The 144,179-nt window shown below is 42.8% G+C and overlaps 2 pseudogenes; both read left to right on the top strand.

Moving 5' to 3' along the window:
- The first annotated feature begins 34,873 nt into the window (after positions 1–34,873).
- Positions 34,874–143,154, top strand: LOC145535785 (DNA repair protein RAD51 homolog 4-like; annotated as a pseudogene).
- LOC145537252 (U6 spliceosomal RNA) lies at positions 125,744–125,844 on the top strand (annotated as a pseudogene).
- Positions 143,155–144,179: the final 1,025 nt, after the last annotated feature.

The raw sequence follows: 144,179 nt of genomic DNA, 5'->3' as shown, positions 1-144,179 counted from the left end.
AGTGCAAAGAAATAGAGGAAAACAACAGATTGGGAAAGACTAGAGATCTCTTCAAGAAAATTAGAGATACCAAAGGAACATTTCATGCAAAGATGGGCTCGATAAAGGACAGAAATGGTATGGACCTAACAGAAGCAGAAGATATTAAGAAGAGATGGCAAGAATACACAGAAGAACTGTACAAAAAAGATCTTCATGACCCAGATAATCACGATGGTGTGATCACTCACCTAGAGCCAGACATCCTGGAATGTGAAGTCAAGTGGGCCTTGGAAAGCATCACTACGAACAAAGCTAGTGGAGGTGATGGAATTCCAGTTGAGCTATTTCAAATCCTCAAAGGTGATGCTGTGAAAGTGCTGCACTCGATATGCCAGCAAATTTGGGAAACTCAGCAGTGGCCACAGCACTGGAAAAGGTCAGTTTTCATTTCAATCCCAAAGAAAGGCAATGCCAAAGAATGCTCAAACTACCGCACAATTGCACTCATCTCACATGCTAGTAAAGTAATGCTCAAAATTCTCCAAGCCAGGCTTCAGCAATACGTGAACCGTGAACTTCCAGATGTTCAAGCTGGTTTTAGAAAAGGCAGAGGAACCAGAAATCAAATTGCCAATATCCGCTGGATCATCGAAAAAGCAAGAGAGTTCCGGAAAAACATCTATTTCTGCTTTATTGACTATGCCAAAGCCTTTGACTGTGTGGATCACAATAAACTGTAGACAATTCTGAAAGAGATGGGAATACCAGACCATCTGACCTGTCTCTTGAGAAACCTGTATGCAGGTCAGGAAGCCACAGTTAGAACTGGACATGGAACAACAGACTGGTTCCAAATAGGAAAAGGAGTACATCAAGGCTGTATATTGTCACCCTGCTTATTTAACTTATATGCAGAGTACATCATGAGAAACGCTGGGCTGGAAGAAACACAGGCTGGAATCAAAATTGCCAGGAGAAATATCAATAACCTCAGATATGCGGATGACACCACCCTTATGGCAGAGAGTGAAGAAGAACTAAAGAGCCTCTTGATGAAGGTGAAGGGGGAGAGTGAAAAAGTTGGCTTAAAGCTCAACGTTCAGAAAACTAAGATCATGGCATCTGGTCCCATCACTCCATGGGAAATAGATGGGGAAACAGTGGAAACAGTGTCAGACTTTATTTTTTTGGGCTCCAGAATCACTGCTGATGGTGAATGCAGCCATGAAATTAAGAGACGCTTACTCCTTGGAAGGAAGGTTATGACCAACCTAGGTATCATATTTAAAAGCAGAGACATTACTTTGCCAACAAAAGTCCGTCTAGTCAAGGCTATGGTTTTTCCAGTGGTCATGTATGGATGTGAGAGTTGGACGGTGAAGAAAGCTGAGCGCTGCAGAATTGATGCTTTTGAACTGTGGTGTTGGAGAAGACTCTTGAGAGTCCCTTGGACTGCAAGGAGATCCAATCAATCCATCCTAAAAGAGATCAATCCTGGGTGTTCATTGGAAGGTCTGATGTTGAAGCTGAAACTCCAATACTTTGGCCACCTCATGCGAAGGGTTGACTCACTGGAAAAGACCCTAATGCTGGGTAGGATTGGGGGCAGGAGGAGAAGGGGACAACAGAGGATGAGATGGTTGGATGGCATCACCGACTCGATGAACAAGGGTTTGGGTAGACTCCGTGAGTTGGTGATGGACAGAGAGGCCTGGCGTGCTGCAATTCATGTGGTCGCAAAGAGTCGGACACGACTGAGTAACTGAACTGAACTGAATAACCAATTATAAGTTATATATTATTATATGATAGACATAGATAGGAGTATATGCATAATATAGATATAATTATATTTATGATTATATTATATATTAAGAGTATATTAATTATGACTGTAGTTATATCTTATAGACTATATAATAATTAAATAGTTATTGTAAATATATGTATAATATAGATATAATTATATCTCTGATTATATTATGTATTAATAATATGTTAATAATACAATTATAATATACATTATAGACTATATATTAGTTATATAGTTATTATATATTATATGTATAATATATATAATGATATCTCTGATTATATTGTATATTAATAGTTAATATAGTTATAATTTATTATAATATATATTACGTATATAGTTATTATTATACGTTGAAGAACTTTCCACATGTTCATCAGCCATTATGATATAGAGATTGTAGAGCAATCCATTTCTGCTACTGAATTGTGACACTTTTTAAGTCTGGGCCATTTCTTACTTGTCTTTGTGTCCTGTTGTTCAGCTAGCAAAGTTCCTTGTATAGAATAGCTTCCTCTACCTCCCAATCCCCCAAAAAACATAATTACTGATCTGAATCAATCACCACTTCAGCCTCAAGAGGCTCTGTCTCATCATGGTATGTGCTGCCTGACTTTTATACTTTTCCCAATATTCTCTGGAGGCTGGGCCTGCCCTGCCTGCCCATAGCAGCAGGCTAGAATTCCCTGAGGAGGAATGTACCAATGGCCACTCAGCAGCTCTCATCCGGGGCCTGAAGAGATGGTGTTTAAATGCCCAAGAAGCTCATCCCGTGGGGGCCCCCTCTGAGGCACGTGATGTTCTATGCTGACAGTTCCTTGTGGGATGAAGTTCCTGTTACCCAAGTAGGAAGTGGCTTGATTGGACACTCCTTGTTGGCTTCCCTGCTTTGCCTTCTCTTCAGTGCTCAGTCCCCTACTTCCTTAATGGAATTTCCTTGAATCACCTCCCACATACACAACTTTTTTAAGGTTTCTTTATGGGGGAACGAAAACAAAGACAGTAGCCTTCTTTTCCAAATGAAGAAACCAAAGTGCAGAGAAAATAAGTGAAGTACTCATGGCACAGCTAGGAATTGATGACATATATCCTCTGGCATCTAGAAACATGCTCTTTTAGAAGATGGAGTTTGTCTTCATGAGCAGTAATAACAACCATTGATACATGAAAGAACAGTGCAAGAAGGAGGAGAAGAAATATCTATCTACCTGCCTACCTACCTATATCTCAGAGAGCTCAAGGCTATATAAAATGAAAGGTAAATAAGTGAAATGGTTCTCAACTACAGAACTTACTATGTGCCAGACACTATTTTAAGTGTTTTTTGTGTGAATCAACACACAACGTCATTTAACACAAAGCACTATAAGACAGGTACATTATTATCATTATCTGCTGTTCATGGATAAAGAAAAAAAAGACACAGAGAACTTAAGGAACTTGCTAAAGGTCACACTTGCAGAGGTCTGACTCCTGGGATTATGCTCACAACCATCAAACTACACTGACTTTGGGAAAGTGGCAGAGAAATTCTAGAAGTAACAGATTACTCTTGGCTTTTGGCAGCAGTGGTCTTGAAAAGAGAACATGGGATTATGCTTAATTAAGGACTAATTCTTCCTAGGACCATCAAAGAACTCATTCTAGTCAGCTAGGATATTTTCAGGGACAGAAATTAACTACTCAACTGAAAATGACTTAAACAGCAGGGAGTAACTAATACATCTCACAAAATAAGAGATCTGGAGGCAGGGGGCTCCAAACTTGGTTTATTCAGAATTTAAATGACATCAAAGGAGCAGTGACTCACAAACTCATTCTTTATTTTCTACCCAATTTCATCTTCTTTGTGATTCTCTTGGTTTTCTATCAAGGTCTCAGGAAGATTGCCTCAATTCCATATAGAAAGTATCATCAGAAAGGGAAGGAGGAAATTTGTCCCAGAATCTTCAGGAAAATATCCCTTTTGGTCCTATTGGATAGGGTTAGGTCACATGATCTAGGCACAGGGGAAGCTAGGAAAGTGAGTTGGGTGTTCTCTGTCTCCATCTCGGAAGTCTCCATCTTGGAAGGCAGGTTCCACTGAAAACAAAAAACTGGACCAAGACTGGTTGAGAAGACAATCAGTCATGATGGCATGTCACTTAAATCCCACATGAGAGCCGCCTTTTCATGATATGCTTAAATTTGGAAAAGCCAGAATTTATCTAATTTGTGTCAGCTAAAAAGATGCACAACTTACGAGTTGCAAGTTAAGTTTTATTTGGGGGCAAAATGAGGACTGCAGCCCAGGAGACAGCAGCTCAGCCAGCTCTGAGACACTGTTCCAGAGAGGCAGTGAGGGAAGGTCAATACATAAGATTTTGGTGAAGCAGGAGTTCAAGCAATCAAGCCCTTACTTTACAAAAGGTTTTCTGCTAGTCACAAGGAGCTGATGTCACCATGAAGGGATTTAGTGATTTTCTAGATATGAGGTGTTGCAAGGATTGGGATCGTGAAGTCATTTCCTGAAAATATCTACCTAAAGACCTGTTCTACTAGTTTCCCTGGAGCACAGAATGCCTCACTCTCCACCCTGAATTCCCCGGGGAGGGGGGGGGTGTTGAAAATGGGCAGCTTCTGCAGCACAGATTTCAATCTCCAGAGGTAGATAGCAAATGCACTTGTTGTCTTTGTCGCTGGCAAATGCTCTTGGCAAGTACCAATTTGTAACATTTGCAAAGACAGCCTTAGGGGACAATGTGAGGTAACACTCAGGGTTGCAGCTGGAGATGGCCCCAGCTGATGACATCACATTTCAGAGCAGAACATCAGACAGGACTGGAAGCAGTCTGTCCCAGTCAGAACAAGGAGGTACCATATTGACCATATTTTGCAGGCCTCAGAAACTGTCTGCTAAACCCAGAGCAGAAGCAGGAGAATTGAGATTGCTAGACTCAGCCAGTCAGCAGATATTCTGTGAGTGTTTACTCTTAGGGTGGTATATTAATCATTCTCAGGGAAGGAGGGATACTGAGATATCAAATGTGTGTCCCGACCTCAAGAAAGACATAAAAATCTCCTAATAATAAACACAACTGAGCACATATTCTCTGCCTGTGAAGCCTGTTGAAAGCAAATGACATTGTTCTGGACACTAAAACGTACTTTTAATCCTCATAGTAATCCTATGAAATAGGTCATATTTATTACCTTCATTCGCCAATATGGAAACTGAGGCCAAGTAGGAAATGGAGACTTGGAGAGTTCAAATTATCTTGAGATTAAGATACTCAGTGTGTCTTGAATGATTTTACAAAGTAAAAACCCAATTAAGGAATGAAGACACTGGCTGTAAACTAAAAAAAAAAGTGTGGATAATTAATATTACATGGCACTATAAAGATTGAAGCACATCGTCAAAGTCACTTCCTTAATTGAAATATAGTTGATTTATAATGTATTACTTTCAGGTGTACAGCAAAGTGATTCACTTACTTTTTTTCTTTCAGATTATTTTCCATTATAGGTATATAGTTTCCTTTGTTATATAGTAAATTGATGTGGTCCTTTCAGTTCAGTTCAGTTCAGTCGCTCAGTCGTGTCCGACTGTTTGTGACCCCATGAATCGCAGCACACCAGGCCTCCCTGTCCATCACCAACTCCCGGAGTTTACCCAAACCCATGTCCATCGAGTCTGTGATGCCATCCAGCCATCTCATCCTCTGTCGTCCCCTTCTCCTCCTGCCCCCAATCCTTCCCAGCATTAGGGTCTTTTCCAATGAGTCAACTCTTCGCATGAGGTGGCCAAAGTATTGGAGTTTCAGCTTCAACATCAGTCCTTCTAACAAACACCCAGGACTGATCTCCTTTAGGATGGACTGGTTGGATCTCCTTGCAGTCCAAGGGACTCTCAAGAGTCTTCTCCAACACCACAGTTCAAAAGCATCAATTCTTCGGCACTCAGCTTTCTTTATAGTCCAACTCTCACATCCCTACATAACTACTGGAAAAACCATAGCCTTGACTAGACGGACCTTTGTTGGCAGAGTAATGTCTCTGCTTTTAAATATGCTATCCCGGTTGGTCATAACCTTCCTTCCAAGGAGTAAGCGTCTTTTAATTTCATGGCTGCACTCACCATCAGCAGTGATTTTGGAGCCCCCAAAAATAAAGTCTGACACTGCACTGTTTCCCCATCTATGGACCGGAACTTGGGGGTACAGAGTCGACCGATAAGAAAGTGAAGGAAGGAAGAATAGAGGCTGGTATTCCCTGGTTTACACAGTATGCCAATATAACTCTAGGACAAAGAGCTAGCATCATCTACGTAGGCTCAGGGCGCCCTCTCGAAGAGGTCTTGAAATCCCCAGGCAAGTAAGTAGACACTGCGGACACCTGTGCTCCTTGGAAGCAGCCTGAAAGGGAGAGGGAGGGATGGGGAGGGGGAGAGGGACAGAGAGAGAGAGAGAGAGCGCGAATGAAATGAGGAAAGACAGGGAGACCAGTGCTCTGGTGGAGCAAAGACGTTTATTTAACATATTGTGGGCATATATATTGGAGAAGGCAATGGCACCCCACTCCAGTACTCTTGCCTGGAAAATCCCATGAACGGAGGAGCCTGGCGGGCTGCAGTCCATGGGGTCACTGAGTCGGACACGACTGAGCAACTCCACTTTCACTTTTCACTTTCATGCCCTGGAGAAGGAAATGGCAACCCACTCCAGTACTCTTGCCTGGAGAATCCCAGGGACGGGGGAGCCTGGTGGGCTGCCATCTATGGGGTCGCACAGAGTCGGACACGACTGACGCGACTTAGCAGCAGCAGCAGCAGGGCATATATATACTCTCTTACAAGATAGCCCTTTTTAGCAGAGACAGGGATAAAAAATCCTACAAGTTATTCAGAAAGCTGGAGGCTAGAATCATTTTCAAGGGAGGGGATTGTAAAAGTTACTTTCCATATTAGAAGGGAAGAGAGTTGTAAATGGCTGCTTACCAGATACATAAATTTCTATTATTCCTGAAAGCTGGCTTGCCAGCTCTTCTGGCACCTATATTCAGGGGCTGTTAAGGAACAAAAGGATTTATGCAAGACCGAAAACAGCATACAGGTAGCCTCCAGTTAAATGCTACCTTACAATTCCCCCTATTTTATTATATTTGTAAAAAAGGTCCTGACCATATGAGTTTGTTTAGTATTAACCAATCTTATAGAAAGGCAACGGTAAACAACAAATAAAGTCACCAAGACAAACACCAAAGTTACAGTTTCAGACCCGATGCTGTGAATAATATTTTGAAATCATCCTCGTGGGTTTAGCCCAGATAATTAAACTGCTAGTTGCTCAGCTAAAGTCTCTAGATTAGTGGAAGAAGGCAGACGTTTTAACAAGGAGTTCTTTTTGTACGTATAACGAGGCATTATTATGTATGTTTCATAAATGAATTTTGATTTGTACCCAGTTGTAGTTACTATAATTAGATTGAACAGGAGTAACACAATATTGAGTAGAATCCCAATCACAATCAAAAGGGAATCATTTCTTAATAAGTATATAGTTAGCAATTAATACAAGTTACAGAAGGTAAAGTCTTATCAACATGTCCTTGTAAAATGTTCCTTCCAAGTTTCAAGTTTTTAGGTGCTTGCAATTGGAGAAGGCAATGGCACCCCACTCCAGGACTCTTGCCTGGAAAATCCCATGGGTGGAGGAGCCTGGTAGGCTGCAGACCCATGGGGTCGCTAGGAGTCGGACATGACTGAGCGACTTCACTTTCCCTTTTCCCTTTCATGCACTGGAGAAGGAAATGGCAACCCACTCCAGTATTCTTGCCTGGAGAATCCCAGGGACGGTGGAGCCTGGTGGGCTGCCATCTATGGGGTCGCACAGAGTCGGACACGACTGAAGCGACTTAGCAGCAGCAGCAGCAGCAACAGGTTCCCAGGTGTCTAGTTTAGGCCCAATCTGTTTATTGATTTGAAGGTGAGGTGGGAAGATTTTTCTGTTAAGTCACTCAAGAAATCCTTTGTCATGGTAATGAATTCTTTCCCTTATTCCTTCCCTAAGGTTTTTGTAGTGTAACCATGGTTTACAATTCAAGCAAAGTCTGAAAGTCTTTTTTGGGAGGCAGGGCGAAAGCCCAAGTTTGTCAGAATTCTGTTGGTCCCATGCACAAAGGAAGGACTTCATAAACTAGAGAAATGTTAATTAGTTTTTTCTTCTACTTCAGGGTGTGAGGGCCCTTTAATGCTCTAGGGAGAAGGCATATGTATAGAGTCGTTAGTAGAAACAATTGATCTTCTCTCCATCCATTTTACCACCTGTAGTAAAAAAGAGGGTTAGGTATGAATGATTAATTTGCCTCCGGCGAGGGAGTGGCACAAGCTAAGCATGGCTAGGAAAATGTTTTCTGGATTCTGCAGCATTCCCTGTTGAGAGACCAAATTTTCAGCTCGATTAGTAAGGGTTTTTATTTGTCCCCAAGTGGGGAGGTTATAAGGTTGATGTCGCCGAGGGCAGCGCTTCCTGGAGATCTTTAGAGCCACCATGGCCCGTATTGGAATTTCTTCCTCCTGGGGTTTTTGTTGTTTAGCCATGTGAGTTCGTTGAATCCTTCTGGGGAGATACAAGAATACCCCTTTCCCTGTAAGATTAGTTTCCCAGATTTCCATTGTTTTGTTAATCCGTCTTGGTACCAAACGGGCAGAGGAAGAGAAGTGTCCCTCAATTCCTCAAAATGTTTTTCTGCTCTAGTTAAAATATCTCTGTGGTAAATTTAAAAAATTTAAAACAAATAAAGCTGTATTAACGATAGTTATAGGTTTAGAAAATATCTTATGTTGGCATCTAGTAAAGTCTGCTTTAGATAGGGAAGACAGTACTGTTCCTGTGTATTCCCCCTTTTTTAATTTTTAGAAAACATACACTAATCACCCCTGTCTCCAGACTGGCTATAAATTTTTCTGTACCTATCAGAGTGTAACCTCGGGCTTATTGATTATTGGCCAATTGTTTAACTGTTTGAACACACAACAACGAATAATGGGATTACTGTGACTGCATTTACCCTTCCTAGTTTATGTAAGTCTCAAGGAATTTGGAGTGGTGAGTTTGGACATGTACACATGGAGTATCAAAGATTTTCACAAATGCTGGTCGGGGTCCCCGGCCAAGAGAAGATTCTGCCCTGGGCCCGCCGGTGCAACAAACTGCACTCCACTACCTGCATTGTCCTTCTGAGTGAGTTTATTTCTCAGAACGCGTGGCTACAACAATGTGAGTAAGAAATTGTTGTTGTAATTTATTTTGTACTAAATAGAGTTCCTCTCGTGCCTTTTGAGAAAGCGAACGAGGGTTATTTAAATCGGGATCTCCTTTTAAAGTATTAAATAGGTTATTTAATTGGTAATTAGCAATGCCTAAGGAAGATCTAATCTAATTTATATCACCTAAGGGCTTTAGCTTGGTAGTATTGACACGTGGAGCAAGATTTTTTAATATGTTTTAACTGTAGTTGTGTATCTATAAGTTTTTTAGCCGCCTGTAATTTCTTTTTTGTGAGGGGCCACTTCTCTGTCCAAATAGGCTCGTCATTTTTCTTAAGTTATTTTAATAAATGCAGTTTGTTAAATGAGCAGTGGCCCCTAGGAAAAATATGGAATGTGAATTTGAGTCTGCCATTGTATAAGTAAGTCTCTGTCTGTTAATTAAGGGGTGCATCTATCCCATAAGGTTTTAATGTTGCAGGTTGGCCTTCTGGTCCCTCACATTGATATATTTGAGTACTTTGATAAGCCTCTTGTACTTTAGTTTGAGAAATTCCTGCAATTTGGCAAGAAATTTTTTGTATAGGCCAAGATTTGGGCCATAAATGTTTGGAAATGATAGTGATATCAGATCCAGTGTCGAGGAGACCAGAAAATTTTTTACCATTAATTTTGATGTTTATATTTGGTCGGGCAAATTCAGATATTACTGAAGTCCACAAGGATTGTTTTTGATCTGTACTGCCGAGTCTGCCCGTCTGTACATCTTTAGAGGAGTTAATAGAAATGTAAGGAAAAAGAAATAATTGAGCCATTTTGTCTCTCTTTTTGAATTGCCATAAAACCTGGGATGACATCATAATTTGAATTTCTCCTCTATAATCTGAATCAATTATTCCAGGGTGAACAGTAATTCCTAGAAGTCAAACTAGAGCGGCCAAGTAAAAGACCGAAAGTTTGTGGGGGCAGGGCTTCAAACAGTCTGGTAGGTATTCAAGAGGGGACTGTTTGAGGGTATGAGGGAAAAGATGGAATTTGTCCCTGGTTATTGTTGGAGGCGACCTGGGGGATCTCTTGCTTGGAGTTTTCTGGAATAGGTTTCCCTTCAATGTCAAATCTAGATTTACAATCTTTGGCCCAATACATTCCTCTACGGCAGCAAGGGCAGATTTTGGGAGGTTTTTTATTAGCCTTTTTAGAGCAATCTCTTTTTAAATGGCTTTTATCTCCACTTGTAAAACATCCTTCATTTCCCTTTTTAAGGGCGGCAACCATTGTTTCAGCTAGCATTTGCATCTTTTGAGTTTCTGATCCTAGATTGCGACAAGCCTTCAAATAATCTATAATAGTCCCTGCCTCCCAAATAGGAGCTTTGGCCTTTTGGCATTCCTGATTTGCATTCTCATAAGCAAGTAGTTTCTCTAGTTGTCTTTTAGCTTCTTCTCCAATTACAGTACGGGAAATAGCAGTTTGTAATCTAGCTAAAAAATCAGCATACGTTTCATTAGGTCCTTGTAATATTTTAGTGTAGCTACCTGTAGGCTCCCCTTGAGGAGTAATTCGCTCCCAAGCTTCAAGGGCCACTGTTTTTACTTGTTCATGTAACAAAGGAGGGCACTGTATTTGAGCTTCTAAAGCGTCAAATTGTCCTGTACCAGTTAACATCTCAAAAGTAATTTGATTTTGGGGAGCGCCAGCTCGAGCATTTCTGTTAGTCTGATCTCTGGCTATGTCATGAAACCACATTGTCCATTGACGATATTCTGGTTTGGGGAGAGCTTTCATTAAAGTTCGCCAATCATGGGGTATAAAATTTCCAAGAGTGGATGTAATAGAATTTAGAAGTACTTTAGTAAAAGGTGAATGTGGGCCGTACGTAGTTATAGCCTTTTTTATTTGTTGCAGATGATAAAAGTTAATAGTCTCATATTGAGGTATTACGTGCCCTTGAGCATCAGGATTTCTTAAAACTGGAAAAGCAGAAAAACCATCGGCTTCAGAGATATGTGATTGAGAAGCCAGCCATTTAGAAAGCCTCTGTCGCGAAGGAGATTGCTTAGGGGAGTCGTTGCTAAAATCATTAGGTTCTAGCAAAGGAGAGGCTTTTAAATCTGTGTCTGCTGGCAGACAGGGAGAGCTTGGAACAACCGAGGGAGGGTTAGTAAACATATTATGTTGTTCTAATTGGGCCTTTTGTAAGGTTTCATCTTTTAGCTCATGTTCACGTACTAAGTGTTCTGCCTGTTGCTGAATATCAGGAGGGCCGGGGTTAACCTGAAGTGGCAGAAGCACAGTTTCAATAAGAGCCCATACAGGCCGGAAATCGATGGAATGTTTTTTCCCCACCTGGCGGCTCGCTCAACATTTTTTTTAACCTGATGCCAGACTTCTAAATCAGTACTGCCTTCCTCAGGGAACCAAGGGTTATATTCAACCACTGTTTGAAGGCAAGCCTCTATATCCTGGCGCGAAACTGAAAATCCCTGAGCTTTAAATAATTGATAAAGAAAGTTAAAACAGCATACAGGTAGCCTCCAGTTAAATGCTACCTCACAGTAAATCTTGTTGCTTATCTATTTTATGTGTGAAAGTGAAGTCACTCAGTCATGTCTGACTCTTTGCGACCCCATGGACTGTAGCCCACCAGGCTCCTCCATCCATGGGATTTTCCAGGCAAGAGTACTGGAGTGGGGTGCCATTTCCTTCTCCAGGTGATCTTCCCCACCCAGGGATCGAATTCAGGTCTCCCGCATTGTAGACAGACGCTTTACCATCTGAGCCACCAGGGAAGTCTATTTTATATGTAGTGGTATGTATCTGTTAATCTCATACTCTTAATTTATCCCTCACCTCCACCTTTCCCTTTTGGTAGTCGTAAGTTTGTTTTCTATGTGAGTCTGTGTTTTATAAATAAGTTCATTTGTATCATTTTTTAGATTCCACATGTAAGTGATAATCATACAATATTTGTCTTTCTGTCTTACTTGCTTCACTTAGTATGATAATCTTTAGGTCCATCCATGTTGCTGTAAATGGCAATATTTCATTCATTTTTATGGTTGAGTAATATTCCATTCTCTGTGTGTGTGTTTGTGTGAATATATACACATATACATATATACCCACACCACATCTTCTTAAATCAGTTGTCTGTTGATGGATACTTGGGTTGTTCTTTCCATGTCCTGGCTGTTGTAAATAGTGCTGCTATAAACATTGGGGTGCGTGTATCTTTTCGAATTAGAGTTTTTATCTTTTCTGGATATATACCCAGGAATGGGATTGCTCAATCACATGGAAACTCTAATTTTACTTCTTTAAGGAACCTCCACACTGTTCTCCATAGTGGCTGCTCTAATTTACATTCCCACCAACAGTGTAGGAGGGTTCCCTTTTCTCTACACCCTTTCCAGCGTTTATTATTTGTAGACTTTTTGATGATAGCTGTTCTGACTGGTATGAAGTAATACCTCAATGTGATTTTTATTTGTATTTCTCTAACACATTGACTTTACAAGAAGGTAAGACTCAGCTGAAGACATGTAGGCAGAGAAATCAGCAACCAGCATGATATAACAGACAGTATTCTTAGTTTCCTTGACTGTTACGGGGAGCTACAAACACAGAGCTACAAATGGTGGTTGGAAGGAACCTAGAAGGTCATATGCATGGGAACAGTGTCACTTGTTTCAGGGAGTTATAACAGTAGCCAGGAGCCCAGAGAGACTTTGAAACATTCAAGACTACAGTATAGCTGGGGTTGCCAATCTCTGGTATCTAAGGCCTGATGATCTGAGCTGGCGCTGATGTAATAATAATAGAAATAAAATATACAATAAATATAATGCTCTTGAATTGTCCCGAATCTCCCCCTGAAACCACCTGCCCACACCCACCGTGTGGAAAATTTGTCTTCTGCAAAACCCGTCTCTGGTGTCAAAAAGGGTGGAAACTGCTGCAATATAGCAAAGCCTGCTGCCCAGGCTCCAGGGACAATTCCCAGAATTCCAGGTTGACAGAACATGAAGATCCAAAGTAGCTTTCAGAGATGTTAAAAGGCTGCAGCCTCATGATTCACAGCTGTTGGTATATAAGTAAAAGGGAGTACTACTCAGCCAGAAAAGAATGAGATTTTGCCATTTGCAACAGCATGTATGGACTTGGAGGGTATTATGCTAAGTGAAATAAGTCAGAGAAAGGCAGAAACTGTATGATATCATCTGTATGTGGAATCGAAAAATAAAATAGTGAATATAGTTTAAAAAAAAAGAAACAGAATCCAAGATATAGAGAACAAACTAGTGGTTACCTGGAGAGAGAAGGGAGGGGCAAGATAGAGGTAGGGGATTAAGAGGTACAAACTACTATATATAAAATAAACAAGCTACAAGCACAGGGAATATAGTCAATATTTTATAATAATATGAATGCAGGAGGAGAAGGGGACGACAGAGGATGAGATGGTTGGATGGCATCACCGACTCGATGGACATGAGTTTGAACAAGCTCCGGAGAGTTGGTGATGGACAGGGAAGCCTGGTGTGCTGCAGTCCATGGGGTCGCAAACAGTCAGACATGACTGAGCAACTGATAGCCTTTAAAAACTGTGAATCACTATGTAGTATACCTGAAGCTTGTATAATATTGTACATCAACCATACCTCAATAAAAAAAATTTTTAAGACTTATAACTGCAAATAGGCTCTTCCCCCTGCATTTAACCTTTTCCTCCAAATTCAGGGCAACCAGTTCATTGTGGTTTGCCTAGGTCTCTCCCTGTATCAGACTGTCCCCCACACTGGAGAACTTCTCAGTCCTGTGCAAACCAGAATGTTTGGTCATTTTACAAGCAGTAAACACACTCAATCTAGGTTGCTCTGACAACGATACCAGTGGATAATAGAGAATGAAAAGTTAGAGAAACAGAGATTTGAGAGAGAGAGTTTGCTCTTCTGTCAGTAATAAATTCCCTTAACAAAATCCAATGAAGTCAGAATAAAAGAGTTTCTATAAACACTGGATTTTCTTGCAATCAGGAGATTCTCTGCTTCCTAATATTAAAGAACTCACACTGTCCAGCATGATAGTCATTGGCTGTAGGTAGCTACTGATCACTTGGAATGTGCAAGTCCAAACTGAGATATGCCAGGGGAAAAATCAAGTGTGAACCATCTTGACTTGAAGACTTAACTGCAGGAAAAAAAAAAAAAAAAAGGATGTAAAGTCTCATTAATATGCTTTATATTGATTACATGTTGAAATGATAATATTCTAGGTATATTGGATTAAATTAATGTCATTAACATTAATTTACCTGTTTCTTTTTACTTCTCTTAATGTGTAATTTTTTTTGTCATGTGTGTTGCTTACATTACGTTTCTGTTGGATGGTGCCCTTCTGAAAAGATCATTATAGGGAGACTGTCTCTATTAAGAGAGATTCCCTTTGTTTACTGTTCCTTTTGCTATTGTTTCCAAAATCAAGTTAGAGATTAATTAGTTAAAATTATGCAAATCTTGCAGAGGTCTCAGAAGAGGTTCCAAGGGGAATTGCATTGCCTTGTAGGCATTGCCCTGGAGCTGTTTAAGGCAGAAAAGCTGCCAGGAACACACTTAAGCTTTCTTGTGACCAGGGGTTCCAGGCCAAGCTACAGTGCATATACAAATAATACTGATGAGTTCATTGTTCTGAATTTATGGCCAAATGGGCTGCTGGCTCTTTCTGTACAGTGTGAAAATTTTATGACTAGGAGCTACAAAACACAATTCAAAAAACAGTATCAAATGCAATCTACTTTTTTTTTTTTTAACTTTTGAGAATTGAGCAAGATTTGGTTCACTGAGATGGTAATGGTGATAATGCCTAATACTTGTTTCAATTTTTCATGTTTTCAAAGATCTTTACAGTTTTTCTTTTGTTATTTCCATTTGAACATGACTGTATACCCCGTGAACAGTCTGACTAGTGGTTTTGTTCACATTTTCTGGATGAGAAGCCATCCCATGTCTTCTTAATCCTGCTTAGTATTCTTTTGACTACATCTGTGATGGAGGCAGATTCTGCCCTGTCCTGAAAGGCAATCAGGGACATCTTTTCACAGCTCAGCATTCACATCGTGGCACTGGCTTGAAATTGGCCATGGTGTGAGCATTTATTAGCATTAGAAAATGCTATAGACCAGGTTTGTTTATTTTGTTGTTGTTTTTTTTTTTCTGGGGAGCCAGGTTTGAATTATTTTATAGCTTGTCTAGGTGTGCCTCCAAGAATGAAAGAAGTTGAGGATTAGGAAACATATTTTAGAGTACCTAAATAGATAATAGATAACACAGGTTCTCTTAGTCCGATAACTGATTTCTATAGAGATAAGATTATTTTAAAGTGGAAAAAGTCAGGCTGCCCTCAGTTTGTGAAAGTGAAAGCTGCTTAGTCGTGTCTGACTCTTTGCGACCACATGGACTGTATAGTCTATGGAGTTCTCCAGGCTAGAATCCTGGAGTGAGTAGCCTTTCCCTTCTCCAGGGGATCTTCCCAACCCTGGGATCAAACCCAGGTCTCCCACATTGCAGGCAGGTTCTTTACCAACTGAGCCGCAAGGGAAGCCCAGGAATACTAGAGTGGGTAGCCTATCCCTTCTCCAGCAGATTTTCCCAACCCAGGAATCAAACTGGGGTCTCCTGCATTGCAGGCAGATTCTTTATCAACTGAGCTGAGGGAAGCCCACCCTCAGTTTGTACACTGTAAGAAAACAATGATGCTGCTGCATTGGTCAGGTAAGGCAAGGCCCAGATCATTTAAATCTGAGCCAGCCTTCCTTCCGAAAAGATGGTAACCACCCTCCCAGCTCTAACATGATTGCTTGCTTCTGTCTTCCTGTTGTTTGGTTTTTTTCTCTCTCTTTCTACCTCTGTCTCAGTCTCTTGCTTTTTGTCCCCTTCTATTCTTTAAGTCTCTTGGACTGCAAGGAGGTCAAACCAGTCAATCCTAAAGGAAGTCAATCCTGAATATTCATTGGAAGGACTGATGCTGAAGCTCAAACTCCAATACTTTGGCCACCTGATGTGAAGAACTGACTCATTAGAAAAGACCCTGATGCTGGGAAAGATTGAAGGCAGGAGGAGAAGGGGATGACAGACGATGAGATGGTTGGATGGCATCACCAATTCAACGGACATGAGTTTGAGCAAGCTCTGGGAGTTGGTGATGGGCAGGGAAGCCTGGCGTGCTGCTGTCCACGGGGTCACAAAGAGTCGGACATGACTGAGTGACTGAACTGAACTGATTCTTCTTTTTGTTTATCTTTTTCTGCCTTTTGTGTATGTGTCTTGTAGGAAGGAAAAATAATTTTCTGAGTTCCTAGCTCAGACCTCTGTAATGAAGCAGATTAATAAGAGAAAAACGAGCAAGTTTGTTTATTTATTTATTTTAACATGTATACCTCATAAGTGCATGGGAGACAGGGGAAAATGAATAACTGTCTAAAATCCTTCCAATTCAGGCTTAAATACCATCTTAATTGGGCTTCCCTGGTGGTTCAGATGGTAAAGCGTCTGCCCGCAACGCAGGAAAGCCGGGTTCGATCCCTGAGTTGGGAAGATCCCCTGGAGAAGGCAATGGCAACCCACTCCAGTATTCTTGCCTGGAAAATCCCATGGACAGAGGACCTGGTAGGCTATAGTCCATGGGGTCGCAAAGAGTTGGACACAACTGAGTGACTTCACTTTCTTTCTTAATAGGAAAAGGGGAGGGAGGAGCTTGGCCTCTTAGGGGAGAATAAATGATACTTAGGAAGATGATTGGGCTCTTAGCAGAGATGGGAGACATGATGGTTTGTGACAAAGTTTATCTGGCTGTGGTGTCGATTTCTAGTGTCTTCTCCTATAATAAGAGGCAATCTTCCTTCGTTGATGAAGCTCCCCGGATGAGGATTTATGATTCTAAAGTTCCTATTGGAGGATTTGACTTTAGACAGATAAGCAGAATTCAGAGAAAGTCTTTTTTTGCTGTTTTTCAAGTGTCTTCAGCTCAACGTAACCAATATACCAAAGCAGCATATTTTGGGGTGGCTTGTCTTGAACCCCGGCACTCATATTTTGGGCAGCATATTCTGTTACCCTTTAGTCACTATCATAAATACACACACCAGTTTTACTACATAGGTTGCTATGGGATAGAGCTATAAATTCAACAAATATCACCACTGCAATGCCTTCATCCAAAGAGAGCTGACACAAAATGCTCCATTTTCTTCAATAGAAAAAACAATCAAGCACTGAATTCACTGGTGGGGGCTGAAGTCTTTGGAACCAAAACAGAAAGGAGATACTGGACATAAAAATCTATACATACCTAAAGTGAAACCACTTCAATCATCTGTGGTTGTTTCATATCAAATCAAGCCCAGTTTTTTTCTCAATTTCTTCATTATTTCCCGACAAGAGAGCCAGATTAGATAATCACGTATGAATTTCAGATTGTGCTTGCTAACTGAAGTTTGTTATTGGTAGTCCCTTGAAAAGAGCTGCTCTAAGACAAGCTATTCTAAATGAGTGCCTTTGGAGAGTCATTGCCTTTAAACTCATCCCTTGTCTCCCCACACACCAATAAACTGAGCAAAATGCTTCCCAGATGGTTCTAACTCTGAACCTTGAAGAATTCTCAGGGTCACCTATTAGAGAGCCTGGAAATCAGTTGGTGCTGATAAAATGAACCAGGAACCAGAGGTCTCAACAACAGTATGGCATCAGTCAATAAAAGTATGGCTAAGTGTTGTATTTTATTACAATGCCTTTATTTTTTAAAAAAGAAATATGACATTGAAAAATTAGGAAGCTTTCCATAAAAACACAGATTTAGGGTTTTCTTTAGGAGTCAGAAGCTGTCACAGTAGGCAGGAGTTCCCTCAGAATTAGTCCCATCATGTGGCTTTCAGATTCTCAAGACCTTCTATATTCAGTGGCTTTTGTTCCCAACAGGCACCTCTAATCCAGCCACAATCCAGAATCAAGGTCTCGGGTTCACCTCCCCCATACACCCTTCTGAAATCAAAAGGTTCTGTGAGCCAGAAGCTTTCTTGTAAACCCTTTGGTGACAACACCTGGCATGAACTGATGGGGGAGGCTGTCGTTTTCACGTCTCCCACTTAGTATGAATATTTGTGCATGTAGCTGCAAAAACGGGAATCCATTGGATTCTTTTTTCTTAATTTTCACTGGAGTAAAGTTGATTTACAATGTTGTATTCATTTCTGCTGTACAGCAAAATGATTCAGTTATACATATATATATATATACATACACTTTTTAAAAATATTTTCTTCCATTATAGATTATTTCAAGACACTGAATACAGTTCCATGTGCTATAAAATAGGTCCTTGTTGGTTATCTGTTTTATATATAATAGTGTGTATACTTTAGTCCCAAATTCCTAATTTATGCCTCCCCCCTGAATTCATTTGGTTCATTATGATGTTGCCCCAACAATGCTGGTAGATATTTGGGTACAACACAGTGCAGGCGCTGGGCTTCCCTGGTGGCTCAGATGGCAAAGAATCTGACTACAATGCAGAAGACCCAGGTTTGATCCCTGAATGGGGAAGATCCCCTGGAGAATGGAATGGCTACCCACTCCAGTATTCTTGCCTGGAGAATTCCATGAACAGAGGAGCCTGGCAGGCTACAGTCCATGGAGTTACAAAGAGTGGGACACAACTGATCGACTTTCACTTTCACTTTTCAGTGCAGAGAACATACTACTATTAAAAATACCCTAAGTCCTGCAATCTGAGCATATGTAGCTCTGAAGGTTTCTGACAAGGGCCTTGATATCTAAATATATAAAGCATTTGAAATAGTGTCATCATTTAGGAAGCACTAGGTAAGCAATTGCTTTTTTTTCCCCTAAGAAATAACTCTTTTATTATTTTTTTTTAATTTTATTGGAGTATAGTTGATTTACAATGTTGTATTAGTTTGTGTTGTATTAGTTTGTACATCAAAGTGAATCAGTTATATATATATATACATATATCTACTCTTTTTTAGGTTCTTTTCCCATATAGGTCATTACAGAATGTTGAGTAGAGTTACTTATGCTATACAGTTCAGTTCAGTTGCTCAGTCGTGTCCGACTCGTTGCGACCCCATGGTCTGCAGCACTCCAGGCTTCCCTGTCCATCACCAACTCCCAGAGCGTGCTCAAAGTCATGTCCATTGAGTCGATGATGCCATCCAACCATCTCATCCTCTGTCGTCCCCTTCTCCTGCCTTCAATCTTTCCCAGCATAGGATCTTTTCCAGTGAGCCAGTTCTTCACATCAGGTGGCCAAAGTATTGGAGTTTCAGCTTCAGTATCAGTCCTTCCAATGAATATTCAGGGCTGATCTCCTTTAGGATGGACTGGTTGGATTTCTTTGCACTCCAAGGGACTCTTAAGAGTCTTCTCCAACACCACAGTTCAAAAGCATCAATTCTTCGGTGCTCAACTTTTTTTATGGTCCAACTCTCACATCCATATAAGACTACTGGAGAAACCATAGCTTTGACTAGATGGACATTTGTCAGCAAAGTAATATCTCTGCTTTTTAATATTCTGTCTAGGTTGGTTGTAGCTCTTCTTCCAAGGAGCAAGCGTATTTTAATTTCATGGCTGCAGTCACCATCTGCAGTGATTTTGGAGCCAGGAAAATAGTCTGTCACTGTTTCCATTGTTTCCCCATCTATTTGCCATGAAGTGATGGGACCAGATGCTATGATCTTTGTTTTTTGAATGTTGAGTTTTTTGAATGTTTGAGTGCTATACAGTAGGTTTTGTTAATTATCTATTTTATATATAGTAGTATGTGTATGTCAATCCCAACCTCGCAATTTATCTACTCCTTTCCCTCTTGGTAACTATAAGTTTGTTTTCTACATCTGCAACTCTGTTTTGTAAATAGGTTCATTTGTATCATTTTTTTTAGATTCCACATCTGAGCAATATCATATGATAATTTGTCTTTCTCTGTCTGGCTTCACTTAGTATCACAATCTCTAGGTCCATCGCTGCAGATGGCATGATTTTGCTCTTTTTTGTGGCTGAGTAATACTGCATTGTATATATGTACCGCATCTTTATGTATTCCTCCGTTGATGGACGTTTGGGTTGCTTTCATGTCCTGGCTATTGTAAATAGTGCTGCAATGAGCAATGCAGTGCATGCATCTTTTCAAACTATGCTCTTCTCTGAATACATGCCCAGGAGTAGGACTGCTGCTACCGTATGACCCAGTGATTTCTTTGAATTAGAATAATACTGTTCCTGGTCCTTAAGAAGGTCATGAGTAGGGGACAGGAGTCAGAAATATAAGAATGACAGCATTGTGGCTGGAAGTGAAATACAAGTGCTGACCAGCGGTGGCTCCTTAGTGGCAAGAAGAGGGAAGGAGTTTTAAGCAGAAGATGATCGAATATCTCATTTTGAGTTGCTTGTTACTCTGGTCTCTGATGTAATCAGTACAGACACATGCACACATTCACTGCCATTGCCCACAGCATTCAATACAGTCTATCAGAAGTAGACCCTTGACTTGGGAGCACTGCTTGAATGGAAAAGAGAGCAGGACCACCCCAGTGCAGGAAAGAGTGACTGTGCATGGGGGAGAATGGCAGAGACAGGCCGTGGATTCAACAGAGCCAGGAGTATCAAAAGGAGGGACACTGGACTTCCAAAATTAGCTGTGGATTTTCAGTACCATTTTAGAAGGCAAGCTGGAAGTTTAGGGGACTTCCTGGTGCTGGCACTTGGGTGGTTCATGCAAATAGCCTCATTTCATAACCAGTGTCACCAAGTGTGTAAGAACTGTAATATTTCCACCTCACTGCCCTGAAGGGCCAACCCTTTCCTTTTTTAGTGCTTTGAAAGCACTTTAAACATATTTAACTCTGACAGTAACCTGTGTTACAAATATTGGTGCTATATATGTATTTGTGTGTGAGTATATCTATATATGTTTTCATGTATGTCCATACATATACATTCATATTCCATACATTTTTTTTCTTTTCCTGGACTAGGGTAAACATTTCTCAATACAGAGATAACTTATTTATTTATCTTTGTCACTCCAAAATCTCATGGAGTGTCACTCCAAAATCTCATGAGCGTCTCACAGATGACGTTTAGTCAGTGTTCACTGAATGCCTTACAAAGTCAGCTTGGTTTGGTTCATCTTCCTTTCACTCTGCCTCATGCCCAAGGACCAGAAACTCTAGCCCCTGAAGGACCGATGACCCCTCTAGCTGATCGTGTAGGGCCACATAATTCAAGCTGAAACTGCCTTACTGGCAGCTCCCTAAGGCCCTGCATTAGATCAGTCCCATCTGACAGCAATCTTACAAAACAGCACCAAAAATCACGGGTTCTGTCTTTTGGGATCTTCAGTTTGGGTGATCGTCAACTCAAGAGGTTTCCTTATTCTTCCTCTGATTCATTTTAGTTCCTTTCTTGCAGTAACTCCACTGTTACCCCTTTCTCCCAAAGAACTGTCTTTAACACCTTCCCATTCCTTCTGTCCCCACTATATCTCCTCCATTCTTATTTAGTTTCCTTGTACATAGTTCCTGGGCCAGTGCACAGACCCATACCCTAAGTCAGCATCAGTCATTCATCAGCTGATGTGACAAGTATGCAGCACCTCCTATATGCTGATGAGGAGGACAGAAAACATAGGCCTGCTTCCCGTGTTCATAGCACTTGCAATTACATCAGGGATTCAAGCATCCATCAAATAAATACCCAAATGAGTGAACAATCACAAACCAAACAAGAAAGAAGCAGAAATTCTTGTATGAAAGCATATAACCGAGAAAGCTGACCTAGGCCCAGGGTGGGGCTAGGCTTGCTTGAGCAAGTGAAGGGTAACTAGACACTTGGAGGGCAGAAAGGGGAGAAGATTCCAGGCAAAAGGAAGACTGTGCTTAGGCCCTGCCGCAGGCAAAAGAGCCTGACCACATGAGTGGTCAGTGTGGTTTGAACCCGGAGAGCAGGACTGTGAGAAAACAGGGGCAAGGCACCCCTGGGTCTTATCATCATGCTTAGGACTTATAGAAATGAGACATTTCAAATGTACCACGAGGGAAATAGACTGTAACACACATATGACTACTGAACAGCACCACTCACTTCAGAAGGAAGAATGACTTGAGAATGGAGATTCATTTTACGTATTTTTCCATGTAATTACGACAGATTCGCTTTCCTCCTTGTGTGAGGGGGGAGTCTAAAAAATTACTATCTTGCTTGCTCTAAAAGTATTCTGTTTAGTTATGTGTTTGAAATGCTTGGTCGGAAAATGGATTAAAACCCACTCACTGCCCCCTATAGGAGTCAAATTGGCCTGGGCAAGCTATAAAAATAACAGGCTTTAGCAAAATGGGGTCTCTGTGCTGATTGCCTGTTAATCACAGAGGAGAAAGAAAATTAAAAGAAGTGAGTTGTTAACATCTTTGCTAAGAAAATGTCTTTTCTTGATTGGGAGATCATTGTAACAAGATCACACATGAGCATTTTATGTATGTAGCATGACTGTGATGTGAAAACCATCTATATTCCCTAGTGACTCACTCTGGACCACTGACGGCTGAGCTTGTAATGCAATCATTCCACTTAGAAAGATGTGTGGGCAGGAAATCCTGGCTGAAAAATTTGCTTGTGTTAAAGGATATTCTCATTTCATAGCTTCTACTGATTCTTTGTGCTGCTAGAGGTCAACATTTGGTGTCAGAGGCCATTTTATTTATGGCAATGTCTAACTGTGTAAAGTTTGCCCCTAGAGCTTGCATTGGAGAAGGCGATAGCACCCCACTCCAGTCCTCTTGCCTGGAAAATCCCATGGACGGAGGAGCCTGGTGGGCTGCAGTCCATGGGGTCGCTAAGCGTCGGACACGACTGAGTGGCTTCACTTTCACTTTTCACTTTCATGCATTGGAGAAGGAAATGGCAACCCACTCCAGTGTTCTTGCCTGGAAAATCCCAGGGACGGGGGAGCCTGGTGGGCTGCAATCTATGGGGTCGCACAGAGTCGGACACGACTGAAGCGACTTAGCAACAGCAGCAGCAGAGCTTGGATGTGGGGAACATGTAACAACTTGGCTGTTGTAATTAATAAAGTAAAAGACTGGCACCACTGGGGCAAGGAATGTCCTTGCAGATTATATTGCCTTTAGGAAAATGTTTTTGTTATCTGAAGTATATTGTCTACAATAAACTGGGTTCATCCATGGGAGGTGTGTTTTGTTCGAGACCTATTTTTGCCTCATCCTTGCAGAGGGTATCAGAGCACCAAAGTCTGTCCATCCCACACTGTCCCACTAAGGTTCTACAGTCTCCTGGGGTGGTATTCAAACTGAGAAAGTCAGACTTGAGGAGACTATTGTAGATTAGCATCTATCTACAGCTACCCAGGTGGGAAGTGACAGTGAATCATAAGGTGAAACCAAACCCTGTTGACTGGGGAAGGGATTACTTGGAAAGTGGGAGTGGTGGAGATTCAGACAATAAAGGAGGGCTCTCTGAGGACGAGAGGAGGAGGTAGTTCTCATCTGATGGTTGAACTGGAGACGGGTTGTTTCCAAGCTCGCACAGCTGTTGGTATCACTTAATTCCTTGTGGGTTGCTGGACTGAGGGCCTCAGTTTTTTGTGGGCTATTGACTGGAAGCTGCCCTCTGCTCTTCGCTGTGTGGTCCTCTCCATATGACAGCATACAAAATTGCAGCTTGCTTCTTCAAAGCCTGCAGAAAAGAGAGTCTCCTAGCAGGACACATTAAAATCTTCTGTAACAATCACATCCATGTATTCAGACATCCCATCACCCCTGCCATATTCTATTGCTTAGAAGCAAGCCCCATGTCCTGCCTACACTCAAGGGGAGGGTCTTATATAAGGGCATGAACACCAGAAAGTGGGGATCACGAGAGCCACCCTAGAATCTGTTTGCCACAGGTGGAAAAGTATGAGAAACAAAACTTTAAGCTATTGCTGGCTATTAGCATCTTAAGTGTTAGCTGCTAAGTCATGTCTGACTCTTTGCAGCCCCATGGACTGAAGCCCACCAGGCTCCTCTGTCCATGTGATTTCCGAGGCAAGAATACTGGAGTGGGTTGCCATTTCCTTCTCCAGGGGATCTTCCCGACCTAGGGATCGAACCAGTGTCTCCTTCTGTGGCAGGTGGATTCTTTACCACTGCCCTACCCGGGAAGCTCCGTGAACAGGTGGTATCTTGATCCATAAAAGGAAACAGTCTTTCCTACTGCTTTTTTGTATCCTGCATCTGTAAGTAGCACATAATCTGTTTCTTGATTTACTTCCCAAGTGGTTCAGATGGTAAAGAATCTGCCTGCCAATACAGGAGACACTGGTTCGATCCCTGGTCTGGAAGATCCCCTGGAGAAGGCAATGGCAACCCACTCTAGTGTCCTTGCCTGGAGAATCCCGTGGACAGAGGAGCCTGGTGGGCTACAGTCCACGGGGTCACAAAGAGTCAGACACAACTGAGCGATACAAAAGCAACCTGTTCACAGGGGAACAATGGCACTTAATGGATATGGTCCAGCCAATTTATTTTCCCCCTCTTCAAGAAGAAAAAGTAGGATCCATAATCCCTCTTTTATCATTGAGTACAGTCAGCCTCTTCAGTGTACTGTCATGTAAAATCACTGACCTGTGATGTCGAGTCACTCACATCCATAGTGGTAGTCACCGTTTCTGCAGTCTGACCATGAAATTTCACCTTCTATTTATGCCTCATTTTCTGTCTCCCTTAGAATTTAAAATCAGAGTCATGATCATGATTCCAATATTTTAAAATATTTAGTCATAGTAACCCCTAGGGCCTAGAGATATCATGAAATTTGATGATTATTACTCAGTCTGACCTAGGACCTACTGTGTGCATGCTCAGTCGTGTCTGACTCTTTGCGACCCCATGGACTGTAGCCTGCCAGGTTTCTCTGTCCTGACACAGGGATCAAACCTGCATCTCTTGCATCTCCTGCATTGGCAGGTGGATTCTTTACCACTGTGCCACCTGGGAAACCCCTCTCGGTCTGAGGATATATATAACCTGACATAACATCTCTCCTCTATCTGATAGCCCTCAAACTACATTCTCAGTTATATTTTATCTTTGCTTTATAGAATCCCTCACCTACTGTGTTTCAGCAAAGATTAATTTGAAACAATGCTTCTCAAACTTCAAGTGTGCATACTTCCCCCTGGAAGACTGGGGAAGGGATTACTTGGAAAGTGGGAGTGGTGGAGATTCAGACAATAAAGGAGGGCTCTCTGAGGATGAAAGGAGAAGGTAGGTCTCATCTGATGGTTGAACTGGAGACGGGTTGTTTCAGAAGTTGTTGAAGTTCACATTCTGATTCCGTGGGTCTGGATTGGGGCCCAAGGTTCTACATTTCTGACAGGTTCTCATGTAATGCCTGTGCTGCAGGGTAAAAGACCACACTTTGAGTGGAAATGGTTCAAAGGACAGACAGATGTCAAAAGTGGTTACAAAATGTAACTCAGATGAGCCTCTTGAGAGATTCCAAACCACTCTCAACTGTGAAGTCAGCTCCCAATGCTGAAATTCCATCCTGGTTGCTCCATGAACTCCATCTGTCATGGTGTTGCCCAAGCCAGAGGTGTCCTGTGGGTGATGGGCCCTTTCTTAGGGCCCTGGTGGCTTCATATGTAATCAGCCTTTTAAAAGTAAAAGCTGTCTTTAAACCACCTCCTATTTCTCATTGTAAAAATTGGGAAGTGGGGGTGAAGGGGAAGAAGGAGAAGTTATATCATTGATCTATTTATGCTCAGAAAAGCATATGCATCCTATCCCCCAGCTCTGACCTTGAGATCGTGTTTTTCGAGAGCAGGTGTTTTTTCACCTTATGCCAAGAACAACAAATGACCACAGATGGGCCCGGAGATGAATTTGAGCTTTGACCTTTCAGAGCCCATATGAAGTGGTTGAAAAAATTGCCCTGTGAAATCAGTGGGGTGAATAGTTTTGAAGTCAGTTCCCCACAGTGGGGAGGCGATGATGACCTGGGCACAGACTATGATCACTGTAGCCCCATCTCAGTATACTTGGAGAAGAAAGGAGGATGCAATAGTCCTTTTAGGTCTCTGTGTCATAGAATGGGTGCATGTCAGAATCACTGGGAAGATTAAAAACTGAGTCCTGCCCCCAGGGTCTGATGTCAGTGGTCTGGGGTGGGCCCAGGTGGTTCTGATGTGTGGCTAAGGAACACTCTTCTAGACTAGTGCGTCCAAAGTTGAGTCAGCATCCAAACCCTCTGGAAGTCTCAATAAAACAGACTCTTGGATTCTACCCTCAGATTTCCTGATTTAGTTGGTTTGGGAGTAAGTCTGAGGATTTGTGTTTCTAATAAGTAACCATTTGATGCTGCTGGTGGTCTCAGGCCATACTTTAGAACCATTGTTTTAGATTAGGGGCCAGCCAGTTATGTCCCTGGGACCAAATCATGCCCTCGCCTATTTTTGTAAATAAAGTTTTATTGGAACACACTGTTGCCCGTTTGTTTACCTAATGCCAGGGACAAAGTTGAGTCTTTGCAACAGAGACCCTTTGGCATTCAGTCCTAAAACATTTGCTTTCTGGTCTTTTACATAAAATTTGCTCTAGGTGTAAAAGGTTAAGGAAACTACATTATCTATTGTAATATTTTCACTCTGTAGAGAGATGGGTTACAGGAAGTATTGGCATCCAGAAGTGGAAGAGGGAAGGAGAGTTAGGGAAGGGGATTGTAAGGACACTTTACAATTCACGCAGCTACAGTATCACCCTCCCTCTCTTTAAAGAAACCCATGATGATAATACTTTATGTTTGTTTAGCCCAGTGGTTCTCAAACTGTGGTCCCTGCCACACAACATCACCATCACACAGAATTTGTTGGAATGCAAATTTTTAAGCCTGACCTAAGACAGACTGTTGGAGAAACTCCAGGAGTGGAACCCAGCAATCCATTTGAAGAAGGTGATTTTGATACACAGTCAAGTTTGAGAACTAGCCATGACCAACCTAGACAGCACAGACATTACTTTGCCAACAAAGGTCCGTTTAGACAAAGCTATGTTTTTTTTCATGTATGGATGTGAGAGTTGGACCATAAAGAAAGCTGAGCGCCGAAGAACTGATGCTTTTGAACTATGGTGTTGAAGAAGACTCTTGAGAGTCCCTTGGAATGCAAGGAGACCCAACCAGTCAGTCCTAAAGGAAATCAGTCCTGAATATTCATTGGAAGGACTAATGCTGAAGCTGAAGCTCCAATACTTCGGCCACCTGATATGAAGAACTGAGTCACTGGAAAAGACCCTGATGCTGGGAAAGATTGAGGGCAGGAGGAGAAGGGGACGACAGAGGATGAGATGGTTGGATGGCATCACTGACCCGATTGACATGCGTTTGCGCAAGCTCCGGGAGTTGGTGATGGACAGGGAAGCCTGGCGTGCTGCAGTCCATGGGGTTGCAAAGAATCAGACATGACCAAGCAACTGAACTGAACCGAGCATAGTACTCAGAGTTTACAAAGACCCTGGATCTGATTGAACTCACCACAGAACGGAAAGTTTAGTCCACTTTGCTCTTTGAGTTAATTCAACACCAAGTTCAACTTCTGAATGTATCATTTTTTAATAAAAATGTTAACAAATGGTATGACCTCTTGAAGGAACAGTTGGGTGAATCCAAACAGCTGGAAGTTAAAGGAAGCCACTAGTTAGAGCAGGGTCTCAAATGCTAGGGTATCCACATCAAATGAAGAGTTTGTGAAAACACAGATTCAGTAGGTCTGTGATGGAGCCTGAGAATTTGCATCCCATCTGCCTACCAATGCAAGAGATGTGGATTCCATCCCTGGGATGGGAAGATCCCCTGGAGAAGGGCATGGCAACCCACTCCAGTATTCTTGCCTGGAGAATCCCATGGACAGAGGAGCCTAGTGGGCTATAGTCCATGGGGTCACAGAGAGTCAGACACAACTGAGCGACTAAGCACACAGCACAACAAGTTGCCTGGTAAGGCTGATGCTCTTGGGCCAGGGACCATTTTTTGAGAACCACTGAGTTTAAGTATTATCTTTAGCCTTCTATAAAATTGGACTGCCTTTCTTTTTTTTTTTATGAATTGCAATATAGTTGCTTTACAATGTTGTGTTAGTTTCTGCTGTACAGCAAAGTCTATCACTTCCATATATACATATATCCCCTCTTCCTTGGATTTCCTTCCCATTTAGGTCACCACAGACCACTGAGTAGAGTTTCCTGTGCTTTCTGTTCTCATTAGTTATTTACTTTTTAAATGTATTTGTTTTTTGTTGGAGGATAATTGCTTTACAATATTGTGTTGGTTTCTGCCATACAACAACATAAGTCAGCCATAGGTATACATATGTCCCCTCCGTCTTGAACCTCCCTCCCACCTCCCACCCCTTCCCACCCCTCTAGGTTGTCAATGAGCACAGGATTTGAGCTCCCTGCATCATACAGCAAATTCCCACTGGCTATCTTATTTTACATATGGCAATGTGTATGTTTCATTGCTACTCTCTCAATTTGTCCCACCATCTCCTTCCCTTCCTGTGTCCAAAAGTCTGTTCTCTGTGTTATCTATTTTATACAAACTGGGCTTTCTTACAAGCTCTGAGTGTCTAAAAAGAGGAGTGCAAATGGGTACATCATGGGTCTCATGAAGGCCAGGCCTCACTCATACATTCTTGTCACAGAGTGGGAGCAGAGAGAAAGGTTGAGAGGTTGCTTTGGGCTTTGAATCAGGAAAAAGCCTCAGTTGCAAATTCCCATATTTCTTCTTACAGGTACTAGATTAAAAGTCAGAGCTAGCTGCAAGAGGCAAATTCTTTTCTTCTCTGGAAAGCTTTAATTAATGATGACTTGACATGTTAGATGCTTTAGATACAAAACCTCTTGGTGAAGCAGGTGAATATAGGAGAAAACCCTGTGAGGCCTGCCACTCAGCGGCAATGAGAAATCAAACACATTCCAAACGTGGAAAGCAGAAGTGCACATAAATAGGGATCAAGAGCAGATGAGTCCAGAGAGAAGCAGTCTTGGTGAACTCCTTGTGTTACCTGTTTACTTAATTGCTCCCCATCCTTTGACCCTGCTGCTCTATGAAGTCATTCACCCATGTTGCCGACAAGCTTCCTCTCTCACTCTGTCTCATCTGGACTTTCCAATGTGGTCCCTTCATTCTTGGTGGCTGCCAAGATTTCCCAGGCTTCTGTCTTCACAGCTCAGCAACCTCAGCTAAAGAGAGCTTCTCTTTCCCAACAGTTGAAATCCCAGTGCAAGGATCAGCTTTGACTTCGATCTGTGCCTCTTCCCAAGTCATTCACTGTCAAGAACGGAATACCCTGGGATTGTCCCTGGTTGCTTGGCATGGTGTCAACCCTACTCAAACCCCTTGGACTGGGAGTGACAATGGTGTGTTCCCTAGAAGACCATCAGGGGGAACAGGAGCTGGGAAGTACAGCCACAGAGGCCCTCTTCAGCATCTCTCCACTGAGGAATGCGACTGATGGCTTTCTTAAGAGTCAAGGGCAGAGTGTCCCGTGCTAGCCTCCATTTTGAGAACTCTCAGGTCTGGGCCAGTACATGGAAGGCTTTGAATAAGAAAGAGCATGGACATTAATATTACCAGTGGAGAGCTAATAACACGGTTTTGGAGCCACATGATGGTGTGATGGAGTAATATTTTGAAAGAATTCATTGAATTCATCTCATAAGGAAGCTTGAAAAGCAGGGGAACAGTTTAAGGACTATTGAAACAGAAGTAGGGCGATATGAAAGAGGGCTATGGAGCTGATGGGAGGAAATGAACTTGGTAGACCATCTTGTCTCTCTAGGAAGTTGGTAGACTTGTTAGACACAGATGTCAACTCCATGCATTCACTCACTAGGGCTGGAGTGGCAGGGGGTGGGTGTCAGTCTCCCTGAGTTTGCTGGAAAAGCCACCACCAAACCAGGTTCTGCCCCTAAGCCCTTGTGGGCACTGCTACTTCCTCCACCCCCAAACTCCTATCCTCTCTTCCTTTTCTTGGTCTCGGCTCCACCTGGGTCACCATTGTCTATTTCCATTCCATTTCTGCCCTGCAGAGATGTTTAGCTTATCTAGAGTATGGCTTTATGTTTTCTAATATTGTTTATATTTTTAACTTCATGTGAAATGTTTAGAACTAAGGAGCCCTCAAGCTGTGAACTTACAGTCTTGCCATCATGACCAAAAATCTGCCAGCTGGCTCTTCTTAAAACTTTTTCCAAGCATTTTATTCCAGTCATGGCTGCCCAGTGTTATTCCTTTGTCCCTTTCAATAGTAAAAGGAAAAGTGGAGAAACTCTGTTTTACTTTATAAAAATATAGTTGGAAAACTTATTTTATACATGTAAATCAAAAAAAGAATACACTGATTAGAATCAGAGCTACAACAGATCTTGGTAATTTTCAAAGTGTACCTTATGATTTGTGAATAATTGTGTTGACAGTGAACAAGGAAGACATGGAGAATTTTACTGAGAATATGAGAAGCTTATGGTTTTCATTAGTAGAGGAATGAATCCAGTAGAGTGTGTCCTGAGAGGGGAGGGACAAGTGGCCATCATCACTGCTGAGTTTGCTACTTGGATCGTCATTCAGTAGTGGGTTTCACTCTGGGCTTTTCAGATGTGCGTATACCAGAGGGACATGGTCCCAGGTCTACCGGCAGCACTCAGCCAGTGTCCTGCTAATGCCTGTGGCTTTTGCTGTCTGGTTCCACAGGATGCCTTCGTGGGTGAGCATAAATGGAGGGGAAAGCTGGATAGGTTCTACCGTGGGTGTACTTTTGCAAGCGTGGTGTTTCAGCAGCCTGGAGCATTACCAAGACACATCTCACGCGTTTTAAAGAAACAGTTCCACATCTCAAACGAGGTTCTTATCGACTGTCTCAGGTGTTTAGACAGGTTACTTTCACTTGGAAGTCAGCTTAGGGGAAAGAATTAGAACTGATGTAGGATTTCTCAAAGTCTTTGTAAATTACAGAGGTACTAGAGGCTTACAAAAAAAGATTCAAAACAGTGGTTTGGAAATTAGTAAATGCAAACTTTCTGCTTGCTGAACTCAACCCTTACCTTCTAGGGTAGTTTTTGGAAACAGCTTTCAGTCCATCTTCTGTGTATATGTTGATATATCTCTAAGTATCTCTATATATTTCGATATATCTCTAATATATCTCAAAGTATCCCTGTAACTATAGCAATGGCTATCAACAGGGGTGGTTTTGTCCCCAGGGGCCACTTAGGAATGTCTGGGGACATTTTTGGTGGTTGCAATGGATCAAGGGGAGAGGCTATGACATCCCACAGTACCTGGGACAGCCCCCACCACGGTGAATTATCCTCCCCAAAATGGTGAGAGGGCCGTGGTCAAGAAACCCTAATCTACAGAGTTTCTTCGTATAGGAAGACTTTAAGGAGGAATGATGGTTTTATAAAATAGCAGTTCTGAGAATTAAAGAGTCTTGATTTCTTAGAAGTTTTCATGTGAGTAATCTACCCACTCATGACCTAGATTTGTTTTTTTCTTTCTTGTTAGAAGTCTTTAAATCATTTTTAGAGCCGATATTAGAATACATTTACTCCCAGTTGCATTCAGTCATTTGGGCAGAGGTCACCTTAAGGATGTGGCCAGATTGTTCCTAGGCTGGGGACACTCAGCACTACAGACGATGGGGTTGGGGCTCTGCAGCTGGGTGGGGGAGTTGTCCCCAGACCCTCACAACAGAGGGGCAGTGGGGGAAGGGGGCCTCCTGGCTGAGACTAGGCAGAATCCGAGGCACAGTTGCCACCTTCCTTCTTTCCTTCCTTCCAGAGAATAATATCTTAGAAAACTTTCAAGTTCTTAGGAAACTACTTCCAGAAAAGAACAAATAGGCAAAATGAGAAAAGGTCAGCCATCACCATTCTATATGGTAGAGAGTAAAGGGAACAAGATGGAGGAGAATCAAGTTCGAGGTCGTTTATGAGTATTTTGAAAATCTTGTTCTATAAATAGCATGTTTTTTATGCACTTCTGTTTCAAACCATATTAAATCATTAATTAGCATTTTGTCACCAATAGATATTTATTAAGCACTTAATGTGAGCCTAACATTTTGCCAGACACGATGCATATTTATTCCAGCCTAGTAAATGTGAAAATCCTTCCTGTGACCTTTATCAAATACCATGATTTGTCACTCTGCGTGAAATCTAAATGTTCTTTGGCCCGCGTTTAATTTAAGTCTTTGTCATTGAAACAGGTGTATCATTAAAGAAAAAAACTACAGAGCTTTGAGTCAGGCAAATGAGCTTGAATTCCAAATCCCACTGTTAGATTGCACTAGATTGTTGTTGCAATTTTCTGTGACAAAAATATTCAAATTTTACCCCAAGATAATATCATGCACACAATACCTTTCTTCCAGCTCTTTGCTTCCTCCACTCAACTTCTAAGGAAATCACAGGGGAAACAAAAACACCCCAAATCTGACCATTTCCCACCACTCTTGCTGCACCTCCCTGCTCCCATGTACAGTCCTTTCCTGGTTAATCCAGATTCTTCTCATCCCTCTTCCTGCTTCTGCCGGGGGTTCCCCCTGCAGCCTCTTCTTCACAGAGCAAGTGGAGTGATTTTCTCAAGAAGGAAGAAAGACCATGTTACACCTCTGCTCAAAAGCCCCCAGTGGCTCCCTGTTTCACTCAATGCCAATGTTTCATCTTTAGCTCCCCCTTCCCCAGGGCCTGCACATGCCATCCCTTCCACCTGCAAGGCCTTCCCTCTGTAAATGGTCAAGGCTCACTTTCAGCTCCAACATGACTTCATCAAAGAGGATTTCACCAACCAGATGGCCACTGCCCCAGTACTCCCTATGCTCCTTTCTCGAAAATGGTCTCTCCACATCACTTACAACTCACTTAATCCACTTTTCTATTATCTGTTTTATTATTGTTTATTACGATCAGTCTGCCCCACTCGAATGAAAATTCCATGTGGACAAGAGTTTTTGTCTATTTTATGTATGGCCGTATCCCCCATGGCCAGAACTATGCCTGGAACAAATAATTGTTTAATGAATGAAAAATAAAAAATATACCTCTGCAATAAATGCTTCTGCTTTTCTGCCCCAATGAAAGGAATACATGCGTGCTAAGTCACTTCAGTCATATTCAACTCTGTGCAACCCTATGGACTGACTATAGCCCGCCAGGCTCCTCTGTCCATGGGCTTCTCTAGACAAGAATACTGGAGTGGGTTGCCGCTTCCTGCTCCAGGGGCTCTTCTTGACCCAGGGATCGAACTCGGGTCTCTCACATCCCCTGCATTGGCAGGTGGGTTCTTTACCACTAACGCCACCTGGGAAGGCCTGAAACGAATACAGGTAGACAGAATCATGAGAAATGCTGAGCAGATAAGGATCCATCCATATTTCTTTATATCCAATTTCAAATTAAAAATATCAAGTGAGGGTTCTTTGATTAAGTGGCTCATTACAAAATATTTTTGATAATAGGTTTGTATATGCAGCATGCATAAAAATGTAGCCAGATGTATTACGATGTGCAGCTAACTGCAGATCCATCCTTATATTTGCCAAATCAAGTCTTGCCACCAGTCAGTTCATCCTCTCCAGTATTTTGCCAGCCTGTTGGAAGGCGGACCCAGTATCAAGTGATCTCTTGATTTTTCTTTCTCGTTTCCTTCTGCCGGCCAAACTCACTAATGGCAGGTCTGAGTTATGTATATGACTCCTAGTGTGGATGTTGAAGATAAGCACGTACACCAGCACTATCTGGGAGAAACATAATGTGAACTACATTTAGAATCTTCTAACATCTTAGTTGAACATGTAAAAGGAAACAGGTGAAAATTATGTAATTTTAATATGTTTTATTTCACCCAGAATATCTAGAATATTATTGTTTCAGAAAGTAATCAGTATTAAAAAGATTCATGAGGTATTTGGCATTCTTTTTTTATACTAAGTTTTCAAAATCCAATGTGTATTTGATACTTACATCACATCACAGTTTGGACCTGTTCAAGTGCTCAGTCGCCATGTGGAGCTAATGGAGCCTCTGTTCTGGATTGGATATTTGTGGACCCCCTGAATTCATATGTTGAAATCCTTTCCCATAGTGTTCTTAAGAGGTGGGACATTTGGGAGGTCATTAGGATGAATGAGGGTCATGAGGGCAGAGCTTCATGAATGGGATTAGTGTCCTTATAAGAGTCACAAAAGAGCTCACTGCTTTCTGTTCTCTGCCATGTAAGGATACAAGAAGACGGCCGTCTGTGAACCAAGAAGCGGGCCTTCACCAGACACCAAATCTGCCAGCACTTTGATCTTGAACGTCCAGCCTCCAGAACTGTAAGACATGCATGTTTGTTATTTAAATCTCTCAGTCTGTGGTGTTTTGTTACAGTAGCCTGAGCTAAGACAGCTACCATATTGGACAGTGCAGACGTGGACTTCTCTTTTAGTGTCTCAGTAGCCCAGTTTAAAAATGTTAGTACTTAGTCACTCAAACAAAACAAACTTTTGAGCACCTGCCACATGTCAGGAGCCGTTCTAGGCTACCAGCAGTGAAGAAAGCTGACAAATTTCCCTTCCCATCCTGCAATGATATTGTGGTCATGGACAGAGTAAGTAGTTTTATAGGGTCATAGCAGGAGAGACAATGGATAGTGCTATGGAGAGGGGCGACAGGAAGAGTCTGAGATGGAGAAGTTTGTGATTGTAAGAGGATGGTTCCAGAAGGCTTTGTTGAGACTGTCACCCCTGAGCAGTCTGAGGGAGGTGAGGGAGTCAGGCACAAGGACATCTGGGGAAGAGGGCTCCAGGTAGAGGGAAGAGGGGGTATGGAGGCCATCTTTGAAGTGTCTCAAAATCTGTCCTAGGATCACTGTGGCTGGGGCTGGGGGAGAGAGCCAAAGGCGGTGTGGTAGGAGGTGAGGTGGGGGAGGGGAAGGGAGCTTCACCAGGAAGTGGAAGAACTTTGGCTCTTTCCCTGAATCTGAATGGGAGCCCTGCAAGGCTTTCAAAGGTAATAAGACCTACTAGCACCTTCCAGCCCAGCCCATACATTTGCTGCAAATCCTGGTGCTTTTTCCCCCTATGTGTACTGCTAGAATGTCTTCAGTTCAATAAAATATTGTATTCACCCATTTTACAAATAAACAGAGACACAGAGAGGTTAAGAAACCTGCCCAAGGTCACATGGTGAGAAGGGCTTGTGATGGGAACACAGGGACAAAATTCAAACCCAAGCTCTCCGATCCTACATCCAACATGTTTCACCTATACTATTTCATAATGTAATTACAACAAGATTAAACCTAGCACCTTATATATTTAGCATGGTGTGGATTAGGTTTAGTGACAGGTATGTAACGAAGAGATCGAAAAATGCCTAGTCTCTGGGTCCTGAGTCTGTGGGCTCACCCTCTACTGCATTACTCAGCACAGAGCTAGCTTTCTGTGCATTCAGTGATCATCCCTTTTCTGATCACAAAACTGAAGGGATTAGAAAGTTCGCAGGAGCCACACACTCAGTAGCTCTTTGGCTGTAACTCTGAGCAGGGGTGCACTGCCCTTCCGTGGCTGCTCCCAGAATCCTCTGCCTTCTAGGACAGGGAAACTGCTCTCCTTAGTAAACCATCCCACTCTGTATGTAATCAGTCTTCTGCAACAGCTGAGAATTGAGTAGGGAAAATGAAATGAAAAAGGTGGAAAGAAAGTGAGGGGTTTGGTTTTCATATGCATAATGGAAATTAGGCACATTCTGGAGACAGACCACCTACAGGTTGAAAAAAATGTCGTCTTTCAATTGTAAAGCTGTTTCAGCCACTTCTTACAGATGATGACCGCCCCCCTCTTTTTTTTTTTTGCACCATCAGAAAACGCCAAAAAGGAAAAAGAGATTTTATTCAGTGGTAGGTTGAAGCTCAGTATGGTGCTTATTACTACATAGGCCACCGCCAAGAAAAGATGGAATTAGTTTAACCAGATGAGGTATATACAAAAATAATTGCAGCTCACAAATTTCAACTTTGTTTCCTGGGTTGCTCTTTGAAATTCTAATCTCTAACTTGGGGCTAACAACCAAAAAACACTTCTTCTGGTCATCTAAGGAAGCAGGGTTTGGACTCCAGTTGCCTTTTATTCTAAATCTGATACAAAATAGCAGAGCTGGTTTAAAACATACTCAGTCTCCCTTTTATCACGCTTTCTTTGATATGAGCTATTTTGTGGGTTGAGAAATGCAGCAAAATTCAGAAAAATTTTAGGTCTGTTGCTAAGAGAAAGGCAATTATCTAGACCCACTGGGAGTTTGTTGATGTGGGAATTGTACTTTCTGTATGATTACTTACATTGTGTCTAGGCTTGTGTGGTCACATGATACACTTGAAGCAAGAAAGAATGATTTTATCAACTTACCCAAACAAGGAGGGGCCAAATACACCGACGTTTGTTTGGAGCCAAGGTCCAATTTGTAGAACTTGGAAGAGAGAGGGTGGCAGAGGGCAACGGAAGAACTGTCTTTTATCTAACACTGAGCTCCAAGCCACATCATTTCATCAGCTCCCACAATAACCCCCCAGGTTAAATGCCATCATTCTCGTTTTACAGATGAGGAACTCCATCTCAAAAAGGTAACGTAATTTATCTCAGGCCATACCAATAATAAAAGGCAGGTCAGACTCAAAACCATTCTGTCATATGTAACTCATCATTCCTGTAGCTCAGTTTTAAACATGTGAATATGTTTTTCAAAAACATCTAGCACTAATAATTTGGGGCCTGTATTTTATTACAATTCTGATTAATATCTCTAGTATCTCAGAAATTAGATTTCAGTGACATGAAAAATCCAACCAGGAGGTAATAGGGCCCGTTTTCTGCTATGGGGTCAGATGACGGTGACGTTTTGCAGAACCTGCCTTGTTGAGGTTAACTGCACAAAGGCAGGCTTTGCCCATGGAGACCTGAATTTTCTTTTTTTCTTTTAGAAAGGTAGTACAGTGTATATCCTGCCTATTATTAAGTCCCTTCAGCAGGGCCTGGTGTTGAACCCTATAATCAAACACGTTAACGTTTCTATAGTCAAACATATGAATATTCACCCTCAAAGGAAAAAAAGACTATGATTAGTTCTCAGATAATTGAAGTCAAGTTTTGCTAATAAATCACTGATTTTAAAATCTTTTAATTCTCTAAGTGTTTAGATCATGGAATTGTGCACAGAAATTTGTAGACCTATATATTACCTACTTCTTTACCATTTAGAAGGAGAATTCTGAGGAATCTCAGTCACTGGCTTCAGAAAGTTCTCTCTTTCCCTGTAAATATTGATATATAGCACATTGGATTTCCACACCATGGGGCCCCTTCCCCGTCGTGTGCAATTCAGACAGGTGCCGCCCTCTGTAAGGTCACAAGAGCTTGAGGTGGATGGACTGTGTGTAGTCTGCTTATTATCTTTTTGAAGTCTGTCTCCCAATGAAACCTGTTTTATATTTCTATTGTTACCTTTCGGTACTAGTGGTATGTGTGGCTGTGACTAGTGGTGTGTGTGACTGTGTCCTCTCCACACAAGACAATAGAACCACTCAACGAGGAGGAACCTTCAAGTTCATCTAGTCTCATTCCCTGTGATGGCAGCCTCCAATGGTCCCTACCTTCTGGGATTAACACTAGTTAGTCCCCTTCAGCACTGTATCAGTACAGGAAAAATCACTGAAATGTTACCTCAGAGGTTAGGTTATAAAAGATGCTATGGCTTTGCCCCCTTCCTCTACCTTTCCTTTCTCCCTCATCTCTGCTCTAGGGGGAGCCTAGTCACCATGATGTCATGAGTTCTCCTGGCAACAGCTATGTGGAGGTACCATCTTGGAAGCATATCCTCCAGCCCCAGGCTAGCCTCCAGATGACTGAAGCCTTGGCTGATGTCTTGACTGAACACTAATGAGAAACCATAAGCCAGAACCACTCAGCTCAGCTGCCCCCCAATTCCTAATCCACAGAAAATGTCAGATAATAAATGTTCATTGTTTTAAGTCACTAAATTCTGACAGCATTCCATCCCACAACAATGCATAATGAATACATTCCTCCATTTCCCAGATGAGGAGATTGAGTGCACAGACATGAGGAGATGCTCCAGGACTCCTCCAGTCCTTTGCCTCCAAGGGCCAGACCAGCTCACTCTGCTTATGTGGAATGAGCAGAATTGTCTTTAATTTTTTTTTTTTTTTTTTTTTATGATCTTGGGTGCCATTTCCCAGAATCTTAAACTAGAAGCCCCTGGAAAATCTGGCCAATAACTTAGCTGTCAAAAGAAAAGTTTGGCACAGATGTCCTGGTTCTAGAGAGTCTACCCACTTGTTAAATTTCTCAAAATAACCTTCTTTTGTGGGTTTGTTTTTCAGGAGATGATTTTTTTTTTCCTGTAAGGTTGGAACTTTCTAGACTGCAGTTAAGTCATAGAAAATTAAAAAACGCCTTTCGTGCCCTTCCTTTCCTTGGTGTCGAAGGGCATGTTCTTAGGAAACTGTCTACTCTCTCACAGGCTTTATCTCAGTGTTGGCTCTGGCCTAGCCTATGAGGTTGCGTCAGACAGCGAAGCTGCAGCTGTCATCCTGGTGATGTCACTGGATGAATGACTCCATTCCCTTCTCTAATGCTGAGTCTTCTCTCACCAGCTGCAGTTTACATACAAGATGCATTTCCTGTCTGAAGCCCCCGTCTGCCTCTCGTATCTCCCTCAGCCATATGCTTATGTGTTTTAAGTACAGATGGAGACATTAGTCATGTAACTCATCATAGGGGAAAATTCAGAGGCTGGCTTTTTTATTTCAATATAACTATTCATTTCTAGCTTCGGTACTGGTAGAAAAATCCAATAGATATCCATGGGCATTGTAGGTAGAATATCTGCCCCTGCTTAATTTTACTGCATTCTTCCTTTTAAGGTTAAAATGTGACATAGCACATCCAGAAATGTAGAAAGATACAGAAAACTAGTGTGCTAGATTTATTACAGTGACTTGCTTTGGCCAATAGAATGTGGCAGACTGATTGTGTCGCAGTTCCTAGCCTTGGTCTCAAGAGATCTTGGAGCTTCTGTTTCTCGGAACCTTACATCTACCACGTGAGCATGCTCAGGCTAACGAATGATCGACTAACAGCCAGCCAATCCCCTAGACATAGAAAGCCCAGCCAAGATCAGCAGAGGTGCCAGCCCAATCTACATTTGACCATAAATGTGTGCTTAAACGCAGCAAAAAATAGTCATCCTATAGCCTCATGAGCCATAATAAATGGTTGGTTTTTAAGTTTGAGTTTTGGGATGTTTTGTTATGCAGTATTATTTGTGACAGTACATACACGTAGGACAGTTGTTTGTTTGTTCATTGTATTGTGTGGCATACTTAGACTCCAGGCAGGAGCCACACTATAAGAGGTTTTCAGAGAGAGAACTTTCCATGTCCTGCCTGGCACCTGTAAGTCTGATTGACAGTCTGAGATCCCAGTAAGAGGCAGGGCCTTTGGTGTTGCCCATTTGTGTGCAGACTGTGTTTCCAGCATAATACCCAGAGTCTAATCCCACTGATTCACCATTTCTGGAATAAAAGCCTTCTACCCTCTGCTGGGGGTCTGTTACATCTTGTTGAGATACTTTTCACAAGTCCACCTACTTTATGCTGCACCAAAAAATAGTCATCCTATAGCCTCATGAGCCATAGTGAATGGTTGGTTTTTAAGTCTGAATTTTGGAGTGTTTTGTTATGCAGTATTATTTGTGGCAGTAGATATTTGTTCGTTGTATTGTGTGACATACTTAGTTCCATCTCCCAGTTCTGGACACACACGCTTCCACCGTTCCCGAGCATTTGGTAGGGTTCTAGTTCTGACTTGAGTTGGTTTTCCACTTTCCCTGTCTCCAACTTGGAGGTCTCTGCTTAGAGGAGATAAAAGTGTGAAGACAGAGCAGACTCGCAGGCTTCCTCCCTGGAAAGGACTGGGCATGTGCATGAGACAGGGAGAGCCTGGGCTCTGGGGTTTCTCAAGGTCACTGGTAAGAATGATCCATGGGGCAAAAGAGGATTGATTAAAGCAATGTAAGGGGAAATAGCCACGGAAGAGAGGTTTCCAGTTTTTACATTTAGCTTCCGCAGCATTTTCGGTGACTAGTAGGGAAAAAATGCTGAATTGAAAATTATAAACAAGGACCTGCTTTGATGAACTCTTTCAACCATTTACAACTCATATCTTCACAATTCGATCCCAGTGGCCTAAAGTTCACTTACGCCCTAACACTATCCATGTGTATTTTTGGTCCTGAGTTTTTCCAAAAGCCGAGTTTTCTATCATTGGTCATGGTTAGATTTCGTGGGGGAAATAGTACATGCTCAGTATTTTTATTAAGTATTGTTCTTGCTTGTGCTTTTCTTCAAAACTGTTTCCTGGGTGGTGTCCCCCAAAACAACCAAAGAAGCAAAAAATAAAGAGGAAATTGTTTATGGTCACTGCACAGTTCCGATAACTCCCTTCCCCTTCTCATTCTTCCCTCAGACTTCTTTCCCCACTGGATCTGGCTCCTCAAATAGTCATTTAAAAATAAGTGATATGCAAAAATAAAAATAAGTGATATACAGAGAGGAAAACACATTCTAGACTATGATGATCAGACCACCTCTTACAAATCTCTATCACGGGACAGACAAATTGTTTGAGGTCAAGCACACAGTGCTGTTGCAGTAGATCCACTGTCAAGGTCACCAGGTTTCTGTTTATTCATCCGGGGGCTGACACCAGGAGATCCATGCTGCAAGGTCTCATGGGACTTCTCTCCCAGCCACTTCCTCTGTCTTTCATGCTCTGACCTCCTCATGTTGTCTGTTTGCAGTATTTTCTTAAATAGTTAGCAACGTTGTTTTCCTGCTCATTTTGCTTTTGCACATTTGCTAAGTGCCAACTTGCCTTTCTCAGTGATCCTATATCTGGGTCCTCCACGAGCTTGTCACCAGAACCGACATTTTAATTGCTCTTGTAAACTCTAACCCCATTTCAGACGAGACAGGGCACATTCAGGGTAGTATGGCCATAGTCTAACCCCATTTCGGAATGTAAGCTGCTCCATAATTTATTTAGTACTTCTTTTTTTATTGAGGTATAACTGACTTACAACATTATATTAGTTTCAGGTGTACAACATTAATGATTTGATGTTTGTATATATTGTAGAATGATCACCCCAATAAGTCTTGTTAATATCCATCACCTTAAAGAAGCTTTTTCTTGTGATGAGAACTTTTTTTTTCTAATCAAACAAATTTAATATCTAGGGAAATGCAAATGTGTACATGTAAAAATTTATGGTTCAGAAATTTTTTTTTCGGAGAGGTTGCTTAAAACAACAAATTTATTCTTTTTTTTTTTTTTTTTTTTAACAAATTTATTCTTATAATTCTGAAGGCTAGAATCTGAAATCCAGGTGTCAGCAGGGCTGTGCTTGCTCTGAAACTTTTGGGGAGGGTACTTCTTTGCCTCTTCCTAGCTCTGAGTAGCTCTGCTTGCTCGCTGGCTTGTTAGCATAACTCCAGTCTCTGCCTTCACATGACTATTCACGTGGTCATCTTCTCCCTGTATTTTGGTGTCTTTTTTCGTTGTAAAAAGATGATTTCATTTTATTGTTTTCTTTTTGTTTTAATGGAAGGATAATTGCTTTACAGTGTCATGTTGGTTTCTACCATACAACAACAGGAATCAGCCAAGTATACATATGTCCCCTCCCTCTTGAACCTCTCTAGAACTGACTCAAATTTGTTCTTTTTTATGACCGTGTAATATTCCATTGTATATATGTACCACAGCTTATTCATTCATCTGTCGACGGACATCTAGGTTGCTTCCATGTCCTAGCTATTGTAAATAGTGCTGCAATGAACAATGGGGTACATGTGTCTTTTTCAATTTTGGTTTTCTTCAGGTATATGCTCAGTAGTGGGATTGCTGGATCATATAGTAGGTTTATTCCTAGTTTTTAAAGAATCTCCTTATTGATTTTCCATAGTGGCTGTGTGATGAGAACTTTTAAGATTTAGTCTCTTAGCAACATTCAAGTACAATATTATTAACTATAGTCACCATGCTAAACATTCCCAGAACTTATTTATTTTGTTTTCTACCTTTTGACCCCCTTCACCCATTTTTCGCAATCACCAATTAGTTCTCTGTATCTATGAGGTTGTGAATTTTTTGTAGATTTCACATATAAGTAAGATCATACTGTATTTGTCTTTTCTGACTTATTTCACTTAGTATAATGCCCTCAAGGTCGTTACATGTCAAAAATGGCAAGATTTCATTCTTTTTTATGACTGAGTAATAGTCCATCGTGTGTGTGTGTGTGTGTGTGTGTGTGTGTGTGTGTATACACACCACATTTTCTTATCCATTCATCTGATAATGGACACTTAGGTTGTTTCCATATCTTGGTTATTGTAAGCAACACTGCAATGAACATGGGAGTACATACATGATTTCAAGTTGCTGTTTTTGTTTCCTTTGGATAGATACCCAGAAGTGGGATTACTGGATCGTATGGTAGTTCTGTTTTTACTTTTTTAGGAACCTCCATATCCATACCATTTTCCACAGTCGCTGCACCAATTTACATTCCCATCACCAGTGCACAAGGGTTCTCTTTTCTCCACATTCTCACCAACATTTCTCTGTTTGATAATAGCCATTCAAATAGGTGTGAGGTGATATCTAATTATGGTTTTAATTTGATTTCCTTGATGATTAGTAATGTTGAGCATCTTTTCATGTACCTGTCATCTGTATGCCTTCTTTGGAAAAATGTCTACTATTGACCCTTGGACAACATGGGAATTAAGGGCACTGATTGCACAGGCATACTTTTGACTTCTCAAACTTAACCACTAATAGGCTACTGTTTACCGGAAGCCTTACTGATACCATAAACGATCAATCACCTACTTTTTATATTATGTATATTATGTCCTGTATTCTTAGAATGAAGTAAGCTAAAGAGAATGTTATTAAGAAAATCGTAAGGAAGAGAAAATACATTTTCAGTACTGTACTGTGTTTATCGATACAATAAGTTTATCATCTGTTTATAAGATGACTTGTCTGTCAGTACCTACATCATTATTATCTTATATGATACAAAAGACTGTTGATATTATACATATTACTAACACAAGACATCAAAAATGAAAAGGTAATAGGAAAAAGAAATTTATATTTATTTACAGGTGTAATAATTCATGCATTGATAACAAAGAAACAGCAGTATGCTTGCTTTATGGTTGCCTTATTAGTAGATATAGTTGCTTCCTGGTAGTCTAACTTATATATTAATAAATGAGTCATAAAATTTTTATGGTATACAGTATAATAATCATATTCATAATACAATATTGGCAACATTGTTACTTTTTAAAAAAGCAATGTGATAATAGGCTGATAAAATTTCTCCAATGGCAAGAAAGACACATACTATATAGTAGTTAAGCCTTTGAAAGCAAAGTTATAAAACAGTAAGAAAAATAATACATTATTAATTTTATATTAAATATCTCTCACCTTATGCCTGTATAAGGATAGACTAGTAGCTACATATATCTTAGGATTCATGACATACCTAACTTTTGCTGAATTTTTTCCATATTTCTAGTCTACACAATTCATCTGTGAGTCTTTTCAAATTGTCACAAATCTTGACAATTTGAAAATCCAAAAAAATGTCCAATATATTTATCGAAAAAACCCCACAGATAAGTGGACCCATGTAGTTCAAACCCATGTTGTTCAAAGGTCAGCTCTATTCAGATCTTCTGCCCATTTTTAATAGTGTTTTTGCTGTCAAGTTGTATATTTAGTATTTTTATTAAAGATGAGTGAGGGGTAGTTTGATAGAGGTTTTCAGGATTAGGGATAATTATAATGCTTATGCTATATGTTATCTCTGTCTTGATATCTAAACGATGCCAGATGGCTCCCTAGACTTCCTAAGATGAAGTAGAGATAAAACTTGAAACTCGGGGCCTGTAAAAATGCAGATAGACAAAACCATGGGAGAAATAGGAAAAAAAATTATGCAAGCTCATTTCCAAAGATGAGCCAAAAATTTGGCTCTAAGCTTTCTGATGGCCCACTCATAAAAGGAAAATATAGTCCAATGTGTGATTCATGTTGTCTAAGAAATAAAGCCTGCCAGTAATTCTGAGGAAGTCAAGGTTCTCCTAGTACATAGAACTCAAAGAACATTCCCATGCAGGTCTTCACATGGGGTACATCATCTCTATAATAAAGGAGATTTCTGGTGAGCTAGAGGTGTTTATTATGAGATCCCTCTGTGTGAAGCTAGAAAGGGTGAACATCCCTGCATTTTCCGGCAAAAGCAACAGTATGATTGAAGTGTTCAGCTCTTCAGTGGCCCACCAAGAATCAAATGAAGAGTCTCTAGAAATGAAGAGCAGGCTAATCCTTCAAATAGACTCCCATTTATATCATTTCTCTCAACAGAGTTTTGGCTTTTCCTCCTAGTGCTTTGAAGCAGGAAATCTCAGTAGACAGACCTGCAAAGACTAACTAAAATGAAATTAACTTAATTTGCAAGGTGAGACATTCAGGTTTGTTATAAAGAAGGTCCTAACAGTGAGAACTAGCTTTTACAGCACATTCCTAGGAGGATAGATTCTTTTAAATATAGTTTTGTCTTGTTCATCTTAAAAGCTGAAAAATTTACATGGGGCTTTTCCCGACCCTATGAGGTGGTGATGGTGAGAATTCGTTGCCATCATTTTGGAAACATAAGACTGTTCCACATCGATTCTTGACTCCAGAGCTGATCAAGAAGGGCAAGGAAAAGGAAACATTAGAAAAAGTGGCTCCTGGCCAACCTAGAGGTAAATTTCACTTGGGCTGTGGGTCAAGTTCCAGAAGCCCAGAATCAAACTTGCACCATCTGTGTGAGGTTTTGTGGGAACCCAGAATTCCAGGGAGATGAGAGATCATCCCGGGAAAAGACTCTTCACTGAATCTTGGTTCCAGCCCATGATGGAGAGCTCCCTGGGGCTTCCTTCCTTCATGATGTTAATGCTGGGAGAGGAGCTTAATAGGCACCTTTGGAGCTCAGACTTGGACTTCTTGTGGCCCTTTCCCACAGAAGAACTGACCCTTGGAACCAGATCTTCAAACATTCCATATGCGCCTCCTGAGACGAAATGACCCAAAACAGATGCAGTGGATCTCCCTAATGACTACAATGAATTCACCATCTATTTCCAACCTCAAGAAAACCAGACTGCATAGTACACTTCTACCAGAAACTCTGATTCATTAAAAGGAGATCATCCATCAGCCAGTTTGTCTCACCTGGAATCAACCCAAGTGAGATTGAATTGCCATGTAGTCAAGGAAAGCTTCAACATTAAATGTGAAATGTGACAACTGTGGACATGTCTCAAAGCAATGTACATGAGTTGCCCAAATCTCGGTAGAGTAATTTGTTGAAATATTCTTATTCACCCAGGTCCACATGTTCATCCATAAGAGGACTGTCTTTGAGATGAACTTGCTCTCTTGGGTCGCATTCCCCAGAAGCAGAGCCTCGGATGGGGGTCCTTGGGCATGGGATTTATCAGCGGCTGCTCACAGGAGAAATCTGTAAGAGAGTGAGAAAAACAGAACTGGGAAGAAAGAAAGATGTAATTTAAGGAGTAGTCTCCACTCTCTCTTTGCTATTCTTTGGAACTCTGCATTCAGATGGGTATGTCTTTTCTTTTCTCCTTTGCCTTTAGCTTTTCTTCCTTTCTCAGCTATTTGTAAGGCCTCCTCAGACAGCCATTTTGCCTTTTTGCATTTCTTTTTCTTGGGGATGGTCTTGATCACTGCCTCCTGTACAATGTCACGAACCTCCATCCATAGTTTATCAGGCACTCTATCAGATCTAGTCCCTTAAATCTATTTCTCGCTTCCACTGTATACTCGTAAGGGATTTCATTTAGGTCATACCTGGATGGTCTAGTGGTTTTCCCCACTTTCTTCAATTTAAGTCTGAATAAGGAGTTCACGATCCAAGCCACAGTCAGCTCCCAGTCTTGTTTTTGCTGACTCTATAGAGCTTCTTCATCTTTGGCTGCAAAGAATATAATCAATCTAATTTCGGTGTCGACCATCTGGGGATGTCCATATGTAGAGTCTTCTCTTCTGTTGTTGGAAGAGGGTGTTTGCTATGACCAGTGTGTTCTCTTGGCAAAACTCTGTTAGCCTTTGCCCTGCTTCATTTTGTATTCCAAGGCCAAATTTTCCTATTACTCTAGTATCTCTTGACTTCCTACTTTTGCATTCTAGTCCCCTATAATTAAAAGGACGTCTTTTTTGGGTGTTAGTTCTAGAAGGTCTTGTAGGTCTTCATAGAACCATTCAATTTCAGCTTCTTCAGAATTACTGGTTGAGTTATAGACTTGGATTACTGTGGTATTGAATGGTTTGCCTTGGCAATGAACGGAGATTATTCTGTCATTTTTGAGATTGCATCCAAATACTGCATTTTGGACTCTTCTGTTGACTATGATGGCTACTCCATTTCTTCTAAGGGATTCTTGCCCACAGTAGTAGATATAATGGTCATCTGAGTTAAATTCACCTGTTCCAGTCCATTTTAACTCAGTGATTCCTAAAATGTCAATGTTCACGCTTGCCATCTCCTACAGAGATGCAGAGTTCCAAAGAATAGCAAGGAGAGACAAGAAAGACTTCCTCAGTGATCAATGCAAAGAAATAGAGGAAAAACAATAGAATGGGAAAGACTAGAGATGTCTTCAAGAAAATAAGAGATAGCAAGGGAACACTTCATACAAAGATGGGCACAATAAAGCACAGAAATGGTATGGACCTAACAGAAGCAGAAGATATTTAGAAGAGGTGGCAACAATACACAGAAGAGCTATACAAAACAGATCTTCATGATCCAAATAACCATAATGGTGTGATCACTCACCTAGAGCCAGATATCCTGGAATGCGAAGTCAAGTGGGCCTTAGGAAGCATGACTACAAACAAAGCTATTGGAGGTGATGGAATTCCAGTTCAGCTATTTCAAATCCTAAAAGATGATGCTGTGAAAGTGCTGCACTCAATATGCCAGTAAATTTGGAAACTCAGCAGGGGCCACAGGACTGGAAAAGATCAGTTTTCATTCCAATCCCAAAGAAAGGCAATGCCAAGGAATATTCAAACTACCACACAATTGCACTCATCTCACACGCTAGCAAAGTAATGCTCAAAATTCGCCAAGCCAGGCTTCAACAGTACATGAACTGTGAACTTCCAGATGTTCAAGCTGGATTTAGAAAAGGCAGAGGAACCAGAGATCAAATTGCCAATATCCGCTAGATCATCAAAAAAGCAAGAGAGTTCCAGAAAAACATCTATTTCTGCTTTATTGACTATGCCAAAGCCTTTGACTGTGTGAATCACAACAAACTGTGGAAATTCTTAAAGAGATGGGAATACCAGACCACCTTACCTGCCTCCTGAGAAATCTGTATGTAGGTCAAGAAGCAACAGTTAGAACTGGATATGGAACAACAGACTGGTTCCAAATAGGGCAAGGAGTACGTCAAGGCTGTATATCATCACCCTGCTTATTTAACTTATATGCAGAGCACATCATGCGAAATGCCAGGTTGAATTAAGCACAAGCTGGAATCAAGATTGCCAGGAGAATTATCAATAACCTCAGATATGCAGGTAAGACCACCCTTATGGCAGAAAGTGAAGAAGAACCAAAGAGCCTGTTGATGAAAGTGAAAGAGGAGAGTGAAAAAATTGGCTTAAAGCTCAACATTCAGAAAACTAAGATCATGGCTTCTGGTCCCATCACTTCATGGCAAATAGATGGGGAAACAATGGAAACAGTAAGAGACTTTATTTTGGGGGGCTCCAAAATCACTGCAGGTGGTGACCGCACCCGTGCAATTAAAAGATGCTTGCTCCTTGGAAAAAAAGCTATGACCAACCTAGACAGAATATTAAAAATCAGAGACATAATTTCCTGAAAAAGGTTCATCTAGTCAAAGCTATGGTTTTCCAGTCATCATGTATGGATGTAAGATTTGGACTATAAAGAAAGCTGAGTGCTGAAGAATTGATGCTTTTGAACTGTGGTGTTGGAGAAGACTCTTGAGAGTCCCGTGGACTGCAAGGAGATCCAACCAGTCCATCCTAAAGGAAATCAGTCCCGAATATTCATTGGAAGGACTGACGCTGAAGCTGAAACTCCAATTCTTTGGTCACCTGATGTGAAGAGCTGACTCATTGGAAAAGACCCTGATGCTGGGCAAGACTGAAGGCAGGAGGAGAAGGAGACAACAGAGTATGAGATGGTTGGATGGCATCACTGACTTGATGGACATGAGTTTGAATAAGCTCCGGGAGTTGGTGATGGACAGGGAAGCCTGGCATGCTGCAGTCCATGGGGTCACAAAGAGTCGGATGTGACTGAAGTGAACTGAACTCCCATCTCTCTGCTGAACCCCATGCGGAGTCCTGGGACATAAACAACATAGTGGAGTCTGCCCCACCTTAGGGCAAGGGGGCTTTGGTAACCTAGAGCACTCAGTCATTGGCCACCCTGTGTGTTTGTCTGTGTGGTGGGCCTCTCCAGTGGAGGCAGCACCAGGAGGCAGCACCCTTGGGAGAAGATGTCAGATGTGAGCCCTTAGCTGCAGCACTTAGTGAAAGGGATCCCAAAGTATGAAGCAAGACACCAATAGCAGCCGCTAAACCAGCACGTCTCCACCTTGAGCGTGCACCAGAATCGTCTGGAGCACTGCTTAGACACAGATTGCTATATCTCAGCCCCAGAGTTTCGGATTCGGTAAGCACATTTCCCAGGTATTCCTGCGGTCGCTGGTTCAGAGACCATGCTTGAAAACCACTGTGCATAGCTAACATTTTAGAAAAGCAATCGTTTACCTTTGGAAAACTAGGTTTAGGAAAGCCAGCTACTTGGGCTGCAGGTCTTAGTTTCTCAGTCTGTGAGATGGGTATAGTGTACCCAGTTCTCTCCAGCACTTCCAGCTAGTCTCCTTTGAGCATTCTACCTGGAACATGATGACGACCCCAAACACTACTGCCAGACTCTTTCTCCCCAATGGAAAAGGGTCAGAGAAAAGCTGCAAGACCTGAAAGTACTCATCTGAGTTTGCTTTGTGTTACAAAAAGAGGAAACAAAAGGACTTGCTGTCTTGTTGTACGCTCTCTAACATTTGATAAGATTGCAGCTCCTGGAGTCTTATGAATTGTGATCGTTAATGTCCAAGCTGACTCAGGGGCCTGACAGATCACAAGGCTGGGTTGCTTCCCATAAGCTCTAAGGCTTTGCTTTAATCCTCTGGGGCTCTACATGGAAATCCACAATGGAGTCTTCGGAGTGGTGCGGCCTATAGTATGAGTGCATACTTGGGGATCCCCAGGGAGCGGATTAGGAGCACAATGGACCCCATCCCATGAATGGAGACACTCCTGCTTAAAAATTAATAAACTCGGTAACTCAGAGGAAGCACCACTGCAGTGCTGACCTTCAAGGTCCTTGTGAAGCAGAAACAACTATACCTTCAGTCCCTTTAGTTTTTATGTTGATGCCGACAAGTCACACAAGTACATGGAGTGCAAAATTTGTCTTCATTCAGCTGTTCAGTTGGATCTCAATCTGTGCGTGTGTGTGTGTGTGTGTGTGTGTGTGTGTTAGAGGAAACAGTAATGGCAAACAATAAACATCTATTACATGCTATGTAAAAAGGGCTGTTTGTGAAGTGAGGTGAGGCAGAAGAAAGCAGAGTCAGAAGGTAGGTAGTGCTGGGCAGGCAGCGGAGCAGGCAGGAGGACTTGTGGGGAAGGAAGAGTTACTCTCTCATATAGGGGTGTCAAGCAGACTCTCAGATCCAGGGAACTTTGAGCGGAGCCTCAAAGGCAGCGAGGGGTGAGCCCTCAGGCCTTGTGGATGGCCAGTGCTCCAGGCAGCACGGAGCAGTACACAGCCAGTGGAGGGCTCAGGAAACAACCTGAGGCCTGGGGGGCTAGAACAGGGCAGGATGGAAAAGAAGACCCGGAGCACAGGAATGAAGCGAGCTGACAAGAGTTCTTTTGAAGGGATCCCTCTGGCTCTATGTGGAGACCACACTGAGGAGGGAAGAGGGAGGCCAGTGAGGAGACTGTGGAGAATCTAGGCTAGTAAGGTGTGGCTTAGCTGGTTGTTATGCCTGGAGATGAGGTGTCCAACTCAAGATCGATCGATGCTTTGAGTGAGCAGAATTTGCTAATCATCTGATAGAGGCTGTTAGAGCAAGAGAATCAAGGATAAATCCAATATTTGTAGCACGAGCTGCTGGAAGAATGAAGCCGCCATTTGCCAACATATAGAAAACTGAGGGGACTGAGCATGGAAAGGGTGGAGTAGAAAACAAGGGTTTGATCTGGAATGTTCTAAACTTGCCTATTAGATACCCATGGAGAGATGTCATGTGAGCAGTTGCGGTCCATAAGGGAGGTCTGAGCTGAAGACAGTACTGGGTGGCATCGTTGTATTCTAAGCCCCAGTGGTAAATGACATATTCCAGTCAAGAAGCTCTAGATTTAAAATAGAATTTTCCAACATAAGACAGGTAAAACATAAAACCATGATGGTTTTAAAAAATTCATCTTCAAACAAAACCCATAGGTGCAGTTTTACAGACAGGACAAGCATATTCCAACAGTATTCTGAGGGTCAAATAAAACAGCTAGTCAGCTAGACCCAGAAATAAGTAGCCCCTTTCCTCTACATCTCCATGCCTTTGTGTAAGAAAAGACTGGTGAAATTAGACTTCATGAAAATTAAAAACTTTTTTGCATCAAAGAACATAATCAAGAAATTGGGAAAAACAGGCAGTGATAAATTAGGAGTTTAGGATTAACATATACTGTGTATGAAATAGTTTCATATACTATGGATGAAATAGATGGCCAACAAGGACCTACTGTTTAGTATAGGGAATTATACTCAATATTTTGTAATATAAGGGAAAAGCATCTACAAAAGGAAAGAGACATAATAACGGGATCACTTTGTTGTACACCTGAAACAAGCACAACATTATAAGTCGACTATATTTCAATTTTCAAAAAATGAAAAGACAACCTACAGAGAGGGATAAAATATTTGCAAATCACACATCTGATAAGGGGGCTGATGTCCAGAATATATAAAGAACTCTTAAGATACAACAAACAAGACAACTCAGTTTTTAAATGAACAAAGGACTTGAATAGACATTTTTCCTAAGAAGATATACAAATAGCCAACAAACACCTAAAAAGATATTCAACATCATTAGTCATTAGGAAAATGCAAATTAAAACCACAATGAGATACCACTTCAAACATACAAGGATGACTGTGTTATAGCTACGCCTTCCGGGAAACAAGCTCACTCAGAAGGACAATGCAGATAGTGAAGTGCAGTTTATTACACCGGCGGGCCCAAGGCAGTCTCCTCTTAGCCAAGGACCCCGACCAGCATTTGTGAAAATCTTTTATACCCCATGTGTCTGAACCCACCACCCCAATTTCCTTGTGACTTACATAAACAAAGGAAAGGTAAATACAATCACAATAACCCCATATTCAAACAATCAATTATCGATAAGCCCGAGGTGACAGAAAAAAATCTATGACCTGTCCGGAGGTAGGGGGATTAGTGTATGTTTTCCCTTAGGTGATGAGTAACCTGAATACAATCTTCAAGATTCCCCTGTCCGGAGGGGGTCTTGTCCTTCTATTGTCGTTTCCACCGGCACTAAGCACAGAGTTCAGAGTCCATTAGAGAGGCGGCCGAACATGATCAGCACGAACAGGCCTAAGATGGAGTCCAGGCCCCATGAATTCCTTCTTCAACTGTAATCAAAAGAGTGGCAGAGAACAAGTGGTGGTGAGGATATGAAGAAATTGGAACCATAGTGCATTACTGGCAGGAAAGTAAAATGGTACAGCCACTATGGAAAACAGCTTGGCAGTTCCTGAAAGAGTGAAGCAAAGAATTACCATAAGACCCAGCAATTCCACTCCTAGGTAAATACTCAGGAACATGGAAATGGGGACTTAAACAGATGCTTGTAGACCAGTGCTTACAGTGGGATTAGTCACAGCATCCAAAAGGTAGAAACAACCCAGATGTCCATCAACAGATGAATGGAGAAATAAAATGTTGTGTATACATATGATAAATATTACTTAGTCATAAAAAAGAATGAAATACTGATATGTACCACATCATGAGTGAACCATTTCACTGAGTGAGTGAAGACAAACACCAAAGACTATATAACATATGATTCTATTTATATGCAGTATCCAGAATAGGCAAATACAAAGAGGACAAAAGCAGAATGGTGGTTGCTCAGGGCTGGCAGGAGAGAAAGGAATAGGGAATTAGAGCTTAATGGCCAGGAGTTTCTTTGTGGGTGGTGAAAACATTTTGGAACTAGACAGAGGTGGTGGTTGCCTGATGTTGCAAACATACTATTATAATAAATTGTTCCCTTTATACTAAATTGTTCCATTTATACCAAATTGTTCCCTTTAAAATGGTTGATTTCATGTTCTGTGAATTTATCTCATTTTTTTTTAAAAAAACTAAAAATCAGAAAGGATTGGCAACAGAAAAAGCCTTGGAAAGCAAATGTCAGGGGCAGACCGGGCCATTGTAGGAAGCTATTTTTCCATAAATCTTCATAAATAAGCCCCAGTGTCTCCAATACAGGCTCGATCAACACAACAATATCCTTTATGCCCGAAGAGCCAACACTTTCTAAAAAAGCAAGCGTCACAAGTTGGTTGTTTCCCTAATTTACATCCATTGCATTTATATATTTCATTGCTTACCCTGGTCAAAGCGTTTTGAAAATAACTTGTAACCACGTAAGCAGAATAGCCTGATGCCTTGTTTACCAAAAAGGAAAATGAAAGAAACGGAAAGGCAGGACTGAGCAAACAGTGCCTTTGAAAGCACAGACTGTTCGGGGAGGGACACACTGCTATTTCCAGTCTTGTGTGGGTGTGAGGATAACAGGCCTCTGGAAACAGCTGTTGAACAGCAGAATGTGAGAAGTCTCCCAGGACTCAAAGACCCACCCTCCACAGGGAACCAAGGGAAAGTTCTGAGAGCTGGGAAAGTTCAGTGCTCCCAAACCATTTGAAATGGGGATTCAGCACTGGGGTTTGATTGAGCTGTACTATTTAATGAGGCTTTGCTCCCCTGCTCAAAAGAATGAGTCCAGGAAACTGAAAAGCCAAACCAGAAACAGACATGGTGTACTTTCCGGAAGAATAGCTATCCTCAAAGCCCCTCCTGCAGGGGTCCATCTCCCCTCCCAGGGTCTGACAGTCTGCCCGCTTCTGGAAGGAAACCAACTTGGGTGGGGGACAGTTGAGCCCTGCACAAACTTTTGTTTCGGGGTCCAGCATTAAATACAAACTCTTTGTTATGATGAAGGATAGAAGATGATTTGAAGACTAAACTTGCTTTCTTTTTTTGTTTTACTGAATCATGATATCCTCTTTTCAAAGCTTGTCCCCATGCACTGAAAAGTAAAACCAACTCATTTCCACCCAGCTACAGAGAACACACTATAAATAGGACCCCCAAATGGTTGTTCCTTAAAAGCTGGGGAACAAGTGGATCCATTTGTTTTTGTTTTTCCTTTAAAACCTTGTGTCTTAAATGTAATGAGAATAAGAAAGAAATCTTGTAACTTACAGTATATTTACTTTAGGATGGTATCTTTAGCCATACTCTGGTAACAGCTTTAGCTTTTATTCATTCTTTCACTCATTCATTCAGCAAGTATGTATTTTGCTTATAGAGTGGAGATACAATGATAAGCAAAGCAGACATGGTCTCTGCCTCAGGGACCAGGTGACAAAGAGGAATATAGAGACCCGCTTACCCAGATAGGGACTGAGACAGTCAGTGGGAGTATTTTCCATCACCCAAGTTCAAGGTCTCCTTCCCCAATCCTTATTTTCTGTTCTAAAATTAAACTCTATCCATGATGAAATACACTGTGACCATCCACTCCCTAGAAACGTAGGCCCTCAATATCATCAGAAGAAAATAGTCTAATTATACATATCCCAAGTTGAGGGGCGTTTAAGACAGCAGTTCAGTCAGGTGGGCCAGGAATGATTGTGACAGGATAGTGGTATCAAGTGGGGAGTGTGTGGGGTGCTTTCGTGTCCTCCGCTAGAGCAGATCTACAAGGCAGTGGTCCAAGCTGAGCTGGAACTCATGCCTGCAGGCTCTTCCCTCGGTTCTCAAGTTCTCAACCTTGGGTCTCCTGTAAACAGCTACTAGACGGAGAACACACAAGACTCCTCCCAAACAAACACTAACTTACAGTTAAATTTACTGAGAAAACTCACAGCTCATTCCCCAGAAACTGTGACGTCGTCAGAGAACTAGCCCAACAGAAAGATGCACACAGTTTATATAACCAAAATGCATGCAGTGTACACAATCAAACAGGAGTCCTGGGATCCCCCGGAAAATCTAGCTTCTGGATCATGTTCTAGCCTTTCCCAAAAACAGTAGATACCACTTGCTTAGAAGGCCTATGGTAATATTTTTCTAAAGGTAAAGGGACAATTTGTCTCAAGTGTAAGTCCACATGTCTACCTTTTAGGAAGCAAAAATCCAATCCCCAATGTTTAGCCATCTGTTTTTCCAGAATCTGTTCTTCAAGTTTCTCCCAAAGCTTTAGATAAAATCCACTCCTAACCAGGATCACCGTGTTACACTTGTTTACAAAATTCGCACATAGCACAAAGCTGAGTATTGGTTGGGGAAAGGGCTGAAAGAACTTTGATCAAAATAAACCTTGACAGGCAGGATTCAGGTACCAATATTACTCAGATGACAGGTAACCTTGGACTAAAGTCCTCCACTTCAAGTAGAGAACATCAACTTTAAATGGATCAGATTGGGAAGCTGCCTCTTGGACTTCAGGCTGAAATTGACCTGAAATTCTATCTGATGTAACAATTTAACAGGAAGACCACAACTTTGGGGATTACAAAATAGAGTTTTCACCCTCTATTTAACCTTTCTCATATTGTTTCTTTAAATAATAGCATAATGATCACCTCTTACTGCCCTTAACTTTTCTGAATTTAGTAATTTGGGGGTATTTTTACTCTCTTCAACACTTGGGAAATATGTTAGCTCCTGTGCTGCAATACTAAATTATTTTGGTGAGTATTTGAGTCATGTAGTATAAGGGCTTAACCTTAAGGTTAGATGGTTCAAAACCAACTGGGCAATAACTGAACAGTTTAACACAGTGAAAAATTGGTCATCTTAAATTTAGATGTCAGAATTGTTAGAGGCCCTAAAGGAAGTCAAGGACAGGGTTACCATGGGCTACAGAGCTCTCATTGAAAACAATTTGTGATGACGGAAAGAAAGAAAGAAAGCAATTTGTATTAAAAAAACTTTTTTTTAAAAACCAATATGGAGCAGAGAGCATATAGAAAATCCCTCTACCTTGCTTTTAATATTGCCATGAAAGTAAAACTGCTCTAAAAAAAATTAAGTATTAAAAAAACAATCACTCCCATCAGTGGTCCACAGCCTGCAGGATGGCCTCCCTTGTGTAATCCCCTCTCCTCAATGGTGAGCTGGACCTAAGGACTTCTAACTATGTATCTTCTAATGGAGAGGATACAGCAGAAATGAGGAGATGGCACTTTCAAGATTAGGTTGCAAATGAGGCTGTGGCTTCTGTCTTACTTCCCGCTCTTCCTCTTTCACTGGCTCACTGTTGGAAGCCGGTCGCCATATTGTCAGCTGCTCTGTAGAGAGGATGACATGGCCAAGAACTCAAGGAGGACTCCAGCCAACAGCCAGTGAGGAACTGAGGCCCTCAGTCCAGCAACCTATGAGGAACTGAATCCCACCAGAGTCCCTTGAGTGAGCTTGGAAAAGAATCAAAGAATTTACTTATGTAAAGTTTCATTGGTAATTGATAAGATGGATCTAAAAGCAGAAATACACCCATATTCTCCTATTCTTTGGAAAAGAACACGGAATACGCCAAGGTGCAGGCTTTTCTTCCCTCTCTTCTTCCTTCTGGTGAAATTGAACCCAGAGAAAGAGCTCACGTTTGTTGCAGAGTCAATGAGGGAATCTGCGAGTGGAGAACAGAATGGGACACTGGGGCGTCACCCAAGTGGACACCTCGCAGGAGAGCCAGACAGCCTGGAGCGATTCATCTTTTTAAGGCTGTGCAGGAAGACAAGAATGATGACCGACCATTACACGTCTGGCAGCCTTTCCATCTGAGTCAGCTGCTGGGTTTATTCCCAGTTGTCAGAAACCCCATCTCCATCCAATTTGTTACGGACAACTGTTCAGATCACCGAGGCAGGCTTCTCAGTTTCTTCTTGGCTGGACACATGAGGTGGGTCAAAGCCTAAATGGATGTGCATGTGCCCTCTGTCCATCTGTCCATGAGGTCCATCTGTCATTGATAGGGTGACCCTGAAAGTCAGGGTCAGGCCTTCAAGAGGTTGTAGGCTGCCTTAGGTAGATTCAGCTCTGGTGCCTAACCAACCCAAAGGTTCAGAGATGCTCAGTCAATTCTGAAGACACAAGGGCTAGTGCTATGAAACAAAAAATGGGTGAAATGTCACTGTCACATTAGCAGGGATGCAGTAGAATAGAGACAGGAAAACACACCCAGTTCTTAAAATTCTAGTGCCAGATCTGCGATGATCAGTTCTGTGCTTTTATTTCTTCACCAACTGTATAATCATAACATCTGTTTATTCCAAAGGAGCAATGTCAGGTTAACCTTGTAAACACATCTTATGTTAACACTTTTATGCTCATAAAGACAAGATCTGTACTAGTCCAACCCAGGGCTGTTTAATTACTCCACTATGAAACTGTCTTCTCCCTTATATGGCCTCCTGGACCTTAGACAACCTTATTACACTACCCGTGTTTTACTAAGAACTTTACTTTAAAAATAATTCTCATTTAATTTTCACAAGAACCTTGAATGGAAGATCTTTCTATCACCAGTTGACAGATGAGGATACTGAGGCTTAACATGAATAAGTAACATGCCCAGCCATGAGTAATAGAGCTGAGATCCAAACCCAACTAGACCCTAACACTTCCAAGAAACCATAAAGTGAAAGTCACTCAGTCGTGTCCAACTCTTTATGACACCATGGACTATACAGTCCATGGAATTCTCCAGGCCAGAATACTGGAGTGGGTAGCCGTTCCCTTCTCCAGGGTATCTTCCCAACCCAGGGATCGAACCCAGGTCTCCTGCACTGCAGGAGGATTCTTTACCAGCTGAGCCACCAGGGAAGCCCAAGAAACCATAAGGCCCTTCCATTTTAATGGAAGGAGGAGTCTCCTTACTACTCTTCCATGAATCAGGACCATAAATCAAAGGGACTCCATCACCCAGGAAAAGAGGTCATTAGTCCCCACAATGTTGAGTAAAGGAAAGATACTCAGACACTGTCTTTAGTGTACCTGTCATTCATTAGCAGCATCTGGGCACAGATACGGCCTGAGCCATCTACAGAATTGTCCCTTCACAGTCACCATCTCAATGTTATGGCCTACAAGATTGCTGATTACCTCTTTTGGAAAAACCTGACTTTACAAGTTGGTATCTTAAAGCTTGCTTAGAAGGAATCAGAGTACTGCACAGAGCCTTCATCTCTTTCCCCCAGCACCAAATCCCCTCAGGTTATGTCTCAGCAGGTTTGCTTTGAAGCCCTCAAATTTATTTTACATGGAGTCTTTTGGCTGCAAGAAACTTTTACATAGAGTCTTTTACATGACTCCTCAAATTCTTTTACATTGAGTCTTTTGGCTGCAGGAAGTTTTTTGCTCCTTCAGTCTACTAAAATAAGAGAGGTTAGATATTGGAACATACCTGTCACAGGTAAGGGAGATAGAGGGTCATAGATGCCAATACTGCTGTGTCTCAGAGCCTTCAGGTTGCTGTCCCAGCCCTGGGGTCTTCATTTCAAGTTCTCCACCACTAACACAACCCAGCTAGTCTCCACAGATTGCCTCAGCTGTCTTTCTACACTTCAAACTAGCAGATTCTTCTTTTTTTCTTTTTTTGTCTCTTCTTTTCTTTGTGTGGTGTATTACATTGATTTGTGTATTGAACCATTCTTGTGAACTTGGGATGAATCGTACTTGGTCATGGTGTATGATCTTTCTTTATGTATTGTTGGATTTCATTTGCTAATATTTTGTCAAGAATTTTTCATCTATTTTCATCAAAGATATTGGCCTATAATTTTCTTTTTTGGTGGTTGTCTTTGTCTGGTTTGGGTATCAGGGTGAGGACAGATTCTTTCTATATGACTGGTTCCAAATCCTGAAAGGTGAAATCTCAGTGGCTCAGTGCATCTGTTCCCAGCAGACCTATTCTAGGGTTATGCCCGGCCTCTGAACTGACTCATTCCTAGGCCCATCTGTGAGCAGAGAATAGCCTAATTCAGCTTCCTGGATTGAAGAAGAGACGTGAAAGGGGGTGCTTTCCAGGAGAAGAGGGCAGGGGGCATTGGCAGGTAACACGTCTGGGGCAGATTTGTGACAGTGTAGAACCCAGAAGTCAGAGGTCATTTCTGACTCACTTTCTTTTTCCAAGAGAAGTCTTTCCTTTGGGATTTTTACTGGTATAACAAACAGACTTCTGATAGGATTGGGAGGAAGGGTAAGAGTGCTAGAAGAAGGGAAAGGGGGCACTATCGGCTCCTTAGGGCACCTGGGCAGGAGAAAAAAACCCCAACATTTACTAAATTCCAGCTATGAACAGGCTCTGCATTAAGTATTGTGAGAACAAATAATAAGAGCAACTCTCATATAGCACGTATTCTGTCCCAGGCAGTGTAGGACAGTGCTTCATATACAAGAACTCACCTCAGCATCTCAACACACCTATAAGGAAAATGCTATTACTATGGTCACTTCACAGGGAAGGGATGTGATGCACAGAGAGGTTTAGCAACTTACCTTAAGTCACACAGCTTTTAAGTATCAAGGCTGGGATTTGAATTCCATCTGGCTCCCAAGTGTTTGCTTTAACCACTATGCTATGCTCCCTCTCCATTCTTTTAAACAGTGTCATTTAATTCCCACAGACTCTGTCATGGATATAATTACTTAAATTTTGCATGTAGAGATGCCAAGGCTCAAAGAGGTCAAGTACTTTGCCCAAAGCCCACTAGCAGAAACCGTCCCTCTCATTTCATTTCAGTCTGTCACACAAGTCAAAGAGCAGATTGTTACTGAATCAGATCCAGCCACTCGCTACTCGGAAATCGATACTACAGACAGAGAGACAAATGTTGGGAGGAAGGAAAGTTGCTTTTAAGCAGAATGCCAGCAATCTGCAGAGATGGTAGACTCAGTGTCCCCCCAAAACCACCCCCGAAGATTCTGCTTAGCCATGAAAGTTTTTAAAAGGAAAAAGAGACGTCATCCCAGTTAATGATTGAGATGGGGGGGGGGCTCAGAATCATCACCTCCCCCCCACCGCATGCAGGCTCATTGACTACTTGTGATTTTTCTCTAGAGGCTCTCTTGTTCATGCAGGTTGTTCCCCCAGGTGACTGAAGGAAGGGAAGCTAAGGAAGAGATCTGGTCATTTGTTAATGACTTATCCTTCATTTCTGCTTCTTTGATCTAGAGAAAAGAACCAACTAGTTAGGCCAGGTGTTGTGTGATCAAGAGATCTGAAGGATGTGCTAGAGCATGGAGGTGCCTGGTTTAAGGTTAATGACAAGACAAAGGGGTCTCCTGCAGAGAGCACTTTCCTGCATAGAGCTTTTTCCTGCCGAAAGCTGCTTGTAAATCCCCACTTGTCAGAACATCACTCCATTTCTGTGTGATCATGGATGAAGATCTGTAACTTCGTGCTGACAGGGCGCTGTCTTCACAGAGTGGAAGCTGTTGACGTGAGTCTATAGCATCTCTTTGCGGACAGTTTTACTTGCCCGTTTACAGAGATGGGCAGAACAAACTACAGTGATCTTGATGCCCACAAAGATGTAATTGTTATAAGCAGTCATGTTAATCCCATTCTCTTTTAAGGCCAGTTCTTGGGAACTGCCATGGACTCAGTGCTGCTCCAGATGGAAGAGTTTATGGCGTGGCTGCAGTCTGCTCATCATGCAGTCAGCTTTCTCTCTCTGGTGTCTTGTTACAGTATCTGTAAGACAGCTTGGCAATGTGCATCGGACACCGGGTCCGTAACTCTGTTGTCCTAATTACCTGCTAGAGCCTGCTCCTCTGTGAGTCAGGGAGGCCGGGGAGACCTCAGCTTTTTCACAAACAAGAGGCTGGAGACATAACGATCCCAACTTCTCTCAACACTGTGCTTACAACGGTGGCTCAACTATGTCACCTGAAATATATCAGTAAACAAAGGAAGTTGCAGCCATCAAGCCCTCAGCTGCTGTAGCCGCCCCCAGGTGTCCACTGAGAGGGGATGCAGGATGGAGAAAAACAGGATACTGGCCCTGAGGTGCACATCAAAGGAATGATTTCAGTGAGCCCAGACTCTTGCATCTTCCCAGACATAGAAAAGCAGTAAATTCGTTAACCTGAGATGTCTAGTTTTCTTTAATTAACAATAATCTTTTGATGTTCTGACTACCTGGTCTTTGTTGCAAAATTCCTATGTATCCTGAATCCTCCCTTACCTCTTCAGAGCAGTCCCTCAGAGCCGGCTGAGACACTGTCTTCTGGGCTCAAGTCCTCAGTTTTGTTCACCAGATGAAGCATAACTCTCCACTTTTAGGTTGTGCACTGTTTTTTTAGTCGACAGAATACTATTTCAGACACAATGCCCAACACTGGCCAATGTGAGTCCTAACATTTTACCATTGGAAGCGTCGCTGGAAAGTCACCAAGTCTCATGTTGAAAGATTACTCAAGAGCCACCAACGTGCATCATCACCTACCACGTGGCAGGCACGGTGCCCGGCACTGGAGGTACAGTGAAAATTCAGAAAGAGATCATTCAAGTTACTCCCCAAGAGGAGGAGACAGAGAGGAACCATGAGGCCAACACAGTGTGTCCAAGAGAGCATGGCAGCAGAGAGAAGGGGCCCTTAGCCCGATGAGAGGAAGAAAGGGTATTAGGGAAGACTTCATAGTGGAGAGGATCCCTGTTTGGAAGAAAGACCCGTTGACCCCGAAAATAAGGAAGAAAAGAATTTCCAGCCAGTGGCAACAGCTAAAGCCAGACCCAGAGACATTTCAAACACTAACTGCATGCATTTCAGAATAATGAGATGGAATGGGTGCTAGACCAGAGCTGATTTGGAAGGTGCATAGTAAATTCTGTTTTGACAAGTGGAGTTAGAGCGGCTTGCAAGACTTCATGGGGAGAGATCCAAAAATAACTTCAGCTCTTAACTGTAAGAATGTGGGAATACTCAGCATATAATAGATGAGGACCTGAGACTCACTGTAGTTATCAGCACTTGAGGCCTGGAGCCCAGGTCTCCTCCCAGCAGCCCAGGGATCCTGCCCTCCCCTACAAGCTCCCATCAAGCCTCCAGGCTGCAGAGCAGATGTGTCCTGTTCAAAGGCCTCACCACCTGCACCTCTCAGGTTCCTGACTGCCTTTCTGCAGAGCAGTGAGTTCCCCAGGATCATGAAGAAGCCAGTGCTGGCTTGCAGATTGGAGTAAGATGCTATCATCACAAACGTGACTTCAAGATTCATTATAGTGGGTGACCACCCACACACTGATAGTTATCCAACCTGTTTAAAAATCTTGTCCCGCCCCCCAAGAGAACAGGCTCTCTTTCATTTTGAAGGATGTCAAATTTTAATGATATTGTAATTACATGAAAATATAATTACAAGTGGTGGAATAAATATAAGCATAGCACTTTTTATCTTCTCTTGTGCCTCTGACTTAGAATCTGCAAAGCAGCCATGTTCATATAAGCCCTAATTTGTCATTGGCATATGTGATGGACACCCTGATAACTGCCTTGTGAAAGCCATGGGGGAGATAGGCACCATATTCCCTGGCAGACGAAGGTCAGATTGCTGGTTGACATCCAATATCTGTTCTGCCCTTCTTCCAGAATAACAAAATGCCCAGTCTTTATTTGATTCATGGCTACCCAGAATAAACACTAAACATCCAGATTTCTTCAGAGCTAGATATGGCCAAGTGGCTAAATTCTGGCTAGTGGGATGAGAGAAGAAATGAAGTACCTTAAAAAAGAAAGGCTGTCTCCACCCTTTCCCTTTTCCATGTAGGCACAGGTGACAAAATAATGTCACAGGGCCATGGGAGAAGGAGGCTGGATCCTTAAGGTGCAGAGCTGCTGGGAGAGAGAGAAATCAAGCTTCTCAACCACTGCAAGAAAAACCTAGACAGCATATTAAAAAGCAGAGACATCACTTTGCCAACAGAGGTCCATCTACTCAAAGCTATGGTTTTTCCAGTAGTCATATACAGATGTGAGAGTTGGACCATAAAGAAGGCTGAGCACCGAAGAATTGATGCTTTTGACCTGTGGTGTTGAAGACTCTTGAGAGTCCCTTGGACAGCAAGGAGACCAAACCCGTCAATCCTAAAGGAAATCAACCCTTAATACTCATTGGAAGGACTGATGCTGAAGCTCCAATCCTTTGACCACCTGATGCGAAGAGCCAACTCATTGGAAAAGACCCTGATGCTGGGAAAGATTGAAGGCAGGAGAAGAAGGGGACGACAGAGGATGAGATGGTTGGATAGCATCACTGACTCAATAGATATGAGTTTGAGCAAACTCTAGGAGATAGTGAAGGACAGGGAAGCCCGGCATGCTGCAGTCTGTGGGGTCACAAAGAGTCTGACACAACTGAGCAACTGGAGAACAACAATCGCTGCAGTGTGGCTTCCTGTTACAAACTGCTGAATCAATGTCCTATCTGTGGCAGGTACCAGTTTTTTGGGGGGTGAGGGGGTTGACCGCACTGCACCTCTCATGGGATTTTAATTCCCATACCAGGGATTGAGCTTGGGCCCTCATCAGTGAGAGCATGGAGTCCTAACCACTGGATCACCAGGGAATTCCCAGACACCAGTTTAAGAAGAATTCACCAAATGATCTACGACACTGTGCCTATTAAAAAAGAAAAGTTTTATCTCATTTCTTTAAAAAAATGAAGTCATAACATTTACATAAATGCACAAAATCTTACGTGTACCATGGCTTGGTGGAATTTTTCATAAGTATATGCAATTGCCCCATGGTATCCATGGGGGACTGGTTCCAGGACCCCATGCCGATACAAAAGTCTGTGGTTGCTCAAGTCCTTTACATAAAATATTTGCACATAAATTCGGTACAGTCTCATATACTTTAAATCATCTCTAGAATACTTATATGTAATACAATGTAAATGCTATGTAAATGGTTATAAATACAAGGCAAATGTCATGTAAATGGTTGCCATCACTCAGCAAATTCAAGCTTTGCTTTTTGGAACTTTCTGGAATTTTAAAAAAGTATTTTCATTTGGCAGTAGGTTGGATTCATGGATGTGGACCCTGCAGATAGGAAGGACTGACTGCAATTATGAAACCATCATTCAGTTCAAGATGTATAGAAGGGGTGTGCAAACTTTAAGCAGACTAAATCCAGCCCACTACTTGTTTATGTAAGTAAAGTTTGATGGAACCTAGACATGTCAATTTGTTTATATATTGTCTGTGTCTATGTTATATAGAGCTGAGTAGGTGGGAGGAAGACTGCATGCCCACAAAACCTCAAATACTTACTGAAAAAGTTTGTCAACTCCTGTTCCAGAACTTTCGGAATACACCAAAAGACTCCTTCATGGCCTAAAAATGAATCTTACCCATCAAATCTTGGAATTGGTGAGCAAGAAAATGATGATAGGAAGAGGAATATATGCCCTAAAGGTTGCTCTTGCCACGCAGGCTAGAAACTTCTGCTGGTTTTCTCCCCTTCATTGGAACAATCAGTGTCTAACAGTTTTAGCTTGTCAACAAGTAGCCTGCCAGTGCCTTGCAGATCTCCTATTTTTAAAATTATCTCACAAGAATGACTAAGAATTTTATTGAAATGAACAGGAGCAGGGAGGGAAACAGATTTCCTGGGCAGTTGGACTCCCTCATTTGGTCTGTAGCTCTGCGACTGAATCCGATTGCGGTGTGGTTTGTGCTTTCCTTTGTTGACATATTTGAACTTCCAGGACACTGCAAGTGAGAAGCAGGCTAAGAGTTCATGAGTTTACTTTGGCCCCATTCCTTATATAATTGTCCTATTCTTCTGACTTTACAGCAGCCATCATGTAATTTGTGTGCTTTTTGTACTTTCTTCACCTTCGGTCTGCCACTTGAAGTTATGTCAGTTCTCTACAGGCTCAGCCCTCTTGGCAACACTAGGAAAGAGCCAAATAAATCAACCCAACAGTTCAGTCACACCTGTCCTTTTGCCTGGGCAAGAACACACACATCCACAGTACATCACCACCGCCCAGCAACAGCAAGACCCAGATTAATGAGAAGCTTGGCCTTCTGTCCAGAACACCCCAAGAACATTAAATAGGTTGGGATGACAAGATCGTTCTCCTGAATCAGTGACAGGGAACAGGTGCTCTCCTCTGCCAGAAAATCTTGGAACCAATGCTTCAAATTCTAAAGCACCCTATTCTTCATTGAGCCCCATTTATGCAGATACAGACAACCAAAGGACTACTGTAATAATAAAGAGGACATCCTGGACACACACACCCCAGAGCACAGGCTGAACCAAGGCCACAGCCAGCTCACAAAGAGATTGTATTCCAAAACACTGTGTTAATATTTTCAGAATTCTAAAAGCACAGTTTCATCAGAACAGTGATTCATGGGTGATAGGCTTTGAGCCTACCTCTCCAACGTCTAGTCATCCTAGTGCCAAGCTCAGATGCTTAAGCTAAAAGAAAAGAACTCTTTTCTCAGTGTCTGGGAAACTTAAGGAAACAGCCTCTCTTGGCTAGCCTGGGAAGCCCATGACTATGTGCACTGTTGTTTCAGCGGAACACTGGAGGGTGGCAAGGTGGGAGCGCAGAACACAGACAGCTCCTGCTGCTTCTGGCCACAGCCTTGGGCTTGGGCTAAGAAGGTGGGGGAATGTGCAGCGTCCTGGTCACAGGGCCGAGGAAAATATAGGAGGTGAAGCATTTATATATATGTCACTTACCGCTTGCTTGCTAAGTTGCTCAGTTGTGTCCAACCAACTCTATGGACTGTAACCCACCAGGCTCCTCTGTCCATTGGATTCTTCATGCAAGAAGACTGGAGTGGGTTGCCATGCCCTCCTTCAGGGGATCTTCCTGACTCAAGGATCGAACCCGCGTCTCTTATGTCTCCTGCATTGGCAGGTGGGTTCTTTACCACTAGCACCACCTGGGAAGCCCAGGAACATCTCAGTACCTAGGAAACAAAGCCTGTGATCACACCACTCCAAACACCAATGCCATTTATCCTTCATTTTTACCTTTGGCTCTACAAAGGCTTCGGAGAAGGCAATGGCAACCCACTCCAGCACTCTTGCCTGGAGAATCCCAGGGACGACAGAGGCTGGTGGGCTGCCGTCTATGGGGTCGCACAGAGTTAGATACGACTGTAGCGACTTAGCAGCAGCATACAAAGGCTTGGCTCAGGAGTTGAATCACATACTTCTCTTTACCTGGGACTGGAACAAATTCTTAGGCAAGGCTCCCACCCCCTTCTAGTTTCTGTAAAGCAAAGGAAAAAATACAGAGATTCATTTTTCCCTTTGCCCAGAGCAAAGAGTGAGGAGTAGTTCTAATTCCGTTCTTTCAACACTTGTTAATTGGGCACTCATAATCTGTAGCTGCTGGACACTGAATGGAACCAAAGAAATATAAATCTGGTCTTCTCTTTAAACCAATTATAATCAGAAGAAAACATTGCTGGAGAGAAAGAAGGTGAAAAGGAGTGGTACCCTATGAGTAACTGGTCCTTGGAGCAAAGTTTAAAATAAGGTTTTAGAAAGAGTTGAAGAAGTTTGGGGCATGCCTAGAATTCATCTTAGCTGTTATTTCCAAAAACCACCAAACAGGATTTTCCTTTATATGTTGTGTCAGTCTGCTTGTACCTAATAAGGTCTTTAGTACATGTGTGCACCCTAGGTCAATTGTGAGTGAAATTCGCTCAGTCATGACCGACTCTTTGCAACCCCATGGACCAAACATGTCCATGGAATTCTCCAGGCCAGAATACTGGAGTGGGAAGCCTTTCCCTTCTCCAGGGAATCTTCCCAACCCAGGGATCGAACCCAGGCCTCCCACATTGCAGGCAGCTTCTTTACCAACTGAGCTACAAAGGAAGCCCAGGTCAACTGTGCTGGCCCACAATTCCTTCCACTGCCATCAGCATCTGAACAAGTTTAGGGCAAGAGTTTTAGGAAGGCCTAGTGTTTTTAGAAAGGGCTACTAGCGTTTTTAAGAAAACATTTTGTAGTAGGAGATTGCATAGGTGATGACTCTCAGGCCATTTCCACTGCCCAGGCACATTCATCTTTGGTTAGCAGGTGATGTCATGATAAGAAAGAGAGTACCAGGCAGTCCAATGGGAGAGAATGCTGACGGGAGACATTTCTCATGTGTTGTCTCCCCAGATTACAGGAAGCATGCTAAATGAATGGTGGTAAATACACACCCTGCTCTGATTGGCAACTTTTGCTGCTAAACCTGTAAGTTGAAAGACATGTAAGGTAAAATTCACCCTCCTCTCAACCTTGAGGGGATGAGTCACCGAAGCAGTCCTCATATTTCTGCATGCAGAAAGACAGGAGGCCTTCCAAAAAAGGCCGTGGTTTTTCTGTTTCCCTGGTTCCCTGACACATAGCCCAGCCATGACCACATGCAGTGACAGGCAGGAACCTGTTGCCTTATTTGGGAATCCTATAGCCCTCTTTGTAGGGGGAAGAGGGCAGACTGAGAAGTCCAGATCAAATGACAATAACACAAAAATAACAAGAATCCAATAAAGGAAGTGGGCATTTTATCTAGAATAAATATGGAAAACTGCCTGACCCAAAGAACAAATATTTTCCTACCCATGTCTTTGTCCTGTGAAGGTCTCCTAGGAAAATACGTCGAATCTTCCATTTTCTGTAGTGATTTCTCCCATTTTCCTTCTGGCCATAATGCTCTCTGCATTTCCCAGCTGCTGCAGGGACAGCTTTTCTATCGGGGAAGAGTTTGTAAGTTACATGCACCCACAATTCTCAAGTTGCTTCTCTTCAAGTGTCCCTTATGCTGACCCCAACATGTGCTGTGTGACATTTATTGTGGCATAGAGACAGCAGGAACAGATGGAGAGTGGAGGCTAAGGGCAGGAATGCTCTGGATTTTACAGCTTCCTGTCTGCGTTCCCTTAGGGTGATGGGGGGGGCACACTCAACACAGATCTCAACCACACAGTTTGGCCTCTGTGGAGAAGCAGGACTTCTAGCTGCTTCTGAGCACAGGAAGCTCTGCAGAAAACATATCTTCCTCTGTTCAGGTATTCCTCCAGCAAGGCTGCTGCCAGCCACCATGACTTTCTGTTCTGTGTTTTTCCAAATATGAGATCACCCAGCTGAGAACAAAAGGGGCAGTGGAGAAAGGGAAGGAGACAACAAAACAGTAATGGGTGTGTTAGCTCAGGCTGGAATGTGTGCCCATTGTCAACCTCAGGAACCGAGAAAAACAAACACAAGTTCGAAGTTCCTTCCCAGAGGTGGTGAGTGGCATAACACAGGAAAGAGTGCCCTCTGCTGTCACCTGTGATTTTTTTTTCAAGCTCCCTGTGAAACAGATTGAAGAAACAGTCTGCGTATTAAAAAAGGAAGCCATCTTGGGGTTTCAGCTGTTTTAACCAGGCTGTGTCCTGTGTTGAGTGAGACAGACTTGAGAGATAGCACAGGCAGCCATGAAAATTCAATGTTGCCAGGTGCTGAGAGGAGATCATGCCTTGGGAGGAGGCCTGTGGGCTGTGTAGATGAAGGACAGTTTGCCTGGAAGTAAAGCCACTTCTTGGAGCAGGGCTCTTCTTGGGTGGCAACACACTGGCCAGCATCTCTATTTTCCCGTCCTTTCCCAGTAAACCAATTTGGACTTGTTTTTAGATTCCTCTGTTTGTTTCTCTAGGAAGGGGGAAAAAAAAAAACCCACAGTTTTCACATAGGGAGATGAAACTCAATAGCTTGAAAAGTTACTCATTCAGTCGTATCTAACTCTTTTGTGACCCCATGGACTGTGGCCTACCAGACTCTGTCCATGGGATTCTCCAGGCAAGAATACTGGAGTAGGTTGCCATTTCCTTCTCCAGGGGATCTTCCCAACCCAGAGATTGAACCCAGGTCTCCTGTGTCTCCTGCATTGCAGGTGGATTTTTTTACCATCTGAGCCACCAGGGAAGCCAATGGCTTGCCTCACAAATATTGCATGAAGACAAGAATTTAAAATACTATAAAATTGTCCAACTTAGATGAAAAATTAGTTATATACCTCAATGTATTTCCTAGGAATATTAACTGATATATAAAATAATTGACCCGGATATTCACCTTTGAATTAATCTATATGCAGTTTACAAGGGGAGCTTCATCATGGTTATAATTAATGTTTTACAGATGGAAATGTCTGCACATGAATGGCCATAAACAACATCGATGTTAATGCTTCAGTATTTGCTCTCTTCCTAGTTTTTACATTCAAAGTTGTTTCCCCCCCCCCTATATTTTAGAAGGCTTTGGGAAATGGAGTATTTCCTGCCACATCAATAAACAAAGGACATCACAGTCCTCAGTGTTTGTAGCCGTCACCTCCCTGGTGAGCTGGGGAGCCCTGAGGGAACTCAGGAAGAAAAGAATACCTGCCATCCAGCATCCTTCAGACTGCAGCCACTCCTTATGATGAGCCCTGAGGGAACTCAGGATATGAAAACACAGGATGCTGGCCCCAGATAGCTGAGATGCATATCAAAGGAAGGATTTCAGTGAGCCCAGACTCTTGGCATCTTCCTATAAACAGAAAAGCACTAAATTCCTTGAGATATCTGGTTTTCTTAAATTAGCAATAACCTCTTAACAGTCAGACTACCTACCCTTTGTGGCAAAACTCCTATATGTCCTGACTCCCTCCTTCATCTCTTTGGAGTAGTCCTCTCAGGCTAACTTGAGATGCTGCCTCCCAAGCTTGACGTCCTAAAAATTCCCACTGAATAAAACATAACTCTCCACCTTTAGGTTGTGAATATTTTTAGTTGACAGCTATACAAGTTTCTTTCACTTCTTGGAGAAATGCAGTTCCACAAATGGTCTTCTAATGGAAGGGACAAAGGGAGAGAAAAGTGGGGAGTGGATAGAGATCAGTCTTTCATCACCATCTTCCACAAATGTCACAATTTTCCTTGATAAGTTACCTTACTATTTAGCCTCTTTTTTAGCTGAATTAATCCACCTTTCAAAGGGTCATAGTTGGAGTGTCTACCTACTTAGATTTTTCTAAATATTTCTGATTGAAACATATGTATCGTTTGAACCCAAGAAATAGAATCCAACTTGGCAAAAGGAGAATTTATTGGTTCTTGTTAATCAGTGTTAAGGTCTGAGGCATGGCTAGATCTCAGAGAGGACAGGAACCAAGGATCTGAATTTCATAAAAAATTTTCTCCATCTTTTGTTGATATTGATTTCATTCTCTTTTTTCTTTAGATTGACTTTTTCCATAAGACAGAAGCCATGGTTGTTGGCCAGTCTTGAGTTCACACTTCCCCAGTCCCACCTTCTAAGGGAGAGAGATTGCCTTCTCTTAAGCCCTGTTTGGAAAGTCCCAAGGAAATTTTCTAATGGCCCTTTCCTTAGTTGAGTTCAACTATGAGGCCAGGGTGGATGGGGTATTAAGATTTTTGACTGAAAATATATTCACAACATAAAGGTTGACAGTTTATGTTTTATTCAGTGGAAATTTTTAGGACTTTAAGCCAAGGAGGCAGCATCTCATGTAACCTTGAGAGAAGTGCTCCACAAAGGTGGGGGGCAGGGGTGGAGCCAGGATATATATGAGTTTTGCAACAAATAGCAGATAGTTAGGAACAAAAGATTATTGTTAATAAAGGAAAACGAGATATCTCATGTTAAGGAATGTAGTGCTTTTCTCTATATGGGAATATGTAAGAGTCTGGGTTGGCTGAAATCCTTCCTTTGATAGGCACCTCACCTATATGGAGCCAGCATCCTGTGTTTTCACAGCCCGAGTTCCCTCAGGGCTCACCATGAGGAGTGACTACAATCTGATGGCTGCTAGATAGCAGGTGCTCTTTTCCTTCCTGAGTTCCCTCAGGGCTGGCCAGCTGAGGGTGGCTGGTGGCTGCATTCCCTGATGACTGTGACATCCTTTGTTTACTGATAAGGCAGGCGGTATTCCATTTCTCAGTTCCTCCTCTTGGTCCCAAATTCAACTAATATTTGGGAGACATTTCATGACCAATTTTTGTCCCACAGCACTGGGAGGCTCATTCCAAATCAGGTGAAAATTCTTATTGATGTGCCACTCAGTTGCTAATTTCTGGATTAGGCCCTGTTGATAATTAAGATTCTCTGGATCCTATGTCTTACTAGTCTAATATGATCCAGAAAATGTTTTCCTTGTTGCTTCTTCCCATACCTCAAATCATACTATTACAATTATTCTATAAAAGTCATACATGTGATTTAGTTCCTCAAGATGTTTAGTCATCATCAATTTTCTTGGAGGCCTGGTTATACACTGGATACTGTAAGAGACAAACAATCTTATAAAATAGGTTATAAGTAATGTAGCTAGTAATACTGACAGAGTCATAGTGTAGCAGGCAGATACAAATCAAACAATTTGGAAACAAAGAACAAATTAAAACAATGATTAATATAACTAGTTATGATCCAGTTATAATAAACCATCAAGTCCACAGGAGATCAACTAGAGAAGCCAAATTCTGGACGGATCAGATAGACAAAAAGATAAATGTTTCATCTTTGTTTACAAAGGTATATTTTATCAACTTGTCATAGGTCATTGTATAAGAGGAAAGTTTTTCTGGCAAACAAAAATTAAAGCTACTATAATTTCCCCAAAAGTCATATCATAAATAATATTCATTAGTTAATTTGGTCTTATGTAATTCCTGTTGATCTGGATTAAAAAACTTATATTTGGTTTTTTTTTTAAAAAAAACCATTTTATGAGTCTTCTTGAAAAAGCATCAGTGCAAAAAATGATTATTTTCTATAAAAGACAAAACTTAAAATAGCATGGTTGAAAATCTGAGTACAACGCAATTAGCAAGAAACTTGGGTATTTCTGTAATATAACATTTTAAGATAACAACTAGAATTATAACTGGTAACATTATATCAGGGCATATCAGATTTTAGGAATCCATATAAATTTTGGAATATCTGTATTAATGACATTATCCATACACTATAACCTAAGATTCATCTCCAATCACTTGACAATATTTTTGAAGTAATTTAACATACCATATAAACTTCATTTAACATTCCTCTCTGAGATGTCTCAGAGATGCTCCTTTGAAGCATCCCAGAGTCAGCTGGAGGCTAAAAGAGTTTTAGTTAGATATTAATATTTGGTAAGTTGGTTAGAAATATCAAAAAGGTTTCAAAACCCAGCAGGATCATAGGTCACTGTGAAACGATACATATTCATTTAACTAAAATCAGAAAAAGATTAAAAAAAATACAGTTTACTTAAGGACACAAACACACAATCTGTTATCAAAAAGAAGCATTCTAAGAAACTTCGTTGAGGGACTTCGCCGGTGGGTCAGTGGTTTAGAATTTGCCTGCCAATTCAGGAGACACAGAGTGCATTCCTGGTCCCAGGGGATCTCACATGCCGTGGAGCAGCTGGGCCCGCACGCCACAACTCCTGAACTCGTGGATCGCAATTACTGAAGCCCATGTGCCCTAAAGCCCATGCTCCACAACAAGAAAAATCACCTCAATGCGGAGCCCGCAAACTACAACTAGAGAGTAGTCCCCACTCACCACAACTAGAGCAAGTCTGCACACGGCAACAAAGACCTACGCAGCCAAAAAGAAATAGATAAATAACTAAACAAAAAGATTAAGTTTCTGATATTCTAAGAAAAAAGAAATTTCGTTCAAATTCCAGTCTTGTACTCACTCATGTAACAACGAATTTACTTAATTAACTTTAAATTTAATAAATACTGACCATGAATACATTTTTTTTTCCTCAGTAAAATGTAATTTCATTCCTCATACCTTCTTTACTGAAAACACACATTCTACTTTCCTACTGTATACTGAGATGTTTCCATTTGCTCCTTTTAGCTTTAATTGCATGTTTAAATTAGAATACTCAACTCTCAAAAACATTAATTTCTAGTGAAAGCTAAGAAGCAATTAGGAACTGTCTTTTATATTAGCATTTTGTAAACTGGTGAACATAAACATCAGTGATAATTTCTAAAAACATTTGTTTTCTTATAGAGAACATCTCAGAGTGGCACCTCTAGATATATTCATTGCTGCTAAGTCGCTTCAGTTGTGTCCAACTCTGTGCGACCCCATAGACGGCAGCCCACCAGGCTCCTTCATCTCTGGGATTCTCCAGGCAAGAATATTGGAGTGGGCTGCCATTTCCTTCTCCAAGATATAGTCATTAATAGTCCTAAATACCTTTAGTTTCTGTTTAGTAATTGCTATCTCAGTATCTTTTTTTTTTTTTAATGATCTAGCTATTCAGCAAATTTCCATAACTTAAATTAGCACAACTGTAGAAGTCTGAGTTACCAAATTATCTAGAGAGATCATTTTGGGTAGACATTTCTAAAACATAGTTAATTTTAAAGAATTTACCCAAAAACTCTTTTTTTTTTTCCTTCGGTTTTGGACAATTTTTTAAGTCTTTATTGCATTTGTTACATATTTCTACCATCTTATGTTTTGATTTTTTTTGACCACAAGGCATGTGGGATCTTAGCTTACTGACCAGGGATTGAACCCGCACCCCCTATATTAGAAGGCAAAGTATCAACTGCTGGACCACCAGGAAAGTCCCAACCCAGAAGCACTTACCTCATTTCCATTTACTTTAAAGTTTCATCATATCAAATTCTTTCCCTTGCAACAGATATAATAAGGCCTTATTTGACTTTTATTAGACCTAAGTACAATAAAGTGTTATGCTTAATGTTGATGACTAAACATATGTCTAATTAGTTAGATCAACAAACTTTAATGCCAGATAACAAGTTAATATTAAATATTTCCCATTTCATGTGAACTGTAAAGTCATTTTGGTCAGTTTTTATTATATTTAATTTGTAAGCCCTTACTTTTAAATTGCACTCTTTATAAATTCAATTTTGATAATACTTTTAAGAGGTAGAAGTATGTCACAAGTATAATGTGTACACAGACATATTCATTCAGCTTCATCTCTGGGGGGCATTGGTTGGGGTTCTCCCCATTTGGACTGATGGGGCATTGGTTGGGAATCTTCCTTTTTGGGACTAGGGAACTGTGACCCTGAGAGACTGATTTGAATTGTTTGCTTGATATTTGATAACACCAGCTATGAATAATTAAGTATGGATGATCAGAACTCTGTTCCATCTTATAGTCCCTTGAGGTATTTTTGCAAAACTAAGAGATGCTCTCATTAATGAATGAAAATGCCTCAGGATTCCCTAAGATCTTAAGAGCTAATGGCTCAGCTATTGTATCATAGTGAAAGCGAAAATCACTTGGTCTTGTCTAACTCTTTGCGACCCCATGGACTATACAGTTCGTGGAATTCTCCAGGCCAGAATACTGGAGTGGGTGGCCTTTCCCTTTTTAGGGGATCTTCCCAAGCCAGAGAAAGAACCCAGGTCTCATGCATTGCAGGCAGATTCTTTACCAGCTGAGCCACAAGGGAAGCCCAAGAATACTGGAGTGGGTAGCCTATCCCTTCTCCAGTGGATCTTCCCGAACCAGGAATCGAACCGGAGTCTGCTGCATTGCAGGTGGATTCTTTATCAATGGAGGCCCGTATCATAGGGCCTTTTGCAATTACTTTTATCTTTGGGGAGTGTCTATGTACATGAATGAGTATCTCATACTTGAGTCCAAATTCCTTTCTCTCTTCCTGGTTTTGCTGAAAGTGGGACATGCAAATGTGAGCAAATGATTACTGTTATTTGTTTGTTTAAATAGAAGCAGCTATTTGGTAACTGGAAAAAAAGTTCCCTGAAAATAGCCCAAGATGGCTGGGTTTTGTATAAGCAGTTAGAGGATGAATTTGCATTTCCCTTCTTGTGCCTTTAAGATGCAAATAATCTACCTGGGCTCTCTGGAGCTTATCTAATCAGTTTGTGTTACTTGGAACTAAAGGGGAAAAAAAGGATGCAGGAATAACATTTAAAACAACAGCAACAACAAAAAACCTCATTACTACTGGGAATGCTCCCTCCGCCAAACTTTAATTCATAAGCTTCCTAAGGGTTCATCAAGAATAAATAGTAAACCCTTAGTCATCTAAGCAAGCAACTTTAATGTATTCCTGCTGTTCTTTTTTTTTTTTTTTCCTGCCGTTCTTTCTAAGCTAGTAAGTTTATATTGGTGGGGCTTCCACCTGCCAATGCAGGAGAACTAAGAGACATCAGTTCAATCCCTGGGTTGGGAAGATACCCTGGAGGAGGAAATGGCAACCCATTCCAGTATTCTTGCCTGGAAAATCCCATGGACAAAGGAGCCTGGCAGGCTACAGTCCACAGGGTCACAAAGAGTCGGACACAACTACAGTGACTTAACACAGCACAAGTTTATAAGTGAAGATGAACTAAAGAGCCTCTTGATGAAAGTGAAAGAGGAGAGTGAAAAAGTTGGCTTAAAGCTCAACATTCAGAAAAATAAGATCATGGCATCCGGTCCCATCACTTCATGGCAGATAGATGGCAAAACAGTGGAAACAGTGGCTGACTTTATTTTTCTGGGCTCCAAAATCACTGCAGATGGTGACTGCGGCCATGAAATTAAAAGACGCTTACTCTTTGGAAGGAAAGTTATGACCAACCTAGATAGTATATTAAAAAGCAGAGACATTACTTTGCCAACAAAGGTCCGTCTAGTCAAGGCTATGGTTTTTCTAGTGGTCATGTATGGATGTGAGAGTTGGACTATAAAGAAAGCTGAGGGCCAAAGAATTGATGCTTTTGAACTGTGGTGTTGGAGAAAATTCTTGAGAGTCCCTTGGACTGCAAGGAGATCCAACCAGTCCATCCTAAAGGAGATCAGTCCTGGGTGTTCATTGGAAGGACTGAAGTTGAAGCTGAAACTCCAATACTTTGGCCACCTGAAGCGAAGAGCTGACTCATTGGAAAAGCCCCTGATGCTGGGAAAGATTGAGGGCAGGAACAGAAGGGGACGACAGAGGATGAAATGGTTGGATAGCATCACTGACTCGATGGATATGGATTTGAGTGGACTCCGGGAGTTGGTGATGGACAGGGAGGCCTCGCATGCTGTGGTTCATGGAGTCGCAAAGAGTCAGACACGACTGAGCGACTGAACTGAACTGAACTGAACCCAATTCATAACTGAGTTTTTTAAAGAGAAGCTATGAGAGCTCTAGTATTGCTTGTTTACATGCTTGTGTACGTATATACCTATGAGATAGCTCTACCTCTGGAAAGTATTGTCAAAATTAAATTTATAAAGAGCTCTATTTAATTAACTTAATAGTAGGTGCTTACAAATTAAATATAAAAGAAGCTAGACAAAATGAATTTCAAGTTCCCATGAACAGGGAAATATTCTATTAAGTTAATTCCTTACATTAAGGTTAGTTTGTTTGTTGATCTAATTAATATAGGCATGTCTTTAGAATCATCAAGATAAGTATAATACTTTTACTGCATCTAGGTTTAATAGAATTTATATAAAGTCTTGTTATATCTGTTGCAAATATCTGTCAGCAAGAAAAATAACTTGGTATGATGAAATTTTTGAGTGAATTAAATGCAATTGAGATAAGAGCTTTTAGGTAAACTCTATAGGAATACTTATGCTCTGAAAATTATCTAAAATAGTTGATCCAGATTTTGGTAACAATTACTTGCCTCCTGATTTTCACTAGAAATTAAGATTTTTAAGATTTGAGGATTCAAATTTAAATATGTAATTAAAACTACTAAAAATAATAAACATTTTACTACAGTGGGAAAGTGAGATAAATGTTTTGAGTAAAAAAAGGAGTTTTATGCATGGTAGGGCTGAGATTAGATTAAACTTAATTGAGCTAATGGATTTTCTTTTTTTTTTTATAAATTTATTTATTTTAGTTGGGGGCTAATTACTTTACAATATTGTAATAGTTTTTGCCATACATTGACATGAATCAGCCATGGGTTTACATGGAATCAGCCATGGAATTCCCTGGCAGTTGAGTGGTTAGGCACCTTCACTGCCAGGGCCCAGGTTCCATCCCTGGTCTGGGAACTAAGATCCCACAAGGAACATGGTGCAACCAAAAAAAAAGAAGTTGACTGAGGAGCTGCCATGGGGTCCACACCATGCATGCCACCACTGCCTCCTGTCTCCCACACCAGGTCCAGAAAGGGGCCAAGGGGTGTGGTTGGAAGTGGGAAGGTGTCTGGAGAGGGCCTGGCAGATGTACCTTAGCGGAGTAGCCCTGGACCCCCAGGGAACATAGGTGTGCTCCAGGCCAGACTGTGCCTGGGCCTCATCTAGGACATGGTCCAGCTCCTGCAGAGTGGTGGGATCAAGACAGTGGTAAACCTGGTTTCTGCAGACCTGGAGAAGGTAGCCCAGAAATGTGGCTTGTCTTAAAGGTCTTGGTCACCCTGAGGTGGGTGCTGCTGGCTCAGTTCTCAGCTTTCCCCATCAATGGTGCTGATCTGTTCAAGGAACTGAAGACCTCCACTGCCATCCTGTCCATTGGCACTGGAAGCCTGGACAAACTGCTTGATGCTTATCTCTGTACTGGAGAAGTGACTGGAATCACAGGAGGCCCAGGTAGCAGTAAAGCCCAGGTATGTCTTTGGGTGGCTGCAAATGTGGCCCATGGCCTGCAACAGAATATCCTATACATTGATTCCAATGGCGGCCTCACAGCCTCCCACATCCTCTAGCTACTTCAGGCCAGAACCCCAGATAAGGAAGAGCAGGCAGGAGCTCTCCAGAGGATCCAGGTGGTGCCTGCATTTGATACATTCCAAATGCCAAAGGTGCTGTAGGACCTTCTAGGTGCTGTGATTCAGCAGGCGAGCATTACTTCAGGGACTCTGAAGGTGGTGGTTGTGGACGCTGTCCCTGTGGTGCTCATCCCACTTCTGGGAGGTTCACAGAGGGAATGCTTGGCCTTGAGGCTGCAGCTGACCCAAGAGCTGAGGACCGTGGCCCAGGACCTCAGCATGGCAGTGGCAGTGACCAGCCACCTGACCTCAGACAGGGACAGCAGGCAGCTCAAACCTGCCCTCAAATGCTCCTGGATCTTTGTGCCCAGCACCCGGCTTCTCCTAGACGTTGGCCAAGGCGCAGGAGCCTTAGGCTGCCGGTGCCTGGCGTGTCTGACCACATTTCCTTGTCTGCCAACAGGTTTCCAGGAAACGGTGAACACTGGGACCTGGGGGACCCCAGAGCAGAGCCCAGCATTACAGGGAGATCACGCATGTCTGAGATGTTGATTGGAAAAGAGAGAAGTATCAAGGCCCTCAAGTCTCCCGTGCAGTGCTGTTCATTGCCAGCAGCCCATGGGGCTGCAGAGAAGCTCTCAGGCTGGGCAGCCATCTCAGTCCTTAGCTCCTCTCTCCAGAAACAGCATAATTGGCAAGAGAGGATGCTACATGTCTATATATCTATATCTCTTTCTATAGGTAAAACTAGGCTTGGCTGGTATGTTAAACTACATGGAAAGCATTGTCAAATGAGTGATAAGCCTCTTCAGATTATACATCATGAGTAAATGATATTAATATAGGCATTCTAGAAATTATATAAAGTTTCTGAAATTTGGATATGTCCTACTATAATGTTATAATCTTCTTTGTTATTTTAAAATGTCAAATGTCACAACAGCAGGGATAAGCTTCTTTGTCAGTAAGCATTGTGATCAGATTTTTAACTTTTCCTTTCTAAGAACTTTATCATTCATAGACAGCTAAGCTGATGCTTTGCAGAAAAGCCACATCTTCAAGAAGAGTCATAGAAAGGACATTTTGAGGACAGGTGTCTGATAACTTTTAAATCATACTGCTAAACTAGGTAAGATATTTTAAAAGTCTAATGGAAACTCAGATTTCATAAAAGTGTTAGTGCAGTTCAGTTCAGTCGCTCAGTCGTGTCCAACTCCTTGCGACCCCATGAACTGCAGCACGCCAGGCCTCCCTGTCCATCACCAACTCCTGGAGTCCACCCAAACCCATGTCCATTGAGTCGATGATGCCATCCAACCATCTCATCCTCTGTAGTCCCCTTCTGCTCCTGCCCTCAATCTTTCCCAGCATCAGGGGCTTTTCCAATGAGTCAGCTCTTCGCATCAGGTGGCCAAAGTATTGGAGTTTCAGCTTCAACATCAGTCCTTCCAATGAACACCCAGGACTGATCTCCTTTAGGATGGACTAGTTGGATCTCCTTGCAGTCCAAGGGACTCTCAAGAGTCTTCTCCAACACCACAGTTTAAAAGCATCAATTCTTTGGCCCTCAGCTTTCTTTATAGTCCAACTCTCACATCCATACATGACCACTGGAAAAACCATAGCCTTGACTAGACGGACTTTTGTTGGCAAAGTAATGTCTCTGCTTTTTAATATGCTGTCTAGGTTGGTCATAACTTTCCTTCCAAGGAGTAAGTGTCTTTTAATTTCATTGCTGCAGTCACCATCTGCAGTGATTTTGGAGCCCAGAAAAATAGTCAGCCACTGTTTCCACTGTTTTGCCATGTATCTGCCATGAAGTGATGGGACCGGATGCCATGATCTTATTTTTCTGAATGTTGAGCTTTAAGCCAACTTTTTCACTCTCCTCTTTCACTTTCATCAAGAGGCTCTTTAGTTCTTCTTCACTTTCTGCCATAAGGGTGGTGTCATCTGCATAGCTGAGGTTATTGATATTTCTCCCGGCAATCTTGATTCCAGCCTGTGCTTCTTCCAGCCCAGTATTTCTCATGATGTGCTCTGCATATAAGTTAAATAAGCAGGGTGACAATATACAGCCTTGACGTACTCCTTTTCCTGTTTGGAACCAGTCTGTTGTTCCATGTCCAGTTCTAACGGTTGCTTCCTGACCTGCATACAGGTTTCTCAAGAGACAGATCAGATGGTCTGGTATGCCCATCTCTTTCAGAATTTTCCACAGTTTATTATGATCCACACAGTCAAAGGCTTTGGCATAGTCAATGAAGCAGAAAAAGATGTTTTTCTGGAACTCTCTTGCTTTTTCGATGATCCAGTGGATGTTGGCAATTTGATCTCTGGTTCCTCTGCCTTTTCTAAATCCAGCTTGAACATCTGGAAGTTCACGGTTCATGTTTTGCTGAAGCCTGGCTTGGAGAATTTTGAGCATTACTTTACTAGCGTGTGCTGCTTCTGCTGCTGCTAAGTCGCTTCAGTTGTGTCCGACTCTGTGCGACCCCATAGACAGCAGCCCACCAGGCTCCACCGTCCCTGGGATTCTCCAGACAAGAACACTGGAGTGGGTTGCCATTTCCTTCTCCAGTGCATGAGAGGGAAAAGTGAAAATGACTAGCATGTGAGATGAGTGCAATTGTGTGGTAGTTTGAGCATTCTTTGGTATTGCCTTTCTTTGGGATTGGAATGAAAACTGACCTTTTCCGGTCCTGTGGCCAATGCTGAGTTTTCCAGATTTGCTGGCATATCGAGTGCAGCACTTTCACAGCATCACCTTTCAGGATTTGAAATAGCTCAACTGGAATTCCATCACCTCCACTAGGTTTGTTCGTAGTGATGCTTTCTAAGGCCCACTTGACTTCAGATTCCAGGATGTCTGGCTCTAGGTGAGTGATCACACCATCGTGATTATCTGGGTCGTGAAGATCTTTTTTGTACAGTTCTTCTGTGTATTCTTGCCACCTCTTCTTAATATCTTCTGCGTCTGTTAGGTCCATACCATTTCTGTGGAATGGAAATAGGGAACAACAAATCTGACTCCATATTAGATCTGTTTTTTTTTTTTTTTTTACTTTAACCTTTGTATTCTGTTGCATTTGCTACAAGTTGATCACTAAAGTGATGTTGCCTATAGCTTAAAGTATACATAATAGCCCATCTCAGGGAACCTTTTCCCCATTCTGGAATGTTAAGTTAAAATACCTTTGTTCAGCTCACAGGGAAGATCCTGACCCAGACCACCTGTGAATGGCTACAGGAAAGAAGAAATTAAAATTTCCCCTCCTGAGTCTGGTTGAAACTAGGAGATATTTGCAATAACTAATGACCTGTTTTACAAAATTGTTGTTTCTTGCATTAACATATGTAACTGAGCCTCTGATAAAATGGTGATATATAGCTCCATTTGAGATCAATGATTGTAAGAGTGTAATTCTAGATATGGGAAGAAGCAACAAGAGGGAATATTTTCCTGGACCAAAGGAAACTAGCAAGATAGGTGGTCCAGAGACTTTTGGCTACTGTTAATAAGCCCTGGCGTGCTGCAGTTCATGGGGTCGCAAAGAGTCGGACACGACTGAGCGACTGAACTGAACTGAACTGAATAAGGCCTTGTCTAGTAATAGCACATTGAGTGGCCTATAAGTGAAATCTTTGCCAACCTGGAAATGAGCATTCCTAGCATTATGGGATGAAATGGTCGTGAAATGCCCCCAAAACCATGGTCAAATTTATGACCATAAAGAGGCCCTGCCAACTAAAAATCGGCACTTGCCATCTACCTCTGTGAGGATTAAATCTTGAGCCATTGCTGCTGCTAGCCTTCAGTACCCCCAAAAGGAGTTCAGAGTGGAGATTAGGAATGAGACATCTCTGCTCAGGGAAAAAACTGGCAGAACAGGCCTTCAGATAGATACTTTCACATTTCATGAGCCCAAATCCTTACATTTTCTCCTATCTAGAAAAGCACTAAAATCATTCATCGCAACATCTGCTTTGGCCATTGAGGAGAGAAATGCATTTTGAAGTACAAATGGAGTGGCTGTTCTCAAAGCAGTGTCTGCTGGTGAAAGTGAACAGGACCCTGTGGGGACCTCTGTCAAGTTTATGATTAACCTCCTTCTCTGAACCTTTACTCCTTTTCTTGTTCAAAACTTGTCCTCCTCAAGATTGAGGAGTAGCAAAGAAAAGGGGCAAAATGTATAGTAGGAAGGAAGTGAAGCTGAGTAGACAAAATAATAGATGTCCACTGTAGCATTCTATTAATATTCCATTGTTGGATCACTGAAGGGGAGGAAGGGGAATTGAGCTTTCTTTAATTGGGCTTTTCTTATGTATCAGGCATAGTGCTAAGCATTTTTCATTTTTCATACATAATTTCCTTTAATTGCCACAGTAACTCTATGAGGCAGGTGTTAATTTTAGATTCTGGAGTTGAGATTCAGAGAGGTTTTGTCCACATTTGCATAGCTAGTAAACTGAAGAATGAAACCAAGAGCATTTTGATTCCAGAGCCCATCATAGTGACTACCATCCTATATTTCCTCCCATTCAGCTGACAAGATGTGTTGGCTTATGCTTCAGAAAAAAATAATCTCTGGAGTTTTGGTCAAGAATACATACAATCTATTAATACTCAAATTATGAATATAAAAATTCTCTTTGAATCAAGGACAAATAGGCTGATACATTCTTCAGTATAAGGACTGGATTTTGTTCAGTTTTATTTTCTTGTTAACATCTCATCTAGTGCCTTGGACATAGGGTATAGTGAAAGGCTTTCTAACTACACCTCAAAATGCTGATGCAATAAAAGATGGGTAAACTTGACATAAAGATAAAAATTCTTTTGCACAGCAGAAAACAATGTAGGTAAAGTCAAAGGACAAATAGCAAGCTGAGAAAAAGTATTTGCAACATATTTCAGATAAAGAGCTAAAATTTGTAATATGCAAAGAACTTTTATAATTGAGCTTAGAAAGACCAATAATCCTATGGTGGGGGGGAAATGTGCAGAAGACATGGACAGCCAACTTACAGAAAGAGATGTAAAAATGACTCTTACACTTCGGACAAGATGCTCAGCTTCACTCCTAATAAAAGAAATACAAAGGAAAACTCCCTGAAACACCACTCCCACCCATCAGAGTGGCAACGATTCAAAACGCTGACACCACAATCTGTTAGTCACTTGTGGGCACTCCGATTGCTGGAGGGAATGCAAAATTGTATGGTCTCTATGGAGGGGGATTTGGCAACATCTAACAAAACTGCGTACGTGCTTACCCTTTGACTTCACCAATGCCGTTTGTCAGAATTTACCCTGAAATACACTTCTAACAATATGAAAATACATGTGCACAAGGTTATTCATTGCAGCATTTATCCAAGAATAGGAGACATGTCGAATAAACTATGGGCATCCACACAAAGGAATGCTATGCAGATAAACTTACATCACCAGTAAAGGACAGATGCACATTGTATGCCTCCAGATGGGTTACCCTAAGAACACAGCATCACCTATTTAATATTCTGACCTAAAAATGCTTTAACATTTTCAGATTTGCATGCCAATGAGTATGAGACCCTCCCTTCCCTATGGATCCAAAAGCAGTTCCTGGAGGGCTTAGAGAGGGGCGTCTTGTTTGTATTCATATGTGAAACAGAACTTAATTCTTCTGCAGTCTTCCCCCATCTCAATAAAAGGCAAGTCCAAGCTTCCAGTTGTTCAGACCCAAAGATTTTATGCCTCAAGTTTCAATACCCACTTCTTGATAAACCATAAGAAAAACCTGAAATTGGAGTTAATCTTTTTGCATCAACATTTGACTTGGAGACCCTCTGCTCCGACCTCAGGTTTGGGGGAAAGAGGACAAAGATCTGACGATAGGCAGATAACACCTACTTCAAACCAAATATTGGCACTTTCGATACAGTATGGCTGGTACCCCTTAAAAAGATCATGATATCATAATAAATTGAGTATTAGTTTAAGGAAATCCCTCATTTATTTCTCAGTGATATCTACAGTGCCAGAAGCTCACTGGCTGAGGCAGAGAACTTCAAAGAGCAGGTAGAACAGTGATAGAATCCACACTCCCCCTCACCTTCCACTGGCAGCAATCAGTTACATGGCCCCACCTAACTGCAAGGGAGGCTGGGAATGTAGTCTAGCTGTGTGCCCAGGAGGAGAAGGGAAGTGGTTTGGTGAACAACTAACCAGTCTCTGCCTCCTTGGTGATATTAGATTGCAGGTAATGTCTGTATATATGTCTATATAATATGATAATAGATTACAGATAATGTCTTCCCTCCACATACTGATTCACTAATATGAATCTACAATTATCAAATATAACGTATACTTTGCAAATTATGATGAATTGGTTTAATTTATTAAATGGATGACCTACACGAAACTCCTGACAGTGTAGAAAACCCATTAAGGACACTAAGGATGCCAAATCTTAAGTAACATTGCACTCAAGTCATATCAAGCCGTTTCTCAGAAATTGTCCCTGGTGATGGCAATGGAGAGACTCCAAAAAGAAAGCTGGTGCTTATAGTGAGGAGTAAAATTAAGTGTTGCTGAAGTGATTCTCAAGTGGTAGCTGATAACAACTGCACACCAGCTGTTCCCATTACAACACTTTTCCATAAAGGCCCAGATTTCAGCTTTTGTCATTTTTTTTACCCTTTTCTCTCTATAATGGAATTTGTATATTTAACTTCTATGGAGGCTCAAAAGTGAGCAAAGTAAGAAGGGATGCTCGGATTAGAAAACATAGCTGTTTAAAAAAATGAAAAGAAAAAAATAGAAGTAACAGAACTGTAGCCAGGGCGGGCGTGATAGAAACAGCATGTGGTCACGTGATTTTGCCATTGACCATTTTCTCTCTTTGAGCTTCCACTCTGGTCTTTTTCAAATTACATTCATTTACTCAGCAGGTTTTTGACCCTGCTGGAAAGTCTTAAATCAGAGATCCTAACTTAATTGCTCTGGGGGCTGGAGTCTTAGGCTTTGAAATTGTCCAAAAGCTTCCCTGGTGATTCTCCTGTACAGCAGAATTGAGAACTACTGATTTCCTCCGTGCATTGCCTTTTGTTTGGCTAATTTGGGTACTTGACCATACCTCTGATGGAAATGACTCAGATGAAATTGAAAATCCATACATTTAAAACATGTAAAGAAAAATACACCTACCCAGGGCATGGTTAGAGTTGCGACCTGTGCTAAAAATAACCTCTGGGCAGCCAAAAATAGTGATCACAAAGTTCCTGCCCTGAAGTTCAGCTGATCTCTTCTCATGGGAGGCTCTAAAGGCCAAGATATTTCTAAATTATCTGGTTTCCTCAGTTATGTCCTTGAACAACTATGTACAAAGATGGCACAGAGCTTATCTCCAGTTTTAATGACTTTGGTATCTGATCAAGTAGGCAACTTGGGTACCTCCTGACCTCGTCAGTGAAAATTTAGCTGGTTCTTTGCAAGTGCAAGCAGAACAGGTGGTCACTGGCATTGGTATGACTAGTCCCTTTTTTTTTTCTGTTTGACTGCGATGCCCAGCATGTGGGATCTTAGTTCCCTGACCAGGGATTGAACCCACGCCCTTGTCAGTGGAAGTGTAGAGTCCTAAACACAAGACCGCCAGGGAGTTCCCAGGATGACTATTCCAAATGCCATTGTTTGTGAAGGCTGTTCCACAAGTGTGGCGGGTTGTCCTAAGACTTTGTCAAGTCTGATCGAACAACATTCATATAAACAGGGTTGCTCCAAAATATCAATAGTGCTGAGGCTGAAAAGCCTCAATTAAAAGCAACCATGTCCACAAAGTCCAAAGGGAAGAACCATTTGGGGGACCTTTATATAGATCAATTGCTCTCAATCACTGGGCATGGTTTTACCCTCCAGGGATATTTGGCGTTATCTGGAAACATCATTTTTGTTTGTTACAATGGCACAATGGGGAGGGGGCTGCTCCTGGCATCTAATGGGTACAGGCCAGGCATGCTGCTAAACCTCCTACAATGCACCAGACAGCCCCCTCTCAACAAAGAGTGATCCAGCTCCCAAGGTTATGGTGCCAAGCGGGGAGAAGACCTGCCCTAAGATCACTTCTGTTGTGGCTGTTGGAGCCGCTGGTTTTTCCACCATCACTTGGCTTTGTCCTTTTGCTCTTACCCTTCACGTCTGCCCTTGTATGGCCAACCCAGTTTAGACTGTTTAGACCTGTTACAGCTTTGGCATCTCAATAGGGCGGCTGTGAGGAGGGAACCTTGGCAGAGAATCCAGCCCCTAGAATAGATCAACACTGGGGAACAGGCCAGTTAACATCAAAGGTTCAGCCAGGGTTGGGGGAGACAAGCCACAGTCACAATTCAAGCTGACAGTCAGCACAAATGACCATGCAAAAGACATTTTGTCCTGCCAGGCGTGGGAACAGAGTGACTGGGAATCTGGGGCAGTAGAGACTTTTACTGTAAAATCAGGCCCTTTCTGTAAAGTCAGGCAATAGGGAAGATGGATCCAGCTAGCAAGCTGGGAACTGGGCTAGATCCTGGGGTGAGGCACGTTGCCAGATTGAGCCAGAACCCCAGGGAGAGGAGGGAACCCAGGTACTTTGCAAGCCAGCTGAGGGAGGATTTGAGACCGAGACTACAGCACAACTACGATAGGGCAGGTGGGAGGTTTGGGCTTGGTTCAGAGAAAGAATGATGGATGTTCATTAACAGAGTGAGAATGCCATGAAGGAGTGCAGGTGGGGATGTGGAAAGCGCTGCCAAGGACACTGTAGCCGAGGACTGACTCCATAACAGAGAGCAAGTCTCCATTCCCCAGTGCCACACACGCACGTGCAGGCATGCCTGGACACACACACGTTCACATACACACACGTGCACAGCACTGCCCATCTTCAACACCATGGTAGGGGGTGTTGAGACAGTTCTTGCCTGCACAGAGGAGTGGTCTGCTTCATGCTGAAACAAAAGTTGCTTAGTGAATAGAGGACAAGTAAACCAGTTGAGACCAACAATGTAATTAATTATTTGTTTGTATTTTTCTGTTGTAAATAGCATTGACTTCATTTCAAAATTACATTTATCTATAAAGAATCTGCCTGCCAATGCAGGAGACCAGCAGACATGGGTTGAATCCCTGGGTCAGGGATTCAGCCTGGAGGAGGGCATGGCAACCCACTCCAGTATTCTTGCCTGGAGAATCCCCATGGACAGCGGAGCCTGGCAGGCTACAATCCATGGCCTCACAAAGAGTCAGACACAACTGAGCGACTGAGCACACATAACATTTTAAACATAACATATTCCTTATAGAAGATCTGGAACCTACAAAAGAATAAAAAGACAAGGAAAATATCTGCATTTTCATGATACATCTACTGATATCTCTATTAATGCTTCTATTAATATTCTTCTAGTCTGTTTTTTCATTGTGAAAATTCTATTCCTTTTCAGAGAAAATACTTTTCTCTCTGTAGCTTTGTATCCTAACATTACGATAAATCATTTCCCTTGTTATTGCAAACTCTATATGATTACTTTCTGTGACACTTCTGGTTTTGTCTGATCATAAAGCCAACCCATGCTCACTGTCAAAAATTTGGGAAATACAGAAAAATTGAAAAACATTTATATAATCTGTAATTCCACATTCCAGGGATAATCACTCTTGAGATGATGGTGGGTTTTTCCTGATCCTTTTTTGCTTTAATGGCATCATTTATTCCAATGGTCGTTAACTGATATTCACCTTATAAGCTGTTTGACATTTACTAACATTTCAGTAAATATCATCTCCCTGAATTTTTCCATGGCCAGGCCCTTGTCTCATTTGAATCCATAAGAAAATGCAGGAGTCGCAAGAGACACAGTTTTGATCCCTGGGTCAGAAAGATCCCCTGGAGGAAGAAATGGCAACCCACTCCAGCATTCTTGCCTGGGAAATCCCCTGGACAGAGGAGTGTGGTGAGCTACAGTCCACTGGGTCTCAAAGAGGCAGACATGGCTGAGCAACTGAACGACCACAACAATGTGCATTGTCAGTATGGAATTTCATGTCACTTTGGACTCCTCCAGGTGATAAGCCACCTACCCAAGAAGTAGTGAATAGGGAAGCCTGCCTTTGCTGTTCATCACTGCTTTTGTAGATAATATTTTTTTCTCACTCTTCTTAGTGGAAATATTTTGTGATATATTACATTTGGTGGCATGAATAAAACTATTCAAAATACTGAGAATCCAGAGCTCAAATCTCACTAGGGGTTTTGGTGATCCTTGTTTTGCATAATCCAAACCTTATTTTCTACATGCAAATCCATGTACAAACAAGAATTTTTGCTCCAGCAAACCTGAGGTTTTTGCCTCTAAAACTGCTAGTAATGGAGATATTTAATGGTAACAGAGTGTGTTGGTAGGAAAAATCAACTTAAAGTCAGAAGGCCAGAGTTTGACTTGACTTTGGTTATACAACCATGGAAACTTAGCAAATTGTTTATCTTCCCTGGGCCTCAGTTTTCTTCTCTGTAAAATGGGGCTACTAGCTACTGCACAGAGGATTAACTGAAACAACAAATACTAACAACAGTGTCTGGCAGTGAGTCAAGCAAACTGCTACATCACAGGCTGGCAACCTATAATCCAAGAACTGAGTCTGGCATATTGCTAGTTTTTATAAATAAAGTTTTATTGAAACACAACCAAACCCATTTACTCATGTATTGTCTATGGCTTTTGTGCTGTGCTCCAAGAGTTGAATAGTTGTCAACTCTTAGGACAATAGCTGTAGGGCCCAAGATGCCTAAAATTTTTACTATCTGATTCTTTACAAAAAAATTCTTCCAGCCCCTGTGTTAAGTACGTGTGTGTGCTCAGTCGCTTCAGTCATGTCCAACTCTGTGACCTCATGGACTGTAGCCCGTCAGGCTTCTCTGTCCATGCAATTCTTCAGGCAAAAATACTGGAGTGGGTTGCCATTTCCTTCTCCAGGGGATCTTCCCAACGCAGGGATTGAACCCATATCTCTTACGTTTCCCGCACTGGCAGGGGGGTTCTTTACCACTAGCACCACCTGGGAATTCCCACCCTGTGTTAAGTGCCTCCCCCAAAGCCAGGAAGTGGATTCTGTTGTCTTACTGTTTCACAGGTGAGGAAACTAAAACATAAAGAGGTTAAGGACCACGCCAAGGACCACAGCTCTTATGGAGTCAGATCTTGATCCCAAGTCTGTCTGAATTTGAAGCTTGTGAGCTGAGTAAGCTTGCTATAATGCCTCTTCAAAAGAAAACTGAGTTAGATCTGAACTCTTGTGATCTTGACTTCTACTTCTGTCATAAAACCACCCTTTCAACCTCCGATAATGGTTGGGCGTTGAAAACAGGCATCGACGTCTTTCACATTGATCCCAGCATGCTGTAGCCTGATGTTCGGTTACAAGAAGTAATAACAAAAACTGCCTCCCTGTGAAGGATCCTGCGGGTCAGGCTGAGGCATTTGAAGGACCTTAGGGAAATGGGGCTCTGAGGACTTTTGAGGAGCAGGACTTGTGGTTTTATATCCCAGTCCCTCTTGATGGTTTCTGATATGTCAGCGAAAGGGGCAACACAGAGTAAACGTGCTGCTGTGTGGAGAGAATACCGAAAACGTTCAGAGAATTGGGACATGATAGATTTGCTAACTATTAATTCGTGATGACCTATGACCACTCTAGGCTTCAGGAGGTTACAAAGTAACTTGAAGCCCTATATACCTCTAAGGAACCGATAGAGGAAGCAAGACAGTGGGGAAAATGTATTTTATATAGGTAGGTATCATCAGATGGACAAATAACACATTGTAGGGAAAATTAACCAGCAATGTGAGAGTCCATAAAACACACAAACTAAGTCCTATACAATTGAAAAAGGTACATCAAATACAAGCATATCAAAACAGAGATGTCACTGGTAAACAAAATTGGCCTTTGCTGCTGAAACACACAAAATAGGTGGTGCTTGGGACTTCCTTGGTGTCCAGTGGCTAAGACTCTGCACTTCCAATGCAGGGGACGTGGGTTCAATCCCTGGTTGGGGACCTAAGATTCTTAATGCCAAGGCGCAGCCAAAAAAACATAGTACTTTTCTATATGCCGTTTATGTACAGTTGAATGGTTCAGTGGCTAATTGACTGTAACTTTAAAGTGCAGGTTCTCAGTCACATTAGCCACGTCCCAGTGTTCAGTAGCCACATGTGGCTAGCAGCTACCATATTGACATATTAACAGCAAGGCATAGACCTTTTGTCATCACAGCGGGAAGTTCTGTTAGCACTGTTTGAGGGCTATGGTTACTAAGGTTGAGAGGTGGGCCTAGAAGATCATGAACCCTTTGAGAAACTAACAAAAGTCACAGGCTCTTTCCTAAGAAAATGTGAAAACACATATCCACGTGCTATTTTATATGTAAATTCAGGGTTGGTGTTTATGACTTCCTAAAGCCTATTCCTAGGTCATTTAGGGATTCATGAATTCAAGTTAAGAAATCCCTGAAGCCTTTTAAATATTTTAGTTTCTGGCTCATAATCTTATTCTTCATGCCAAATCCTATCAGATTCCCAGAAGTCTAACATTCAAGTGAATGTCACATAGAAAATCCTGCCTCTAATTTTCTTGTTCTCTTCACCAAGATGGCTTTCTCTTCTATTCCATACTGGCCATATGGTCACTTCCTAGAGCTGACTTTTGTCCAGGAGGACATCTATCAATTCTGAAGTCTCAAACTCACATATCTGGCACTTGATTTAAGGACTCCTTTCTTCCAACTCTCTCTTACTCACTCCCAATACTTCTCGGTTCCTCAGTTTTATCAAGACTCTAGCCCATTGGCCCCTACACTTTCTCCCTACCAACCCCCTCTTTGTTCATCTCCTTCCCTATTCAGCTCAGGAAACTTGGATCAACATGTCAACCACTCTACTACCAAGGTCTTCATTCCCCCTGCCTGTTGACCAGCTCTCAACTCAGCCTCCCATAACCCTACCCTCACTGGGTCCACCTATCTGCCTTTCCCCAGCTTCACCTGAGGTTCTGAGCAGCTTTAGAGAAAAAGCAGACAATGTCTCAGATTTGCACTACAACATATTTATGATGTCTCCAGTCAACTGGGTCTTCAGTGTTGCTGCAATCCTTTTGTGTTTCCCTTGTCAAATCTTTTTTCCATTTTCCACATCAACCACTTAAGACATTCTCCAGTTACCATATTATCATAAAGATGTATGTGCATAATGGCAAGAGAGTAGAAAGCCATGTCCATTTTAAAGGAACTACTTAAATAATCTATGATACCTCTACAAAATGGAATAATTTTGCTTAGCTTAGTTGCTCAGTTATGCCTGATTCTTTGCGATCCCGTGGACTATAGCTCGCCAGGAATTTCCCAGGCAAGAATACTGGAATGAGTTGCCATTTCCTGTTTCAGTGGATCTTCCCAACCCAGGGATTGAACCTGTGTCTCCTGCATTGCAGGCAGATTCTTTACCCGTTGAGCCATAAGATAGAATATTGTGTACCTATTAAGAAAATGGAAAGGTCTTCAGGATATGTTGTTTTAAGTAAAATAAAGTGAAGGTTCAGATTAATATTGTTCATTTCCTTTCTTCTCGTGGGCACATTATGTGCAGTAACAAACTACAGTAAGTCCCCTACATACGAACAAGTTCCATTCCGAGAGTGTGTTCATAAGTCCAACAAAGTAGCCTAGGTACCCAGCTAACACATAGTTACTATATGCCTACTATAATAGGCTTATAATACTTTTCACACAAATAATATAAAAAAAACACAAAAATTAAACATTTTAGTCATACAGTACAGTACCTTGAAAAGCACAGTAGTAAAGTAAAATAGATTGCATCGAGTCAACAAGCAAGAAGAGTTACTGACTAGAGGAGGGAAAGGAGGTAGAAGATGGTTGAATTGAAGGGTCATCAGCAATAGGAGATGGAGGGCAAACTGCAACGTCACTCACACCTAATGTTGATGGCACAGATTCTCATTCCTTGCTGGAACGAGATACACGTTAGCATCTGTGAAAGTTCACACTTTGAAGGTTCATATGTAGGGGACTGACTGTATGACGTCTCAGCAGCTTAACATAATCTATATTTATTTCTTTCTCATGGCACAACTCAGTGTGAGTCAGGTGACTCAGAGATCTATATGCCACCATCTTAAATCTGTAGCCTTTGAAGTCATAGCCAAAGAGAGAGAATGCAAACACCGCTCAGGAGTCGTGGAGGGGGGTGGTGGCACGCAGAGATGATGTAATCAGTCTCTGCCCACCTCCTATTGGCCAGACTTAGTCATAGGGTCTCAACCTAACAGCAAAGGAGGCTGGGAAATATAGTCTTCCTGTGTTCATCAAAGAGCGGAAAACAGGGGGAACTTGGCGACCACAGAACATTATCTCTGCCACACTTACATTTAATTAAGAAAGGGGAAACAGAAGAGAACATTTAGTTAAATTTGCTTGTATTTGCACTTAAATACTTAGTATAGAAAAATTATAATCATGGGGCAGGGGGAAAGAGGTGGACAGGGCCGGGGTAGAAGTTAGACATCTCAGTGTGGGTGTGCGTGCGTGCGTGCGTGCGTGCGTGCGTGCGTGCGTGTGTGTGTGTGTGTAAATTACTGAGCCAGATGATTGTTTTTAAACATTCAGCACAATGCCATTTTTCAAAGAATTAAACAACATGGCAGATGAGTAGAACAGTCTCCACTCTTCTCAAACCTGCTACCACGGTGTTGGCTCTCTGCAGCTGGCTCTCCTCCAACTTCAGCAAGAAAACTGAAACCATCACAGATTACATCCTCCTGGCCAAGTTGTCCTGCAGGCACTGAGGTCTGATTTTAAGCTTTGTGTCCCTGGAGAAGCCAGAACTCTGCAGGTCTGGTGACACACCCCTCCCACGATCCTAGGCCGTCTCTGTGGATGCCTCTATCCCAGCAGAGCTGGCCGCAGTGTCCCCAGCCAATAAACATGTGTTTGAATCAATGAAACAATGAACTAACCCAGTAAAGGGTTAGGACATGGCTATTTTTCAACACTTGGAGTGTTTCCCTGCTGAAGAATAAGTCTAGATTGTGACCACATGAAATACTGTTTCTATTTCTATTTTCTTCTAAGTATAAACTGGTGATTTTTGCAAGAGTCACATCCCAGCCCCAGAAATAATGACTGTTATGATCACAACAGATGACAAAATAAAGCCTACAGTTTCTTCTTTGAGGGTTGAAATGTTCTCGGGAAATCATAATGAACAATCCAATTTACAATAATTTTATAAAAATATGCATAAAGCATAGAGTTGATATAAATATTTTATTAGTTTCTGGGGTACATCAGAGTGATGCAAATATATATATGTGAAATATATCAGTAATCAGTAAGTCTTTGTTGATTATTTTATTTGCATTAGTGTGTGTATATACATGATAATCACAAAGCCCTAATTTATACCTTCCACCCACCATCCCTCTTCAGTAACCATACCTTTGTTTTCTCAGTCTGAGTCTGTTTCTAGTTAGCAAATTAGTTTACAACTATCAATTTTTAGACTCCACCTAAATGTGAAATCATATGATATTTGTCTTCTCTCTCTGATTTCATTGAGCTTGCTCATCCCAGGTACATCCATGTTGTGGCAAATGGCATTATTTCATTCTTTATTATGGCTTTGTAATATTCCACTGTGTCTATGTACCACATCTTCCTTTCCATTCATCTGTGGGTGTACATTCTGGTGGCTTCCATTTTGGCTATTGTGAATTCCACTGCAATGAATGTTGGGGTACATGAGTCTTACTGACTTATGGTTTCCTCGGAATATATGAATAGGGTGAAACTGCTGAATATATGGTAGCTCCATATGTAGTTTTTTAAGGAACCTCCTAACACTTCTCCACAGTGTCTGTTACAAGTTGCATTCCCAACAATGAAGTAGGAGGGTTCCTTTTCCTCCCGCAGTAATTCTTTGTAGACTTTTCGATGGTGTCGAATCTACTGGTGCAAAGTGACACCGCAATGTAGCTTTGACATGCATATCTCTAAATATTAGCGATGTTTTGCAATGTTTCGTGGGTTTTTAAGAGGAAAAAAGAACATTGAAAATATATGCCTCTTAAACTTGGTCTTGAAAGACAGCCCTGTTTTGAATTCTTTCTCCACACCCTTCACCAGTGCATTTCTTGAGGGCAGGTGATTTTTGGAGCCCTGTGTGTGTGCCGGCTAAGCAGGGTGACAATATACAGCCTTAATGTAGTCCTTTCCCAATTTGGAACCAGTCTGTTGTTCCATGTCCAGTTCTAACTGTTGCTTCTTGACCCACATACAAATTTCTCAGGAGGCAAGTAAGGTGCCCTGGTATTCCCATCTCTTTAAGAATTTTCCACAGTTTGTTGTGATCCACACAGTTAAAGGCTTTAGTGAGGTCAATGATGCTGAAGTAGATGCTTTTCTGGAATTCTCTTGCTTTTTCTATGATCCAACAGATGTTGGCAATTTGATCTCTGGTTCCTCTGCCTTTCCTGAATCCAACTTGTACATCTGGAAGTTCTCAGTTCACATACTGTTGAAGCCTAGCTTGGAGGATTTTGACCATTACTTTGCTAGCATGTGAATCAAGATTGCCCAGAGAAATATCAGTAACCTCAGATATGCAGGTTATACCATCCTTATGGCAGAAAGTTAAGAGGAACTAAAGAGCCCCTTGATGAAGGTGAAAGAGGAGAGTGAAAAAGCTAGCTTAAAACTCAACATTCAAAAAACGAAGATCATGGCATCTGGTCCCATCACTTCATGGCAAATAGATAGGGAAACAATGGAAACAGTGACAGACTTTATTTTGGGGGGCTCCAAAATAACTGCAGATGGTGACTGCAGCCATGAAATTAAAAGATGCTTGCTCCTTGGAAGGAAAGTTATGACCAACCTAGACAGCATATTAAAAAGCAGAGACATTACTTTGCCAACAAAGGTCCATCTAGTCAAAGCTATGGTTTTTCCAGTAGTCATGTATGGATGTGAGAGTTGGACCATAAAGAAGACTGAGCACTGAAGAATTGATGCTTTTGAACTGTGGTGTTGGAGAAGACTCTTGAGAGTCCCTTGTACCAGAAGGAGATCCAACCAGTCTATCCTAAAGGAAATCAGTCCTGAATATTCATTAGAAGGACTGATGCTGAAGCTCCAATACTTTGGCCACCTGATGTGAAGAATTGACTCATTAGAAAAGACTCTGATGCTGGGAAAGATTGAGGGCAGGAAGAGAAGGGGACGACAGAGGATGAGATGGTTGGATGGCATTACCGACTCAATAGGTGTGAGTTCGAGGAAACTCTGGAAGATAATGAAGGACAGGGAAGCCTGGTGTGCTGCAGTTCATGGAGTCACAAAGAGTCAGACACGACTGAGTGACTGAAGAAGTCCGGAAGGTCCCATTTTTTCAAGAATGTAGTTATAGGAAGTGTCCACAAGGCGGCAGCATTTCGTACTGCCCCACTGTGTCTAGATGAGAAACCAGAGGTTAGGGAAAGTCATGTTCCTGGTTTGTGAATTCTAGTATACTATGCCAAGGTAAACATCCAAGGGCTAGGGTTTCATTACTTGCATTTCAATATTTTATTGGCATATAGTGGGTTTAATATGATGAGTTTATTTTAGCCAAACAGCATCTTGATTGAGGTATATATGTACACAGGTATACTCCTTTGGGTTCTGTTTCCAGATTAGTTATTACAGAGTGTGAAGTGGGGTGGCCTTAGCTAAAGAGTAGGTTTTTTTATAATTCTCTATTTTCAGTATGGTAGTGGATGTACCTTCATAAGGACATCCTGATTTATCCCCCAGCCCCACAAAAAACATCCCCTTTGATCACCTTCAGTTTGTTTTCTAAGGCTGTGAGTCCCCTTCTCTTTTGTAAATGAGCATTTTCCTATCGTTTTAGACTCCAGCTATACATGGTATCATATGATAGCTGTCCTTCTCTGTCTGACTCACCTCACTGATTTTATCAGGTCTAGGTCCCTCCATGTTGCTGCAAATGGCATTATCTCATGTCATGGTGTTCATGTCCTTGCTCTTGTAAATAGCGCCTCAATGCAAGTGTCTTTAGCAGTTATGGTTTTCTGGGGATATCTGCTCAGGAGTGGAATTGCAGGATGATAGGGTACTCTATGGGTTCCCCTGGTGGCTCAGACAGTAAAGAATCCACCTGCAATGCGGGAGACCTAGGTTCAATCCCTGGGTGAGGAAGATCCCCTGGAGGAGGGCATGGCAACCCACTCCAGTATTCTTGCCTGGAAAATCCCATGGACGGAGGAGCCTGGTGGGCTACAGTCTGTGAGGCTGCAGAGAACTGGACATGACTGAGTGACTCAGCACAGCACAGGGTGCTCTATATGTAGTATTTCAAGGAACCTCCGTTCTGTGCCCCGTAGTGCCTGTTACCAGTTTCAGTACAGAGTTGAAGTGTTGCCTTTTATCCCCAAGCCTTGTCCCACCTTTATTCTTATTATGTTTTACATGATAGCCATTCTGTCTGGGGCCAGCTGATACTTGATGAAGTTTGATATGCATTTCACTAATAACGAGCGATGAGAATCATCTTCTCATGAGCTTTTGTAAAAGAAAAAGAAAAGAAAAAAGAAAGACTGCCCATACAATGTACATCTTTAATTGACTTCTGGAAGATCGGCCCTACTTTGGATTTTTTATTATCACCATTGCCCAGTGTATTTCTTGAGGGCAGGTGATTTACAGACCCCCGTAAGCCCCCTATGTTCCTGCACATGGCATTATTTCATTCTCTTCTATGACGGAGTGATATTATATTCTTTATACGAACTCTATCTAATTGAAAAATTAATTCATCTCTGAATGGGAACATTCATGGCTTTCCTGTCATGAATCATCTTCTGATCAGCGTTTATTAAACAAACAAACAAACAAAAAAAAACGAAGAAAGAAAGAAGGAACGCCCATACAATTTCTCTGTTTAATTGACTTCTGAAAAATCCACCCAATTTTTGAATTCTTTCATGGCACCCTTCCGCAGTATATTTCTGGAGGGCAGTTGATTTTTAGGGCCTGGCAGGCCTTTTGAACGCCCATAAGTTCCCGTTTTAAAGATGTAATTACAGGAAGTGTCCACAAGACGGCAGAATTTCCTACTGCCCCACTCTGTCTAGATGGGAAACCAGAGGTTAGGGAAAGTTTGTTCCTGAGTTGTGGATTCTAGTGTATTGTGCCCCGATAAACACCCAAGGGCCAGGATCTCATTACTCTGCATTTCAGTATTTTATTGGCATCTCGTGGGTTTCATATGATGTATTTATTTTAGCGGTTCAGTTCAGTTCAGTCGCTCAGTTGTGTCTGACTCTGTGACCCCATGGACTGCTGCACGCTAGGCTTCCCTGCCCATCACCAACTCCTGGAGTGTACTCAAACTTATGTCCATTGAGTTGGTGATGCCATCCAACCGTCTCATCCTCTGTTGTCTCCTTCTCCTCCTGCCTTCAGTCTTTCCCAGCATCAGGGTCTTTTCCAATGAGTCAGCTCTTCGCATCAGGTGGCCAAAGTATCGGAGTTTCAGCTTCAGCATCAGTCCCTCCAGTGAATATTCGGGACTGATTTCCTTTAGGATGGACTGGTTGGATCTCCTTGCCGTCCAAGGGACTCTCAGGAGTCTTCTCCAACACCACAGTTCAAGAGCATCAAGTGGCGGTACAGCAGCTTGATTCAGATATATATGTACACATGTGTACTCGGTTTGGTTCTGTCTCCAGATTAGTTATTAACGAGTATGAAGTGGAGTAGCCTCAGCTAAAGAGTAGGTTTTTTCTGATTCTCCATTTTCAATACTATAGTGGATGTACCTTCATACAGACTACCTTATTTATCCCCCCCGCCCCCCCCCAACTACACCATCTGGTCACCTTCAGTTTCTTTTTGAAGGCTGTGATTTCTCTTCTCTTTTGTAAATGAGTGTATTTTATTGGTATCATTTTAGACTCCAGCTATAAGTGGTATAATATGATGAAAGTTGTTCTGTGATTTACCGCACTGACGTTTATCAGGTCTAGGTCTCTCCGTGTTTCTGCAAATGGCATTATGTCATTCTTTCCTATGGCGGAGTGATATTGCATTCTCCATCCGCACCGCATCTTTTTTCCATTCATCTGTGCGGCGGCGCATTCATGGCTTTCATGTCATTGCTCTTGCAAATAGTGCTGTAACGAAGGTTGGGATGCATGTGTCTTTACCAGTTATGGTTTTCTGGGGATATCTGCTCAGGAGTGTGACTGTGGAATCAAGGGTAACTCTATGTGTAGTATTTCAAGAAACTTCCATTCTGTGTTCCTTACCGCCTATTACTCATTTACAGTACAAAGTGGGAGTCTTCCATTATCCCCGGCCTTGTCCTGCATTTATTCTTATTATACTTTTACACAATAGCTCTTCTGACTGGGGCCAGTTGACACTTGATGGAGTTGTGGTATTTTGGGTTTTTTCTGTTTGTTTGTTTGTTCATTTATTTATTTTTAATGAAGGATAAGAGCCTTACAATATTGGTTTGATTACTGCCATACAGCAACATGAATTAGCCATAGGTGTACGTATGTTTCCTCCATCTGGAACCTCCCTCCCACCTTCTACCCATTCCCACCCCTCTAGGTTATTACAGAGCCCCACTTTAAGTTCCCTGAGTCATGCAGCAAATTTCCATTGGCTATATATTTTACATATGGTCTACACTTGATGGAGTTTTGATATGCATTTCTCTAATAATGAGCAATGAGGTTCATCTCTTGAGCATTTGTTTAAAAAAAAGAAAGAAAGCAGGAAGAAAGAATGACCTCCCATACGATTTATATCTTTAATTGACTTCTGGAAGATCCGCCCTACGTTGGATTCTTTCATGGCACCCTTCTGCAGTGTATTTCTGGAAGGCAGGTGATTTTTAGAGCCCCATAGGCTTTCCCAGTACCCTTGCCTGGAAAATCCCACGGACAGAGAAGCCTGGTAGGCTACAGTCCATGGGATCTCAGAGTCGGACACGACTGAGCGACTTCACTTTCACTTTCACTTTCAGGCTTTTTGAATACCAAGCGCCCAGAAGGTCCCGGTTTAAAATGTAGTTACAGGAAGTGTCCACAAGGAGGCAGCATTTCCCACAGCCCCACTCTGTCTAGTTGGGAAAGGGTGTTAGTGGCTCAGTCATGTCGACTCTGTGACCCCATGGGCTGTAGCCTGCCAGGCTCCTCCGTCCTTGGGATTCTCCAGGCAAGAACACTGGAGTAGGTTGCCATTTCCTTCTCCAGGGGATCTTCCCAACCCAGGGATTGAACCTGGGTCTCCTGCATTGCGGGCAGATTATCGCCTGAGCCACCAGGGAAGACAGTTGGGAAACCAGATGTCAGGGAAAATTTGTTTCTGGGTTGTGGATTCCACTGTATTGCTCGCAGATAAACACCCAAGGGCTAGGGTCTCATTACTTGCATTTCAGTATTTTATTGGCATCTAGTGAATTTAATATGTTGTGGTTATTTTGGCCATACAGCAACTTGGTTCAGATATATATGTACACATGCGTACTCCTTTGGGTTCTGTTTCCAGGTCGATTATTAGAGAGTGTGAAGTGGAGTGGCCTCAGCTAAAGAGTAGGTTTTTTCTGATTCCCTATTTTCAGTATAATAGTGGGTGTACCTTCATATGGACCTCCTTATTTATCCCCCCTCTCTTGCACAACCATACCCTTTGGTCACCTTAAATTTCTTTTCTAAGGTTGTGATTTCCCTTCTCCTTGGTAAATGAGTATATTCATATTGTTTTAGACTCTAGCTGTAAGTGGTATAAGATGATAAATATTTTTCTCTGATTTACCACTTTGAGTTTTATTGGGTGTAGGTCTTTCTATCTTGTTGCACTCGCTCGCTCAGTCGTGTCTGACTCTTTGCGACCACATGGACTGTAGCCTACCAGGCTCCTCCATCCATGGGATTTTCCAGGCAAGAATACTGGAGTGGGTTGCCATTTCCTTCTCCAGGGGATCTTCCCAACACAGGGATCGAACCCAGGTCTCCCTCATTGCAGGCAGGCGCTTTACCGTCTGAGCCACCAAGGGAAACATTCTTTTGTATGATGGAGTGATATTCCTTTCTATATGTGCACTGCATTTTCTTTTCTCATTCATCTGTGATAGGGCACATTCACGGCTTTCCTGTAGTTGCTGTTGTAAATAGCAATGAATGTGGGGATGCATTTGTCTTTATCAGTTACGGTTCTCTGAGGATATATGATCAGGAGTGGGATTGCGGGATGATAGGTAGACTCTATGTGTAGTATTTCAAGGAACCCCCATTGTGTGTTCCGTAGTGCCTGTTACTAATTTACAGGACGAAGTAGAAGGGTCATCTTATCCCCAAACCTTGTCCTGCATTTACTTATGTTATACTTTCACACGCTGTCTATTTTGACTGGGATCATTTGACACTTGGTGGAGTTTTGAGATGCATTTGTCTAATAATGAGCGATGTGAATCATCTTCTCAACAGGGTTTATTAAAAAAAGAGAGAGAAAAGCAAGCAAGATAGAAGGAACGCCCATTCATCTCTTTAGTTGACTTCTGAAAAATAGGTCCAACTCTGAATTCTTTCTCAGCAACCTTCCACAGTATATTTCATGAGGGCAAGTGATTATTAGAGCCCCGCAGGCCTTTTGAATACTATGGGCCCAGAAGGTCCCTTTTAAAAGATGTAGTTATAGGAAACGTCCACAAGGCGGCAGCATTTCCTGCTGCCCCCTCTGTCTAGTTGGGAAACCAGAGGTTAGGGAAAGGCTTTTTTCCCTGGATGTGAATTCTAGTGTATTGTGCCCCGATAAACACCCAAGGGCCAGGGTCTCATTACTTGCATTCCAATATTTTATTGGCATCTAGTGGTTTTAATATGATGTGTTTATTTTAGCGGTACAGCAACTTGACTCAGGTATATATGTACACATGTGTACTCGGCTTGGTTCTGTTTCTAGACCAGTTATTGCAGAGTGTGAAGTGGAGTAGCCTCAGCTAAAGAGTAGGGTTTTTTCTGATTGTCTATTTTCAGTATAGTAGTGGGTGTACCTTCATAAATAAGGACATCCTTATTTATCCCTCTTCCCCCACACAACCATCCCCTTAGGTCACCTTAAGTTTGTTTTCTAAGGCTATGATTCCTGTTCTCTTCCGTAAGTGAGTGTATGTGTATTGTTTTGGACTCCAGCTATAAGCGGTATCAGAGGATATCTGTTTTTCTCTGTCTGACCTTTCGCACTGAACTTTATTGGGACTAGCTCTCTCTGTGTGGCTGCAGATGGCATTATTTCTGTCTTTTCTATTGCTAACTGACATCCCATTGTATATATGCCCCACACCTTCTTTTGCCGTTCATCTGTGAATGAACATGTTCTTGGCTTTCATATCATTGCTCTTGTAAATAGCACTGCAATGAAGGTTGGGGTGTGTACATCTTTACCAGTTATGATTTTCTGGGGATATATGGTCAGGAGTGGGATTGCAAGATCATAGGTAACTCTGTATAGTATTTCAAGGAACTTCCATTCTGTGTTCCACAGTGCCTGTTACCATTTTGCAGCGCCACCGATGGAGTGGGAGGGCTGCCTTTTCCCCAAGCCATATACGGCATTTATTTATATTATACTTTTCTCACGATGGCTCTTCGTGAAAATGACTGGGGCCCATTGACACTCTGTGGACTTTGATGCATTTCTCTAACAGCGATATGGATCATCTTCTCCTGGGCTTTTGTTTAAAAAAAGAAAGAAAGAAAGAAAGCTCACCCATACAACTTACCTCTAATTAACTTCTGGAAAATCGGACCTAATTTGAATTCTGGCTTGACCCCCTTCCCTAGTCCATTTCTTGTGTGTGTGTGTGTGTGTGTGTGTGTGTGTGTGTGTTAGTCGCTCAGTTGTGTCCTATTCCTTGGGACCCTGTTAGCCCACCAGACTCCTCTGTCCATGGGATTCCCAAGCAAGAATTCTAAAGTGAGTTGCCATTTCCTTCTCCAGGTGATCTTCCCAACCCAGAGATCGAACTGGTGTCTCCTACATTACAAGCAGGTTCTTTACCGTCTCAGCCTCAGGGAAGCCCCATTTCGTGAGAACAGGTGATTTTTACAGCCCCGCAGACCTTTTGAGTAAGTGTCCTTAAGGTCGTGTTTTAACGATGTAGTTATAGGAAATGTCCACAAGGTGGCAGCATTTCCTACTGCCCCACTTTGTCTATTTGGGAAACCAGAGGTCAGGCTGGGTTTCCCTGGTGGCTCAGACGGTAAATAATCTGCCTGCAATGCTAGAGACCTGGATTCGATCCCTGGCTTGGGAAGATCCCCTGGAGGTAGGGCAGCTGCAACCCACTCCAGTATTCCTGCCTGGAGAATTCCAGTAGACAGAGGAGCCTGGAGGGCTGCAGTCCATGGAGTCCGAGTCAGATGCAACTGAGCACATACACAGAGGTTAGGGAAAGTCATATTTCTGGGTTGCGGATTTCAGTTTATTGCGCCCTGATAAATATCCAAGGGCTAGGGTCTCATTACTTGCATTTCAATATTTTGTTGGCATCTAGTGGGTTTAATATGATGTGTTTATGTTAGTGGTACAGCAACTTGATGCAGATATACATGTACACCTGTACACTCCTTTGAGTTCTGTTTCTAGATCCGTTATTACAGACTGTTTTCCCTCTTTCCCTCACACCATCCCCTTTGATCACCTTAAATTCATGTTCTAAGACTTTAGTCCCCTTCTCTTTTGTAAATGGGTATATTCGTACCATTTTAGACTCCAGCTATAAGTGGTATCATGTGATCTCTGTCTTTCTCTGCCGGACTTAGCACACTGACTTTTCTCATGTCTGTGTCCTGCCAGGTTGCAGCAAATGGCATTGTTTTATTCTTTTGTATGGCTGACTGATACTGCATTCTATAGATGCGCCACATCTTCTCTTTATGCACATCTGACACATCTGTTGATGGGCGTTTCAGTTTCCTGAACTCTACCCGTCAACGCAGTAACACCCTCCCCTTTTCCAGGTTTCCTGACATTACCAGATGCTTTTGGGCATCAAAGTCTTTATCCTCCTACTCTGAGTTCAGGACTATTCATTTTCCTTAATCCGAGGTTATTTTGAATATATCAGCGAGTCCTACTCTGTTTTGGTGTGTGGCCCACCAGACCCAGCAGATGTCTTCTTGCCAGGATAATTTCTCCCTGGGATGGGGCCCGGTGGGCCTTCAGATCAGGTACAGCCAAGCCTGCCTTAGCCCTCAGTGGTTTTCTTTTGTCAATGCTCACTGAAATCCTGGTTTTTGTTAGATCTAAAGGAAACCGAAAACATAATATTGAAAAAAATGCCCTCTGAATTGTCAGACCACGGCAAGAGGTAAATCTCAAGTTTACCTTTAAACATGTCATTTGGGGGGAAGTTTTTGTTGTTGTTGAAGTCATTTATTGCTGAGACAGTTCTAGTCACCATATCTCCCCCTTTAAGCCACTTTCCTCTCAGTCCCTCTTTAGTAGGCCTGAAACCCATTCGGCTGACACCCGCTTGCCCTCTGTACTGAAGATGAGAGCTGGGCCCCTCTTGGCCCCCAGGCTTTTGGGACCCACTGTTACCAGAAAAGTGAGTTGCCTCTTGATCTGAGTCCAGTGAAAAACACAACCAAGCCAAAGAACAGGAGAAGGAAGAATTTATTATTGCTTGTTTCAAGTAAGCAGAAAACTGGGCTTCTTTCCCAAAGCAATGTCTCCTGGAATAGCACATCTGGGAAGTTTTAAGCTAAGGGTACATGCATATTCATGAAGGTGCTTGAGCAAAACCAGAATTCAGCATAGAATTGGGGCCAAGGTGGACAGAGTCCAGGCTTTAGTTGATTAAAGTCAGAAGGGTCAATATCATCATTCCATCCGCCGCCTGGGTGGGGACGTTAGTCCCTGCAGAACTCAGAGACTGGATCAGATTGTGATATGTATCCCTTGAGGAGGAACTAGTACTCAGGGAGATAGTAGAAAACAGAGGAGCCTGCCAGGCTACACTCCATGGGGTCAAAAAGAGTAGAACAGAACTTAGCGACAGAACAATCGTTTCTTGACTGTTTTTCCTTCAATCCTGCATTCCCTCACTTCCCTTAAGATCATTCATTGTTTAAATCCTGGAGAGGGTGTGGAGAAAAGGGAACCCTCTTACCCTGTAGGTGGGAATGCAAACTAGTACAGCCACTATGGAGAAGAGTGTGGAGATTCCTTAAAAAACTGGGAATAGAATTCCCATATGACCCAGCAATCCCAATGCTGGGCATACACACTGAGGAAACCAGAATTGAAAGAGACACGTGTACCCCAATGTTCATCGCAGCACTGTTTACAATAGCCAGGACATGGAAGCAACCTAGATGTCCATCAGCAGACGAATGGATAAGAAAGCTGTGGTACATATACACAATGGAATATTACTCAGCCATTAAAAAGAAGACATTTGAATCAGTTCTAATGAGGTGGATGAAACTGGAGCCTATTGTACAGAGTGAAGTAAGTCAGAAAGAAAAACACCAATACAGTATACTAACGCATATATATGGAATTTAGAAAGATGGTAATGATGACCCTATATGCAAGACAGCAAAAGAGACACAGATGTAAAGAACAGACTGTTGCACTCTGTGGGAGAAGGTGAGGGTGGGATGATCTGAGAGAATAGCATTGAAACATGTATATTATCATATGTGAAATAGATCGCCAGTCCAGGTTTGATGCATGAGACAGGGTGCTCAGGGCTGGTGCACTGGGATGACCCTGAGGGATGGGATGGGGAGTGAGGTGGGAGGGGGGATTCAGGATGGGGAACACATGAACACCCATGGCTGATTCATGTCAGTGTATGGCAAAAACCACTACAATATTGTAAAGTAATTAGCCTCCAATTAAAGTAAAAAATTTTTTTTTAAAAAAGATCATTCATTGCTGAGGGCCTGTTCAAGGGCAAGGATTGTGGCCAGGCTTAGATCACAAAATGGCTTAGGCCAAATATGGCTTCTCTTAGGTCAAGAAAGCCTTGCCTGCTTCTCTTTCTTCAGAAAGTGAAAGTCGCTCAGTCGTGCCCGAATCTTTGTGACCCCATGAACTATACAGCCCATGGAATTCTCCAGGCCAGAATACTGGAGTGGGTAGCCTATCCCTTCTCCAGTGGATCTTCCCAACCCAGGAATCAACTGGGTCTCCTGTGTTGCAGGCGAATTCTTTACCAGCTGAGCTACCAGGGAAGGCCCCCTTTCTCCAGGGGCCCCCCATTCTGTCTGCTTGTACCACTTCAAGAGCTTGTGACCGGTGCAGTCACACAGTTGGCTATCTGCTCTGTGGTCACCATCTTGAAATTCTTAATTTGTGAACAAGCAGCCCCCACATTTTGATCTTATACTGAACCCTGCAAACTATGTAGCCAGGGCCACCCTCATCCTTTGTAGAAACCTGACTCTTACTTAAGCCTCCTACCCAAGACTTACTATATGTTATGGACTAAATATGCATAAGAACCAATTTTTAAATTTTTTTTTTTATTTATTTTACTTATTTGGCTGCTCTGGGTTTTAGTTGAGGCACACAGAATCTTTTAATTGAGACATACGGGATCTAGTTTCGTGACCAGGGATCGAACCCAAGCCCTCTGCATTGGGAGTGCGGAATCTTAGTCTCTGGGCCACTAGAGAAGTCCCAGAAACAATTTTTAAAATAAAAAACAACAGCCATGACAACAACAAAGACGACAATTTTTAAAAAGGAAAACCTTTTTCTGTGGCACTTTCCAAAGTAACAATGTCTAATGCTGGCCAGCAGATGTCACTGTTGCTGTGTGACAAGAGAGGGTTTTTAACAGGCCAGCTCATCTGAAAGATTTTTGAGTCTTCAGGGAGGCAAATCTACAAAGAAGCTTGATGTAAAAACTCTCTATAATATATTGCTTTTTTCTGACGAAAATACTACCACAAAGACAGGAAACTCACCATCCACCAAATCTAAGTGAAAGAACTGCACATAATAACAAAGTATTAACTGGGTTAAGGGCTTCCCTGGTGGCTCAGAGGGTAAAGCGTATGCCCGCAATGCGGGAGACCCAGGTTCGATCCCTAGGTAGGGAAGATCCCCTGGAGAAGGAAATGGCAACCCACTCCAGTACTCTTGCCTGGAAAATCCCATGGACGGAGGAGCCAGGTAGGCTACAGTCCACGGGGTCGCAAAGAGTCTGACACGACTTCACTTTCACTTTCAACTGGGTTAAACAAAAAATACATAATGTAATTAAATGCCACTTCTTCAGCTAAGTGGACATATTACTTTAATACTGCCTTGTCATTTCAAACTGGTGGTTAACACAGGGGATATGCAATACTGTGCTTTATAAGAAATAAAAATTTGGTCTTGGTCCCCATTTCTAGCAGAGCGATGCTAAAACTCTTGGAATTTCCTAAGTGAAAAGAGCCCTTAAGGTGTCTTTTCTTATGTTGATAAGTAACTTCTGGAAAGGTCTGAGAGGGGAGGGGTGGTGTTGCAAGGGGAACCAAGCTTGGGACTGGAGGTTTGGAACTTTCAGCTGCCTCGGTAACTTCCAGGGAGAGGAGAGGGGCTGGAGGTTGAATCAGTTACCAATGGCCAATGGTTTAATCAATTGTGACTAATATAATGAAGTTTCCATAAAACCCCAAAAGGATGGGGTTCGGAGAACTTTCGGTTGGTGAATACGGGGAGATTTGGGGAGAGTGGGGCATTTGCAGAGGACCTGGAAGTTCTGTGCCCTTTCTCTATACCTGCCCTTGGTGTCTTTCACCTGGCTATTCCTGAGTTTGCCTGAGACCCTCCTTAGTCGCTCAGTTGTTTCCGGCGCTGTGACCCCATGGACTGTAGCCCGCCAGGCTCCACTGTCCATGGGATTCTCCAGGCAAGAATACTGGATTCTTGTATTGCCATTTCCTCATCCAGGGGATCTTCCCGACCAGGGATCAAAGCCATGTCTCCTGCACTGGCAGGCAGATTTTTTTTTACCACTGAGCTACCTGGGAAGCCAGCTCCTGAGTTTACATCCTTTTATATCCAATAGGTCATTTAGTAAGTAGAATATTTCTTTGAGTTCTGTGAGCCACTCCAGCAAATTAATTGAACCCAAGGAGAGGGACATGGAAACCACTGGTTTATAGCCCGTTGGTCAGAAGTACAACCTGGGCTTGCAGTTGGCCTCTGAAGTGGAGGTGGGGAACCACACAACAGGAATTCTTATCCTGTGCGATCTGAGGCTACCTCTAGCTAGATAGTGTCAGAATTGAGTTGAATTGTAGGACCCCCAGCTGGTATCCGAACACTTGCTTGTTGGATGTGTTGGGAGAGCACCCCCCACTCTCCCACCCCTCACCCCCCCACTGTGTGCCTTGAAACTGAGTATCAGAACACGCAAAGAGCTTAGTAAAGACATTTGCCCAGTGTGTTCACTTACTGTCTTGAAGGGTTGGATTTGTAGCCACAAAAAAGTGTCAAAGGTTAAACTCCAGCAAAGAGTTGATGCCCTTCATTCCAGTGAAAGTGAAAGTGGTAGTTGCTCAGTCGTGTCCAACTCTTTTGCAATCCCATGGGCTGTAGCCCGCCAGGCTCCTCTGTCCATGAAATTCTCCAGGCAAGAATACTGGCGTGGTGTGCCATTTCCTTTCATTCCAGACCTCATAGGAAAAATGGCAGAATAAACCCAGGGTTTCCCTTGGATGTGTTTCCTAATTTGCTGAAAGGTCCCAGCTGAACATATATACCCTGCTCCAAGTACGTCAGTTCAGTTCAGTCGGTCAGTCGTGTCTGACTCTTCTCGACCCCATGGACTGCAGCATGCCAGGCCTCCCTGTCCATCACCAACCCCCAGAGTCTACTCAAATTCATGTCCATTAAGTCAGTGATGCCATCCAACCATCTCATCCTCTGTCGTCCCCTTCTCCTCCCACCTTCAATCTTTCCAAGCATCAGAGTCTTTTCCAACGGGTCAGTTCTTCGCATCAGGTGGCCAAAGTATTGGAGTTTCAGCTTCGGCATCAGTCCTTCCAGTGAATATTCAGGACTGATTTCCTTTAGGATGGACTGGTTGGATCTCCTTGCAGTCCAAGGGACTCTCAAGAGTCTTCTCCAACACCACAGTTCAAAAGCATCAATTCTTTGGCACTCAGCTTTCTTGATAGTCCAACTCTCACATCCATACATGACTACTGGAAAAACCATAGCTTTGACTAGATGGACCTTTGTTGGCAAAGTAATGTCTCTGCTTTTTAATTTGCTGTCTAGGTTGGTCATAACTTTCCTTCCAAGGAGCAAGCGTCTTTTAATTTCATGGCTGCAGTCACCATCTGCAGTGATTTTGGAGCCCCCCAAAATAGTCTGTCACTGTTTCCATTGTTTCCCCATCTATTTGCCATGAAGTGATGGGACCGATGCCATGATCTTAGTTTTCTGAATGTTGGGTTTTAAGCAATGTCATGCCTGTGGAAATAGACAGCAGTGAAGTGAGATGAGTCAGTTGCTAGAAGAAAGATTTGTTGCTAAGTCCAAACTCCATTTTTAGGTAATGGGACCAGTGTGCTCAATATTAAAATGTCACTACCACTCAGGTAACAAGTCATCATAGGAAGACATTCAACTAGCCCTCACAGTCTCTCAGATCAGTTATTTTATTTGGTGAAAGATTAGAAAGCATTGTTTCTGTTTTCACCAGAATTCATTAGTGTGTACAACACTGCAAGATCAGCAAAACTGCAGTACATAAAGCAAATGCACCCGCAAATAATAATGCAATAGCAAAATGGTAACGATGCCTGGGTTTCATTAAAGCAAATGGTTAGTCCATCATGATTCACCAGCCTGTAAAGCTAGCCATCCAAGTTTCTCGGCTTGGACCCATTATCCATGATTTATGTGCAACGGACATGTAATTTACCATATGTTGTTTTAGCAAAGCCAAACAATTAGGCTTACAAGAGGATGCTGAGTACACAACTATATTACATCCATGAAAGGTGGAAGGCTAATTAAACTATGCATCACCCAGGCCCCTGACTCCATGTCTTCTCCTCGATGCTCTGCCTCTGATTTCTTTCGAATAAAGGATTCTGTTGACAGCTTAAGAAAATGATATAGGAGCTCTGCATTTGACACAGAGAAGGTTCACTATAGTGTCAAATAAAACAGTGCCCTCAGTGCGCAGTCCTGTCAAACGATTCGCGACCCCACGGACTGTAGCCCTCCAGGCTCCTGTGTCCATGGAATTCTCCAGGCCGGAATAGTGCAGTGGGTAGCCATTCCCTTCTCCAGGAGATTCTTCCCCGGGAGCAAACCTCCGTTTCCCACATTGTAAGCAGACTCTTCACTGTCTAAGCCACCACAGTGACTCAGCAAATGAACTGCCTGATTTTAATGACCCAGGGATGGAACCGGGTCCTCCTATATTGGCAGTCACCTTTTTTTTTTTCCTTAATAGTGATTAGAGTCACCCTCATGGCTTAGACACTAAAGAGTCCATTCACAAAGCGGGAGACCGAGGTTCGATCCTGGGGAAGCTTCTCCTGGAGAAGGGAATGGCTACCCACTGCGGTATTCTTGCCTGGAGAGTTCCATGGACAGAGGAGGCTGGAAGGCTACAGTCCATGGGGTCGCAAATAGTCTGGGCACGACTGAGGAGGTTCAGTACTATATTTCATTCGACATTATAGTGAACCTTGTCTGTGTCAAATGCAGCGCCCATATATCATTCTCTTATGCCGTCAACAAAATCCTTATTGGAAAGAAATCAGAGGCAGGGCGTCGAGGAGGAGAAAACATGGAGTCAGGGGCCTGGGAACAGGGGCAGGAAGCGGGCTTCGTGGGAGCTGGGGCGGGGACTCGGCGCACATTTGCATAACCAGAATGCACTGCGCGCGGTGTGTTCAATTTCTTCTTTCAGTTTATCGTAGATTTCCTTTAAACATAATATTTTGAAGAATGAGCCTTGTCCACTAACGTGAAAAGATCTGCTACAACCTCTTCACCGGGACTTACCGTTTTTTTGGTTCTCATCCTCAGTGTGTTAGGAGTGAGCTTCCCGGACCTGTATGTGCCCTGGCAACGAACCGTACGTGTGCTCTTTCTGTTGCTGCTGCGTGAAGTTGGTCTCCGGTATGGCCGTGTAGACTTCTCACGCGGGATAAAGGAAAAAAAAACGGCTCGTACGACGCCATAATTTTTGGAGGTCTTGTGAGGTGAAACAAGACCAACTTTCTTGTGTCAAAAAGTAGATGTTGAAAAATAAATGGTTTTGGGTTGTGGGTTTAGGTGTGTGAAGCTTTCTTTGTTTATCGTTTCAGTTTGAGAGTTTTGGGGAGTTTAAAAGAAGTGGAAGACGTTTAGTTGTATCCAATTTTTTGCGACGTCATGCACTATGCAGTCCATGGAATTTTTCAGGCCCCAGTACTGGGCTGGGTAGTCTTTTCTTTTTGCAGGGATCTTTCTAACTCACGGATAGAACCGAGGTCTCCTGCAGTGTAGGTGAATTCTCTTCCAGCCGAGATACAAGGAAAACCTATTATCCGTAAAACCACAGTGGGTTTTTCCGAGCAAAGACAGGATGGGTTACTAGACACGACTAAGAAAATCAGCCGAACAGATTTTTCGTTCTCCAGGAACGGAACCCGGGCCTTGTATATTGGCAGGCAGCCTTTTTTTTCTTCTTCTCCTTTTGGTGATTAGACTTACCCTGATGGCTTAGAGAGGCCGCTTTCAATGCGATAGACCCAGGCTCAGTTCCTGGGGAAAATTCTCCTGGAGAAGAGAATGGCTACCCCCTGCAGTATTCTTGCCTGGGGAATCCCATGGACAGTGGAGCCAGACAGACTCTGGTCACAGACACGACTGAGCGACTTTCAGAGAAACAGCCACCTGGGAAAAGAACTCTTTTTGGGTGATCCCACGTTCCTGTCGCAGGTGTAATTGTTTTTTGGGTGGCCTTGAACATCATCTCATCAACACACCCAGCTTCCTCGTGCCATTGCCCTGCCACCATATGCAATGGGCGAAACTCCAATCCAGGTTCCTCAGCCTGCCCTCACAGGTTACCCCTGATGAAGCTCACCCACTACCCACAGAGGGGCACCGTGGAGCCCGCACAAAATTGGGGTCGCTGTGGCCCAATGTCCCACAAACTGATGGAAGCCTTCCTCATGACTGTCTGAGATATTTAATACCCTGCTCAATCCCCTCACTTCACAATCTGCAATTTACTATGTGTGCTGCTGCCGCTGCTGCTGCTAAGTCGCTTCAGTTGTGTCCGACTCTGTGCGACCCCATAGGCGGCAGCCCACCAGGCTCCGCTGTCCCTGGGATTCTCCAGGCAAGAATACTGGAGTGGGTTGCCATTTCCTTCTCCAGTGCATGAAAGGGAAAAGTGAAAGTGGAGTCGCTCAGTCGTGTCCGGCTCTTAGCGACCCCATGGACTGCAGCCCACCAGATTCCTCCGTCCATGGGATTTTCCAGGCAAGAGTACTGGAGTGGGTGCCATTGCCTTCTCCTTTGGAAGTAGTGTTTAATATTTAATACTCTGTACTATCCAGTGAACACTTTTTGGCCAAAGAGATTGGCTCCAGGATGTTATTCTTGTGCCTGTTAGAATCACTTCCACTCTGATAGATGCTGGACACTTTCCAAACAAGTGAGTCTGTGAACAATCAAGTTCCCTTTTAACAGAACCCTAATGTGGTCTTGGAGGTATGAAAACTCAGATAGGACCCAAGTCAAGGGTCTGCTAAAATGATTCCTTTTCTATTTGCTTTTTACATTTTTCTGTTTCCTAATTTTTCTCCAGTATATCTGCATTATTCTAGTCTAAAGCTACTATGTGAGAACTAGGTTCACATCTATCCATTAGTCCTTCCACTCTCGGGGGCCTTTGTTCCTTGTTGGTAACATAAGAGTTTAGGACTCTGTGATGGTTAAATTCATTTCAGCCTTGACAAACCAGAATTTGAGGACTCTAAGGAAATGGGAGTCAAGATTGAGGAGGGGACCACTTAATATAACAAGAATAATGTGGCCATAAATCTCTATATGTTAACATGGAATGACCTCAAAATAAAATTTTTTTAAGGGAGAGTGCAGAATACTGCATAGTTTTGGTGTACGTACAAAGAAACTATCTTGAATGATCTGAAAGAAACTGGTTACAATAATTCCTCTGAGTTAGGGGTAGGTGTGGAACTGGGGGTCATTTTTTTAAAGTTTTTAAAAGAATATTTATTTATTTAGGCTGCTTAAGATCTTAGTTGCCGGCATGTGGGATCTTTAGTTGCAGCATGTGGGATCTAGTTTCCTGACCAGGGATCGAACCTGAGCCCTCTGCAGGGAAGCCCTCTGGGGGTCATTTTATACTCTTTGGTGCACTTGGAATGTTTAGCAGCTGAACTATATTGCCTTGTCAAATCAAGAAAAAAAAGAAGTAGGAACGTGTCATACCAACTTCCTTCCATTTAACTTTACAAATATCTAGGGCACTTAATATATGCCAGATATTTTCTTTGCATCCTCTCCCTTCAACGGCACCTCAGCTTGCAAATTAGGTATTATCTCTGTTTTACAGATGATTCAGAGAAGTTATATCACTTCCTAGGATCATTCAGCTTATGAGCAGCAGAGCTAAGATTTGGGCCCCCACTCTGCTTGTCTCGTGAGAACATGTTTGTATTTCTAGGGTGTTTCACACAGCGAGATGGAGGCCACGGGTTCTAGGTGATTCTGACCCAGAGCAATGAAGAGAGCATACGGTTGTGGAGTGTGTGCACAGCAGAGGGGTTGTGGGTACCAGGTGTTGTAGGGAGCCCACACTTGATTTTTATTACTGGGTGTAGCTGAGGCATTGCTACACCTGCCCTCTGCCTGCCTCTCCACGTGCCAGAGGCTGCTTCCTGGCAATACCTGTGTTTCTCAGCCTGAAAGCTGTTTTTCTCCTTGTGTGAGATGGCTTGACCCCCACTGAGCGCCGATGAATTGATGCTTTTGAACTGTGGTGTTGGAGAAGACTCTTGAGAGTCCCTTGGACTGCAAGGAGATCCAACTGGTCCTTCCTAAAGGAAATCAGTCCTGAATATTCATCGGAAGGACTGATGCTGAAGCTGAAGCTCCAATACTTTGGCCACCTGATGCGAAGAACTGACTCACTGGAAAAGACCCTGATGCTGGGAAAGATTGAGGGCAGGAGGAGAAGGGGACGACAGAGGATGAGATGGTTGGATGGCATCACCGATTCAGTGAACATGAGTTTGAGCAAGCTTCAGGAGTTGGTGATGAACAGGGAAGCCTGGCATGCTGCAGTCCGTGGAGCTGCCGAGTCAGACACAACCGAGAAACTGAACAACAATGGGCAAGCCAAAGTGTTGGAGAGGGAACATTCTAGAGGCAACCTTCAGGCACATGAGCTGAATAGGTGTTGCAGCTCCCTTGCCTCATGGGTTAGGCTCACTGGCTGGCTCCCCAAGGTCCCTGGCAGGATTGAGCCCCGGCTGCCCGCTGCAATTGCTGGCTCACCACCACCCTTTATTGTCTTCCTTCTCTTCCAGCAGCCTCTGCTCCTCTGCGGCCAAGTTTCCTGAGATCACCTCCCAGACCAGTCACTTGTGTTTGCTCCCTTGCTTCAGGGAGTGCTTCTGGAAACCTCAAACTGTGGAGACAGGAAAAGCCCTGTAGAGGGATGACTCCGAGCAGAGAAGCCCACCCAGCATTTCCTGTTAGATTGAAGACAACATGTCACTCCTATTTCGTGTGCACAGCTGATTTCCTGTGCTGGACTCTGATGCATCATTTTGAGTGGGTAAGTGCAGGACGCCCACACTTTGCATCGGCAGGCACAAGGACATGGGGACAGGTCTTGGACCTTTGTCCGCATCACTTACAGCCAGGCCACCGGCCAGGAGATGGCATGGAGAAGCCTCTGTGTGGTGGAGGGCTGCCATCCATGTCTGGAGCCAGAGAGGAGAGGGGTCGAGCTCGGTCCATTTTGACTGCAGCCATCCGCACAGAGATGGAGCAGCATACCACTTCTTGCTCTGGACCCGATCTCTCCTTGGGGGGCTCCCAGCCCCATCCCCGCCTCCTGCTGGCTCTGCCAGAACTTTCCATCTCTTACGGATTTTGAAAGAGATTCTTTCTGTTGTTTTTAGCAAAATATAACCCTACGTGACTGGGAATTGCATATTTGAGTAATGGAGCAAGTCAGAAAAAGACGAATGCCCGGCAATCTTGCTCTGTTTGCACTGCTCCAGGCACCATGACCTCCATCTGTGCACGTGTGCAAGGGAAGGAAAGCCACGTGGGGACTTGCACACGTGCCAGGTAAGCAGGAGCGTGAGGGCTGCTGTCAGTTAAGGCAGGTTGTTTTCACGTGGGTGGCAAAGCTTATGGCGCTGAGTCGTGCTTATTTTTCATCCTCTCTTACTTTGAATTGGGCTCAAATTCAAGTGTGAAACTGAGATGGCAGATGGATTTAACAATTCCTTCCCTGTTCCCACTAACTGCTCTCTTGGGTCAATACCTCCAGACTGTAAATTAAGCCTGAAATTTTCTATCAGGCCCCTTCCCCCGCTTGGTCTTATCTAGATTCAGACTAATTTGGTTGTTGAGTTTTAAGGAGGCGCCCTCTACTGACCCCACATTTCTTTTCAAGGTTGACCCTTCCAGATCTCAAAGGCTCGAAGACTTTTGGTATTTTTCTTCTTCTTGATCACTATCTCATCGAACTCTCCACTCCGTCACTCTTCAGGGGCTTGTCCTTCACAGCACTTTTCCAAGCTACATTTCCCTTTCTATTTCCACCATCTGTGTCTCTTAATACGAGCACAGAAGGTGACTGGTTTATCTGAATTCTTGTACTAGTATTCTAGTGGATTTCCTTACTGGAGTTGGAGCACTTCCTAAGAGCAGGGTCATAGTAATCTTCAAAAGTGCTCAGGACTTCCCTGGCAGTCCAATGGTTAGGGCTTTGGGCTTCCATTGAAGGGAGTACAGGTTCCATCCCTGGTTGGGGATCCTCATACTCCCCCGTGTGGCCAAAAAAAACCTTCTCTGTTAGTAACTTTCAAATATACAATACAGTCTTATTAACCAAACTTACCATGCTGACATGACATCCCCGTGACGTGTTTATTTTATAGCTGGAAATTTGTACTTTTTGGGTCTGCACAACCCGCTGCCTCTGGCAGCCAACACAGTGTTCCCCATGTCTGAGTTTGGTTTTTTTGGTTTGGATTTTTTTTTAATATTCCATTTTTGATATGGTCTTTGTCTTTTTCTAACATATGTCACTTAGCATAATGCCCTCAAGGTTCATTTATGTTGTTACAAGTGGCAAGATTTTCTTTCTGTGGCTGCAAAGTTTTACATTATATATGTGTATATTATATATATATATATATATATATATATATCACATTTTCTTATCTATTCATCAGTCAGTGGACTTGTAGGTTATTCATCAGTCAGTGGACTTGTAGGTTGCCAAAGATATTGAACTTGAGCCCACTCAAAAAGGTATATGTACACCGTTGTTCAGTGTACTAATGTACTAATATTTACAATAGCCAAGACATGGAACCACCATACTGTTTTCCATAGTGTCTGTGCTCATTTACATTTTCACCAAGAGTACACAAGGGTTCTCTTTTCCCTGACTTACTTTAGTTTGTATGATCACCTCTAGATCCATCTATGTTACTGCAAGTGGCATTATTTCATTCTTTTCTATGGCTGAGTAGTATTCCCTTGTATAAATGTCTGACATCTTTTTTGTCCATTCATCTGTAAATGGGCTTTTAGGTTGCTTCCATGTCTTGGCTATTGTGAATAGTGTTGCTGTGAACATAGGGGTGCTTGTATATTTTTCACTTACAGTTTTGTCTGGCTATTTATATACCCAGGAGTGGGAGTGAAGGAGCATATGGCAGCTCTATTTTTAGTTTTTTAGGAACTTCCATACTCTTCCCATAGTGGATGCACCAATTTACATCTTCACCAACAGTGTAGAAGGGTTCCCTTTTTTCTCCACACCCTCTCCAGCATTTACTGTTTGTAGGTTTTTTGATGACGACCATTCTGACTGGTGTGAGGTGATACTTCATTGTAGTTTTTATTTGCATTTCTCTAATAATTAGCAATGTTGGGCATCTTTTCATGTGCCTGTTGGCCATCCATATGTCTTTGGAGAAATGTCTATTTAGGTCTTCCACCCATTTTTTGGTTGGGTTGTTTTTGTTGTTGTTATTAAGGTGTATGAGCTATTTGTATATTTTGAAAATTAAGCCTTTGTTGGTTGCATCATTTGCAAATATTTTTAAATAGTCTGTAGGTTGTCCTTTCATTTTGTTTATGGTTTCCTTTGCTGTACAAAAGCTTCTAAGTTTTATTAGGTCCAATTTGTTTATTTTTGGGAGAAGGCAATGGCACCCCACTCCAGTAGTCTTGCCTGGGAAACCCCATGGATGGAGGAGCCTGGTAGGCTGCAGCCCATGGGGTCGAGAAGAGTCGGACACGACTGAGCGACTTCACTTTCACTTTCACTTTCATGCGCTGGAGGAGGAAATGGCAACCCACTCCAATATTCTTGCCTGGAGAATCCCAGGGACGGAGGAGCCTGGTGGGCTGCCGTCTATGGGGTCGCACAGAGTCGGACACGACTGACGTGACTTAGAAGCAGCAGCAGCAGTTTATTTTTGCTTTTATTTCTATTGCCTTGGGATACCTACCAAGGCAATAGAAATAAACATTAGCACAGTTTGTGGCAGAGAATATTTTGCCTCTGTCCTCTTCTAGGAGTTTTATGCCCTCATGTCTTATATTTAAGTCTCTATGGCTTGATATTCTTCACACGTCAATGTGGAAAGAGATTCTTCATTTTTTTTCCCCCACAGATGCAGAGCACTCCATTCCATTCCATTATTAGTTACTTATCAATCAACATTTAGACTGTTTTAAATCTTTAGCTGTTTTAAATAAGTAGTATACATTCTGTCTAAATTCTGATAGTCTATAATATGTACCTTTACATTTATCAATTTCATTGACTTCAGATTTTACTATATGTGCAATGATAGATTTGCAGTGAAAGAGAGAAATGATCCCATTTATTTTTTCCAGCAAGGTTATCTAGATTGAAAGCCAAGAACCTGAACACAGGCTAATGAGAAAGATGGAGTATGACTCAAAGAAGAACGAAAAAAGATAAAACTTACTTTTGTCGAGAAGTTTGGCTACATGTCAGGACAGAAAAAATAGCCTTTCTACTGCTGCTGCTACTGCTAAGTCGCTTAGTCGTGTCCGACTCTGTGCGACCCCACAGACGGCAGCCCACCAGGCTCCGCTGTCCCTGGGATTCTCCAGGCAAGAATACTGGAGTGGGTTGCCATTTCCTTCTCTTGTGTCATGAAGTAAAGCAGTTTCTCTGGGATGCTGAGCTTCTAGAATTTCGAGCACATGCTGCTTATTGCACATTGCCTGGGTCGGCCTTCTCCGGAGAGAGAAGCCAGTTGTGTTCTCATCATACGGTTTCCATACCTTAGGCAGTCAGTCTGCAGTTAGCTGACACAAGGGCCAATCACCATCTTGGCCTATCAATACCCCAGTTCTGAAAGTTTGAAGAGTTACAGTCTGGATTTTTCCAGGTTCTAAAAGCAGTGCCCTCAAAGGAGGGCTGACAGCAGTCCCCTGAAAACAATCTACTTAAGTCACCAGAAGAATGTTTAAATTCCTAAGTTCTTGCCAATGTCTGTTCAATTCATGCAAGGCTTGCTTAATACTCAGTTGAAGCTTTGAAGAGAATTACATGGTGAAGGCTTTGCTGGGGGTGGAAGCTGGGGTCTGGCAACAGGGGTGGAGTTCTTCATTTCTTTTACCACTGCACTGTTTTATTTTAGAGAAATATTTTGTAACCCACTGACACATCTGTTGGCCACATGGAGGTCAAATCCAGATGAGTATGAATTAGAATTATTTTGCCTCCGTCTCAGGAAATTAGGTAATTAAAATAAAGGTGAACTTCAGGCAAGTTGTGTGTCTGTTCTTAGAGATTTTAGTACTAATGTCTGATTAATGAGCCTTGGGTCTGAGTCTGGGGGCCCTTGTGTGCTCTTGGCTCTTACTGGCAGACTGCTTCCTATGGGAGATATAGAATTCAGACCCTTTGTGGTTCCACATAAGCGTCCATGTGTTAAGGAACCGAAGGTCCCATTTCTAACTGTGCAAGTGGAGACCACCCAGGCCTGGGAGAACTGCTGGGGTCCAGCCGCTCAGGTGTGACATTATAATTATTCAGAGGATATTTGCATTCGTTTTTTCTTAGTTTTATAAAGTTAGCTCAATATGTGATCTGAAATTGTTTCTCTGAGCTGTCAGGAGCGGCTGCAGGCCTGGCCTGGCTCAGGTGACACTGTCTTTGGAACATGGAGGTGGGGTCCCCTTTTCCAGTCAGGTGTGTGTGTGAGAGGGACAGAGCCTGACTGAGTTCAGCACAGTCACTTCTCACTCTTACAGGCCCTGGAAACACAAGGCGTTGATTCCTGACTTCCCATATCCTGACCTTGACCCCAAACCCCAGTGGGACCCCAGTTCAGGATCCCAAGGATGACTCCTTGACTCGGCGTGCCTCCTGAGTCAAGAAAAGACACTGACAAGCCATGCTTTCCTTTCAAATCATTTACAGCAAGACAGAGGGACTATTTTTGTGGATGATGCTCTATATTAAATCACATTCCACAGACCTCCTACTTACTGCGCTGTTATTCTAGAAATGACAAACTTGGGAAGAGAAGAAGGAAATATGCTTGCACTGTAAGCAAACCAGATTCTAGAAATCTTTTGCTCTCATCCTAGGGCCTAAAACAGTGACTTTTAGTGCTGCCAGAGCAGAATTTGAAATGCTTATTATATTCTGCTGAAATAATCTTAGACCATGTGATAATGAGTCACAGCACTTAAACCAGTCCAGATTCCCCCTGTTCAGCTCCTGTTCTATAACGATAGATTGTTGCAAAGACCACTATCTTTCTAGCAATGCCACAGGCTCCATGCTGAGGACAAACAGCTGATGGCAAGGAGCAGTGGAAGAAGAGGAAAAATATAGAGAACACTTGGAAAGAAGAAAGAGGGGCTGAGTGTGCAGCACAGTGAACAGCATAGGAAGGAAAGGCGGGGGAAGAGGGGAAAGAGGCAGGAAGACAGCAAGGAGGAGGAAGCAGGGCTTCAAGGGCACCTGGACCTCAGGATCTGATTATTTTGAGCTCATCCTTAATGCCCGCTCTAAAGAGTTGGATCGTTTAGGTTTTTACCCAGCGTAGAGACACATTTTACACCAGGAAAAAGGGAGAGTTCTCCGTGACTAGGGTGTCCCTATAATTCATCTTCTAAACCAGGACTCTTGCGTGTAAAAGGGGGTGCCCAGTGGGTGAGATCCAGGGACACATGGTTACCCCTGCAGGCCTGTGAGAGACCAGGAGGGAGTGGCCCTCTAAGGGACACGTCTACGTGTGGGTTCATTTTCAAGTTCATGATTTGGCACTTGGGGTTAGCTCTGCCCTCGGTAAAGATTGTCTACTGAACCAACCAATAGACTTTACTCTTGTCGTTCTTATCAAAATTGGAAATTTAGGGAATTCCCTTGCGGTCCAGTAGTTAGGACTCCACACTTCCACTGCAGAGGGCAGGAGTTCAGTCCCTGGTTGGGGAACTAAGATCCCACAAGCTGAGGGGCAAAATAAAAATAAATGAAATGGAAATTACTCTACCATCGCATCTTGAGTTTAAGGAAATTAATTCTCAAAAGCATCCTTTGTGGGAGGGTGAAAGGAGTCATGTTAACTTTGAGTTTGTATGAAGCCTTTCATATCACAAAATCCTCCCTAAATTATTTTAACAAGATATTTTTAGGGGAAGATCTATTAGCCTGAAATGACCTCAGTCAGTCCTGATTTGGGATACCTATGAAAGTCACTAGTAAAATGCATTTTAATACAGATTTGGCCATTCTTCCTGGACATAAGATGATATCTAATATGTTTTGACTGCTTACTGGGGGCCAAGCACTGGCTAAACCTTTTACTCATATCAACTCATCAATCCTTGGAAAACACCTATGAGATAGGAACTGTACCCCCCATTTTGCAGAGGGAAAAACTGAGGCACAGGAAGGCTCAGTGCCATGCCCTGGGTCATGGACAGTGGAGTGGGAAAGCCAGAGAAGGGCCACAGCAGGTGGGCTCTGAAGCCCAGGTTCTGGCCCTCACACCACGCTGCCTTTTGCAGTCACTGTCAGTGCATGTCAGTGTGAACAAGCCTTTCTAGCAGCGCTGCAAAACCAATTACATCATCAAGTCTGAAGATCACAAATGTCTACACAGTGAATAAAAAAAAACATGACTGAGAATAAAGTGTTCAGTGGCCCCAAGATACAAGTGGCTGTATCTCAAAACAACTTAGAAGCATGATGGAAGCCTGGAAGCTTCCTTTAGGTGATTCCAAAAGTGCCTCCCAGAATGATAAAGACACCAGTATTGGAAGGTGCGTGTGGAGAATCTGAATGAAATATCTTCCACAAAATGTGAACAGGGAAAAATTCTGAAAGTAGTATTTTATATTACTTCTGTATTTAAATATATATATATATATATATTTTTTTGTCTTTCCTTGGTCTTTGTTGCAGTCCACGGGCTTCTCATTGCAGTGGCTTCTCTTGCTGTGGAGCATGGGTTCTAGGGCACGTGGGCTTCAGTGGTTGAGGCATACGGGCTGTAGAGCACAGGCTCAATCATGGTGCATGGGATCCTCCTGGATCAGGGATCGAGCCCTTGTCTCCCGCATTGGCAGGCAGATTCTTAACCACTGGGCCACTCGGGAAGTCCTATTTAAATATATTTAATGTTACTAAATAAGTAGTTCTCAACGGGGGACAATGTTGCCCCCTTGAGGACATCCGACAATATCACTCATGACTGAAGAACCCACTGTTGTTCAGTCACTCAGTCTTGTCTGCCTCTGTGCAACCCCACGGACTGCAGCACGTCAGGCTTCCCTGTCTTTCACCATCTCCCGGAGCTTGCTCAAACTCATGTCCATCGAGTCAGTGATGCCATCCAACCATCTCATCCTCTGTCATCCCCTGCTCTTCCTGCCTTTAGTCTTTCCCAGCATCAGGGTCTTTTCAGATGAGTCAGTTCTTCGCATCAGGTGGCCAAAGAACTGGAGTTTCAGCTTCAGCATCAGTCCTTCCGATGAATATTCAGGACTGATTTCCTTTAGGAAGGACCAGTTGGATCTCCTTGCAGTCCAAGGGACTCTCAAGAGTCTTCTCCAACACCACAGTTCAAAAGCATCAATTTTTTGGCTCTCAGCTTTCTTTATAGTCCAACTCTCTCATCCATATGTGACCAATGGAAAAACTATAGCTTTGACTAAGAAAATGTTCCTCAAATATGCCCTCAACACTGGTTCTATGAAATATTCCTGAAGAATAGTTTGCCTGGTCTTTGTGGTTTGAGGAAAAGCTGTATAGAAAATTCTCCCTTGTAACTTGGCAATGGACAGTTTGTACAAGTCTCTGAGAAGTTCTGGAAAATACTGGATTTTGGATTTAATCCAAAACTTTCCAAATTTATTTGATCATGGAATCTTTAAAAAATTTCTAATGGGCAGAAGGCAGTGATGCTTCTAGTGTCGTCACGCTTGACTGTTTACAAGTTGAAATGTATTTTGTGAAAAATTACTTTCCTTTTATTAGTTGCTATATGACTTTTAGAGCAGTGAACCATTTTGATGGGGAAATAAATAAGGGTTGTATTGTCTGTGAGTTTCATGTGAGGAAAGGAAAGTGGCACTGTAAACAGTTTGTCAGAAGAAGCTATGGGCCCCATCGGGTGGGGAAACCTTGCGGAGTAGCAAGCCTTGGCATGTAGGAGAGTAATGTTTCAGGCTACCACTCCATCAGAGATAAGCCTCAAGGAAAGAGGATGTGGGCCACGGAATCCTGCTTGACACCACCTACTTCCCCTAGCCCCACCTCCCACTTTACAGACAAGGAAACAGATGGGGTCGCAGAGTTGGACACAACTTAGTGACTGAACAACCGCAAAATAGATTCTGCAAGGTCACAGGCCTTGCCCAAGGGCCCGCTCAGTCACCACAATATGAAGGGTCTTCTTGTACAGCCTGGTCATACCGCATTCCTTGAGTGGGTGAATCAAAAGTTCTGGAAGCAAATATTGTATCATCGTATTGTTTCCATAGAATTTACTATGTCGGCTTATGTTCACAAATCCCTGAAGAGCACTAGAGTAATAAGATGTTAACCATAGTTCCTTGGGAATCCTCCATTCCCTCAAAGTATATTTACCCAACCTCACAGCACAAATTTCAAGTCACTCCCCTGGAGACTGCTTGATAGTTTGGAAGAGAATTGGCCAAAGAGCCAGGAAACATCAGCCCTCCCCCCAACACCAAAATCAGCCTGATTCTCAAGGATAACAGCTTTTAGATGTCTTTAAACATAGAAAGTATTACATACCTCACTTGCCAGACTTTGTTGAAATAAAATGCAGCTCTTTCAGACAAATCAGTCCTGAAAGGATCAAAGTTTGCCACTACTGAGCAGTTTTGAAAGTGAGAAGTCAAGGGACTCAGAGGCATGGCTTTTGCCCTAGTTGGTTCTGAACACTTGAGTCTGTCACCTCAGCTTGTTGTCTTCTCTGTCTGTAGAATAGAGATGGAAATGTATTTTCAGGTTTTCTCAGGGTTATTTTGAAGGTAAAACAATATAAGGTATTTGAAAGCTCCTTTAAGATTTATAAATTTGTTGTTCAATCGCTCAGTCATGTCCAGCTCTTTGCAACCCCATGGACTGCAGCACGCCAGGCCTCCCTATCATTCTCCAAAGGACCATCTCTGGGAGTTTGCTCAGACTCAGGTCCACTGAGTCGGTGATGCCATATTGTCACAAACATGAGGGACTGTGCCTATGATGTGTGCATGTAGCTTTTTCCACCCTGAAATGAACATGAATATTTCAGGTGACTTCTGTGTTGGGTCCCACACTAATTCAGATTCCTAAGTTTGTTCATTGCCAAGTGGCTTCAGAGTGACTTACTGATTTGTCTAAAGCAGTCTGGCTTCCTCCCTATGGGTGAAACCAGCAGAGAAGTCAGAGAGTTTTGCAACTTACATCCAGATGTTTTCATCATGCTTTCCAATATGCACTCAACTGCCATGGTATTTCTCCATTTCCCCAAAGATTCAGGAAATAGAAATGTTTCTACATACAGCAGTGTATACTCTCAGTTACAGCCAATATACACGTTGACTATTTTGCCTTGAAGAGGTTTCTGTATACTTGGAACATTCTAGACAGACAGTGACACTTGGCTTGTGAGCATTTTTTCCCCCTTTTCTTTCTTTGTTTCTTTATCTTATCCAAAGACCTCCATCCAAGGACCACCAGAAACACCTGTAGTTGACATGAACCTGTTGTAGAACATGTTGGATTTATTGCTTTTCACAGAGACTTCCCACCATGGGGAGCCACTGGCATTTCATTAAGAGGTTTTCAAAAAGGATTTATTTTAGAATTTGGGCTTGTGTTAGGTGACTTGGAGGAGAGTTTGAGGAAATAGCGTTTTGCTTTAGAGTGGATACTAAATAAGTGGGGCTCCTTCCACGATTGGGTGTTTTAATCTTAGTTATAAGGCAGAAGAACTACATCAAGGCCAAAGTTATAGTTGGTAGAAGCAACAGTCATTTGAGCAAGATAGGACATGTTTGGTCATTTCTTTGACCTTACAATGCTCATGTTTTGTCTTCTGTATTCAGGACAGTCTTGTTTTTGTCTTGATCACTCCTGGTCCTGGAGCGACCTTGTCTGACGTTGATGCTCTGTGAAATATTTCTGTTCAGAAGAACACCAGACCCAGCTCTGAGGACCAGGCCAGCTTCTAGAAACATCAATGCCTCGTTGATAAGGGACTGGTTTTCTCTTTTTCAATCTTTACTATGAAATCCAGTGTACCTTAATGAGTTTTTACAAGATAAACACCCATGTAACCGCCATGCAGGTCAAGAACTCAAGCTGTGCCAACCCTCCCAGTACCCGCCTCAGGCCCAGTCCCAGAGGACCCACTGCTCTTTCACAGTAATCACTTCCTTTTGTTTCTTTATCATTTTGTTACACAGGGTCTCTCCCTAGTCATTGTAATTTGGTCTAGCTCATTTAAAAAAACTTGATGTGTCTTTTGAGTCCTTGAATCCATAGATTCCCTTCTGTCCCTTTCTTATAATTTATCTGTTGAAAAATTCCGGCCATTCGACGCACACCATTTTTCAGTGTCTGGGCTTTGCTGTTTCCTCTTCTTGGGTGATGCTACCCTGGCCTTGTTTCCTTTATTCCCTTCTGCTGTCATCTGGATCCAGAGATTTGAATGGGCTCAAGTTCAATATCTTTGGCAAATCTGTAGGGTATGGTGTGATCTTCCCTCAGGAGACATATACTGTCTCATTGTCCCTTAAGTTATTTTTATTAGAAAAATGAATGTTGTCTGTTTTCAGGTGCAAAATACTGACCTAGTACATCCCCAAGCCCCTGAGGAGGCCAGCTGTGCTTAGCAACTCCCCCAGAGGAAACCCAGAAGACATGGCTGAGGAAGGCTTCTTATAGCACAAAATGTTTCCACGTCTTGGCTATTGTAAGTAGTGCTGCTATGAACTAGCATGTATCTTTTAGAATTATATTTTTGTCCAGATACATGCCCAGAAGTGGGATTGCTGGATCATATGGCAACTCTATTTTTAGTTTTTTGAGCAATCATTTGAAATTTCATGCGTGCGCGCCCAAGGCCTTTTGTGCCCAGCCTCAGAGGTCTGATGGCTTAGGAGCACTCTCACACCTGGTTGCTGGGGCCTGGAGCTTTCTCTGAAGACAAGCCCTAGACTCTGCCCATTTCCCTTCTGTGTCGTTGCCACCAAAAGGCAGAAACGGGATTTCTGCTTTAAACCATGACCTTGGATCCCAATCTTGGCAGGGCCTTTAAGAATATAAAGTGACTGAGGAATATGAGCATGTGGGGGTTCCCCATTGTTGACCAGAGTGTGTGGGGTAATTCTTTGGAGCAAAGTTAATAAGTACATACACGGGCTTCTCCAGTGGCTTAGCGGTAAAGAATTTGCTCGTAACACAGGAGAGGCAAGAGACCAGATTTGATCCCCGGGTCGGGAAGATCCCCTGGAGGAGGGCATGGAAACCCACTCCAGTATTCTTGCCTGGGAAATCCCATGGGCAGAGGAGCCTGGTGGGCTACAGTCCATGGGGTGGCAGAGTCGGACACGACTGAGCAAGCATGCAGGAGTTGACGGTGCTGCACCAATGCACTGATGCGCTCAGGGCAACAGAACTTTCGGGTGCTTTTTACTCTTCCTGTGGCATCCTCAGCTGACACTGACTTTCTAGTTACAAGTGCCTCCAGTTGTCACCCGTTGCCCACTCCCCTTTCCACAGGCCCAAATTCAGAGGAACCAGGTTCCCAGGGGGACGATAAATAATCCTGCTAAATCAGATATTTCTCAGCACAATTCAGAGTGTGCGCTCTACCAAACACAGAGGCAAGGCTTTCTGAGAACCACGTTACATGTTCACGAGCTTTCTCTGAGGTTCTCAGGCGGCATCTAAGGCTGATGTGCCCGCCCTGAAGACTGTGAAGGCTGGCTGGATGATGATGTGTTTATGCACATAAACCGAAATAACAAAAATCATTTAAAAGGTAAATAGAGTATCGAACCATACTAAGTCTTTAAAGCTTATTTTAGGTGCACAGAGTCAATATTACACAAGAATTAACAATATCCATCTATTTTGCGATTACAGCAGTTGATGGCAGCTAAGTCAAATCCTCAGCTGACCCTGCCAATCTCAGGAGGTTGTGTGCTGCTACCATGCACTTGTCACAGTGGCAGAATCTCCTACGCGCAGAAGTGCTAACTCACACAATGTGACAAGTCTCAATGTGCAATATCTGAAAATTTTAAAAGCTTATCTTTTAGGAGATAAAGCCGTTATTTGTACTCATTGTGCTTTCAGATGCCCTGTTATAACCAAGATGGTTTTGCACAATCGAAATAATGTCACAGTACTAGAAGCTTCAATAGCCCATATACTAAAACTCGAATGATACAGAGATTAGCATAGCCCCTGCGCAAGGATGACACACAAATTTGGAGAAGTGTTCCATATTTTTTACAATTTTGAGCATTAAAAAAAATAATATTATGAATAGGATTCGCAGAATATTTTTAAAGTTTACCAAAAGAAAACTTAAGATTACATCCAACTTGCAATTTTTTATTTGCCTTCTTGATTGCTTTAGGTATTAAAAAATAGGACTCTGCATGTGCTTCTATACTGTGAATTATTTGGTAGGTTGCTCTTTCTGGTAGATTTTCCCACCATTTTAAAGTAAAGATACACATCTTTCAACCCTGAAATTAGGTGCATTCAATTTTAACAAATTATTTTTGAGTTTTAAAAACTATGTGGTAGAAATTTTGATATAGTTAATACAATCAATTAGTTTCATTAGAAGACAGACTATTTTAATGAATGATTAGTTCATGAAAGTATCAACTATGTTGATAAGAAAATAAAATTACAAAATGCATGTTACAGTGCCCCCAAAGATTCTTGGAAAACTAGTAAGTCCTGGCAGATGGCATATATATTCATGAAGCTTTAATTTCATGCAGTTATGTATTTCTCACAAATCACTTGGTTATGTGATCTTCACACTGAGGGGTTTGTTTAGATAAAGCCATTTATGAGTTCAGTTGTTAAACTACAATATTTTATAGCATTTATTCAGTGCATCCTGATTTCTTTAAGGTTTAAATGTTACCATTTTTCCTGAAAACTAAAAATTCTCTTCTGGTATAGAGGACCTGTCAGCTCCTGTTGTTAGAACTGAAAGTGCCCTGAGATAGTCTTGAGTTTTAAGAACATATTTTACTTTCACTGTAGACTTCTCAAATGCAGTGACCTGTCCTTCATTATAAAAGATCACTGTAACCCAGTTACCATCTTTTTTTTTGAGGGGGTGGGCTTCACTCAGTTTGTAGGATCTTAGCTCCCCCAGCAGGTATTGAACCCGGTCTCTCGGCAATGAAAGCACGGAACCTTAGCCACCAGAGAATTCCCTCCACATGGTCCTTCACTCTAAATCTGTTGTAGGATTTTCCCCTCCTCCAGTCGTGATGATATATATTGACCCATCTTGTTCTTTTCTGATAACCATGATGAGCAATGAGTATACTTTTTCCAGGCTAAAGCTAAAACTCAGCAAGACTAACCAGCCCCTCTAAGAATTAAGCCTGTTCTCAATAACGCTTTGCGGGGCGGGGCTAATATAGTGCGTCCGTGTGTGCTCAGTCGTGTCCCACTCTTTGCAACTCCGTATAGACAGTGGATCAATTCATAGTAATGGAGGGTTTTGGTGACTACGACTCAAGTATCCACATTATAATCACAATAATAGTCACTAAGACCATAATATTCTCCACCATTACTGCAGTCCAGCAATGCAAAAATCCAGATACAGCAAAATGGCCACATCACTGGACAGTTTTCACTCCGTCATGGCGACTTACTGCAGAGTATAAGTGTGATGTGAGGACTGAGCTAAATCGTATGTCTCTGCCAAATGAGTGTGGCACAAAAATACTATGTTAATGCCGCTGTGTGCTTCGTTACTCAAATTAACAGAAGACATGCTTATGAAATTAAAGCATGAAAATAGACACTATTCAGAAGCTAGACAACACACGAAAGTAACTGCATAACAAGAACACGGGATGGATTACGGTCCAAATATTACCATTCTGTTATAAACGGGCTAAACCAGTGAGCTGCTTAGCCGAGAGCAGTGACTCTGCACTCCAGAACCACTTAAGAGCTTTAAAAATGCTGATGCCCAATCCCCACACACAGAGAGAAAAATTTAATTGGCCCAGGGTGGAGTGCTGGGCACAGGATTTTTAGAAACTCCCCGACTCCTTTGGTGGACCTCCACGATTGTGAAGCACTGGGCCCTGAACAAAGAGACCCCAGGGAAAGTCAGGCTTCTTTGGGCAAGATATTCCAGTAGGGGGCGCTCCGCTGATTCCATGTTTCTTAACGTCCACCTGTGTCCCAAGCGTTAACCGATTTTCGGAGAGGCCTTTCTAACATAGATGCTACTCTAATTGCTTCAAAGTTTTAAAGATTTTCTAAAAGTAACTGGAATTCCCTGACGGTCCAGTGGTTGGGACTCCACTGCAGGGGCAGAGGCTCAATCCCTGAATGGGGAACTAAGGTCTCCCAAACCCTATAGCGTGGCCAAATAATAATTATAATGATAATAAAATCTACAGTATCTTCGGATTTCAGGTTGAATATAGCAGATTAAATATATCCATTTATCTTTACTCTGTCCACAAAACCCCACTAAATGACAGTAAAGGAATAAAAAGAAAAGATATGTTCTTATTGACAAAACAGGAGAGCAGGTTAATAGGAGCCAAGTGGGAACAAGGACATTTTAATGCTTCAAAACCCTGGAAAGGCTCAGGAATTCTAAGCTATCTCTGAAGGTTGAGGAAAAATTGATATCAGAGTGGGCATCTAGCCTGTATGCTACAGTTTAGAACAAAACGAAGAAAGAGCAGTATAAGCATATTATGAGTTATAGAAGCAAACAGATGAAACTGCTAAGGATTTACAATGGTTGTTTCTGGGAAGTGGCAACTGGGATGGGAAAAAGCATTTCTGAGTTTTGCTGTTCTGAGAGCCCGTTTCCTTTGGCCTTTAAAATTAAGTTCTGAAAGCAATTATCCTTCAATTAAAAAATAAATTTTTAAAAAGCAAAAAAAAAAACCCTGAAAATATTAAGTATATACAAAACTTAGACTTTTTTTTTTTAAGCTGCTTTTGAAACGCGTTTGGGAGTAAAGGTATGCAAATACTGTAGATATGAATGTAAAATTGTAAAATCTTTCCAGGTGACAGGTGGGCAATATGGATCAAAAATTTCAATGTGTGGAACATTTAGTCCAGCATTTTCACTCTTAAAATTTGTCCTGAGGAAGTAATTGGACAACCACTGCTCTGATTATAAAATAGAAAAATTGGAAACTATCTACACTCCCTACACCAGAATTTTGATTTCAACAAGTGATGGCTCCTCCATACAGTGAAATTATATGCAAATACTTTAAATGATGGATTGCACACATCCCAGATGGTCAAAAATTCTAAAAGCCTGAAAACAACGAGAGTTGCTGGGTATGTGAAACAGCAAAATGTTGATATAGTTCCGTTGATTGTGCACTGGTACCCTGTCTTTGGAGAAAAAGCAAAAATTGGCATTACATAAATGAAAAGTTAGATATACACTTTGATCAGCAACTCTCATAGGGAGTCTAAAATGACTCCCATGAACTGTACAGTGCATGGAATTCTCCAGGCCAGAATACTGCAGTGGGTAGCTGTTCTCTTCTTCGGGAGATCTTCCCGACCCAGGAATGGAACCCAGATCTCCTGCATGGAAGGTGGATGCTTTACCAGCTGAGCTATCAGGGAAGCCCAACGCCTTTTGTGGATTTTTACAAATATGACATCCTGAGCTGTGAGGGGGGAGAACTTAACGAACACACCTACCTACATAAGTTTACGACCTACCTACATAACTTTATGAACAAAGAAAACGAACCTATATGAATAATGCAGCTATGAAAGTAGACTACCACTAAATTCAGTAGTAATAACTGTGGATAACAAAAAAAAATGGTGACTCATATGGTAAACAATTCGCCTGCAACGCAGGAGGCGCGGGTTCGCTCTCTGGGTCGAGAAGAGTCTCTGGAGAAGGGAATGGAAACTCACTCCAATATTCTGGCCTGGAGAATTCCACGGACAGAGGAGCCTGGCAGGTTACAGTCCACAGGGTGGCTAACAGTCCCACAGGACTGAGTGACCGACACTACAGAAAACAAAGCACAGCCCAAAAAACAATTACACCTGCGACAGAAACGTGGGATCACCCGAAAAGAGTTCTCCTTTTCCCAGGTGGCTGTCTCTCTGAAAGTCGCTCAGTCGTGTGCGACCAGAGTCTGTCTGGCTCCTCTGTCCACGGGATTCCCCAGGCAAGAATACTTCAGTGGGTAGCCACTCTCTTCTCCAGGAGAATCTTTCCCAGGAACTGAGCCTGGGTCTACCACATTGAAAGCAGGCTCTCGAAGCCATCAGGGTATCTCTAATCAGCAAAAGGAAAAAAAAAAAAAAAAAAAAAAGGCGTCTGCCAATATACAAGGCCCGGGTTCCGATCCTGGGTAGCGAAAAATCTGTCTGGTTTATTTGCTCAGTCGTGTCTGATCAGCCATCATGTCTTCGCTTGAAAAAGCCCTTTGTGGCTTTATGGATATTGGGTTTCCCTTCTATCTCAGCTGGAAAAGAATTCGCCTTCAGTGCGGGAAACTTGGGTTCGATCCGTGGGTTACGAAGATCCCTGCAAAAGGGGAAGACTACCCACTCCAGTATTGTGGCCTGGAGAATTCCATGGACTGCATAGTGCACGTAGTTGCAAAAAACTGGACACGACTAAGCGTCTTTCACTTTAAACTCACCGAAGCTCAAACCCGCAAACTGAAATGATAAAAAAAGCTTCAAGAATCTAAAAACACCGCCCGAAATCGTTTATTTTTCAACTTCTACTTTTCTACACAAGAATATTGGTCTTGTTTAATCTCACAAGACCTCCAAAAATTGTGGGGAAATGTCAAGTGTTATTTCTTTCTCGGTCCTACTTGATTAGCCTGCACGACCATACCGGACACTAAACTCAAGCAGGAACAAGAAACGGAGCATAGACACGTTACTGTGCCGGGGCATATATGGATGAGGGAAAGTTCACTCCTAACAAAGTGAGGATGAGAAGCAAAACAATGGCAAGTCCCGGTGAAGAGGTTGTAGCAGATCTTTTCACGTTAGTGGACGAAGGCTCACTCTTCGAAATACTATGTTGAAAGGAAATCTACGATAAACTGAAAGAAGAAATTGAACATATTGCACGCAGTGCATTCTGGTTAGGTAAATGTTCGCTGAGTCCCCGCCCCCGAGCTTCACGCCTTTCCGGCCCCAGCTCCCGTGAAGCCCGCTTCCAGTCCCTGTTCCCAGGCCCCTGACTCCACGTTTTCTCCTCCTCGACGCTCTGCCTCTGATTTCTTTCGAATAAAGGATTCTGTTGACAGCTTAAGAAAATGATATAGGAGCGCTGCATTTGACACAGAGAAGGTTCACTATAATGTCAAATAAAACAGTGCCCTCAGTGCGCAGTCCTGTCAAACGATTCGCGACCCCATGGACTGTAGCCCTCCAGGCTCCTGTGTCCATGGAATTCTCCAGGCCGGAATAGTGCAGTGGGTAGCCATTCCCTTCTCCAGGAGAGTCTTCCCCAGGAGCTAACCTCCGTTTCCCACATTGTAAGCAGACTCTTCACTGTCTAAGCCACCACAGTGACTCAGCAAATGAACTGCCTGATTTTAATGACCCAGGGATGGAACCGGGTCCTCCTGTATTGGCAGTCACCTTTTTTTTTTTTCCTTAATAGTGATTAGAGTCACCCTCATGGCTTAGACACTAAAGAGTCCGTTCACAAAGCGGGAGACCGAGGTTCGATCCTGGGGAAGCTTCTCCTGGAGAAGGGAATGGCTACCCACTGCGGTATTCTTGCCTGGAGAGTTCCATGGACAGAGGAGGCTGGAAGGCTACAGTCCATGGGGTCGCAAATAGTCTGGGCACGACTGAGGAGGTTCAGTACTATATTTCATTCGACATTATAGTGAACCTTGTCTGTGTCAAATGCAGCACCCATATATCATTCTCTTAAGCCGTCAACAAAATCCTTATTGGAAAGAAATCAGAGGCAGGGCGTCGAGGAGGAGAAAACATGGAGTCAGGGGCCTGGGAACAGGGGCAGGAAGCGGGCTTCGCGGGAGCTGGGGCGGGAAAGGCGTGAAGCTCGGGGGCGGGGACTCGGCGCACATTTGCATAACCAGAATGCACTGCGCGCGGTATGTTCAATTTCTTCTTTCAGTTTATCGTAGATTTCCTTTAAACACAATATTTCGAAGAATGAGCCTTGTCCACTAACGTGAAAAGATCTGCTACAACCTCTTCACCGGGATTTACTGTTTTTTTGGTTCTCATCCTCAGTGTGTTAGGAGTGAGCTTCCCCGACCTGTATGTGCCCCGAGAACGGTTGGTATGTGCGCTCCGCTTCTTGCTCCTGCGTGAGTTTGGTCTTCAGGGCGGCCCTGTAGACTCCTCACGCAGGACCAAGACGCAAATACGGCTCTTACGACGCCATAATTTTTGGAGGTCTTGTGAGATGAACCAAGACCAATATTCTTGTGTCGAAAAATAGATGTTGAAAAGCCAACGATTTCCAGCTGTGTGTGTTTAGGTGGTTGAAGCTTTCTTTGTTTATCACTTAAGTTTGGGAGTCTCAGCTTCGCTTGAGTTTAAAGTGAGGAACACCTGCTCGTGCCCAAGTTTTCCCGAGGTTACGCACTATGCAGGCCGTGGAGTTCTCCAGGCCGCGATGCTGGAGTGGGTAGTCTTATTTCTTTTGCAGGGATTTTCCTAACCCACGGATCGAGCCCAGGTCTCCCGCACTGTAGGGGAATTCTTTTTCCAGGCGAGATACAAGGGAAACGCAAAATCCATAAGACCACCCAGGGCTTTTTCAAGCGAAGACAGGATGGCTGATCAGACACGAGTGCGTCAATAAGCCAGACAGGTTTTTCGCTATCCAGGAACGGAACGCGGGCCTTGTATATTGGCAGACGCTTTTTTTTGTTGTTTTTTTTCCCTTTTGCTGATTAGAGTTATCCTGATGGCTTAGAGAGGCTGGTTTCAATGCGGTAGACCCAGGCTCTGTTACTGGGAAAGATTCTCCTGGAGAAGAGAATGGCTACCCCCTGCAGTATTCTTGCCTGGGGAATCCCATGGACAGAGGAGCCAGACAGACTCTGGTCGGACACGACTGAGCGACTTTCAGAGAGCGAGCCATCTGGGGAAAGAAGAACTCTTTTTGGGTGATCCCAGGTTTCTGTCGCAGGTGTAATTGTTTTTTGGGCTGTGCTTTGTTTCCTGTAGTGTCAGTCACTCAGTCCTGTGGGACTGTTAGCCACCCTGTGGACTGTAACCTGCCAGGCTCCTGTGTCCGTGGAATTCTCCAGGCCAGAATGCTGGAGTGAGTTTCCATTCCCTTCTCCAGAGACTCTTCCCGACCCAGAGAGCGAACCCGGGTCTCCTGCGTCGCAAGTGAATTGGTGCCAGACAGGAAGGCTGCTCGGATAAGACTCAGCAAATGAACTGAACAATTTTAACGACCCAGGGATGGAACCGGGTCCTCCTATATTGGCAGTCACCCTTTTTTTTTTTTTTTTTTTTTTAATACTGATTAGAGTCACCCTGATGGCGTAGACAGTAAAGAGTCCATTTACAAAGCGGGACACCCAGATTCGCTCCTGGGGAAGAATCTCCTGGAGAAGGGAATCGCTACCCACTGCACTATTCCGGCCCGGAGAATTCCATGCACACAGGAGCCTGGAGGGCTACAGTCCATGGGGTCGCAAATAGTTTGACAGGACTGCGCCCTCAGGGCACTCTGTTTTATTTGACATTATAGTGAACCTTCTCTGTGTCAAATGCAGCACTCCTATATCATTTTCTTAAGCTGTCAACAGAATCCTTTATTCAAAAGAAATCAGAGGCAGAGCGTCGAGGAGAAGACATGGAGTCAGGAGCCTGGGAACAGGGACAGGAAGCGGGCTTCGCGGGAGCTGGGGCGGAGAAAGGCGTGAAGCTCGGGGGCGGGGACTCAGCGAACATTTGCCTAACCAGAATGCACTGCGCGCAGTATGTTCAATTTCTTCTTTCTGTTTATCGTAGATTTCCTTTAAACATTGTATTTCGACGAATGAGCCTTGTCCACTAACGTGAAAAGATCTGCTACAACCTCTTCACCGGGACTTACCGTTGTTTTTTTTTTGCTTCTCATCCTCAGTGTGTTAGGAGTTAACTTCCCCTCATCCTTATATGCCCCGGGACAGTGGGGTATTCACGCTCCGTTTCTTTTTCCTGCTCGAGCTTATTCTCCGCTATGGCCCTGCGGACTAATCAAGTAGGACCAAGAAAGAAATCATACTTACATTTCCCCCCAATTTTTGGAGGTCTTGTGAGATTAAACAAGACCAATACTCTTGTGTAGAAAAGCAGAAGTTGAAGAATAAATGATTTCGGGCGGTGTTTTTAGATTCTTGAAGCTTTCTTCGTTTATCATTTCAGTTTGCGAGTTTGAGCTTCGGTGAGTTTAAAGTGAAAGACACTTCAGTTCAGTTCAGTTGCATCCGACTCTTTGCGACCCCATGAATCGCAGCACACCGGGCCTCTGTGTCCATCACAAACTCCCAGAGTCTACCCAAACCCATGTCCATCGAGTCAGTGATGCCATCCAGCCATCTCATCCTCTGTCGTCCCCTTCTCCTCCTGCCCCCAATCCTACCCAGCATTAGGGTCTTTTCCAATGAGTCAACTCTTCGCATGAGGTGGCCAAAGTATTGGAGTTTCAGCTTCAACATCAGTCCTTCCAATGAACACTCAGGATTGATCTCCTTTAGGATGGATTGATTGGATCTCCTTGCAGTCCAAGGGACTCTGAAGAGTCTTCTCCAACACCACAGTTCAAAAGCATCAATTCTGCGGCGCTCAGCTTTCTTCACCGTCCAACTCTCACATCCATACATGACCACTGGAAAAACCATAGCCTTGACTAGATGGACTTTTGTTGGCAAAGTAATGTCTCTGCTTTTAAATATGCTATCTAGGTTGGCCATAACCTTCCTTCCAAGGAGTAAGCGTCTTTTAATTTCATGGCTGCAATCACCATCAGCAGTGATTTTGGAGCCCCCAAAAATAAAGCCTGACACTGTTTCCACATCTATTTCCCATGAATTGATGGGACCAGATGTCATGATCTTAGTTTTCTGAACGTTGAGCTTTAAGCCAACTTTTTCACTCTCCTCTTTCACCTTCATCAAGAGGCTCTTTAGTTCTTCTTCACTTTCTGCCGTAAGGGTGGTGTCATCCGCATATCTGAGGTTATTGATATTTCTCCCTGCAATCTTGATTCCAGCTTGTGTTTCTTCCAGCCCAGCGTTTCTCATGATGTACTCTGCATATAAGTTAAATAAGCAGGGTGACGATATACAGCCTTGACGTACTTTCCCTATTTGGAGCCAGTCTGTTGTTCCATGTCCAGTTCTAACTGTTGCTTCCTGACCTGCATACAGGTTTCTCAAGAGGCAGGTCAGGTGGTCTGGTATTCCCATCTCTTTCAGAATTTTCCACAGTTTATTGTGATCCACACAGTCAAAGGCTTTGGCATAGTCAATAAAGCAGAAATAGATGTTTTTCTGGAACTCTCTTGCTTGTTCGATGATCCAGCGGATATTGGCGATTTGATCTCTGGTTCCTCTGCCTTTTCTAAAACCAGCTTGAACATCTGGAAGTTCACGGTTCACGTATTGCTGAAGCCTGGCTTGGAGAATTTTGAGCATTACTTTACTAGCATGTGAGATGAGTGCAATTGTGCGGTAGTTTGAGCATTCTTTGGCATTGCCTTTCTTTGGGATTGGAACGAAGACTGACCTCTTCCAGTCCTGTGGCCACTGCTGAGTTTTCCAAATTTGCTGGCATATCGAGTGCAGCACTTTCACAGCATCACCTTTGAGGATTTGAAATAGCTCAACTGGAATTCCATCACCTCCACTAGCTTTGTTCGTAGTGGTGCTTTCTAAGGCCCACTTGATTTCACATTCCAGGATGTCTGGCTCTAGGTGAGTGATCACACCATCGTGATTATCTGGGTCGTGAAGATCTTTTTTGTACAGTTCTTCTGTGTATTCTTGCCACCTCTTCTTAATATCTTCTGCTTCTGTTAGGTCCATACCATTTCTGTCCTTTATCGAGCCTATCTTTGCATGAAATGTTCCTTTGGTATCTCTAATTTTCTTGAAGAGATCTCTAGTCTTTCCCAATCTGTTGTTTTCCTCTATTTCTTTGCACTGATCGCTGAGGAAGGCTTTCTTATCTCTCCTTGCTATTCTTTGGAACTCTGCATTCAGATGGGAATATCTTCCCTTTTCTCCTTTGCTTTTCGCTTCTCTTCTCTTCTCTTCCAAGCTATCTGTAAGGCCTCCTCAGACAGCCATTTTGCTTTTTTGCATTTCTTTTCCATGGGGATTTTCTTGATCCCTGTCTCCTGTACAATGTCACGAACCTCTGTCCATAGTTTATCAGGCACTCTGTCTATCAGGTCTAGTCCCTTAAATCTATTTGTCACTTCCACTGTATACTCATAAGGGATTTGATCTAGGTCATACCTGAATGGTCTAGTGGTTTTCCCTACTTTCTTCAATTTAAGTCTGAATTTGGCAATAAGCAGTTCATGATCCGAGCCACAGTCTGCTCCCGGTCTTGTTTTTGCTGACTGTATAGAGCTTCTCCATCTTTGGCTGCAAAGAATATAATCAATCTGATTTCGGTGTTGACCGTCTGGTGAGGTCCACGTGTCGAGTCTTCTCTTGTGTTGTTGGAATAGGGTGTTTGCTATTACCAGTGCGTTCTCGTGGCAAAACTCGATTAGCCTTTGCCCTGCTTCAATTCTGTCCTCCAAGCCATCAGGGTAACTCTAATCAGCAAAAGGAAAACAAAAAAAAAGGTCGTCTGTCAATATACAAGGCCCGGGTTCCGATCCTGGGCCGCGAAAAACTTGTCTCGCTTATTGACTCACTCGTGTCTGATCGGCCATCTTGTCTTTGCTTGAAAAAGCCCTTTCTGGTTTCATGGATATTGGGTTTTCCTTGTATGTCGGCTGGAAAAGAATTGCGCCTACAGTGCGGGAGACCGGGGTTTGACCCGTGGGTTACGAACATCCCCGCACAAAGGGAAAAACTACCCACTCCAGTATTGTGGCCTGGAGAATTCCAACGCCTGCACAGCACACGTCGTCACGAAAACTTGGACACTGCTAAGCGTTCTTCACTTCAAACTCACCGAAGCTTCAACTCGCAAACTGAAACGATAAAGAAAACCTCAAAAAAAACCTGAAAACACAGACCAAAATCACTGGCTTTTTATTTCTGTTTTTCCACACAAAAATATTGGTCTTGCTCACCCTCACAAGACCTCCAAAAGTTGTGAGCACGGACACTCAGTATTTCTTTCTTGGTCCTGTTTGGTTAGTCTACCCAATCATACCGAAGACTAAAACCAAGCAAGAGCAAGAAACGCAGAAGAGCTATCCCCATAGCTTCGGGACACATACAGGTCGGGGAAATTAACTGCTAACACTCTGAGGATGAGAAGCAAAAAAACGGTAAGTCCCGGTGAAGAGGTTGTAGCAGATCTTTTCACGTTAGTGGACAAGGCTCATTCTTCGAAATACTATGTTTAAAGGAATCTACGATAAACTGAAAGAAAAAATTGAACATACCGCGCGCAGTGCATTCTGGTTATGCAAATGTGCGCCGAGTCCCCGCCCCCGAGCTTCACGCCTTTCCCGCCCCAGCTCCCGCGAAGCCCGCTTCCTGCCCCTGTTCCCAGGCCCCTGACTCCATGTTTTCTCCTCCTCGACGCCCTGCCTCTGATTTCTTTCCAATAAGGATTTTGTTGACGGCTTAAGAGAATGATATATGGGCGCTGCATTTGACACAGACAAGGTTCACTATAATGTCGAATGAAATATAGTACTGAACCTCCTCAGTCGTGCCCAGACTATTTGCGACCCCATGGACTGTAGCCTTCCAGCCTCCTCTGTCCATGGAACTCTCCAGGCAAGAATACCGCAGTGGGTAGCCATTCCCTTCTCCAGGAGAAGCTTCCCCAGGATCGAACCTCGGTCTCCCTTATTGTAAGCAGACTCTTTACTGTCTAAGCCATCAGAGTGGCTGCAATAGGTAAAAAAAAAAAAAAAAAAGTTGTATGCCAATACAGGAGGACCCGGTTCCATCCCTGGGTCGTGAAAATCGGGCAGTTCATTTGCTGAGTCACTGTGGTGGCTTAGACAGTGAAGAGTCTGCTTACAATGTGGGAAACGGAGGTTAGCTCCTGGGGAAGACTCTCCTGGAGAAGGGAATGGCTACCCACTGCACTATTCTGGCCTGGAGAATTCCATGGACACAGGAGCCTGGAGGGCTACAGTTCATGGGGTCGCGAATCGTTTGACAGGACTGCGCACTGAGGTCACTGTTTTATTTGACATTATAGTGAACCTTCTCTGTGTCAAATGCAGCGCTCCTATATCATTTTCTCAAGTTTGTGGATTTCAGCTTTGGTGAGTTTAAAGTGAAAGACACTAAGTCGTGTCCAATTTTTTGTGACTTCATGCACTATGCAGTCTATGGAATTCTCCAGGCCACAATACTGGAGTGGGTAGTATTCCCCTTTTGCAGGGATCTTCCTAACCCACAGATTGAACCCAGGTCTCCTGCACTGTAGGTGAATTCTTTTCAAGCTGAGATACAAGGGAAACCCAATATCCATAAAACCACAAAGGGCTTTTTCAAGCGAAGACAGGATGGCCGATCAGACACGAGTGAGCAAATAAACCAGACAGATATTTTGCTATCCAGGAACGGAACCCAGGCCTTGTATGTTGGCAGTCGGCTCTTTTTTTGTTTTCCTTTTGCTGATTAGAGTTACCCTGAAGCCACCTCATGCGAAGAGTTGACTCATTGGAAAAGATCCTAATGCTGGGAAGCACTGGGGGCAGGAGGAGAAGGGGACTACAGAGGATGAGATGGTTGGATGGCATCCCTGACTCGATGGACATGGGTTTGGGTAAACTCCGGGAGTTGGTGATGGACAGGGAGGCCTGGCGTGCAGCAATTCATGGGATCACAAGGAGTTGGACACGACTGAGCGACTGAACTGAACTGAACTGATGGCTTAGAGAGGCTGCTTTCAATGCGGTAGACCCAGGCTCTGGGCCTGGGGAAGATTCTCCTGGAGAAGATTCTCCTGGAGAAGAGAATGGCTACCCCCTGAAATATTCTTGCCTGGGGTATCCCATGGACAGAGGAGCCAGACAGACTCTGGTCGGACACGACTGAGCGACTTTCAGAGAGCGAGCCATCTGGGGAAAGAAGAACTCTTTTGGGTGATTCCACGTTTCTGTCGCCCATGTAATTGTTTTCTGGGCTGTGCTTTGTTTTCTGTAGTGTCGGTCACTCAGTCCTGTGGTACTGTAGCCATCCTGTGGACTGTAACCTGCCATGCTCCTGTGTCCGTGGAATTCTCCAGGCCAGAATGCTGGAGTGAGTTTCCATTCCCTTCTCCAGAGACTCTTCCCGACCCAGAGAGCGAACCCGGGTCTCCTGTGTCGCAAGTGAATTGGTGCCAGACAGGAAGGCTGCTCGGATAAAACTCAGCAAATGATCTGAACAATTTTCACGACCCAGGGATGGAACCGGGTCCTCCTGTATTGGCATACAACTTTTTTTTTTTTTTTTTACCTATTGCAGCCACTCTGATGGCTTAGACAGTAAAGAGTCTGCTTACAATAAGGGAGACCGAGGTTCGATCCTGGGGAAGCTTCTCCTGGAGAAGGGAATGGCTACCCACTGCGGTATTCTTGCCTGGAGAGTTCCATGGACAGAGGAGGCTGGAAGGCTACAGTCCATGGGGTCGCAAATAGTCTGGGCACGACTGAGGAGGTTCAGTACTATATTTCATTCGACATTATAGTGAACCTTGTCTGTGTCAAATGCAGCGCCCATATATCATTCTCTTAAGCCGTCAACAAAATCCTTATTGGAAAGAAATCAGAGGCAGGGCGTCGAGGAGGAGAAAACATGGAGTCAGGGGCCTGGGAACAGGGGCAGGAAGCGGGCTTCGCGGGAGCTGGGGCGGGAAAGGCGTGAAGCTCGGGGGCGGGGACTCGGCGCACATTTGCATAACCAGAATGCACTGCGCGCGGTATGTTCAATTTTTTCTTTCAGTTTATCGTAGATTCCTTTAAACATAGTATTTCGAAGAATGAGCCTTGTCCACTAACGTGAAAAGATCTGCTACAACCTCTTCACCGGGACTTACCGTTTTTTTGCTTCTCATCCTCAGAGTGTTAGCAGTTAATTTCCCCGACCTGTATGTGTCCCGAAGCTATGGGGATAGCTCTTCTGCGTTTCTTGCTCTTGCTTGGTTTTAGTCTTCGGTATGATTGGGTAGACTAACCAAACAGGACCAAGAAAGAAATACTGAGTGTCCGTGCTCACAATTTTTGGAGGTCTTGTGAGGGTGAGCAAGACCAATATTTTTGTGTGGAAAAACAGAAATAAAAAGCCAGTGATTTTGGTCTGTGTTTTCAGGTTTTTTTTGAGGTTTTCTTTATCGTTTCAGTTTGCGAGTTGAAGCTTCGGTGAGTTTGAAGTGAAGAACGCTTAGCAGTGTCCAAGTTTTCGTGACGACGTGTGCTGTGCAGGCGTTGGAATTCTCCAGGCCACAATACTGGAGTGGGTAGTTTTTCCCTTTGTGCGGGGATGTTCGTAACCCACGGGTCAAACCCCGGTCTCCCGCACTGTAGGCGCAATTCTTTTCCAGCCGACATACAAGGAAAACCCAATATCCATGAAACCAGAAAGGGCTTTTTCAAGCAAAGACAAGATGGCCGATCAGACACGAGTGAGTCAATAAGCGAGACAAGTTTTTCGCGGCCCAGGATCGGAACCCGGGCCTTGTATATTGACAGACGACCTTTTTTTTTGTTTTCCTTTTGCTGATTAGAGTTACCCTGATGGCTTGGAGGACAGAATTGAAGCAGGGCAAAGGCTAATCGAGTTTTGCCACGAGAACGCACTGGTAATAGCAAACACCCTATTCCAACAACACAAGAGAAGACTCGACACGTGGACCTCACCAGACGGTCAACACCGAAATCAGATTGATTATATTCTTTGCAGCCAAAGATGGAGAAGCTCTATACAGTCAGCAAAAACAAGACCGGGAGCAGACTGTGGCTCGGATCATGAACTGCTTATTGCCAAATTCAGACTTAAATTGAAGAAAGTAGGGAAAACCACTAGACCATTCAGGTATGACCTAGATCAAATCCCTTATGAGTATACAGTGGAAGTGACAAATAGATTTAAGGGACTAGACCTGATAGACAGAGTGCCTGATAAACTATGGACAGAGGTTCGTGACATTGTACAGGAGACAGGGATCAAGAAAATCCCCATGGAAAAGAAATGCAAAAAAGCAAAATGGCTGTCTGAGGAGGCCTTACAGATAGCTTGGAAGAGAAGAGAAGAGAAGCGAAAAGCAAAGGAGAAAAGGGAAGATATTCCCATCTGAATGCAGAGTTCCAAAGAATAGCAAGGAGAGATAAGAAAGCCTTCCTCAGCGATCAGTGCAAAGAAATAGAGGAAAACAACAGATTGGGAAAGACTAGAGATCTCTTCAAGAAAATTAGAGATACCAAAGGAACATTTCATGCAAAGATAGGCTCGATAAAGGACAGAAATGGTATGGACCTAACAGAAGCAGAAGATATTAAGAAGAGGTGGCAAGAATACACAGAAGAACTGTACAAAAAAGATCTTCACGACCCAGATAATCACGATGGTGTGATCACTCACCTAGAGCCAGACATCCTGGAATGTGAAATCAAGTGGGCCTTAGAAAGCACCACTACGAACAAAGCTAGTGGAGGTGATGGAATTCCAGTTGAGCTATTTCAAATCCTCAAAGGTGATGCTGTGAAAGTGCTGCACTCGATATGCCAGCAAATTTGGAAAACTCAGCAGTGGCCACAGGACTGGAAGAGGTCAGTCTTCGTTCCAATCCCAAAGAAAGGCAATGCCAAAGAATGCTCAAACTACCGCACAATTGCACTCATCTCACATGCTAGTAAAGTAATGCTCAAAATTCTCCAAGCCAGGCTTCAGCAATACGTGAACCGTGAACTTCCAGATGTTCAAGCTGGTTTTAGAAAAGGCAGAGGAACCAGAGATCAAATCGCCAATATCCGCTGGATCATCGAACAAGCAAGAGAGTTCCAGAAAAACATCTATTTCTGCTTTATTGACTATGCCAAAGCCTTTGACTGTGTGGATCACAATAAACTGTGGAAAATTCTGAAAGAGATGGGAATACCAGACCACCTGACCTGCCTCTTGAGAAACCTGTATGCAGGTCAGGAAGCAACAGTTAGAACTGGACATGGAACAACAGACTGGCTCCAAATAGGGAAAGTACGTCAAGGCTGTATATCGTCACCCTGCTTATTTAACTTATATGCAGAGTACATCATGAGAAACGCTGGGCTGGAAGAAACACAAGCTGGAATCAAGATTGCAGGGAGAAATATCAATAACCTCAGATATGCGGATGACACCACCCTTACGGCAGAAAGTGAAGAAGAACTAAAGAGCCTCTTGATGAAGGTGAAAGAGGAGAGTGAAAAAGTTGGCTTAAAGCTCAACGTTCAGAAAACTAAGATCATGACATCTGGTCCCATCAATTCATGGGAAATAGATGTGGAAACAGTGTCAGGCTTTATTTTTGGGGGCTCCAAAATCACTGCTGATGGTGATTGCAGCCATGAAATTAAAAGACGCTTACTCCTTGGAAGGAAGGTTATGGCCAACCTAGATAGCATATTTAAAAGCAGAGACATTACTTTGCCAACAAAAGTCCATCTAGTCAAGGCTATGGTTTTTCCAGTGGTCATGTATGGATGTGAGAGTTGGACGGTGAAGAAAGCTGAGCGCCGCAGAATTGATGCTTTTGAACTGTGGTGTTGGAGAAGACTCTTCAGAGTCCCTTGGACTGCAAGGAGATCCAATCAATCCATCCTAAAGGAGATCAATCCTGAGTGTTCATTGGAAGGACTGATGTTGAAGCTGAAACTCCAATACTTTGGCCACCTCATGCGAAGAGTTGACTCATTGGAAAAGACCCTAATGCTGGGTAGGATTGGGGGCAGGAGGAGAAGGGGACGACAGAGGATGAGATGGCTGGATGGCATCACTGACTCGATGGACATGGGTTTGGGTAGACTCTGGGAGTTTGTGATGGACACAGAGGCCCGGTGTGCTGCGATTCATGGGGTCGCAAAGAGTCGGATGCAACTGAACTGAACTGAAGTGTCTTTCACTTTAAACTCACCGAAGCTCAAACTCGCAAACTGAAATGATAAACGAAGAAAGCTTCAAGAATCTAAAAACACCGCCCGAAATCATTTATTCTTCAACTTCTGCTTTTCTACACAAGAGTATTGGTCTTGTTTAATCTCACAAGACCTCCAAAAATTGGGGGGAAATGTAAGTATGATTTCTTTCTTGGTCCTACTTGATTAGTCCGCAGGGCCATAGCGGAGAATAAGCTCGAGCAGGAAAAAGAAACGGAGCGTGAATACCCCACTGTCCCGGGGCATATAAGGATGAGGGGAAGTTAACTCCTAACACACTGAGGATGAGAAGCAAAAAAAAAACAACGGTAAGTCCCGGTGAAGAGGTTGTAGCAGATCTTTTCACGTTAGTGGACAAGGCTCATTCGTCGAAATACAATGTTTAAAGGAAATCTACGATAAACAGAAAGAAGAAATTGAACATACTGCGCGCAGTGCATTCTGGTTAGGCAAATGTTCGCTGAGTCCCCGCCCCCGAGCTTCACGCCTTTCTCCGCCCCAGCTCCCGCGAAGCCCGCTTCCTGTCCCTGTTCCCAGGCTCCTGACTCCATGTCTTCTCCTCGACGCTCTGCCTCTGATTTCTTTTGAATAAAGGATTCTGTTGACAGCTTAAGAAAATGATATAGGAGTGCTGCATTTGACACAGAGAAGGTTCACTATAATGTCAAATAAAACAGAGTGCCCTGAGGGCGCAGTCCTGTCAAACTATTTGCGACCCCATGGACTGTAGCCCTCCAGGCTCCTGTGTGCATGGAATTCTCCGGGCCGGAATAGTGCAGTGGGTAGCGATTCCCTTCTCCAGGAGATTCTTCCCCAGGAGCGAATCTGGGTGTCCCGCTTTGTAAATGGACTCTTTACTGTCTACGCCATCAGGGTGACTCTAATCAGTATTAAAAAAAAAAAAAAAAAAAAAAGGGTGACTGCCAATATAGGAGGACCCGGTTCCATCCCTGGGTCGTTAAAATTGTTCAGTTCATTTGCTGAGTCTTATCCGAGCAGCCTTCCTGTCTGGCACCAATTCACTTGCGACGCAGGAGACCCGGGTTCGCTCTCTGGGTCGGGAAGAGTCTCTGGAGAAGGGAATGGAAACTCACTCCAGCATTCTGGCCTGGAGAATTCCACGGACACAGGAGCCTGGCAGGTTACAGTCCACAGGGTGGCTAACAGTCCCACAGGACTGAGTGACTGACACTACAGGAAACAAAGCACAGCCCAAAAAACAATTACACCTGCGACAGAAACCTGGGATCACCCAAAAAGAGTTCTTCTTTCCCCAGATGGCTCGCTCTCTG

Source organism: Giraffa tippelskirchi, chromosome X (assembly GCF_054371585.1).
Source record: "Giraffa tippelskirchi isolate mGirTip1 chromosome X, T2T-mGirTip1v1.2.pri, whole genome shotgun sequence".
Lineage (NCBI taxonomy): Eukaryota > Metazoa > Chordata > Mammalia > Artiodactyla > Giraffidae > Giraffa > Giraffa tippelskirchi.
Note: the sequence above shows the minus strand (reverse complement) of the source record. Positions and strands in the feature narration are given on the sequence as shown.